Consider the following 143,097-nt stretch of genomic DNA (forward strand, 5'->3'; position numbering starts at 1 on the left):
GGCTTGGAAGGGTGAGCGCGGGCTCGGGGCGCGCGCGAGGCTGGCCCGGGCTATCGGGCTACCTTCTTCCGGGGAGTGTGCCCCCGACAGTCCGGGGATGCGGGCCCGCAGTCTCTGCGAGAGCCTCCCGAAGGCAGGAGCTCCGCGGGGGCGCGGCGAGAGCCCCCGGATCACCCCCAGCACCCCCAGCGCGCTGGACTCGGGCGTCGCCTCCTAGCCCGGGCCCTGCGCCGGGCGCGGCCTGAGGAGGGCGCAGCGCCGACAGGGAGGGTGCCCGGGGGTGGGGCGGGGCGGGGCTGGACGGGGCGGAGCGGGCGGACCCGAGGTCCCGGGCCGCCGCGCGGGCAGCAGAGGCCGCAGAGCGGGCCACCGTCCCCCGCCCTCCGCGCCATGGCACCGCGCGCCCGGCGGCGCCGCCCGCTGCCCGCGCCGCTGGCGCTGCTGGCGCTGCTCGGCCGGCTGCAGGTAAGGAGGCCGCCCGCCGCCCGCGCCCCGCGCCCGGGCTCCCTGCGCGCCCTCCTCCGCGCGGCCGGGGGCTCCGAGACCCGCACGGAGCCTGGGGGCTGAGGATCTGGGGGGAGAGCCACGGCGGGTGCGGTCGGACTGTGGGAGGAGGGAACCGGGAGCCTCAGGGATGCTGGGGTGCTGCGGGACCCCGGCACCCGAAAGCGGACCAGGGGCCCCCGCACGATCGCTGCCGCGGAGACAGCGGCGTAGACACGGCCCCTTCCCCTGCGGACGGACTCGAGAGAAAACTTCAGAACCGCAGGCAGCGCCCAAGTTAACCAACCGTCCTAAGTAGGATTCTCCTTTCGGGCCATTCTGAGCCCCGGTCCTTAACTCTACCTGCGCCTCACTCCGTCTCCCCACCTCCGCTTGGCGGCTGTCGGAAGGTGGACTGGCTGATGCTTGCCCCTTGCGGGGGTGTCCATCCAGAGCGCGCGCTGAGACCGGGTTTGGTAGTTTAGTGGCTCAGATGGTAAAGAATCCGTCGGCAGTACAGAAGACCCTGGGTTCTCCTTCCAGAGTTCCATCCCCGGGTCGGGAAGATCCCCTGGAGAAGGGCATGGCAACCCACTCCAGCATTCTTGTCTGGCGAATCCCATGGACAGAGGAGATTTTTTTCTGAAAAAGGAAATCAAAAAAAAAAAAAAGAAAAGAAAATCAGAATGTTTTCCTACGTTCCCCTCTTTCTGTAAATCTCCCTTCTCCCCTCCAGTTCCACCGCCCCCACCGCACTCCCACAAACCTGCAAGCAGTTCAAGAACCACCGGCTCAGGTTCCGGACCAGAATGACGCAGAGTCACTTCTCAGAACCCCTGTGATGATACTGGGACAAAATAGTCTTCACAGTTGGAAAAACCAACGCACCTGGGGTGCTTGAAGTCAGTCGGGGAGCCGGTCTGTAGGGCGCTGCTCTCCGGGTGCTGAGCGGGCGGGCAGGTGGGGCAGGGGGCGGCCTCAGCGCGGCCAGGCCCCGCTGGGGCTCCAGCCCGGGAGCAGCCCGGGACTCCCCTCTGCGGCCTTTCCCCTCGAGTCCCGGGGGCTGTTCAAGACTCAAGGGGGCTGAGGGGACCGGGAAACCGAATTCCCCTATCCGGGTTCCCTCCCCATCCCAAGCCCTCCGGAGAAATTTCTCTATGGGATCACTTGGTCCAGTTGCCAGGTGAATAAAAGCAGGTACTGGTTTTCTGTCCCCTGGAGGAGAGCTCTAGTGTGGGAAAGCCAGCCCCACAGTCCTCTGACAGCCTGTCCCCTTGGAAGTCCCTTAGAGGGCAAGTGCTGGTGGCTTTCTGCTTTCAGCAGTTTCAGATTCCCCTGCTCTGTAAAGACTGGCTTCGGCTCTTGCTGACAGCTTCCAGAGAGAACAGCACTTCTAGGGCTGTGTTTGGAGTGAGGAGAGATGGCAAACCAACCTGGGACTAGAGCCTGGACGGAAGTACAGGCTGTGGGCTGGAGCAGACGGTTCTCTTGGAAGATGTGGCCTGTTCCCTTTCTGCCTAAGGGAGCCTCTGGGAATGGCTGAGGGCAGGGAAGCCGGGAAAGCCTGAAGGCATTTTCTCATTGTAAGCACTTTAGGTGTTGCTTAATGAAGTGTTCAACAGGTTGGACAGGTGTGCTGCTTTATTTAAACCACAGGAGGAGGGCTCCAGGGAATAGCTAGCCACCTGAGAAAACCCTGCTCACTACACAGCTTTAAAAAAAAAAAACACCTCACAGTGTTAATTGCAAAAACTTCATATGTACATATATGTGTACATGTAGTGCTGTAGGTTCTAACATTGACAGCAATTGCTATCAAAACATTTCTTTCTCAGGACTTCCCTGGCAGTTCAGTGGTTAAGACTCCATGCTTCCAATGCGGGAGACATGGGTTGGATCACAGGTAGGGGAACTAAGATCCCACACGCCTCACGATGCAGCCAAAAAAAAAAAAAAGCCAAAATACCCATTTATTTCTCAGAGCTATCTTTCAGCAAGTACTATCTACTCTCCCCAACCATCCCGCCCTTTCCCTTTGAGCTGCATGAATTATGTGCATTTTTAAATCATACCTAAACAGGAAACGGGGCTTCCCAGGTGGCTCAGTGGTAAAGAATCTGCCTGCCATGAAGGAGACTGGGGGTTTAATCCCTGGGTCGGGAAGATCCCCTGGAGAAGGAAATGGCAACCCACTCCAATATTCTTCCCTGGAGAATTCTATGGAGAGACAAACTGGCAGGCTACCGTACATGAGGTCGCCAAGAGCTGGACGCAGCTCGGCAACTAAACACCAACAGGAAGCAATGGAAGGGTGCTGGGACAGCTCCGATCAAGTGACGTGTGTGCGTCTAGTCTCCCCAGCGCAGACGCGTTGATTCTGAGCCGGGGTGGCCGTGGCCCCCTGCAGAAACTGGGGTTCCAAGAGCCATCCTGCAGGTACGGCTGCTTTGGGCCCACCTGGTCTGTTCAGAGAGAGGAATTGCCTTGGTGTTAGTTCTCACCCGCTAGGCAAGGCCTGAAGAACTGTTTAGTGTGGGGCGTGGCGGAGGTATCGCTTTTGTAAAATAGTTGGCAAAAACAGCTTCCAGAAAGGGCCTTATCTGCAAGCATTGTATTTCGTTCCATGAACATTATATTAAATCAATTTAAACGTACCTGGAAGGCTGTAAGGTTTGCCTTTTAAAACATCTCTGCGATTGTATCTCTGTGTGTCTGTGTCAGTGAGGGCATTTGAGTTCAGACAGAAGAGTGTTTGTCTACAGAAAGAAAAACACTGAAAACTTCTATGTTGATCATTCTGCTGTTAGAGTTGAGAAATTATAGGACCAGACTGTGTTCATTGAGGTCATTGATCACACAGCCGTGTTTATCCCTAGTAATCCAAGACCTAAGTAAGGGCAGAGTCGCTCATACCCCGGCCAGCAAGTGTATTTGGTATTTGGGATGTAAAGCCTTGTTCTGGGGAAATGCACAGCCAAGACACAGCTGGGTCTTCACTGTCGGGTCCAGAGGACAAGGCAGGCGAAGAGTAACACCTTCTGTACATGAAGCGGTGCAGGGAAGGAAGGAGGGATACAGCTGGAGGAACCAGGAAGGGCTTCGGAGCAGGACGCTCCCGAGGCCATCTTGGAAGGACGGCTGGGAAAGCAGGGGTCAGAGGCAGTTGGGGAAGAAAGCTCTCTATTGGAGAAGATGGCTTGAATGGTTTAGGCCTAAAGCAATCTTGCCAAGAAAAGAAAACCCACATATTTTTATGACTTTATGGATAGCAAATAGCACTCTGTAAAGCTAGCTGAAGGAAGCCTGCCACAGACAGGGCAGTAAACATTTGCAGTGTTTGAGATAACACTTGTGTGGCCCTCATTGAGGTGGCAAGGTAGACTAATCAGGAACAGAGAGGTCGTGGGCCCTGGAAGGCCCGTGGGGAGACCCCGCAGAGGAAATCCCCTGGGTGGGGCTGCAGGGCTCGTGGGTGCCCGCCCTGGCCCAACAATCTCCCTGCCCCACTGGCCCATCCTAGCGGGAAGACCTGGCCGTGTGTTCCTACTTTGTTTAGAGAGTCACAGACTCCGGGATCAGCGTCCTTTTCGTTGGTTTTGTTGATCACAGATATTTCGAATGCCCCCGCCACCCCCCACCCCCGCCCCGGTATTTCCTTCCCACCACTTCCCCTGAAAATGGCACATCTGTAATCTGAACGTATTCTCTGTGTTGATAAGGAAATATGAGTTTGCTTTTACAGTTATCTACCAGAAATTCTTATGCCAGGAAAACTGAAACAATAAAGGTGTATCTTTGAAGGTCAGTAAATCAGTGTTTTATGAGGCCATGAAAAGGGGAGTTCCAAGCCAGGGCCTCCTTTGCAGAGAGTGCTGTTTGAAGAAGGAGCCACGTGAACTTTCTCTGCCAGCTCAGTATTAAAATTCCCCCCATGCTGTTTTCCTATTTTTGAAGTGCATGGGAAAAGAAAGCGGTGTGTTTTCTGCATGTGTGTCCAGAGGAGGCTGGCGGGCCGTCTTGCTGTGGATGTGGATCTGCATCCCGCCTAGATGGTCCTCAGCTCTCCAAGTGACTCACGCCCCAGGGAACCCACCCTCGGGCCAGCGGGGCTGGTGGACAGCCATGGCCTGTCTGCTGTCTGCTGTCTGCCTGCAGAGTCCGGACCCCAGCCCGCAGGAGAAACACCCGACCCCACCTCAGTCACCCCCCGCCGCAGTGGGTGGGATTGGGATCCCCGCTGACAGCTGATTTTCCTTCCCACCACCCGTACCTTCCCAATCTTATGGGTCACTCCAGCTGCCATCTGGGAGCTTAGACATTCAGTCATCTCAGAGTCTTTGTGACCCCATGGACTGTAGCCTGCCAGGCTCCTCTGTCCATGGGATTCTCCCGGCAAGAACACTGGAGTGGGTGCCACTTCCCCACTCAGGAAGGAACCCGCGTCTCCTGTCTCCTCCACTGGAGTGCGTGGCCCTGGCCTCTTCCAGGAGATCTTCCCCACCCAGGGATTGAACCCGCGTCTCCTGTCTCCTGCATTGGCAGGTGGATTCTTTACCACTAGCGCCACCTGGGAAGCTCCAAGCACCGAGCTGCCTCGTGGGACCCACTGCTAGAAACAGATTAAACTCAGCTCCTTTCCGCCCCAAACCCAGCCTCTGAGCCTGAAAACCCCAGAGTGAGACGGTGGACTTGGGCAGAACAGAAGACCCGGTGGGAGTGATCTCTCAGAGAGCTCGTGGGCTTGGCGCTGAGCGGGAGGCGCGGCCCGCCGGTATCTCTGCCCTCCATCCGCGGGCGCTGTCAGTCTGTTTCCTGGCGGGGGCCCGGCCTGCCGGCTCCCCAGCCCTCCCCCTCCCTGGCCCTGCTGAGCTAAGGCAGCCCCGTCAGCATTTAGGCGCTCGCCTGCGTGGATGTGTGCTCACGACCCAGCTGTCCGCGTCCTGTGGGCCAGCAGTGACCTCCAGCCTCAGGTTTCCGTGGGCTGCCATGTTCAGGGTAAGAAAGAAGACTGTGTTGAACGTGTTCATTTAGCTCAACAAAAGGAGCGCCTCCTCCCGGTGGGACGCCAGGAGAGCAGGCCCAGCCCTGGTCTCCCGGCACCGCTGAGTCTAGCCGCGAGCAGACGGAACGCGACGGGACCCGTGCGTCCCCGGAGCGCGCTCAGAGTGCGGGTGCGCGCCCAGGGCAAGAGGGCCTTCGCCCGCTTGGAGGCGTCGGGGGAATGGCCCCACTTTCTTGCCGTGCGGCTGTGCACGTCTAAGGCGCAGAAGGAGGGCGAGGGGGCGGCCTGGGCGGGGGTCTGAGGCTGGTGGGCGCCCTGCCTGGCGGTGGGAGCGGCTGGGGGATAACAGGGGTGGACGGAGTCCAGTGTTTGGGGTGACTCCAGAGGGCCGTGTTCCCGGGCTGCCAGGGCAGGTGGCGAGAGGGAGGCCGAGAAGGGCTTTATGTGCAAATAGTCTAGGTTTTACCCCCGCGTGTTGTGTGCTGGGGAGGGACGCGCGGTCAGATCTGCAGGTTGTGGGGAGCAGCGCCATGGGGAACGGGGGTGGGTCCCCAGGGGGCGGGAAGGAGGCCAGGGCTCCTGCTCTGGGGAGGAACTTGGAGAAGCTTGAATGGGGTCAGGAAGGTGGGGAGAGAAAGGAGGCAAGTGCAGGGTGCCCCGAGGTGTGCCAGGTGCTGAAGACACAGGGGCAGAGGATGTGGTCGCACCTATTATTTAAAAATATATATATATATGATAGATGTCAGGACAACACAGCTAACCATTTGCGTGATCCTTCTGCACAGTTTATTAAGGAAACTTCTTAGTCCAAATCCAAGTCAAATCAGTTTCAGTTGCAAGTAAAGGATTTTTCCCCTAAACTGTAAAGAAGAATGCAGTGTAGGATATGGAATCCCATTTGCTTCGGATTGTTGTACTGGGAAGCAAAATTCCTTAGAGCCCCTAGAGGTAAAAACAAGCTAAGAGCCCCAAGGCACTGCAGGAAATTTGTGTGCCTTAGAATTCAGAGCCATTTCCTGGCCTAAAGGTGTCTTTGAATCAGAGGGTCAGGATGTAGGCAGAGTTTGAGAACTCAGGACTACAGAGATAAGCGGCCGGCGGTCCCCTGAGTCCATCATCAGAGCTGGCGTGACCTACCCCGTGGTCTTCTACAGTGCCCTGGGCGCACCCGCCCCCAGCCCAAGCCGTGTTTACCTTGGACGGCAGCTGGGCAGAGCTCTTTCTCCTGCAGGAGGCCCCTTTTCCTGGTGGCTGTCGGTGCCTCAGCTGAGTGTTTCTCTTCCACTCTGCCTGCCCCCTCTGCGCCCCCACCCCCAAAAGCCCTGGCCTCACAGGTGACACAGAGGCCCTCCTGGCACAGGCAAAGGCAGAGAGCTGCCAGGTCTCCAAGTGGCAGGAAGAACCGTGGGCAAAAAAACGACCCTTTGGGTTCATTGGAATAATAATAACTCATGACATTTCCTGTTCAGTGTTCAGAGTACAAGAACCACTTCCTCCAGCCACCAGAAATTTGAAGACTTTCCATGAAAAATGAGGAAGAAAAACTCTTTAACATGTTGTGAACGTGATGGCTGAACCTGGGAGGCGGGAAGAGAACAGGGGTTCTGTCACACAAGTCCTGTCTGCACCACGGCCTCTGCCAGCTCCGTCCTCCTTACTTCCCCCAAATAGGAAGGGAACCTTTTTTCTGAGGTTCTGACTCTTTAAAAACATTTGCTCCTCTCTGCAATGTGCATGCATGCACGCTAAGTCCTTTGGTCGTGTCCTATGCTTTGCGACCGCGTGGACTATAGCCCGCCAGGCTCCTCTTTCTGTGGATTCTCCAGGTAGGAACACTGGAGTGGGTTGCCATGCCCTCCCCAGGGGATCTTCCTGATCCCAGGATTGAACCTGAGTCTGTTATGTCTCCTGCATTGGCAGGCAGGTTCTTGACCACTGGCACCACCTCACTGAAAACTGTGCCCTTAAGTAGCACAGACAGCTGCCAAGCGCCTGTCCAGTTGAAAAACTTGTCAGGGGCTCTCAGTTTTGTACCCAGGGTAGAAAAGCAGCATCACGTCTGAAACATTCATGTTAATGGAGACTCTGGTCCCTGTTTCAAGCCTAGTGGGGATTGATCACATCTGCCCTGGTTCTGCCGCGAATCCTTCAACAATTCTCAGCGGCTGGAACGTCCCTGTGGCCCTAAATCTAGTACTGTCTCATAGTTCGACCCGGTTCCTCGCATTTGCTCTGTTTGGGGGTGAAGATCCGCTGGCCACTGTCTCTATTTTCGTGTTTCTCTCGTTGAAGACCGTCAGCCCACTACTTCCTCTCACTCAAGTTATTCATGCGACTTCCTTTAACCTCGCTGTCAGCTTCTTTCCTTTCAATTCTCTGGATCCTGGCTTTGCAGTTCCAGGAGGTGCTCTGGAAAACAGAACTCCCCTCTGCGCCCGGGCCCCAGAACACTCCTGCCTCGTATTGAGGCTGAGACCGCCCATCTGCGTCCCTGGCAGTTAAGCGGGTCAACAGCTGCCCGGAGGGTTGAGCCAGGTGCCTAGGGCGTGCAGGGCAGGACAGGGGCCAAGGAAGCCTCTGGGCCTGGATGGACGTGATGCCAAGCGGGAGAAAACCAAGGCCTGGCTGGTGTCTAAGACCCGAGCCGGCCTGGTGGGGGCGGCCTGGACCCTGGGAGCTGAGGAATGCATGTCCCCAGGCCCGGACATCAGACACCCTGTGGGTGGGACCCTCCATCGGTGTCACCCCCTCCGCAGGGGATTCTGAGGCACGCTGGAGTTTGAGACCTGCTGCTGTAGACGTCGGATGCCACGGAACGATTTTGAGCTCAGAGCTAAAGGAGTATTGCCTGATGACCGTCTTAAACGCACCTGCCACCTGTCAAAGCCCTCCCGTGTGCCTGGCACGTGCTAGGTGCTGCTCGCAGAGGTCTAATCCCCACTCCAGCTCACCGGGAAGACAGGACTAACGCCCAGGACCCCATGAGAACGGCACGTTCAGGGCAGGCGTCAGCCCCGGGGCGCGGCCCTCACCCCGCAGGGAAGCCGCGTCTGCGGTTGCTGCGTGACAGGCAGGGCTCAGACAGGGAGAGCTCCAGGCCTGGGGCGTGCAGAGAGAGAAGCAGGCTCCTTAGGGCTTGGGGAAATAGCACAGCCCGTCTGCATCTGTGGGACCCGCTCGAGGAGGTTCATCTGCGGAGGGCGCTCTGTTGTCGACTGTCACCGAGCAGAAGGGGAAAGGCTGTGACTTGAAGGCTGGGTTTAGGCGGGCACCCTGGGCAGCCTCAGCTCAGGGTCCATGTGCGGGTCGCTCCCTGACTCAGGAGGAAAAGAAATGTGACAGACTGAGTCACCGCTGCCACTTCCCGGCGCGAGGGCATCTCTGACTGCGGGCAGCCCTGGGGTGCCGGGAAGAAGCTGTCCTGTCCCCGCTGGGCCAGGCACTCCAGCCCTGCCCTGCGTTTGTCAGGACGTCCCGGGCGTGTTCATCCCCTTCTGCCGCTCCCCAGGCTCTGTCCTCCGTGTGGGGGGCTGGGGGGGCCCCTTCTGAGGAGCTTAGGTTTTCCTTATTCCAGTCGGGGTCCCTGTGCCCAGGTCACCGAGGTCCTATTTATGTGTCTGGTTACAAATGACCAAAGCACCAGATGGTGGGATGGCATCACCGACTCCATGGACATGAACTTAGGCAAACTCTGGGAGCTCGTGAGGGACAGGGATGCCCGGCGCGCTGCAGGCCATGGGGTCGCAAGGAGTCGGACACAACTGAGCGACTGAACAACAGCCAAAGCCCTAGAATGGGCAGCTCGTCATCGTAACTAAGTGGGGCGATCCTTGGGACGAGGCGATGTGGGGGTGATGGGCGCCCGCACGGTGAGTCCAGGGCGTCCCGGGTGGGGCCGTCGTGTGAGAGGCCCCCTCCCGACGGCAGCGGGAGCAGCCGCATGTGGGCCAGGTGGGCCTGCCTTCCGTCCCCGTTCGAGAGCGAATCCGAGCCCAGGAAGGGATTTCCGATCTTGGTCTGGCCTCCCGTTCGCCCCAGGGTGTCTCTGACTCTGCCCCCGATTGGTGGAGCCCTTTTGAGCCCGTGCTGAGGAGCGTGAATCTGATTCAGAACTCGTAGGAAACCATTACAGTTTTCTGTAAGGGGAAGTTGTAAGATCACAATCAGTCCTTCAGGAAATATTATTCATAATTTACTGAGAATTTGAGCATTTGCTGCATGCCTGGCACTGTGCCACTCTGCTTATCACGCACGGTCTGAGTGGGCCACCTTGTCTCTTGGTGAGGAAGAAGGGAGCTGGGGAAGATAAGGAAGGGAGAGCCTCGAGCGCGGTGCCCGGCCAGCGGGAGACGTTCAGTGAGGACCTGCTCTGCCCTTCGCCCCCTCCCGCCGCGCGGCATCTGCGCGGTGGTGGGCGCGGCAGGGCTCAGGGTCCCTCGTGCGGATGGAGATGACGGTGCAGAGCCCGGAAGTGCTCTCGGGCCCTTCCTTTGGCTCTCGGGCCTTGAGGCCGTCTCTGACCTTGCTCCTCCAAGACCAGCAGTGTCGGCATCACCTGGGACTTGTTAGAAAACCTGCATCTTTATGAGAGGTTCAGGTGGCTCGCTTGCGCAGTGAGGCTGAGAAGCGCTCGTCTCTGAACAGTGTAGGCGAGTCAGATTCCCGTACCTGGCACCGTGCAGCGCTCAGAGGTGTTGAGTATCCTGGGTGGTTGAGTTCGTGTGTGTTTCTTTTTAAGTGTAGCTCACTTGTGGCTGAGACAAGAGAAGGTGGAGCTCAACTATGTTCAGGAAAGAAAGGAAGAGGGCGAGTTCAGCCAAGTCCAGGAATGGCCCTAGACCTGGGCTTTAAGTCTTGAAAAGCGAGGCAGACGAAGGCTGTCGAGTGTGGCAGTGACTGTACCAGAGAGGGGGCCGTGGTGCTCCCCTCCCAGCCGCCGAGATGGGGAGAGTCTCCCCCGGGCGGCTCCCCAGGGCCCGGGGTCCTGTGGGCACCGGCTCAGCACCCGGAGCGGGCTTCATCCTTCCTTGAACCTGGAATCGAGCCGAAGTCCTAGGATGTGACCCCAGGAGGCTGCCCCCGGAGGCTGTGAGATGCATGGGGGGTTAGGGCCTCGTGGCTCAGTGGCCCTGGACAGGCTCCCCAGGAGAGGCGGGCTGTGCGCCTGGCAGGCGGGGTACAGCTGGCGATGGATGGCCCAGCCGGGGCAGGGAGGGCGCAGCGAAGCTGGGGGTCAGGGTTGACCCAGGGGCGGGCGGGCTCGCCAGAGTGGCATGGGGGGAGGTCCGAGGCCCGGGGGTCGCAAAGACAGCCAGTGCGCTCACTGAAGGTCCTGAGCAGGGGGTGACCCCGAAAGTGACGTGGGGGGCAGGCAAGTGGGGGAGGTGGGGAGTGTGCGGTTGACTGGGAAGAGGAGGAACACAGAAACCCACCTTAGATCTGGGGGAGAATGGGTGCGTGGGATGCTTGTACATGTATGGCTGAGTTCACTGTTCACCCCAGCCTGTCACACCATTGTTTGGTTATCAGCCGTACCCCACTACAAAAGAGAAAGTTTAAAAAAACAAAACCGCCGGTGATCCTCAGCGTGACTGTGAGAGGAGACAGTCCGGGTGGCTGAGACCTTCTAGCACAGGGGCTGAGCAGTCCAGGTGTGAGACCTTCGCTTAAATGACAGTGGCCCGAGTGGGGAGTCAACTGATTGGCCTTGCTGACCCGGGCCGAGGGTTGAGCAAGACCGCAAGGCTGGAAGGGACAGGGCGAGGGGCCGCGCGGTACGCTTCCGGCCTCGGTCCTGGGCAGGGCCGCTGGCGAGATGGCAGAAGTGGATGGGGGCGGGCCGGGGCAGGTGTGGGGGCCTGGGGAGCCCTGAGGGGCCTTCATCTCGGTCTGACCCATCTCTGACCTTGGCGCTCGACTCGCAGCAGTGCTGGCATCACCCGAGAGCCTGTTAGGAGTGCAGACCCCACCCCAGACCCGCCCACCGAGCGGCACCTTTGCATTCATTTTCCAGGTCACGCTGTGCACACTTAAGCAGCAGGCCTGGGGCTTCCCGGGCGCAGTGGGGACGTCACCTCCCCGTGCAGGGGGTGCAGGCTGACCCCTGGTCAGGGGGCTAAGATCCCGCACCCTGTGGCCGAAAACCCAAAACGGAAGGCAGAGGCCACATTGTAACAAGTTCAAAAAACACTTTAAAATCAGTCCACATCAAAAAAGGCTGAGCGCCAAAGAACTGATGCTTTTGAACTGTGGTGTTGGAGAAGACTCTTGAGAGTCCCTTGGACTGCAAGGCGATCCAACCAGTCCATTCTGAAGGAGATCAGCCTTGGGATTTCTTTGGAAGGAATGATGCTGAAGCTGAAACTCCAGTACTTTGGCCACCTCATGTGAAGAGTTGATTCATTGGAAAAGACTCTGATGCTGGGAGGGATTGGGGGCAGCAGGAGAAGGGGACGACAGAGGGTGAGATGGCTGGATGGCATCACTGACTCGATGGACGTGAGTCTGGGTGAACTCCGGGAGTTGGTGATGGACAGGGAGGCCTGGCGTGCTGCGATTCATGGAGTCGCAAAGAGTCGGACACAACTGAGTGACTGAACTGAACTGAACATCAAAAAAAAAAAAAAGGTAGAACAGGAATTGTTTTTTGAAAAGGAAGCAGGCCAGGGCAGTCTAGCCCCTTCCCTGGCCCCTTTGGGGTCTAAAGGCCTTATTAGCCGGGTGCACTCCCACCATGGGCTTCCCTGGTGGCTCAGCTGGTAAAGAATCTGCCTGCAATGTGGGAAACCCAGGTTCAACCTCTGGTTCAGGAAGATCCCCTGGAGAAGGGAATGGCTACCACTCCAGTGTTCCTTCCTGGAGAATCCCATGACAGAGGCTGCAGTCCACGCGGTCACAAAGAGTCAGACGTGACTGAGGACTGACACGTCACTTCCCCCAAAGAGCAGAGCAGAGCCTCACAGGGCCCTGGGCACCCAGCAGAGCAGCGTGAGCTGAGAAGCTCGGGTTCGTAACGGTTACTGCAGGGAAGAGGAGAAAGGAGCTCTCCTGTCAAATGAATAAAAGTTAAAACAAAAAATTCAAGAATGGCAAAGAAAAAAAAAAAACCCTCCACACTGGGAGAATAAAGGGGGCATTCACAGAGCCTGGGAGGGTTGGTGTGAGGACGAGTCACCCACCCTAATCGCGCTGTTTAGGGAACAGACGTTCCCGCTGCTGCAGGTAGCGCACAGCTGCAGACTTGCTTCACCCCTCATCTCCCAGAAGACAAAGACACTTGCAATTAAAGTTTTGAAATGCAAGGTTATTTCTTCATTTTCCCTTGGGCCATATGTTTTCTAGGAGCAGAGATAATACATGCATTGTGAGCCGAGTAAGAAAGAGAGATGAGCAGAAATCAATAGACCTTTGATATGCTCTTGTCTGAGTAAGATTTTTTTTTAATGAGCTTATCTGGAATCAAGGTGATCAGGGGGGAAAAGATGCTGATGGGGCCATAAAACCAACTTTCAAGACAGCTCGTGAAGTCGACTGTATTGTTTGGTAGATCGAAATGGTGACTATGCCAAGACTTCTAAAAGGCCACAATTACTCTACATTTTTACGGGGTTTTTTTTTTTTTTTTCCAGTTAAATCTGACCTGAGTCAGATTTTTGTTTCTGTGTGCAGTATCTATTTTTAAAAAATCTCATAGCAAAATGGTTAAGATAGTAAATTTTGTTATGAGTATTTTATCTCGGTTAAACTTTAAAATTAAAAAAGTCTTATGACAAATTATTTCCTCCCTGATGATAAAAATAGCACGGAGTGCTTATTATTTCAAGTGTTATGTCCACTGGGAACCTGCAGTCTGTACCTCAGTCCTGAAGCTGCAGGTACATGTTAACTCGTGATGTGGATAAACTATGTCACCAGTTGTGTGGATTTAGACTTCCCGTTAACCTGACTTGTTCCCTCACTTCATGCAGGTCTCCACTCAAAAGTCACCTTATCAGTGAGGCTCCCCTCGTAATTCCATCACCTTATCCTGTTTCATTTTTCCATCGTGATCATTCCAGCCAGATTCCATTGCATGTTTGCTTCCTGTCATTCTTCTCCCAAGGACTGTAAGCAAGGACTCTCTCTGGCTAATATCTACCATGTCCACAAAACTTAAAATTGTCTCTGGCACATAGGATGTGTTCAATCAGCATTTGGGGAGTAAATGAATGCAGTGTGTCCCACTTTTAGGTTGTAAACTGGCCAAGCACGTCTTACTTAAATGCTAAACCTCCTTGATTATTTTCTAGAGAACCACGCAGTGATGCTGTTTAGATTGGGAAAGTTTTTCTTCAATAGGACAATCAAGGATTTCTTTCAAGATGGTGAAAATGAATCCAAGGGTCCTACAGCCCTCTGGTAACCATTCTGGTCCTATATAATGAGTCAGCCCTGTTGACAGCTAAGTCTAGTCCCGTGCACAAGTCTGGGCAAAATGAAATCACCCCATAAGAATGGATAAAGGACTTAGGCAGATATTTCTCTAAAAGTGGCCGATAGGCACATAAAATAGATATTCAGCATCATTGATCATTAGGGACATGCAGGTCACAAGCACACTGAGTGGCCCGTGGCTAAGGTTCGGTGCTCCCAATGCAGGGGGTCCAGGTTCGGTCCCTGCTCCATGAACTAGATCCCACATGCTGCAACTAACAGCTAGTGCTGCAAATACACAAATTAATTAATTATGAAAAACCACTCTCATTAGGATCACTTACCAAAAGAAATGAAAAGTAACAAGTGTTGGCAAAGACATGGAGAAGCTGGAAGCCTCGTGCGTTTCTGCTGAAAGTGTCAGTCACTCAGTTGTGTCCGTTTCTTTTTTGACCCCGTGGACTGTAGCCCTCCAGGCTCCTCAGTTCAAGGAGTTCTCCAGGCAAGAATACTGGAGTGGGTTGCCACTCCCTTCTCCAGGGATCTTCCCTACCCAGGGACTGAACCTCTGTCTCCTGCACTGCAGGCAGATTCTTTACCAGCTGGTGCATTTCTGCTGGGAATGGATTAAGACAGTGCAGCAACCGTGGGGGGATGCCTGGCAGCTCCTCTAAGAGCTGAACACGGAACGACTGTGTGACTCGGGTGTGACTCCAGAGAACCGAAAGCAGCAACCTCAGCAGGTTCCTGTGTGCCGGTGCTCACTGCCGCTCACAGCAGCCCCGTCACAACAGGGAGATGGAAGCAACCCACACACCCACCCACAGACGAACGGCTAAGCAAACTGACTCATTCATACAATGGGGCATCATTCTGCCATCAAAAGGAACGAAGTTCCCACATACGCTACAACACGGACGAACCTTGAAGACTAGGCCAAGTGAAATAAGCCAGACACAGAGACAAGTCCTGTATGATCCCACTTACGCGGGGTGCCTAGAAAGTCAAGTTCACAGAGACAGGAGGCAGAAAGAGGTTGCCAGGGGCTGGAGGAAATATGGCAGTGTTCTTTAACTCCAGGGCTCCCAGACAGCGGTGAGAAGGAGGAGGTACTGTGTAGTGCCTAAGACAGTTTCTGTTTGGGGTGGCACGAATGTTCTGCGGAGACCATAGTGATGGTTGTACATCTGAGTCTAATTATCGCCACTAACTGTATACACTAAGAAATGGTTCAAATGGCAAATTATGTTATGTATATATATACGTGCATTTTTAAATATATACATAACATTTTTACTTTTCAAAGGGCTGACGTGAAAGAGCCAAATTTAGTGTTTCCAGATGGAGACAGCCCTTTATCCCCTCCCTAAAAAGAGCCTCTTTCTTCGCCCTCCTCCATGACTGAGACTCCCTGCCTCGTGCACTCACACCTGCTTTTGGCCTGGCCGTCCCGTCACTGAGATGCTGGTCATCCCCCGATCAGACACTGTGCATCGTCAGAAGGAGCGTACGCCTTCTTATCGGCCTTTCTCACGCCACCACTCTCTGCAGTGTGCTCCAAGTGTGGGAAAGTGTGAGTCGCTCAGTCATATCTGACTCTTCGACCCCATGGATGGCAGCCTGCCAGGCTCCTCTGTCCATGGGATTCTTCAGGCCAGAATACTGGAGTGGGTGGCCTCTTCCTCCTCCAGGGGATCTTCCCGACCCAGGGGTCAAACCCTCGTCTTTTGCACTGGCAGGCGGGTTCTTTACCATCTGAGCCACCAGGGAAGCCCCAGGGTGCTGCTAAAAGGCCCCCCTTTCTTCCCCAGCTGCTACGTCCTCCTGGTCCACTCCCTGGCCCCCAGCTCCGGGGCCCGCACCCCTCGGGGTCTCCCTCCTCTCCTCCTCCTCCTGCCAAGCATCCTTGGCTCCTCTGCCCCTCACCCCTGGCCCCTAGCTTTGGGGTCCTCCTGCTAAGATCTCTTCCCCTGTGTCCCAGGCAGGGTGCCCTCCCCTTCCTGTTCCTGTGACCAGTGAGGGCTGTGTCCAGGCACTTCCTGGAACCTGATCTTCGGCAGACCAGGCCCTGCACCATTGTGGGGTCCCCACCTGCTAGTTTTCTCTCCTCAGTGCCTGTGGGGTCCGGCGCTGCACACTTTGAGACGGTAGGATGGGCCCAAGGCCTTGTCCTACACAAGCCTGTCCCTTGCACGGGCATGTGAGAGCTCAGGAAAGGTGTTCTTGAAGGTGTGATGACAGTAGAGCTTTTTAAGAGATGGGTCCTTTCTGTCATTAAACCCTAGACCAAGCTGAAATTCCCCTTCTGGTCATACCACATGAAAAGTCACTTTACAAGGTAAGGCGGATGACTCAGGCAGAGAAGTGACTGGCCTTACTCTGGTGTCTGCAAGTGAGGAGGTCAGCTCCCAACCCCATTATGGGGAGTGGTCTGTATAAGGGGAGGAGGTGGATTCCTATTAGTGGTTTTCAGTGAGTCTAGTAGTTGACCAGCCGTGATGAGTGCCTTCAAGCTTAAGTTTTGAATACTCTTTACCGCTGGAAACATTCATAAAACGCATTTTAGAATGTCCTAAATCCCTCAGTAGCAGCTCAGTTATTAATACATTATCAATAGTAGTCACAATGTCATCCTTTTCTTCACATTCTTCTCAAACTAGACACATCTTTTCACGTTGTACCAATCAGAGAATAGTTGAGCCTCAATTTTAGCAGCAGAATTTTTTTTTTCAAGAGTCGATAATTTTTTTTTTCAAGAGTCATATGTAAAATATGTTTCTGTAAATGCAATTGTGGCTTCCCTGGCGACTCTTTGGTAAAGAATCCACCTGCCGATGCAGGAGACGTGGGCTCAGTCCCCAAGTTGGGAATATCCCCTGGAGAAGGGAGTGACTACCCACTCCAGTCTTCTTGCCTGGGAAATCCCCTGGACAGAGGAGCCTGGTGGGCACGGGGTCTCAAAGAGTCGGACACCACTTAGCCACTAAACGACAACAACAAAGGGAACTGGAGTATTCTAGATGTCAGGGAGCTTTCTGTTTAAACCCTCTGATTCTCTGTATTGCATCATGACTTAGACCATGCACCTGGCTTGTATAATGTGAGGTCTTCACACAGTTCAGTGGTCTCCCAGGGAGTGCTTAGGGTGATCTGTTGGGGTGCGTGGTTCAGTTCAGTTCAGTCACTCGGTCGTGTCCGACTCTGCAACCCCATGGACTGCAGTATGCCGGGCTTCCCTGTCCATCACCAACTCCCTGAGTTTACTGAAACTCACATCCATCGAGTTGGTGATGCCATCCAACCATCTCATCCTCTGTGGTCCCCTTCTCCTCCCTCCTTCAATCTTTCCCAGCATCAGGGTCTTTTCAAATGAGTCAGCTCTTCACATCAGGTGGCCAAAGCATTGGGGTGCACAGGAGATCCCCAAAGGCTGCCTATTTATTTTCTTCATCTCTTTCATCAGTAACATATCATCTTCACAGGTGCCTGTGTAATGTTCTGAAGTATGAAATGTGAAGCTTGGGTTTGTGCAAAGAAAAAGTGTGAGTTTTCCTCTGTAAACCGTGAGCTTGAAGTGCTGTCTGTTGAGTTTTTTAAAGTGGAAACATCTAGCAGGGCGTTTGGATATCCCTCGATTCTGACCCTGTTGACAGCAATCCCTGGCAGGATCTCCCAGCCCCTTTCTCAGCAGAAGCTTGGAGTCAGCTCACCCCACACCCAGCTTCGGCCGCCATCACCGACTGAAGCCCCAGACAGAAACCACCGCAGTGACTCTGGCCACCTGCCACGATCTCAGTCCCATGAGAAAGCACTGCTTTATGTGAAGTCAAACAGGCTTTAAAAAAAATAAACCTTTTCGATTAAAAACATGTTTTTTCTGGGAATCCCCTGGCTGTCCAGTGGTTAGGGCTCTGCACCTCCCACTGCAGGGGGCACAAGTTCGAGTCCTAGTGAGGGAACTAAGATCCTGCACATCTTGCAGAGAGGCAAAAAAAAACAAACCACGTTTTCCAGTCACCAGAAACACTCTGATGTCAGCTTGTGTGATCACGGCTGCTGCTAAGTCACTTCAGTCGTGTCCGACTCTGTGCGACCCCATAGATGGCAGCCCACCAGGCTCCCCCGTCCCTGGGATTCTCCAGGCACAGCCAGGTTAAAACTAAACGGGGAAGGTGCATCCAGAAGCTGGCAGGGCTTCGGGATGTCCCCGCGAATCCCTGCTCTTCTGCACCCTCTTTCCTGTTTCTGCCAACACGCCTTCCCCTCCGTTCCCCCATCAGGGGACGATCTGATAGAAGGAACCCGGCTCGCCGATTCAGCCCAGGGGTGTGGTTAACCCCGCTGCCAGCGGCCATCAGCTAGGGCGCACATCACTGAGGCCAAGTCGCTGGGGGACTGAGGTGGGGCTTGGCCTCAGCGGGAAGAAGCACAGGCTTCGTTTTCACTTGCCATTGCTGCCTTGCCGGGCTTTCCCGGTGACTCAGTAGGTAAAGAATCTGCCTGCAACATAGGAGACTTGAGTTCGATCCCTGGGTCAGGAAGATCCCCTGCAGAAGGAAATGGCCACCCACTCCAGCATTCTGGCCTGGGGAAGTCCCAGGGACAGAGGAGCCTGGCGGGCTACAGTCCGTGGGGTCGCAAAGAGTCAGACACGACTGAGCAACTAAATCACCACATCACTACATCATTTGCACAAATTGCCCCTTCGCATCCTCACTGCGGTCGGAGGGGTACAATGATTCGCCCCATTTTATAGGCAAAGAAACAGAGACTCAGAAGTGACTTATCCCCACCTTGTCCTCAGGTTGTAGAAAAGCAGACAGTTTTAAATGTCGGACCGACCTGGAAGTTCGGTTCGGAGAGCTGCCCTGGATGGAAGAGCCGTAATGGGAAGCCCGTGCCGCCCTTCCTGACCGGCGGAGCCACCTGGCCAGGCGTCCCCTCTGTCTTCACTGGCGCCCTGGTACCACCACCCTTCCTTCTCCAGGGGCTCGCCCAGCCCCAGCCTCTGCTCTGCTAAATCCTTACATTCTGGCTCCTCAGACTTGACTTCAGTTAGTGTTTCATTTTTCTATTTTCTATGGAAACCTGCCTTATCTGATTTGCAAGCTTAAAATGACTCCTCTATGACATCCACTTCCAGGTCTGAACTGTTAACCAAGAAGTCTGATGGTGGATGCTTTCTTTCCAGTAACAGACATATGACTGTGCCATATTCGAGACTATAAAGCTGGATAAAATAGAGAAGGGGCTGGAAGCTTCTCGAGAAAAGGAGATAAGAAAGGGACCAAACTTAACAGGTCCCCCAGAACATCCCAATTTCAAGGGTCTGTGTTTGGACTCACTAATTGAAGTGTTCAGAGGGGAAACCCTAGACCTTGTCTCTGGCCTGACTCCCCAGCCAGCCGAGCAGAGACGTGGACGAGAAGGAACGCAGGCCTCTGTTCGCGGGCCTGTGACTCAGCCCTTTGCTGTATTTGTTGTTTATTTGTTTCTAAGAACGAAAAGCTTCTCTCTGAAAGGCTTCAGAGAAAACAAATCTCCTGGCGTGAAATCCTCATAGTAAAGCCATTTTCTTGATGTTCTGGGGAACAGGGCTCTCTAGTAGTTGATTTCTGGGTGAGAGCACTTTCAATTTTTACTTTCTTTAAGGATATTTTTTTTTCAAAGGCTGTAAGTCTATTGAGTGTTGTTTTCACATTCAGTAGTTCCTCCCTTAAGAAAAACCACCTCTTGCAGTTAGACTGTAACAATCAGAAATGTGATCCAATCTTTACTTAATTTACAGCCAGATTCTCAAATACAGTCATGGATGATATTTTATAAAATAAAATCTATGGAAAATCCCTCATTTGTTCTTCTGGGTTGAGTTCTTTTCTTCTTGATTTGAAAGAAGGAGCCAAGCTTCTTTCTGTTTTGTTACATGTCAGCATGAATTTTCAGTAGAGCAGAAAAGTAATTTTAGGATTCATAATGCCTTTCGGTACAATTGGGTTGATTTAACTGCACGAAAAATAAATATTTAAGTCAATCTTCCCTGCAGGATTCCAAATACAGATCCTCCAATCTCTGCCACTCTGCTCAGAGAAATGTTTTGTTTCTTCAGCTTGGAGTTTTTCAGGATTAGACCTAACATGGCATTGCATTGGGAAACAAATCCAATAAATCCACGGAGCTTTATAAAGACAATTTTGATTTACAATTTATTATCTCCCAAAGCCTTGCAGAGACTGTAGACATGCTTATTCCAGAAGAGTCTGTCAGCCATTAAAGTTAAATAGCAGCTTGTACGCCCTGAAACGAATATCGACATGACACAAAACACAAAAGAAAGTGAGGTAACAGATGGCCAATACGCTAGATGCATTGTCTTAACTGCTTTTTTAATTTTAATTTTAACTTCTTTTTTTCTAAGACTGTCCAAGGAATGTATATGGGCAGGGGAGAAGAAAGGGGGAAACGTAAAAGATATTTGCTATAAACAGCCTCTAGGGATCCTTCTACACTCAGGAGCTGTCTGTCAGGAAGCAGAAGTTAGTCGATGCAAACTCTGCGGGCCAGACGTTACTTTTGTCGTTTACTGATTAAGCCTGTAGTAGGGCCCTGTCAGCACATGCGTGGTTTTTACAAGGCTTCTAAGTACCCTGAATCAAAGCCTATTCCCCAAACACAAGCGCTGCGACAGACCTAACGTTGAATTTATGTGACCGTACCCTTTATTCCATAAATAGTTGAGAAGTCGTTCTGCTTTATTTGTTTAATGAAAACAAGGAGGGGTCAAAAGCCCTGTTGTTTTAGAGGGAAACAAGTCGATCCTGAAGGCAAACGAGACAAAAATGTAGATAACTAGAATCTATACCGCTCAAATCGGTTACCAAAGGCCGTCTGTTGCTCCGTCTTGGGCAAAGAGACGAGACTGGAGGTGGTTGAGAAAATCACCCCGTTTACTGAAAGTCCGCCGCCTTATGCTGAATCCCGGCTCCCACTGCTCCCCGCCACCCACCCCATTCCCTGGGAGATTGCTTCCGAAATACTTAGGTAGGAACATATTTTCATCTAATTCCTGCCTTATGAGGACTGTTACCAATCATAAGAGCTGCCATCTTTGGTTTCAGGGGGAGATTGTTTTCCGGTCGCTGTGTCCCACTCTTTGCAACCCCGTGGGCTTCAGCACGCCAGGCTCCCCTGTCCTTCCCTGTCTCCCCGAGCTTGCTCAAACTCATGTCCATTGAGTTGGTGATGGTATCTAACCATGTCATCCCTTGCCGCTCCCTTTTCCTTCTGCCTTCATTCTTTCCCAGCATCAGGCTCTTTTCTACTGAGTCCACTCTTTGATCAGGTGGCCAAAGTACTGGAGCTTCAGCATCAGAGGACGGAGTCAGGCCCACATTCTGAGCAGCGGGAGGAAAGGGCCAAAGGACCAGGAGCTTGAGAGGCCTGAGGGCTCTCCCAGCGCAGGTGAAATGAGGGATGTCAGAACTAGAACCCAAAGGAAAAAGGAGGGTTGGACTGGGAGGGGCTGGGGGCGTCCACTCATTCACACCAGAAATGCCCCTCTGTGGATGTGGGCCATCTGGACAGAGGCTGGTATCCAAAAGACCCAGCTCTGGCTCGCCGGAGACCAAGCCTAAGAAGGTGGGGTTTGGGGACGTGGGAGCAGGGAGGCCACAGGCAGGGCTGGCCTGGCCTTCAGCACCAAGGGACAGGTCCCCAGGGGGTCAGCCAGAGGGGCAGCCCAGGGCGTCCAAGGTCTAGAGTTCCCACTAGTTACAAACGCAGGGACTGCAGTGCAGAGGGAGAGCCGTGGGATCCTGGACATGGAGCGTGGGATCAGAGTGAGACCAGCACAAAAAAGCGAGTTTTACGTGCTGTGTGAGCCCCAGGGATCCACAAATCCTCTACTAAGAAGGCCCATTCTAGTGCTGCAAGTGGAGGAAAAGAAACAGCTTCTTGGAGGCAAAGAGCAAAGAACAAGGGTTAAGTCAGTTCAGTGGCTCAGTCGTGTCCGACTCAGTGCATCCCCGTGGACCCCAGGCCTCCCTGTCCATCTCCAACTCCTGGAGCTTACTCAAACCCAACCATCTCATCCTCTGTCGTCCCCTTCTCCTCCTGCCTTCAATCTTTCCCTACATCAGGGTCTTTTCCAGTGAGTCAGTTCTTCCTATCAGGTGGCCAAAGTATTGGTGCTTCAGCCTCAGCATCAGTCCTTCCAATGAATATTCAGGACTGATTTCCTTTAGGATGGACTGGTTGGATCTCCTTGCAGTCCAAGGGACTCTCAAGAGTCTTCTCCAGCACCACAGTTCAAAAGCATCAATTCTTCGGCTCTCAGCTTTCTTTATGGTCCATCTCTCACATCCATACATGACCACTGGAAAAACCATAGCTTTGACTAGGTGGACCTTTGTTGGCAAAGTAATGTTTCTGCTTTTTAATATGCTGTCTAGGTTGGTCATAGCTTTTCTTTCAAGGAGCAAGTGTCTTTTAATTTCATGGCTGCAGTTACCATCTGCAATGATTTTGGAGCCCAGGAAAATAAAGTCTATCACTGTTTCCATTGTTTCCCCACCTATTTGCCATGAAGTGATGGGACCAGAGCCATGCTCTTAGTTTTCTGAATGTTGAGCTTTAAGCCAACTTTTTCACTCCCCTCTTTCACTTTCATCAAGAGGCTCTTTAGTTCCTCTTCACTTTCTGCCATAAGGGTGGTGTCATCTGCATATCTGAGGTTATTGATATTTCTCCCGGCAATCTCGATTCCAGCTTGTTCTTCATCCAGCCTAGCGTTTCTCATGAGGTACTCTGCATAGAAGTTAAATAAGCAGTGTTGACATACTCCTTTTCCTATTTGGAACCAGTCTGTTGTTCCATGTCCAGTTCTAACTGGAGCTGCTACAGATTTCTCAGGAGGCAGGTCAGGTGGTCTGATATTCCCATGTCTTGAAGAATTTTCCACAGTTTGTTGTGATCCACACAGTCAAAGGCTTTGGCATAGTCAATAAAGCAGAAATAGATGTTTTTCTGGAACTCTCTTGCTTTTTTGATGATCCAATGGATGTTGGTAATTTGATCGCTAGTTCCTCGGCCTTTTCTAAATCCAGCTTGAACATCTGGAAGTTCACGGTTCACGTACTGTTGAAGCCTGGCTTGGAGAATTTTGAGATTTACTTTGCTAGTGAGATGAGTGTAATTGTGCGGTAGTTTGAGCATTGTTTGGCATTGCCTTTCTTTGGGATCAGAATGAAAACTGACCTTTTCCAGTCCTGTGGCCACTGCTGAGTTTTCCAAATTTGCTGGCATATTGAGTGCAGCACTTTCACAGCATCACCTTTTAGGATGTGAAATAGCTCAGCTGGAATTCCGTCACCTCCACTAGCAAGGGAGGAAAAAAAGAACAAGGGAGGAAAAGCAACAACGACAGAGTGTATCCAGTCTCCTCCAGAAGGTGCGGGCCTCCTCAGGAGTTTTCCAGATGCTTCTTATTTACCCTCAAAGCACACTTCCTTGGGGCTTCCCTGGGGGCTCAGACGGTAAACAATCTGCCTGCAATGCGGGAGACTGGGTTCGATCCCTGGGTCGGGAAGATCCCCTGGAGAAGGGATAGGCTACCCACTCCAGTATTCTTGCCTGGAGAATCTCATGGACAGAAGAGCCTGGCGGGCTACAGTCCTTGGGGTTGTAAAGACTCAGACATGACAGAGAGACTCACACACACACATTTCATGAACCATGTCTATGTACGTATGTTGCCTTATAAGTTGTATGTTGATTGTTATTTTGAAAGTTTGAAGGTGTACTGCCAAGTATCTAATGTAACTCAGGAACGAAGTAGGGATCAGTCTAAGTTCTACCTTAAATTAGATTAATACCAGAATTGTCTGCCTCACCACAGTCAATTTTCCCAGTAGCAGAATTACTGATGTAACCTGAAAGACTGGTAATCCTATAGCGGTGTGAAACAGACATGTCAGTTCTGCAATGATGAAGACGTTCTGGAATTAGACATCAGTGCTGGTTGCATAACTTTTTGAATATACAAAAAAAAAAAAAAAGCCCACTGAATCATAACCTTTGAAAGGGGAAATTTCATAGTATGTGAATTATCTCTCAGTACTTTAAAAAGAAGACATGTCCAGGTGTAAAGTCACAATTAGCTTAGGAGACAGAGATGAATATTAAAGAATAATCTGTGAAAATCTGTTTAAGAGTTAGGACATCTGGTCACCTCTGGAATCACAGCTTCCCTGTTTTTGCCAGGGTGACACTCCTGGGCTAGAGGGCGGATGGGCAGAATGAATCAGAGCCCTGCGCCTGAACGTGTAAACAAACTGTTCGCATATTCAGGTGGCTGATGCTTACCAGATGCCAGGGTTCGGAGCCCAGCTCCCAGCCCACAGGGGCACCTGACAGAGCTCTGGCTGCTGCTTCAGGAGGAGCCCTTTCAGCAAATTCCCCTAAAAAGAACCTGTGTACGTGACCCAGACAAAGCCTGCGCCTATCTTACAGAGACTTGCAGTTTTCTTACCGGTTAGAAGCAATCGGCCTTGATCATCTGAAATACCGTCCAACGCACATTTCTCTGGTTTGCTTTGTCATCACCATGGCAGGAGCGCTCGCATGCCATCAGGCTTAAACGGAGCCTTTCTGTGAAACAGAATCTGCATTGACTGCATCCAGCTTCACCTTCGCCTCTGCATCTCTCCTCCGTGCACACGTTGCTGTGCAGACGCAGAGACACGGGCTCGGATAAAAACAGGAAAAGACCCCAGAGAGCAGAGGCGGGGCAGTTTCTGTTAGGTCATATTTACCAGTGTCCACGGGGCTCACTGGAGAAGGCAATGGCACCCCACTCCAGGACTCTTGCCTGGAAAATCCCATGGACGGAGGAGCCTGGTGGGCTGCAGTCCATGGGGTCGCTAGGAGTTGGACATGACTGAGCGACTTCACTTTCACTTTTCACTTTCACGCATTGGAGAAGGAAATGGCAACCCACTCCAGTGTTCTTGCCTGGAGAATTCCAGGGACAGGGGAGCCTGGTGGGCTGCCGTCTATGGGGTCGCACAGAGTCGAACATGACTGAAGCGACTTAGCAGCAGCAGCACGGGGCTCACTGCCCTGATCCTGCGAGCCTGTCTCGTGGTGGATGCTTGGGGAACGTCGGTCCCGTTACCCAGGTCCACAGAGAGTGTCAGACGGCCTTGGAACCAAGTCCAGATACAGCCTTCCCGGCACCCTGGCTCCGGAAACACGTTTGACGCTCTCGTTGACCTCAGAGGAACTGTCCCTGGCCGCAGCCCCCCAGAAGCTCTTTGCCTGGCCTGGGGGAGGTCAGGGAGGCCCTTACTGGCTGCGTCCTGCACGCCCTGCTTACTCTTTTCTTAATTTTTACTTTTTGGCCATGTCTCATGGCGTGTGAGATCTGTTTCCTGACCGGGGATCGAACCCGGGCCCCCTGCTTTGGACGCAGAGTTTGCACCACCGGACCACCAGGGAAGTCCCTCTTTTCCGGTTTTAAATTTAGTTTTGGCTGTGCTGGGTCTTCGTTGCGGCACGGGTTTTCTCTACTCGCAGCCCGCGGAGGCTGCCCCATTTGCGGTTCGCGGGCTTCTCTTGCAGAGCTTAGGCTCCGCGTGCGGCTTCGGGAGTCGCGGTTCCCGGCTCTAAAGCGCAGGCTCAGTCGCTCTGGTTCACGGGCTCAGCTGCTCCGCGGCATGTGGATCTTCCCACACCGGGGATCGAACCTGTGTCCCCGGCGTTGGGAGGAGGTTCTTCACCGCTGAGCCGCCGGGAGCCCCGGCTGATGTCTGCCCTGTGAGCCGGTGCTCACGCACAGCGCGCAGGGAGGGCCCGCTGCCCGCCTTGCAGCCCACCGTGGAGAGCCAAAGCCCCTTGAGAGCAAGGTGGTGACTGCGGACCCCAGCCCAGCAAGGCCCTGCGCCTCGGTGTGTGCACGCACCGTCTGCGCTGCTGACCCCGGGCCTCCGTGTCTCCCTTGGGTCTGTAACTCGACTGCCTGCTTGTCAACAGGGGTGTGTGTTGTTTTTCTCTAACAGAGACAGCTGATAAGGGAAAGAGCTTTACTGTGGCAAACTGATAAGAATCTGAGTGAATGCAGGGTACTTGGCTTTTGTTTTGCTTTGCTTAGATGAGCAAATGTGGAAATTATTATTGGTGTTAGAATCATGCAGAAAGGAGACCGAAGTTCAAAAAGCTGAAGCGGCTCATGGACATCCCCCGAGCCGGCGGGCCCGCGGTGCTCCGGGCTCCAGGTCACAGGCTCCCTATAACCCCTTGCTGTCCCACTTTTTAAAATTCTCTGCATGTTAAAATTTTTTTAAAGGCAAGCAGTATTAAGCATCTTTCTAAAATCATAAATAGCTTGTCAGATCACATTTCCCTTGGTATAACACACAGGCTTCCCAGATGGCTCAGAGGTAAAGAATGTGCCTGTAAAAGTCAGCAGACAAAGAGAGGCAGGTTTGATCCCTGGGTCAGGAAGATCCCCTGGAGGAGGGCATGGTAACCCACTCTAGTGTTCTTGCCTGGAGAATCCCATGGACAGGGAAGCCTGGTGGAATGCAGTCCATAGGTTGCAAAGAGTCTAGTACACGTATGAAGGGACCCCACTCTGTACTTCCCCAGTTTTTATGACCAGAGTGGACTGACCACACGGTGGATGACACAGAAGTGGGGCCACTTCTGTACGTGGTTGGTCAAAAGCAGTTTTCAACCTTCTGGGTACCATTTTTAAATTTCCTTTCAATCCATCCTGTTAGCATGAGCGTAACCGAAATATTTTTAAATACTTAAATGGATCTTGATGCCAGTATCCTTGGTTTTGTACATTCTTAGGGGAAAGAAATGAGCTAGAATAGGATAGTCATATCTTTGGCCGGGGGGCGGTATCATGCCGAGCGGCGGCAGGACGGTTTCTGGTGGCTTCCTCTGGGAAGAACTTGTGTTTAATCTCTGCCTGATGCACATTTTCTTTCTAGGTGACTTTGCAGATCACCCCTCCATGTACCAGCGAGAGGTATTACGAGCATCTTGGACAATGCTGTAAGAAATGTGAGCCAGGTTCGTGCGGCTAAACCTCCTGTTGTGGCCCTCCCAAAGTGGGTGGGACTCTTTTTTGTTTTAACCTTAGTAAATAACTGATTCTATCTTGCCAGATGAGAAATGAAATCGGATAGGCTTCTTATGGCAGTGGCAGGTAGTAATGTCTGTCACTCTGAAGACAAAAATCTTACTCTCAATAGATGAAATAACTTAAAAATCAAGAGCAGTTTCAGGAACTGGAATTAAGCACCAGTTTTCTAAAACACTATTTCTGGAGAAGGCAAGAGGTTTTTTAAAAACTCTGTTTTAGAAGTTTATGATTCAAACTCTCAAAATATGCAATACAAGTCTTATTTAAAAGGATCACTTGCAGTAGTTCCCTGGTTGTTCAGTGGTTTGGGCTCCGCTCTTTCACTGCCATAGCCCAGGTTCAAACCCTGATGGGGAATTAAGATCCCGCAAGCCGTGAGGTAAGGCCAAAAAAAAAGTATTAATTTCATAGAAATTCGCCAGGGGTAGGGTTGGGGATGGGGATGACTGTCTTTGAATCACTGCTAAAAATTGCCTAAATCCTGTTATAACTTCTCCCAAAACAGCTACTGAGGAGTAGGAGGTAAATCGGTCACCATTTCCCCAAAGTGGTTTTGACAAGGAGGTGTCAGCTGCTTCTGTGGCCTCGGTGAGGCCCCAAGTCTAGAGGGTTCTCACTCACTCCCAGTTCTGGGGAGGGAAGAGGAGCTTTGAGGAAAAGGAGCTTACCTTATTACAAATCCTTTATAGATATTTCAGCTACAAATATTTTTTGGGTGCACAGAGTAAAGATCCATTGATTTCACGCATATGCGTGTGTGTGAGTTTCTGAGCGTGTGTATTACTCTCTGATCAAACAAAGTTAACCGTGAACCCACAGTGTTCGTAGGACAAAAGAAACGAACTCTGCGGGTCGACAGTAAAGGGGTTTGAAGATGGAGAGGTGAGGCAGGAGATGAAGTTTCTCTTGCTTAGTCCCCAGGGAACCCCTCGAGTTCTGCAGGCACCAGTTTGAAAACCGTAGTTCTTTTCCTGAGTGAGCAGAGGTTGGGAGTGGAAAGGGCTAGGGTTTTACTTAGAAGGTCTAAAAGACTGTGGTGACCACAGGCATAGCAAACCCCAGTGAGGTTATCTGGGCCAGCCAGGAGGCCTGAGGAGCCCCTGCTGTGAGACATGACCTCTGTCTTTGGGGGACATCCTGGGACCATGTTCATGTAAAGGGTTTGGTAGATTGGTGCTTTTGTTTTTTTCCTTGGCTACACTCTAAGACTTGCAGGATCTTAGTTCCCCGACCAAGTATCGAACCTGGGTGCTCGGCAGTGAAAATGCAGAGTCCTAACCACTGGGCTGCCAGGGAACTCCCAGATTGACTCATTTTTATTGATTTATTGGGAGGAAGCAGTTTTGATTGGCGCATGTTCCCCCTTCTAATTTAAGGAACATACATGTCTTCCAAATGCACCACTACGTCTGAGAGCGTCTGTCTGCCCTGTGGCTTGGACGAGTACCTGGACACCTGGAATGAAGAAGATAAATGCTTGCTGCACAAAGTCTGCGACCCAGGTGAGTCAGCCTGTCGGGGCAGTGTGGGTGAATGACATTGTTGGATATGGTGATGCTCTGACTTTGGGGGCAAGGAAGACGTCTGCCCACAGACCCCCGAGGGTGTGCCTTAGAGCCCAGGAGCACTGGGTTACGGCTTTTCGTATAGAACTTCTGTCCTGGAATATATCTGTTTTGTTTTGTTTTTACTGAAAGTGAAAGTGAAGTTGCTCAGTCGTGTCTGACTCTTTGTGACCCTGTGGCCTGTAGCCCACCAGGCTCCTCGGTCCCTGGGATTCTCCAGGCAAGAGTACTGGAGTGGGGTTGCCATTTCCTTCCCCAGTTTTTATTGAAGTACAGTTGCTTTAGTGTTGCGTTTGTTTCAGGGGTGTGTGTGTGTTCTTTTTCAGATTCTTTTCCCTTATAGGTTATTACAAAGCGTTGAGTGCAGTGTCCTGTGCTGAGAGTTGATCCTTGCTGGCTCTCTGTTTTACATACAGCAGTGTGTATATGTTAATCCCAGACTCCTGATTTATCTCCCCTCCTACATTTCCTCTTTGCTAACTAGGTTTGTTTCCTATGTCTGTGGGTCTCATTCTGTTTTCTAAATAAGTTCATTTGTATCATTGTTTTAGATGCCACATATAAGTGATAATATATGATATTTGTGTGTTCAGTCCTGGAAGGTATCTTACACTTGACAGAAGGTCTCCACGGCACTTCCACATATGTTGTTACTTAATTCTCACAAAACAACCCTGTGAGAAAGCTACGCTTACCCCATCGTAAAAATGAAGAAACTTACAATTATCCCATTGTAAAAACGAAGAAACTAAGAGGCAGTGAGTGATTTCTCCAAGGTTACAAATGAGAAGCAGGACTCAAAACCAGATCTTCTAACTCCCAGGTCTTTTTCCTAAACCATCCACGTCTTCCTGCCTCCATAGTCTGATCTACTTACCATTACTGCTATAGGGCTTTTGCCTCAGAGCTTTTAAAAATTAAAGCTTATTTATAAGAATAGGATCAAAATATGTCTCCTGAGTCCCAACCCAGAAGCTCCTTTCCTCCCCTCTTTTTCCATCTTTCATTCAGGTCATCTGTTAAGGAAGCCACGCCGTTAGTCCTGTGGGGTTTCCACTGTCAGGGCTTTGCTAGCTGCATTATCTCGGTCTCATTAAACGATGTCTTCTGTCCCCTGTATTTCCTGTAAAGGGGTTATTAGATTTAGAAGGCTGATCAGAATCTGGTTTGGGTTTTTCTGCTTTGTTTTTGGCAAAACTCCTTCAAAAGGTGATGTCAGGGGTCACAGTGTAGCTGCTTCTCTCTTTTCTGGGTGATATGAGCAGCTGTTGACCGTCATGACCTAGATCCATTTTCATTTAGGGGCTGCAGAAAGGTGATGTTCCAACTCCATCATCCTTTCTTCATTTATTGGCTGGAATGCTTTCTAACCAGAAACTTCTCTCATCAACTGGTCGTTACCCTGAAGTGCAGTCTGTACAGGAAAGGCAGAATGAATGCTTTAACTTTATTTTTCCACTTTTCAAAACAACGACCCCATCACCAAGTTGTCTCCAGAGGATCTGTATGAATATAACGAGCTAGCTTCCTCTCTCGCTCCCTGTCATCTTGGCAGCTGCACTCAGTTGGAGGCATCCCACACCTAAGGCTGCAAAGAAGATGAAAAAGTCGCTAGAGTTGATCAACTCTAGGCTCCAGTCGCTCCAGTTGATCAACTCTAGGCTTCGTTATGAAAAGTGGAAAGTGTGTGCTGGGGTACAAGCAGACTCTGAAAATGATCAGACAAGGCAAAGTGAAACTGGTCGTCCTCGCTAAACTCTGCCCAGCCTTGAGGGAATCTGAAATCGAGTATTATGCTACAATGGCCAAAACTAGTGTCTGTCACTGGCACTCAGTCGCTCAGTTGTATCCAGCTCTTTGCGACTCCATGGACTGTCACCGACCAGGCTCCTCTGTCCTTGGAATCTTCCAGGCAATATTTTGGATCGGGTTGCCATTTCCTACTCCAGGGGATCTTCCTGACCCAGGGATCAGACCTGCATCTCTTATGTCTCCGGCACTGGCAGACAGATTCTTTACCACTAGTGTCTATCACTATGGTGGCAAAAATAACCTTGAATTGGGCACAGCGTGTGGAGAATACTGCAGAGCCAGATACTCTGGCTTCCTGAGCCAGGTGACTCTGATATCATTAGAAGCATACCAGGACAGACTGGTGAAAAGCAGATCACGCACAATTTTTCTTTAATAAAACTAGCCAGAGCTTATTTTTTACAAAAAAAGAATATTATGAACTCATGCATTTACATATTGGAGGTGTTTTAATCTACTGCAGTTACTAGTTTTACTGGGGCTTAGATTATCTCTCCTCTCCCAAGTGACCCTCTTTTGATACAGCCTTGGGTATCTTTAAGAGCTCTTTCTCCCAGGCTTATCTTGGACATTTCCTTCCCTAAAGCTGGAATCAGCCATTTTTCCAAGGATTTCTCATTGCTTCATTAGAACAACTGATTTAGTGACTTCAGTCTGGGTGCTCAGAAGGCTCATTGCTACAAGGATTGATCCTTGTTTTTTTTTTTCAATAGACAGAACAAAAATACTAGGAAATAAGTTTTTTTTAAAGCACTGTAACATTTCTAAAATTAGAGAAAGCTGGCAGATTTTGTCTGGAGAAGATAACATGGAAACTCCACTGAGCAGAAGCATCTGATCAAGTCTTTTTTTCTTTCCCATTGCTTAGTTATGAGTTTGACTCATCACTGTCTCTTGGAAAGAAAGATTCACTCTGTCTACTGCCAAAATTGATTAAAGCCCCAAACCTGGTGCATTAAGATATTTAAAAATATGTCAAAATCATCTATCACCACAGAGGGTTATATGCACTTACTTTTGAGTGGTGGAGGGGGGCTTCCCTGATGGCTCAGCAGTAAAGAATCTGCCTTCCAAGCAGGAGTCGGGGGTCCGATCCCTGAGTAAGAAAGATCCCTGAAGAAGGAAGTGGCGACCCACTCCAGTATTCTTGCCTAGGAAATCCCACGGATGGGGGAGCCTGGCGGGCTATAGTCCGTGGGGTCGCAAAAGATTCGGACACTCCTTAACAACAAATGACAACCACAAATTCTGAGTGGGAGACCGGAATTCAAGTTTTCCAAGGAAAATGACTCTTGTCCATGTGCGTTCCAGACAGTTTGTCCCTGTTTATGCAAGTCGGTCTTGGTGCTTCACAGCTGACCTGGGCCTCGGAGAGTGGACCCAGAAGGGAGAGGGACCTCCCGGCCCCCAGCTCTGGTCTGGAAAGAAGTGGGGTAGGAGACACTGCTTCCCTGTGGTTACAGCTGGAGACAGTGAACTGGGAAATGTTTCTGGTTGGTTTGTTTCCTCTTGCAGCTCTGTCCTTGGCAGTCCAGGCTGCTATGGCAGAATACCACAGACTCCGTGGCTTAAACAGCAGATACGTATTCCTCGAAGCTCTGAAGGCTGGAAGTCTGAGATCAGGGTGCCAGCATGCTCAGGCTCCTGATGAGGGCCCTCTCCTTGGCTCCAGGACAGCCACTTTCTTGTGTCCTCATGTGGCAGAGAGCAGAGGGAGAGTGAAACCATGTTTTCTGCTGTCTCTTATTATAAGGGCACTAATTCCATTCAGAGGGGCTCCACCCTCATGACCTAATCACCTCCCAAAGCCCCCACCTCCTAACGCCATCACACTGAAGGGGATTAGGATTTCAACATAAGAATTTTCAGGGGACACAAACATCAATCCATAACTAACACTGATAAGTATTAAGGAATATACAGTACAAGGGCTGTTTGGACAATCCAGATTAGGTGAGGCTGTATAGTGGTAGGAGGTCTGTTTTAAATAGTGTTATTGTGCTGTTTTGTGTGTGTGTGTGTGCAGTTGATTCCTGTTGTTCACGGTGCCTGCATGCGTGCGTGCTAAGTCGCTCATCCAGTTCCAGCTCTCAGCAACCCCTTGGACTATAGCCCACCAGTTCCTCTGTCCATGGAATTCTGCAGGCGAGAATACCGGAGTGGGTTGCTATTCCCTTCTCTAAGGGATCTTCCAACCCAGGGATTGAACCCAGGTCTCCCCTCTGAAGACAGATTCTTTTACCACCTGAGCCACTGGGGAAGTCCTTATTCATGATAGTTAGTTAAGTTCTATAAAGTCAGCACAAACACTGAGTTAGGAAATACTGCCCCTGGGTGCGTAAATATGACCGAGATTTGTGCCTGGTTTTTGTGTAACCTTATTTAAGAAATATTTTGATTCATAACAATGTCCCAATAAACAACACTGAACAAAGTTTCTCTAACATATGGATTTTCTCTGGAAGACATATCACTGCCTTCTCCAGAACGCTCAGCAACAGTTCAGCCCTAGGCTAGGGGGCCACTTTACTGAAGGAGCTCACCAACAAAAAACACAAAAATAAGGCACTAGACAGACCCCAGGAAGGACTCTGATTTCCAGTGAGAGCTGAAACTGGAAGGCAGCACCACCTCCTCTGCCCTCTGCTGGGAACGCACCTGTCGGCTGGTGCCTCAAAGTTTTCACTGTTCTGCGTGCTTCTGACGGAGAAGGCAATGGCACCCCACTCCAGTACTCTTGCCTGGAAAATCCCATGGACGGAGGAGCCTGGTGGGCTGCAATCCATGGGGTTGCTAAGAGTTGGACACGACTGAGCAACTTCACTTTCACTCTTCACTTTCATGCACTGGAGAAGGAAATGGCAACCCACTCCAGTGTTCTTGCCTGGAGAATCCCAGGGACGGGGGAGCCTGGTGGGCTGCCGTCTATGGGGTCGCACAGAGTCGGACACAACTGAAGCGACTTAGCAGCAGCAGCAGCAGTGTGCTTCTGAGAATAACTGCAAAAGCGCCAGGAGTGTTGATTTGGAGGATACGATTAGATTTTAAGGAGAAGGTGAAATCGCAAGTATGAACCAGCGAATAACAAGGATGAGCTGAGCATGTGAACATTTACCTCTGTTGCACAAACCCTGGAAAGGGCTAGGAGGTTTGAGATAAGCAGAGAGCACTCTGCTCTGTGTTGTAAGAAAAGAGAGGACAAACGCCTTATCCTGAATTTGGGGGAGAGATTAGTTTCCACGTATGTCGCCAGGCCCAGCCTCTGTACTTCTCCCACTTATCTGCTCACACAGGGAGGCAGGTCTGTTTCCAAGGCGGCCCTCCAGGATCCCAGATGAACCCCATCTCCAGAAACCCTATAGGTTTAGATCCCATTAGCCCTGGTGTTAAGAATGCGTCTTACATTAGTTTACTAGAAATCAAGGAGCTGTGAAGTCCAGTTTTGCATGAGTCAAAATCCTCAGTGCTTAGCAACTACCCGGGCTTTAATCTTCCTCCTACCATGAAGATTGACTTCTCAAAACGCACAGGTGTCCTAATTATTGACAGAGAGATAAACCAAAAACGAGCGGGCTGTTTTGGTCCCAGCACTGCAGGTGCGCAGGGGAACCTGAGGGTTCCCGAATCCTGGCCTCCGTGACTCACCGCGCGCGCCCCGGCCGGGCGCGAGGGGTCCGAGGGGTCCGGGGTCCGGGGTCCGGGGTCCGGGGCGAGGACGGCGGGCGCGAATGGCACGAGGCGGACGCTGTATCTTTCTCTCCCGCAGGCAAGGCCCTGAGGGCCGTGGAGCCCGGCAACCGGACGGCGCCGCGCCGCTGCGCCTGCACCGCCGGCTACCACTGGAGCGAGGACTGCCGCTGCTGCACCCGCAACGCCGAGTGCGCGCGCGGCTTCGGCGCCCGGCGCCCCGGTACGCGCGGCCGGGCGGGGCCTCCCCGGGCGCTCCCCCGTGTGCGGGCGGGCCCGCGCCTGCGGCCTCTCGGCGCGCTCCCCTGCGCCGTCACGCTCGGCCGGCGCGGGGGCGCGGGAGGAGACGAGGGTCCCCGGGGGCCGAGCGCGGGGTGCGCGCCCGCAGGACGCGTGAGAGCTCGGCGCCCATCCCCAGGCTCCTCCTCCTGCGAAACCTTCCCACCCCCATTTAGGGGGAAACCGGATCAGGCAGGGGTCCCCAAACGTTTTGCAGGGGCAGGGGTCCCCAAACTTATGTGCCCACTTAGAAGAATTTTGCAAAGCCATGTGCCTCCAGCCAAAATTTTAAATCGACATCTAAGCATTTTTATTACAAATTTCAAGAGTTGCTAAGGATTTGGTTTCCAGGGAATTAGTCCGTAACACTTTCTAAAATTTTCAGTGGGTTCTGAACTCCGTAGCAGTTGGATACCCATCATCATCCATGTAAAAAGGTGGCTATCAGAGGCCTTCCCTGGAGGTGCGGTGGTTAAGACTCCACGCTCCAGAGCAAGGGACGTGGGTTTGACCCCTGGTCGGGGAATTAAGGTCTAGCATGTCCCAAGGTGTGGCCAAAAATTAAAAAAAAAAAAATCGCCCTGATCGTCTCTAACTGTTGGAAACTCTATGTGGCTCTTTTCTCTCCTTTGATTTGTATCCATTTCACCTTCCCCACAGAGTTTCATAGTAATATATTTTTAGGCTCAGAGGGTTTTTACTAATTACCTTTTCATACTCTTTCACATTTTAAAAACGAACCCATGTGAAATTTTAATTTTCTTTTCTTTTTGGTTGCACCAGGCACCTTGCAGGATCTTGGTTCCCCCACCAGGAACAAACCCCCATCCTTAACCCGCTCCACCCCTGGCCCAGAGTTCCAACCAATCTCTAGACTGCCAGGGAATGCCATGAAATTTTAATTTAAAAAAATTTCTTGTGACTCAAGCTTTTAAGGTTAAAAACATTTCTTCTGGACTGATTTGTGCTACAGTGAGTATTACACAGCTGCTCCAAAAGATGAATGACTATATTTTGCTGTACTGTAGTTATAAGAGTAAAGCCTGAGGTTGGGAGAATTAAACATTATTCATTTCATTTCATATTGAGGAAAATCTGCATCACAGAGTCTGACTAAGTCAGCCCTTATTATCAGATTATCAGTGAAACCAGACAGGCCTTCTCTCGGGAAAAGTCGGACTTGATTTTCTGTTTACTAAAGCAAATCTCATGACAGCCTACTCCCTTGTGAATCCTGGTTCTCAGATACAGACCCGGGGTCTGTCTGTCTTTCTTCTAAGTCCCAGGGCCTTTCATATAGTTGGTTAAACTGCATGAAAGAAGGTGCTGGTCCCTTTCTGCTTTGTTTTCTTTTCATTTCTGGTCCGTGTCTCCTCTGCTTTGCCCCTTTGGGAACGCAGTAGCTGAAGGGTAGAGAGGGTGACGCGAAAATCTCACCCCTGCAGGACAACGCATGTGACCTCAGAACAGGTCAGCCTGATGCCAGCTGCCCCTTTTCTGTTGTTAAGCCCTTGCCCTTCGTGGATGTCAGTCGCTCAGTCGTGTCCAACTCTCTATGACCCCGTGCACTGTAGCTGGCCAGGCTCCTCTGTCCATGGAATTCTCTAGGCAAGAATACTGGAGTGAGTAGTCATTCGCTTCTCCAGGGAATCTTCCTGACCCAGGGATCGAACTGGGATCGCCTGCATTGCCCTCGGTTTCTTTGTTTGAGCTGTGGGGGGAAGCCCTAATAGATGGACAGGGAGAGACAGAGCTATCCTGAGGTGCTCTGAACAAAGGAGCTTTCTGTCACCAATCCTTTGACTTGTGGCTTTGTTTGGCATCTCAGAGTTTGGCTCTACGGTAGGATTTGGAGTAGGTATGAAGTGTGCCTTCTTTTGTAGGTGGGAGTAGTGTGCTTGTGAAAGAGAAAAACAAGGAGAAAGTGCAGATGCCCCAGCGGGCCAGAGCAGACATGAGAGCATGTATGGAAGTCAGCGCCTTTCAAGCCCTTTGTGCCTTGCAGCCCCTTAGAAGTCATTTTGTTTTTAAGGGTTACTCTTCTAGAGTGTGATTATCATTTTAAAAGCTGTTTGAATTCATCTGAGTGACTAGTAGTTAACTGTACCTTTGCTGATATCGTTTCAAGGCAAACCTTATTGCTAGAGTAAGGAATGAGTCCGCTACTTATTGGGGCTTCCCCGGGGGCTCACACGGTGAGAATCTGCCTGCAACGCAGGAGATCCAGGTTTGATCCCTGGGTCGCGAAGATCCCCTGGAGGAGGGCTTGGCAACCCACTCCACTACTCTTGCCTAGAGAATCCCACGGACAGAGGAGCCTGGCGGGCCACAGTCCATGGGGTCTCAAAGTCAGAGACGACTGAAATGACTTGGCACGCACGCACACCTGCTGTGTACTGAGCAACTGCAAAAACCAAGAGTGTACTTCCCACTTGACTTTGGACAGAGAAAATGTAATTCCTTATTTTTGCATTTTATTCATGAAGATAAACCGCAGAAGTGCTACTAATTTCAAGAGTAATTTGTGGTTTTGGCACAAGACAATTGTTTATTATGACAGCACATGGTAGCCAATGTCCTTCTTTATTGGAATTACCAAAGGGTCATCGTGTGCCAGTTGCAGTAAAAGGAACAGACAGAGGAAATCTGAGACGTTTCCTAGTTTGATAATATGGTTTATGAGGAATATGAGAGAGGCGACGACAGCTTACCAACCAGGATTAACTCCTGCCTTGAGTGCTGCGGCCTAAGGCGGGGTCCAAAGTCCACCCCCAACTCGTGCCTTTCTAAATAGGGTTTTATTGGAACACAGCCGTGTGTCTTTATACTTGTCTATGACAGCTTTCATGCTGCAAGTAATTTGCGTAGACCAGAGAGCCTCAAAAGCTTACGATAATTATCATATGGCCCTTTATAGAAAACAGCCGTTACTGCCAGCCCTTGGTTTAAGAGAAGGACACCCATGGTGTAGCGTGGGTTTTGTTTTTGAACTTTGTCAATACTCTGATACTTAGACTGGTAAGATTACTGATCAGAAGGTGTCAGGGCAAGAAATTTCCTTTCAGAGTGGTTAATGGGCTACCGTTCTCTGTACTGACGCCTGGCAAGGGAGACAGGAGAGAATGGACTTGGTTGAAAGGAGACAGGCAGCAGCTCCCTGGCCGGGAAACAAAGGATGGGCGCCTGGGACAGCAGCTCTGACGGCAGAGGCCGTGGACTGAGAGCCGGGCTGGAGTCAGGCCTGGCCTCCGCGTCCTGCCCCTGGACATGCTTCTGTCTCGTACTTCGGGGTCTCGGGCCCCCTGAAGCCGGGGGGGCCTCCGCCAGCAGCCGCGGGGGCGGCTGGGGCGGGGGTGGAGCCTGGGGGCCCCTCCTGGCCGATCTCTAAGTGTCCTCGTCTGTCCCGTGTTCTCTTGTCCGTTGGTTTTTCTGACAGTGCAGCTCAACAAGGACACGGTGTGTGAGCCCTGCCCCTCAGGCTACTTCTCCGACACCGTTTCCGCCACAGAGACGTGCAGACCCTGGACCAAGTAAGTGGCGACAAGGGAATCGAGAGCTGCTTGATGTGGAAGAACTCCACCTCCGCTGTGTCTGTTGTGAAAACAGAGTGATGCAATTTGGGGAGGCTTCCTCTGGAAGCCAGTTTCGCAACAGACACAGTCTGTTAGCTGGCGTGAGGGAGAGAAACGCCTGCAGCCAGTCCCCCGGACGGGTGGCAGGAGCCGGGTATCACTGCAGATTCAGTCTGACTGAAGCTTGATTTGTAGCTGCAGCTGCTTTCCCCCTTCTCTAACTTTATTTAGTTGCTTACAATGCTTAGTATCACTCACCAGTCTCTGTTTTCGCAGCTTCCCAGCATCCCTGGTTTATTTGTGCAAAGATGTGTGTGTGTGTGTGTGTGCATTGTATATGTGCATATAGAAGCCTCCTGCTTAAATAAATGTTTACACACTTGGGTTTTTTCCCACATAATATATCCTGAAGAAAACTCGCTCCACACTAATTGACTTTCATCTGTGTGGCTTTTTCTAACCACCTGGTGCCGTCATAGAGATGCACCAGAATCCATTTAACAAGTTCCCTTGTTCAGTTGCTCCTTCATGTCAGACTTTGCAACCCCATGGACTGCAGCACGTCAGGCTTCACTGTCTCCTGGAGTTTGCTCAAATTTATATCCATTGAGTTGATGATGCCATCCGACCATCTCGTCTTCTGTCGTCCCCTTCTCCTCCCTTCAATCTTTCCCAGCATCAGGGTCTTTTCCAATGAGTCAGTTCTTTGCATCAGGTGGCCAAAGTACTGGAGCTTCAGCTTCAGCATCAGTCCTTTCAATGAATATTCAGGGTTGATTTCCTTTAGAATTGACTGATATGATCTCCTTGCAGTCCAAGGGACTCTGGAGTCTTTTCCAGCACCACAGTTTGAAAGCATAATTCTTCAGCCCTCAGCTTTCTTTATGGTCCAACTCTCACAAGCTCCCTGCTGCTGCTGCCGCTAAGTCGCTTCAGTCATGTCCGACTCTGTGCGACTCCATAGACAGCAGCCCACCAGGCTCCCCCGTCCCTGGGATTCTCCAGGCAAGAACACTGGGGTGGGCTGCCATTTCCTTCTCCAATGCATGAAAGTGAAAAGTGAAAGTGAAGTCGCTCAGTCGTGTCCGACTCTTAGCAACCCCATGGACTGCAGCCTACAAGGCTCCTCCATCCATAGGATTTTCCAGGCAAGAACACTGGAGTGGGTTGCCATTGCCTCCTCCACACAAGCTCCCTATTGATAGTCATTTAAGTGATTTCCAGTTTTTTCCAGTGATAAATAAATCTATAATGTATCATCTCGCCTGTATACTATCTCACACTTATATGAGCAAAGTCGTAGTGAAATTCCTGGATCCTTTCACTGCATGCCTATTGTTGAATACTCATAATCGATGTCATGATTCTTTCACTTCCAAATAAGTTGATTCTCATTAAATATTCACTGTCTGATCCACCTATCCAGGTTTTATTTTCAAAAAGATTTTCTATGTTTACAACTTCAAAGGGTATTCATCTGTAGTTTACCACTTAGCCATGGTAATTGGATTCGGAACCTTCTTTACTAAGCACACCAGTCTGCTCTCTCGGACCGCACTCTAAGAGTAGATGTTAGCAGTGGCAGTACTCACTTCTGCTTGTCTCTCTGTCCACCTTAGTGTGTGTGGACAGGCACTGGGGGTGCAAATGTCCAGGAAGACCTTGGTTCCTCTCCTGAGTGAGCTTGTAGTCTAATGGGGTAGAATCTTTTATAGCTGTTTTTTTTTTTTTTAATAAGGATATGAAACCAAAGGACTTACGTACCTTTCCCTTCACAGCTGTACCATTCTTGGAGGGACAGAAGTGCGTCACGGAACCGATAAATTAGATGTGGTTTGTAGTCCTCTCCCATCTGCAAATCCATCAAATGGTATGTTTAATAGAAAAGGTTGGTTGGGTAGGTGTGCCCCAGTCTAATCAGCTCTTGTAGATTTCTCTCAATTACATGCTGTATCCAGAGGCAACCATCTCCCCCTTTTCATCTCATCCTGTCCGTGGTCCCTGGAGGAGGGCATAGCAACCCATTCCAGTGTCCTTGCCTGGAAATTCCCATGGACAGAGGAGCCTGGCGGGCTACAGTCCATGGAGTTGCAAAGAGTCAGACACGACTGAGCAACTTCGCTATCTGTGGTCAGCTCAGTATTTCATTTTATCAGTGTTGTAATTCCAGATAAGTTGTTTAGTTGATGATTTTCTACTGTGGAATGGATAACCAATATTTTATTCATATATACTCCCCAAAAAAGAAAGAAAACTGAGGTGCAAATATAAATTAAAATGCCCAAATATGGTAAGGTAGTGGTTATCACAGCAGGATATCTATGGGAGATTTTGGTCACCAACCAGAGTCAGCAACTTGGCTAGAATACAATTACCATTATTTCTGGAACATCTGGAGGATCCAATAAACCTCAACGACAGTTTCAGTGACTGACAGAAATCGGGCAGTTAGTGTGGAAGCTGCTGGCCCGGGTGAGTGAGATGCTGTGGAGGTGGGTCCAGGTGTCTCGGCACAGGAGGAGCTTCCTAAGCAGGCAGGAGCACCGTGGCCGCAGAGCTCTGTCGGTGGACACGGCTCAGAAAAGAAGGCTGCAGCTTGGACAGTTTGCAAACAGGAGGGCGTCAAAAGCTCCGGTAAGAAAGTACATAGAGCAGCATTTTAAAAAGACCATTCTGAAGAGAATGTTAAAGATAACCAAGAGAATTAAAACCTGTCTTAAAAAAGACAGAAGGAAAAGAAAGGCCAGAATCCCAGAAACCAGGCCGTGTAAAACAAGAGTTACAAGTCATCAGGCGGGATGAACAAAACGGTTGAGTCCAACTGTGTTGTAGACGAAGGACCCGAAACGCTTTGCAGGGTGGCTGTGGTTCCATTCTCATGACCAGCAAAACCCCGGTACCATGTTGTTATTTGGAAGGAGCTATGATAAGGGGCTTCTTTTTGCCTCCGGAGCCCATCCACCTGGGGAGAGTGAAGTGTTCTGTAGGCAAGCAAAGATGGAGCCGGATGGTGCGGTGAAGCCGATTAGGGTTGTTCTAAAGTGCGAGCATTTAAAGCTGGTCCTGGGCTGGCCTCTCTCTGAGCAAAGGCAGTCAGCAGGCTTGGGCTGCATTGCTGATTTCACCCTTTCAAATGGGAGCTCTCCTCGACAAACCTACAGTGCGCGTTGGGTCCCTTCCTGCTTCTTTTATTCCATTCCAACAGCCTTGATTCCAGGATTTAATTGAAAGGCTTATGCTTTTGAGAAAGAGTAAAAATGAACAATAGTTAATGCTGTTTTTCTCATTTTCTTCCAACACAGAACCGCAGGTTTACTTGCCCAGTTTAATTATTCTGCTGCTCTTCATGTCTGTGGCGTTAGTAGCTGCCGTCATCTTCGGTGTTTACTACAGGAAAAAAGGGAAAGCACTAACAGGTACCGTGTCGTGGTGGCTTTTGAACATGAGTCTTAAACTGATGCATTTCTAGGTGTGTGCTTTGAAGATACATATATTGCCCTCTGACTGCCTCTTTTGATCTGTTTACACTAAAGTGAAACATGCTTTGTATCTAATTCATTGTTCTCTAGCAAAACAAACAAAAATCCATTGTTCTTGTTTATGAATAAGAAATATATTTATTTATCCTAGGTGCAGGAAACTGATAAATATTGTAAAGATTATGCATATCAGATATACAGGGGTTGCATGTAACCTAGAATACATTTTAAATTACATAATTCATTAAAACAAAAACAATATGTTCAGGTAAATGGCAGATGGAAAGTTTTGACTCGGGGGTTACCTTGATAGGTGAATTTAAAATTCTGAAAATAAGTTGTCTTATATTCAGTAAGATGCAGTTGCTCATTCTTAGATGAATGATCAAATGTCATCTTGTTTATTGGGAATAGTTTTCCACCAACAAATTGTTTGATAGTATCTTTTAACATCACATCCTGTTTGACTTTTATACTCCAAAGCTAAAACAGTATAATTTTTAAGAAAGGGTTCAAGACATCACTAGGTTCCCTAAACCCAGTGCCCCTGATTTGTTTAACTTTTTGTTTTATGCTGGAGGACAGCCGATGGACAGTGCTGTGATAATTACCAGTGGGCAGCAAAGGGGCTCCGCCATATGCGTTCATGTAACATGTCGTCTTTTGAAGCACCTGCCGTCTCACCGTCCTTCCCCGTTTTCAGCTGCTTGCTTATTTATCGCATCCGCCTTTGCTGTGGTTCCATCAGTTCTCCCACAGTCACATCCATGGACTTCACAAAACCCTGCATATCTTCCTATTTCCATTACCATTCCAATACCTAATGTAACCCTGGGCGATCAAAAGACTAACAGAAGAGGGAAGATGGTGATTGAAGATGCCAAGCGTTAAGCAGAGAGTGAAGGGGAAAAGTTGGACTTCCCTTTTTTAAAAGTCTCTTCGCTGTTGAATATTGTTATTCAATGCAGCTTCACCTCCCCAGCATTGGAGGTGGAGATGTGAACAATATGTTCAGAGGTGCTGATGGATTGCCGGCTCATCCAGTCATGTTGTCATGAGATGAACAGACTTCTGGTGTTTTATTCTTTAGTTTTGTCTCTGTCGTCATCTCTTCTGGCCATTATCTTATGAGTGCCAAGGGCAGTGGGCCTGCCAGTCAGTGAGTCAGGATGTGTGACGGTCTGCTTCCTCTTCATCTCTCATTTACTACGCGTTTGTTGGTCACCAGGGGCTGGACAGGCCCTGGGGTGGAATACCAAGCAACGAAACAGAGCCTGTGTCCTTATGGACGAGGCTTCTCGGTGGGCAAGGCAGGCGTTTTTCCCAGAGTGAGGCTGAGTGTGGAAAGGGAGGTACAGAGCCTCAGGTGACAGAGTTGTTTGTCCAGCTTTGTGGTCAGCCAGGGCCTCCCAGGGGAGCTAAGATCTGAAAGACAGGTTGGATTGCACTAGCCCAAGGGGAAACGAGAATTGCATCTTTGGAGGGAGCAGTGCGAGCTGGGGGGATTGGAAAGTTAGTGCAGCCGGAGCAGAGAGTGAGAACCTGGGTGAAATGAACCTGGAAAGGGAGGCGTGTCCTGGTGGCGCAGCCTTGCAGGTGCGAAGGAGCGTGCTCCCATCCTGAGCAGAGGGAAGGAACCAGTCCTGTGGGTTAGTACTTGGGTATTTGACTAATTAAAACAAATTTAGGGGTACAGTAGGCGTGGATGCAGACCCACCAGTAAGCAGGGCTTTTGCAATCCTCCAAGAGAGAGATTATCATAGGAGTTAACAGTAATCACTGCAGATGGTGACTGCAGTCATGAAATTAAAAGACACTTACTCCTTGGAAGGAAAGTTATGACCAACCTAGATAGCATATTCAGAAGCAGAGACATTACTTTGCCAACAAAGGTCCGTCTAGTCAAGGCTATGGTTTTCCTGTGGTCATGTATGGATGTGAGAGTTGGACTATAAAGAAAGCTGAGCGCCCAAGAACTGATGGTTTTGAACTGTGGTGTTGGAGAAGACTCTTGAGAGTCCCTTGGACTGCAAGGAGATTCAACCAGTCCATCCTAAGGGAGATCAGTCGTGGGTGTTCATTGGAAGGACTGATGTTGAAGCTGAAACTCCAATACTTTGGCCACCTGATTCAAAGAGCTGACTCACTGGAAAAGACCCCGACCATGGGAAAGATTGAAGGCGGGAGGAGGAGGGGACGACAGAAGATGAGATGGTGGGATGGCATCACCGACTCAATGGACATGAGTTTGAGTAAACTGTGGGAGTTGGTGATGGGCAGGGAGGCCTGGCGTGCTGCAATCTATGGGGTTGCAAAGAGTTGGACACCTTCAGTTGGAAACGACTGAACTGAAAACTGAACGAACTTTTTGGCCAACCCAATGTTCGGCTTTACATAGATCAAAAAGTTCCTTTTTGATAAGAGGAGGAAGATGCCTTCATAGTCTTTAAATTGATTCAGTGTTTTCACTCTCAGGATCTTTTACTCACAGATTTGCAGATGATTGTGTTTAAAGATAGTATTGAACTGACATAGAAGTCAATAATACTGAATTAGAAATAGGAAATAATAATATGAAGCCCTTATCTTTACTTTGTTTTTTTCTAGCTAATTTGTGGCACTGGGTCAATGAGGCTTGCGGCCGCCTAAATGGAAATAAGGTAAATTTAGAAATCTAAAGTGCCTCCTTTAAGTACTGTTAACAATTTGGGGAAATTCCCTGGTGGCCAGTGGTTGGGACTCTGAGCTTCCACTGCAGGAAGCTTGGGTTCGATCCCTGGTTGGGGAATTAAGAGCCTACCCATGGAGTGCGTAGGTTGCTATCGCTATTATTAATCAAATATTGAGCCAAATTGTGAATGAGTAAGGGGGTGGGACCTCACTTCCCAGGACTGATCCCAATGCTAAATGCTGTTTTCTTTGCCTTTCATTCTGTTTAGGTCATCTCTGTGCCCTTGTATTATTTACATTATTATTTCAGTACCAACCTCGACTGCCCAGGACAGACCCCTAGGAGAGAAGAGCGGTCACATTCCTTCCCTTTGTAGTTATTTTGGTGGCTTTTAATTTGGATATGACTTCAACATTGTCGGGGAGCAGTGAGAGTAGTATAAAAAACTTCCACGTGCCCTCTACTCAGATCCAGCAGCTGTTTATGTTTTCACAAAGCTTTATTATTTGCTCTCCATATGTGTGTCTGGGCTTCCCAGGCGATGCTGGTGGTAAAGACCCTGCCTGCCAGTGCAGGAGGCTTAGGAGATGCGGGTTGGATCCCTGGGTCAGGAAGATCCCCTGGAGGAGGGCATGGCAACCCACTGCAGTATTCTTGCCTGGAGAATCCCATGGACAGAGGAGCCTGGCAGGCCACAGTCCACGGGGTCGCAGAGAGTCAGAGACGACTGAGCGACTGAGCACAGCAGCGTGTGTCTATGCATATGTATATTTCTTCCTCTGGAATCTTCTCAGAGGGGCAAACACCATGCTCCTCCATCCTTAAATACTCCCATGAGAGTTTCATCGGAACAAGGACATTCTCTTATGTAATCATAGTACATTTATCGCAATCAAAAAACTTAGTAGTGGTACAATACTATTATAGAGTGTACATTTGATCTTAAGATTTCAGTAATTATCCCAGGATATCCTTTTTAGATCCAGTTTCTTAGGTATTTTGTTGTTAGTCGCTCAGTCATGTTTGACTCTTTTCCACGCCACGGACTGTAACCAGCCAGGTTTCTCTGTCCATGGAATTCTCCAGGCAAGAGTACTGGAGTGGGTTGCCATTCCCTTCTCCAGGGGATCTTCCCAAACTCGGGGCTCCTGCGTTGCTGGTGGTTCTTCACTGCCTGAGCCACCACCCGGAGTTCACACTGATTTCTGTAATTCTGGTCCCAGCACTACAGGCGTCATTGTAGTCTTTCTTTATCTGTGCTCGAATCTTCCCTTCTCCCGTAGCAGGAAACCCCGTTATTCTCAATATATTTACTCATTTACTCAATTCCAGAATACACAGACAGTAGTTTCAGAATTACTAAGCCATACCACAGCAAAAAGCAAAGCTATTAACTAGAATTCAATATTTGTTTATGAGTTTTTTTTTTAAATTGAGATTGAGAGCATAGGTGAGATCCAGTGTTCTGAAATTACTTGGGTTAGCTCCCTCCCTTGCTTGGACGTAAACACGCTGCCCCCTTGGAAATGCAGATTCATCTGTTTCTGGTTGGGCTCTATTTGAGGGTTCCCCCCACCCCCTAATCCTCAATACCCCAAATACAGCGCAGCAGTGAGCATTCCATCTATACTTGTTATGGTGGAAATGATTACCATAAACACCGTTTTCAGCCGCGTTTAGCAGAACCACGTTCTAACGCTGGTATTAACGCTCTGCCTTCTGAATTTAAATCAGCAGGAGTCCGCAGGCAACAGTTTCAGCTGCACTCACGTGGAGGCCGCCAGCGCCCGCGAAGTCTGTGAGGGTGTCTTCCTGCTGACGCTGGAACAGAAGGTGTTTTCTGAAGACACGTGCCATCCGGAGGCGGGGGGCGCGTGCGCAGCGGCCTGTCCCCTCCGGGGAGACGCCGAGATGCTCTCCTTGGTCAGCGAGATCGACGGGGATCCCTGCAGGCCAGTGCCCACGGAGGACGAATACACGGACAGGTCCCCCCGGACCGCAGACTCCGTGGTGGCCCTCACCCCGCCTGGAGGCCGGTCGCCCTTCCCCGAGCCCCTGGAGGTGGGCGAGAACGACAGCTTCAGCCAGTGCTTCACGGGGACGGACAGCCTGGAGGGCTCCGAGAGCCCCCGCCTCCCCATGCCCCCCTGCAGGACTGCGTGGAGGCCCGCGTCCCCCAAGAAGTCCTTGCACGGAGAGGCGGGCGGCGGCCGGTGCCCGCACTGGGCAGCCGGAGCCCGCTCTGCAGACGGCTGTGCAGGCTGTGGGGACCTGACTTCGGGGGACCCGGCGCCCGGACTGGAGACCCCCCCGAGTGGACCCTTGCCCCAGTGCGCCTACGGCATGGGCCTCCCGCCCGCAGCAGACCGGGCCGAGGCGGGGGGCCAGCCCCCGGACGGGGCCGCCGCCGAGCTTCCCGGCCCCACGAGGGGGGGCCCCGGTGACCAGCCGCCTGCCTCAGGTAAGTGACTGTCCCTCCGGCACAAAGGCCTGGCTCGGTCCAGGGTCTGCGCGCGAGTCACCCGCCTTCCGGTGAGCAGGGATGCGCAGTGGGAAAGTCCGCTCCTGTTTTCTCCTGAGAAGCCTCTTTGCTGGGTGGGTTTCCGTTCAGTCCGCACGTCGGGTTTGTGGGCTGTACTCTCTCTCTCTGCGGACTCTCTCTCGGTTTACACGTGTCTCGTGCCCTTTTGCCTTCAGGCTCCTCAGGACGGGGTTAGGTCTCAAATCCCAGCATTAAGCCCTGAAGTGTTAACATTGACCTCAGGACTGGCTGAAGTCAAGGCATTCCCTCAGATTTATGGATTTGGGTGTTTTTTTTTTTTTTTTTTCCTAAAGCGACCTAGGCTTCAAATCCCACCCCACCAAACTCATAAATTTCAGGACAACAAACAAAATTCTCTAGTTAATCCTTGAGGAATTAGTATTTACTGAGGGTAATTCGCTTGATTCTGGACCAAATTAATGAGGCAGTAGCTGTCCTTTGGTGCTTTTTATGAGAAGCCTCTTTTATAGTCACTGCATAGGATGTATTTATGGAACCAGGAGGATGGTTTTACAATTTAAAATCACGATTGAGATTTATTGCTGCATCACTGCTTAAGCACGAGTGACCCACCAGTTGTAACATTATAGCTTCTTTCTGTGAAGGTAAAACACCCTGTTTTATTGTGTAGTTACAAGGAACTTGGTCACTGATGCTGAGGGCTTCTTCTGGCTCTGGAGATTATTTGCTGTATTATGGGAAGCAGGGAGGTCAGGGATCTCTTCCAGAAATTTCTAAAAGCTCTAGACACTTTCACCAGAAAAATAAATATATGAAAAGTGAAGTGAAAGTGTTATTTGCTCAGTCCTGTCTGACCCTTTGCAACCCCATGGACTGTAGTCCTCCAGGCTCCCCTGTCTGTGGAATTCTCCAGGCGAGAATATTGGAGTGGGTTGCCATGCCCTCCTCCGGGGGACCTTCCCAGAACATCACAGGCAGAGTGCTCACCCTCTGAACCATGTGCACGTGTACTATTTAAAGGGCCTCACAGCCTCCTCCCCTCTGCAAAACCACAAAGCCCAGGCAGGGACACCTTTATCCTGGGATGCTTTTGCTTTCCTGCCTCTTTGTTTAGACCGCCAGCAGCTCTAGCAGCCGATCTCGGAATTGTTTTATAACCATGAGGCAGCTCCATCTGGCCCTGAGTGGGGACCGCTTTGTCTCATGCTGGCGATGACTCCCGGCTTATTGAGTAGAAGGGTGAATTTGAATCTGTTTTCCAAGCTTTGCGGTTTGGCTGTACCTACACAGATTCACTGCTGTGTCAATGCTCGATCGGCTCTCAGTCAAAATGAAAGAGGGAGATAAGCTGGGGGTATTTTTCAAAGAACCCTGATGTATATTTCCTTCCAAAGGCCTCAGCTTTCTTTTTTCAAAGATTTTAAGGGATCTCCATATCTAAAAGTTTGGCTCTGCGGTTCCTTTGTGTGGTTCTCTTTCTTTTCTGGAGGTGACTTTTCTTTCCACTGATTGGACACACACACAAAGCGTGAGGTCTTGGGGCTGCAGGGAGCTCGGAGCCTCCACGGGGCAGGGGCCAAGTCCCTGACTCTGCTGGGACAGAGCCCTTTCTCAGTTGCTGACGTCACAAAGGTACCGTTGCTGCCGTGTGAAAAACGGACGCAGTTCTAGGAAGAGCAATGTTGGCCAAAGAGAAAGAGATCATTTTTTTCTTCCTTAGTGTCATGATATCAAAATGGCAGATTTGAACTGTCCTATGAAGAGTTAAAACAGTGCCCATCTCTGCTTGTATCCTTTATTTCTCTCCAGCATTAAACATCTAACCATGGAAAAAAGGGGAAAAAAATGTGTACCATCCACTAAGTGGTGTTAATTTGCAAGAAGTTTACACTGCTTTTTCTGTCTAAATCTGGTGCTCAGCCATATAAAACATCCGCAGAGCGCTGCCAGCAAGCGGGCCAGATCGTGTTCGCCTGAGGAGCAGCCAGACTGAGTTTTGAGGCTGCGCTGTTGCCTGTATAATTACTTCTACATGAATGGCCTCCTGGTTCCTGGTCCAAACAGCACTTTCTCGTTATTGCTTTTTCTTTCTCCTGGCTGTGCCAGGTCTTAGCTGTGCAATGCGGGATCTTTAGCTGTGTCATTAGTTGGTCCCCCTCCATTGAGATCGTGGAGTCTTAGCCACTAAACCACCAGGGAAGTTCCTCGTTAGTGCTGTGCTGTGCTTAGTCATCAGTCAGTCGTGTCCGACTCTTTGTGGCCCCAAGGACGGTAGCTCACCAGGCTCCTCTGTCCATGGGGATTCTCCAGGCAAAAACCCTGGTATGGGTTGCCATGCCCTCCTCCCGGGGATCTTCCCAACCCAGGGATCAAACCCAGGTCTCCCACATTGCAGGCGGGTTCTTTACTGTCTGAGCCACCAGGGAAGCCCATTATTACTTTAAAAAAAAAAAAAAAAAGAAAATTCACTTGCCTGTTCCGGGCCGTAGTTGTGGCTTGTGGGATCTAGCTCCCTAACCATGGATCAAACCCGGGCCCCCACACTGGGAGCAAGGCGTCTTAGCCGTTGGACCACCAGGGAGTGCTTCTTTACTGCTTTTTAAAAATTGTCGTGCTTTATGTTCTATAAAAAGGTGTGAAAGAGGATGGTGCTTGGGTAAAAGTTATGAGTGAGCTTAATCCTAAAAGGCACCATCTTCTTAGGACTTGAGGGAGGTGACCTTTTTATTGGCTTTTGGATTTATATGTGTGAGTATTTAAAATGAAAAAAAAAAAATCTTGCAACCAAATCAAGGGGTTTGTGCAGAAATGACAGGCCTGGACACTTCCTCAGTAGGAAAAGCACCTTCTTGGCACCCAACTTTTGCAGACGACGATAGCTCTTCAAACAGCTCCATAAGCATATCTTTCAAAAATAACACCCGACGGTAAGTCTATTATAGCCATGTTACAACTCTTAAAGAGCAGGGAGGATTGTCAGCCAAAAGCAGTGGAGAGGAAAAGACGCTATGGTCGAAGTCTGTGTAACCGTGCCCTAACTGACGCCTTAAAGTCTCCTGATGATGTCATGCTGGTTACCTAGTGACAAGCTCTTTCACCTGGAGTTTGCAGGCTTCTGTCTAGAAAATCATTCCATGTACAAGAAAGAATGGCTTCTGGTGATGCAGGTGTCACCAGCTGGCCGGTGACTTGATTCTGGCTCCTGAGATGACATAATTGGTTCAGACACTTCTGAGCTGGAGAGAGGTGTTTCTTCATGGGGCTCACAATAATTCTTCATGAGCACAACTAATGATTCTTCATGAGCACCAGCTACACGATTCTCTATCAAGTCTTTACTGAGGTTCTGCTGAGACATGGAGACATGGAAAAGTTTGGAAGTAGGGATGGACGCCAGGGAGTGGAGAACATGAAAAGAATCAATAATCTGAGAAAGTGCGGCCCCCTGCGCAGGCCCCTCTCTAGCGGGCGCCCCGTGGGCCCCTTTGCCAGCTCGCCCACCTCCACGTGGCCCCTTTGGCAGGAACCTCTCCCCTTCCTGCTCGAGCCCACATGCTTCCCTTCGTGTGGCTGCCTCGTCCCTGCCCTGTCCCCTTTCCAGAGCACCCAGTGCCTCCTGACCTTCAAGTCCCTGCTCAGATTTTGTCCAACTCTTTGTGACCCCATGGATTATAGCCTGCCTGGCTCCTCTGTCCACGGTTTTCCTGGCAAGAAGACCAGACTGGGTTGCCATTTCCTCCTCCAGGGGATCTTCCAGACCCAAGGACTGAACTCAAGTCTCTTGCACCTCCTGCATTGCAGGCGGATTCTTTAGCACTGAGCCACCAGGGAAGCTCAAATGCTGCTTCCTAAACAAGGGAAACTCCCTGTCTGTGCCCCCAGCAGCCCCTGGTAACAACCCCTGGCATCCTTCTCACCGAGCCCAGGATACCCACATCTTTAACAACAACCATCTTGAGGCAGCCACGGCCAGTTATTTGGTAGGAGTTGCCATGACCGTCACCACGCCTGGCCTTCCTAGTCTCTCCCAAGGCAGCTTGCTTCTGCTGCTGCTAAGTCACTTCAGTCGTGTCCGACTCTGTGAAATCCCATAGAGTAAGGATGCTGGTCCATCCAAGCGGCACAGACACACCCAGGCTCAGGCCTGGGAGCCTGGGACTCAGGAGGGTGAGGGCCCCACCCGACTCCCGGGTACCCCTTCCAGGCCTCCCATCCCTGGGCCCCACCCCGTCCTGAAACGACTGTTTTTGACCATCCACTTCCATCCTGTGAGACCGATAAGGTCTTTTTATCCCAGTTTTCTTCCCCTTTCTCCCCTCCCCTCAAGCAAAGAACAGTCCTCTGTTTCTAGCGCGCTTCTCTTTCCTGCTGAAATGCCATCCACTAACTTTTATTGATTTTGGAAGGTGAAAAGTGTTAGTCACTCAGTCATGTCCAACTTTTCTGGGTCCCTATGGACTGCAGCCCACCAGGCTCCTCTGTCCATGGAATTGTCCAGGCAAGAATACTGGAGTGGGTTGCCATTCCCTTCTTCAGGGGATCTTCCTGACCCAGGGATTGACCCTGGGTCTCCTGCACTGCAGGCAGAGTCTTTGCTGTCTGAGCACCAGGGAGACTTTGTTTACTGAGCCACATGTTTGACATTTAGCCAAGTATTACAGGAGCAGGCATTAGCTCCAGGACTCTATAAGTTAAAAATACTTTATAGTTCAGTTATTTGGTAATAAAATTCAGCATTCATTGGTGCTAAAAGTCAGTGCATTATTTCAAAATATATGAAAATTTTGTTCACTATATGCTTTCATTTAGTCCTGCTTACCTTCTTTCTGTTCTAACGAGGCTCATTTTTGGAAAGGTTTCATTTATGAGCCATTCTAAGTAATTTTCAAGCATGATTCAGAATGGAACTATTAAATCCTGCTTCCCTTCCCATATCATCATAGACCCAGTTTCTTCCAAATGCCTGAAACAGATCTTACATTTCCATAAAAAGGAAAATCACATGAGAAGCATATGGGTTAAATATAAAATATGTTTTTAAAAAATTCCAGAAGAACCCAATATAGCTTGGGTAATTTGAGTGTATTTGTGTATATTTTTAGTTCTTTTCCTTGGAAGAAAATCTACATGACAATTAGGTGATAATATTTGCTATAGTTCTTGTGATTTAATATTCATACATCATGCATTTTAAACAACATAATAAGCCTTTGAGGAGACAAGTGTGCATTACCTTGCTTTAAAATGTAAATTCTGTCAGGAATTGGGTTCTTACAAGGAAGCTTATTCTCTCTGCCTGAGAAATAGTGATTCCATGGAGCTTGCTATGAAAACAGGGAGTTCACAAAGTATATACATCTTTCTGGTCTTGATAAGATACTTCATTTGTTCATTGTTTCTGTTGACTTAAAATGCTATTTTTAACTTTCTCAAATGACCTGAAAATTTTTCCTAAATCACATTAAATATTAATGTGAAGCCAACCAACCCATTTTAAATGTTAGAAACTTCAGATTTTCTAATTTAATGAAAACCCTCAAGACTTCCCTGGGTAGTCCAGTGGTTAAGACTCCATGCTTCCAATGCAGGGGGCTGGGGCTCAATCCCTGGTCAGGGAACTGCACACCACGTGCTACAACGAAGACCAGGTGCAGCCAAATAAATAAATATCCAGAAAATAAAAAAGTCAGAACTCTCATGTCATGCTGGTTCTCAAAGCATCCTTTTAGATAGCCTTCACATAGAGGTCTAACAATCGCCTGTGTTAAGAGATATATTAAGACTGTTCTGACATCCTGAAGGTTGTATTTTTATCAGTGATATCAGAGGTATGAGAGTTGGACCATAAAGAAGGCTGAACACCAAAGAATCGATGCTTTTGAATTGTGATGCTGGAAAAGACTCTGGAGAGTCCCTTGGACAGCAAGGAGATCAAACCAGTCAATCCTAAAGGAAATCCAACCCTGATTATTCATTGGAAGGACTGATGCTGAAAGTGAAGCTCCAATACTTTGGTCGCCTGATGTGAAGAGTCAACTCATTGGAAAAGACCCTGATGCTGGGAGAGATTGAGAGCAAGAAGAGAAGGGGACGACAGAGAAGGAGATGTTGGATGACATCATTGGCTCAATGGAGATGAATTTGAGCAAACTGGGAAACAATGGAGAACAGAGGAGACTGACGTGCTGCAGTCCCTGGGGTTGCAAAGAATTGAAAGTGACTTAGCAACTGAACGACAAAATCAGAGGTATGCGTTACCAGATGCTGGCTAAGTTTGGCTTCCCTGGTGGCTCAGACAGTAAAGAATCTGTCTGTAATGTGGGAGCCCCAGGTTCGATCCCTGGGTTGGGAAGATCCCCTGGGGAAGGGAATGGCAACCCACTCCAGTGTTCTTGCCTGGAGAATTCCAAAGACAGAGGAGCCTGGAGGGTTACAGTCCATGGGGTTGCTGAGAGTTGGAACTGGATGAGCGACTAATGCTTACCTTCTTACTTCCTCACAGAAATCCTATGGGCACATTCCTCACCCAGGACCACACAGCGAGTCAGCAATGAGACCACAACTCATACAGCTGATTCTGAAGCCTGTGCCTTGAACCATGGCATGGTCTCCCTACAAATCAGTGCCAATGATACTGTTTTCATTTGTTTATCGTGCACTGGAGAATCCTCAGTGAGCCATAGAATACAGGCAAACTTGGGCCGGGATCACTGGCTACTCAGGTTGAGCAAGGGGCAGTGGTGAGGCCAGGCCAGGCCCAGAGGTTTCCACGGGAAGAGACGCTAGTGTCTGTGTCAAGAGGTGATGGCTCCCCTGGCCTGAGTCCCCTCTGTTGCAGTTACCAATTCTTTGGTGAGGAAGGCTCTTTCTTCCACATGCCTCAAACCTCATCCTGTTTTGCAAGTAAAATAAAGTTAAAATAAATGCTAGGGGCAGCTTTGATTGGGAAAAAGCTGGCAGAAAGGCAGCTTCAGACAGTGAGGAAGAGGGAAGTGACTGGCCTGGTTTAGCTTGTATTCCCAGAGGTCTGTGGCTTGTACGTGTGTGCTCAGTCGCTTCAGTCGAGTTCCGCTCTTTGTGACCCCATGGACTGTAGCCTACCAGGCTCCTTTGTCCATGGTTATTTCCCAGGCCCCTCCTCCAGGGGATCTTCCTGACGCAGGGATCAAACCCACATCTCCTGCAACTCTGGCATTGCAGGTAGATTCTTTACCTGCTGAGCCACCGAGGAAGCCCCTGCGGACAACTGGGACCTATAAAGACCTCAAGATGCCTTAAGGCATCTTGGACAAGTCTCATGCACCCCATTCCTTCTTCACATTCCCCCCTTACCAGCCAGAACATCCTGTTGCATCCTTGGTTCTCAGTGGAGAGAGCTACCCCTTCCAGGGCATGCACCAACTGCAGAAACCATGGCAACCACGGGGCACCCACCGTGTGGACATGCAGTCCTATTGCCTCACCACCCCAGGGCCTCGCCCTGTCAGGTCCGTTCACACGACCATGTAAAACCCGCTGAATGGTAGAAAGCAGATCTTAGGGAATGATTAGTTGTAGGCAAGGACAATTCTGGACTGAGGCATAACACAAGATAAGGATATCAGCAACTCACTCAAAGCCTTGACCTACTCTTGGACTTGCTTGGTGGTCCAGTGGTTAAGACTCTGAGTTTCCAGTGCAGGCAGCACACGTTCAATCCTGGTCCGAGAACTAAGATCCCATATGTTGCATGGTCCAGCCAAAGAAAGAAAGAAACCTTGACCTACTGTAGTGCTACCTCCAAGTCACAGCTGACCTGCATGATGGAAAACGAGACAGTGGGGGAATTCGTGTAGAGTTACTCAGATGAGTGTTCAAACCAGAGATGGTTAGAATGATGGATCACTTCAGCAAGAAAACAAAAGTTGGTTAGATATCTAGAGGTAAGTGCCCTTTCAGTCTTCAAGATCAGTTGAAATCCTTCAGCAAGACAGCAGTGGGAAAAGCACATGGCTGCTCGAGACCTTTCCCCGTTGGGAAGTGTCATGAGCACAGCTGTTAGATTCTGGGAGGAGTAATGCCAGCCTTGCACCTGTGAAAAATTCTTTGTTATTTCCCAAGCGTTTTCTAAGCCACCATCTCGTTCGACCCTACGCTGTCCTGCCAGGCATTCACACATCCCTGTATTCATTCACTTCACATTTATCATGTGCCTGCTCTGGCGCTGCACCTGCCAGGCTAGATGGGCCTGAATGCTGATGCTCGTTTCATAAAGGAGCAGACTATACTGTTAGGTGGTTTGTCCCGGATTCCACAGCGAGTCGAGGCCAAGCCGGGGGGGTGGCGGGAATCAGGGCTTTCAGAGCCTGTCTGCTCCTCCGTCCCAGCCCCGTTTCTGGCCCTCCTGGGCTCGGGAAGCTGCTGAAACCAGCACCCCGCTAGTCACTGTCACGCACTTTCTGCTCTTCAGGGAGTGAGACACCACTCTAAGCCACCAAAATCTTTTTGCTATTGAAGTTGAGACGGCGGAGACTAGCACGCCATTGAAGTTAGTAGATTACTTGCAGGTGAGTCTGCATGTGACAAGGCTGGGAAAGAAGGGTGTTAGTTTTCATTATTAAAGTCACGTTAGTCAGTCCAGGGGGGAAGGAAGCAAGCCTGAGGCACTCAGGTGCGGAGTAACGGCAAGCTGGTGTGATAATGCTGCCCGTCTAGCATAGAGGGGACACGTCGTGAGCTCTGGACTCGGGGTGTTGTACCACTGTTCCTGCTTCCCTGGTGGCACTGGTGGTAAAGAACCTGCAGGAGACATGAGGGGCGAGGGTTCGATCCCTGGGTCGGGAAGATCCCTGGAGGAGAGCATGGCAACCCACTCCAGTATCCTTGCCTGGAGAATCCCATGGACAGAGGAGCCTGGCGGGCTATAGTCCACGGGGTCGCAAAGAGTAGGACATGGCTGAGCGACTGAGCACACAGGTCACGTCACTGTTATTACTGTAATAGTGACCTAGCTTAATCTTAATCTAGCTCCACTTAACCACAGATGAACCTGCATTCTCCTAGCCTCTGTAGAGGGAGCTGATGGAAGCCGACCACACACTGACGGATGACTCACAGCTAGTGGGTCACTCTAGGCTGGAACGCCTGGGACCTGCTGCTCCTAGCCAATGAATGGCCAAGCTTACTAAAATCCATGGGTCATCCCAGTCCCGTGAGTGTGAGCTGATCCTTTTGTAATTTAAAACTTTAACTGTACATTAACTGGTTTAAAAAAATGAATTTGATAAGCATGAGAATTATTTCTATGAAAATGATGAAGTGCTTCAGGACAATTCAAAGAATGAGCTGCCAAAATCGTTTTGCTGTTGCAGGTGGGATTGGTGAGACTGTGCAAGATTGGGGGATAAAACGCTAGAAGGATTCTGCACTTGGACCGCCTGGCAGCTGACTGAGTGCTCACTGTACTTTTTAAAATATAATCTAAATTTTGTAATCAATTGTTTATTCGGCTGCTCTGGGTCTTGTCTGCGGCACGCAGGATCTTTAGTTGGGGCCTGCGAACTCTTAGTTGTGCAGCACGTGAGATCCAGTTCCCTAGCCTGGGGTAAAACCTGAGCTCCCCGCATTGGGAGTGCAGGGTCTTAGCCGCTGCACCGCCAGGGAAGGCCCCTCCTTTCACTTTAAATGAACCAAAACAGGATCAGAGGCAAAACCTTCGGGGTATCGCTGATCCAGTCAGCAGACCTTCTCTCAAAGGGACAAGTCTCGGTAGTTCTCTCAGAAAGTGGGTGTTGAAAGTTCTACAGCAAGTGACATGTGACGTGAACACCAAGGAAACATATCATACAATCTGTGTTGTAGGAGCACTGGTGGATATCCTCTGCAACTCAAGAGTTTTTAAAAACTCAAGTTCTTTCTCAGTAGAGAAAAGTAGATCGGCAGACAGGTCTGCAATATTGAAACATGTCCAGTTTATAAACTGTTACCTCCCCAAAGAGTGACACTAAGTTAGAGCATCAGTGAGGGGGAGAACACAGAGCAGGGCTTCTGAGGGCTGTCTGTCACCAGCTGTGAAGTTTCCAGAGCCCAGGGCAGTGAAACTACGAAGCCCCTTCTGCAAATATTAGTAAGAGTTTCAAGATGGCAGCAACATTAAACAAGCCTGGGGCCCTTCTGAGCACAGGGTCCTGGGTGGCTGCACGGGTTACGTGCCCCTGAACATGGCTCCGTTGCCACTGACTGCTACTGGCAAATAAGTAGAACTTCTTAAAGAAGTCTTGTCTGTACCAGTTTATTCCTCTCATAAAAAGTCAGTGTGAATAGGACAGACTTGGACTTGATCAAAGATGGTCTTTATCATTAATTGTACTTCTGATAAGGAAATACATGAAGAATAAAATTGAGCATCTCATACTCTTTCTAAGTAACTGGTCTTTACATCCTAATTGTCAGGAATTTATAAAGTTTTGTTTTTTTTCGTTCCTCCCCCCTCTACTTTACCTCCCCATCCCAAGAATAATATTCTTGATCCAATCTATGGATCAAAGGATTCTGAAATGTTTAAATATATCTCTTATGCAAAAGGGTTTGAGTTCTATTTTGGAAAAAATTAGAAAATAAGAATATAGACCCTATAGAGTAAATCAAAGATATGTTGGCCATGAGGCAAAGGCATGGAATGAAATTCTTAAGAAGAAAAGTTTAACACAAAATCTTGACGTGTAAGAGGATGGTTTAAAAACTGTTTTTCAATCTGAGTTCAGACAGACTGAAGATTCTGACAAGGAATAAGGTTAACAACAATGGAGTCATGATGATGATTTGTTGGAAAACAAAATTTTAAAGGATGGAGAAATTATATATACCATGACAAAAACAGATAAATCAATATGAAGAGGATATTTGATTCAAGACCATAAATCAGTCATACTTTGGTGAGCATTGCCTTGTGTGTAGGTTTATATAATTTTGGAAAAATGACAGAATCAGCAGTCAATGTTGAAATAATAAAAAGCTAGAAGAAATACACCAAGAAAAAAAAATCACACTTTAAAGCCACTTACAATTGCTGCTCTTATTAAATAAACATAGTATCTTTTGTTTTTTATTGTTAAACATGGTATATTTTAAACTGGAATGGAATGTTTATGGTATACACGTATCACTTTTGATTTCTCACGTTGACTTTTGTGTTTAACTAGTGATCCCTCAACTAGGAAGACTTCTCTTGGTTATTATATTCATTCATTCTGCTGCTGCTATGGTAGGAGCCCTTGTGTCAGGCTTGGTTGGTTGCTGAGTTACTTGAAAAAGTCATTTACAAGTTCATATCTTAAACATCTTTAACTTAAAACACATAACTTACATTCACACATTGACTTTTTTTAGTACAGGGACATATGTGTTGGTTGGTTATAGTTTCCTGAGCCTTTTTCACATTAACCACACCATCCTAATTCCCAATTTCTGTTTCTTTAGTGGGGAATGAGAAATTATAGATCTTTGCAGAACAAATTTGAGTGTAAACTCCTTCTGCATTTTTAAAGACTCCTTTTCTTGTTTTCTTTTAACAGAGGCCTTGTCCAGTTCAGCAGCTGGTTGATGTCTTTTGTGTTTAGTGTCTCACATTTATTTGGGTCATTGCAAAGCATTCACTTTAGTTTTCTTAGAAGCATTTGCCTTTTTTCACACTTACCTTTCACAACTTTACACAGAGACAGACCTTGGGTGTACTGCAGGCTCAGTTCCAGACCACCACAAGAAAGCACACATCATAGTCAAGTGAGTCGCATGAACCTTTTGGTTTCCCAGTGCATATGAAATTGTGTTTACACCATACGCTGTCTACTAAGTGTGACAGCATGTCTAAAAACAATGTAGATACCTTAAAAATCCTTTATTGCCAAGAAATGCTGACATTATCTGACATTGCAGGTTGCCACAAACCTTCAATTTATACAAAACCCAGTGTGTTCAAAGCACAATAAACTCAAGCAAGAAAACAAGGTATGCTTGTATTTAATTAGATTTCATGAGTTCAACTAGTTAAAAACAGACCTGAGAACTTGGTAACTGGTGGGAGCAGAAAGACATCGGCATACTGGAGAGTAGACCCCTAGCTTAGGGTGTGCTGGATTATAGGCACACCTGTTTATTTTTTAATTTTTGTTTCATATTGGAGTTTAGTTTTATTTACAATGTTGTTTTAGTTTCAGGTAGATAGCAAAGTGATTCAGTTATATGTATACCTATTCTTTTTCAAATTCTTTTCCCTTTTAGGTTATTGCAGAATATTGAGTTCCTACAAAGACAGAAGGTGTTTGTAGGTTATCTGTCTTAAATACAGCAGTATGTATATATCAATTCCAAGTTCCCAACTTATGCCCTCTTTCACTTTTCCCCTTTGTTAACTATAAGCTGTTTTCTGTGAGTCTGCTTCTATTTTGTAAATAAGTTCATCTGTATCATTTTTTTGATTCCTCATATAAGTGGTATCGTATGATATTTGTCTGTCTGACTTGCTTACTATGATCATCTCTAGGTCCATCCATGTAGCTGCAAATAACACTATTTCATCTTTCTGAAGGGCTCGGTAATGTGCCATTGTTTGTATGTACCACTTTTCTTTATTCATTCCTGTTGATGGACATTTAGGTTGCTCCCGTGTTTTGGTTATTGTAAACAGCACTGCAATGAACACCGGGCTGCATTATCCTTTCAAACTATAGTTTTCTCTGGATATATGCCCAGGAGTGGGATTGCTGGATCATGTTTAAATGTTTTAGAGGGAATGGAGAACGTGTTGCTGAATGGAATACTAGCTAGCCTTGCCTAAGTTGCTTGGGGAATTAATAAATTCCCCTGCCACCACCCATCTAGGGTCACACCCAACACAGCTACCTATGGGAAAAACGGCGTGAGTTATAAATCCTCAATTATGACTTCCAATTTGTGGCTCATATTTGAAATCTGTTTTCATTGAAATCCCTGTAATGGGCCACAGGGCCTGTCTCAGCATCTCTGCAGGTGCCCTTTGGGTGGATGGAAAGGCTCCTGGGATTCCCTGGATGCTGTTGGTTCTTAAGTCAGACCATCCAAAATATGCCCTCCATATGGGAGGAAATCTCTTCATGGAGAGTAATGATAAAAAGTTTTACTTGTGTAAATTTTTATTAAGCTTTGTCATAACAGAGAAGGAGCAGAAAAGATGGCGTTAACAGTGAGGCGCTGTTTGTTGTGCTGTTCGCCTTCCCTGGTCAGACTGAGATTCTGCTTGTGTTGCTGACGGTTGGGGCTTTGCTGCTTCTGCTTGGTTTCTGGCACTGATTTTCACCCGGGGTCATTTCTAGAGCAATTAGTCTTTAAAGTAGGAGGCAGTAGGTGTCCTAGTATTCACTGAACTTTCTATTTGGTTTTCAAAAGGCTCACTAATTAAAGACTGGCTAAATCCAGTCACCCACAAAAGGTCATGATAGAACACCCTGGGGACAAAACAACCCCCCACCTCAGGGTTCAGAAGGGAACAGTGTTTTGTAAGATTGTTTTTGAGTTGTTTTTTTTTTTTTTTTTTCCCTTAATCTTTTTCTAGGAGTTAAAAAAAAAATGTTAAGGAAGTTAATTTCTGCTAGATCCTGGGCCCACGTGGCCCCAGGGCCATCCAGGGCTGGGCTCAGGGACCTCTCCAGGGAGGGTAAAAAGATGGGAGCGCGCTGAGCGAGGAGGCTGGGCTGAGGTGGGCCCCGGGTCGGGTCAGCGGCGGCCTCCCCTCCAGCCTCTGCTGCTTTCCCGACACACGGACCACCGCTGCGCCCTGGGCCGTGTCTGCGGCGCATCCGTCACACGCGCGCGCCGGCCGCAACACCGGAGCCCATCCGTGGGCCTGCGGTGCTGCCCGCGTGCCGCCCACGCGGCCAGCGACGACGCCCGAGCTGCCTCCTCCTCGCGCCCCTCCTCCTCTCTGGGTCAGGCCGGGGGAGGTGACGGCGCGCGTGTCCGGAGCCGGGGGGGTCCACCAGCCTCCCGCCCAGATCCCTGACTCACTCTGCGCTTCCCTCTTCCTCTCCCCTGCAGGCAGTGTGACTGGAAACAGTAACTCCACGTTTATTTCCAGCGGGCAGGTGATGAACTTCAAGGGCGACATCATCGTGGTCTACGTCAGTCAGAACTCGCAGGAGGGCCCGGCGGGGCCGGGCGGCGGCGCGGGGGAGCCGGCGGGACGCCCGGTGCAGGAGGAGAGCTCGCCGCGCTGCGACTCGTTCGCTGGCCTCGGGCCGCGCTTCCCGGATGCGTGCGCCAGCCTCGACGTGGGCCCAGGACTGCAGGAGTGCGGCGCCCCGGAGCCCGACAAGGCCTCGCGGCCGGTGCAGGAGCAGGGGGCGGCCGAGACGCGGCGCTGAGCCGGGAGCAGCATTGGCGGTTCTCTGCGCCCCTCGGGGCCGCTGGGCCTCCACACGCGGGCCCCGCACGTCGGAAGCCGCGTCGCCGCCCGGCGGCGGGGCGGGGCGGGGCGCGACGGGGCGTGGTCTTGGAGGGGCGTGGTCCCTGTTGGGCGCGGCCGTTGCCCGGGGTCTGCGCCTTCACGCCCCTGCGTTCGGTACAGCTGCGTGAAATGACCCGGCGTCCTTCGTCCACCTTGCTTAAATGGGATCGAGGACTTTGGCGGGGGGGAGGGGGGAATGTACGTTTGTTATTACTACTCTGCCGTCCACAGTCAAGTGTCAACGCATTGCACAGGTACACGTGGCTGTCTTCAGTCGCTCCCCTTTTTACCTCCTTTTCTAGTTTTTCTTCTCCTTTAACCTCCCATTATCAGCTCATCAGTGGTTTGTCTCTAAATGGCATCTGTTTCTACGGCTGTCCCGTTCCATTTGGGTCTGTATCCTCCCCCCCAGCCCTTTCTCCATATTTGATATTTGTATTTCACTGTCTTTCATAACGTTTTTCTTGATACTGTCTCCTCACCCCACCCCGTTTCTTTCTTTTTACTGTTTAACGATTTTCTTGAAAATTCTCCTGCGGGTGACGGTCTTTTTTATATTTCTTTCACCCCTTCTCACAAGCAGGTGCCTGTGTGCAGTGATGGAGGGGGTGGGGGCGAGGAGTCTGTATTAAGCACTTTTGGGAAAAGGCTAGAAATGTGAAACCTGGCGGGAAGCTTGGGAAACAAGAGGAGAGACTTTGAGCTTTTGAAAACTTTTCTGAGTTCTCAGTTTTTTTAAAGGAAGGGAGAATCCCCCTAAATATTTTTAGGTGTGTGTCAACTTCTGGGCAGCCCAAAGCTGCAATTTGTGTCTTTCTCCTTTAATCCATCTCAAAATGGTTCATCCCCATCCCCATCCATATGCCAAGATGAATGTGCATACCCATCCCAGCAGAGACAGCAGAACTTGGGTAACTAAGTCTCTAAAAATCTCCAAGTTTCTGCACTTGGCATTCTCATTCTCGAGAATGGGGAAAACATGGAAAATGAGTAGGATATGGGATGGTGGCCTGCACACTCAGTGAAAAAAAGAAGGTGCTGCAAAAGTTCAAGAAAGGAAGAATAAAGACGTTAATATGCATTGTTTCTTTCTAAACAAGAAGAGCATAAATGTGTTAGGCAGTAGGCCCCATTTTCTTCCTAAATATGTGTCTTTAGTTTAGCCTTGTAGAAGTGGAAAACATTCCTGTTATTTTCCGTGCATCTGAATTAAAAACCAAGTCCTTATATTGTGAACTTAAGAAGATGTATCACAGAGATGCTTTCTCTTAGCATCAGTGCTGTTGTGAGGAAACATACAGTGTGACCAGGTTGAAAGGGGTTACCCGGCGTGTTTCATCCATTGGGCCAGTTAGCCTTTGTTTTCCTCAGATACTAGAGTTACAATGCCTGAGCACATTAAAATTGATTTTGTGGATCTGGTAGGTTTTGAAAGTGCTAATAGTAGTCACTGTCCAGACTTCAGTGACCTCACACAAGGGTTTCTCCCTGTTGGTTGCAGGTCTGTTGGAAATGCTACAATAGTAGCTGTCGATGATGATTTTTAATGGAGAAGCAGAGGTGGCTCTATAATTTCTGTGGCTCCTTAGCAGACATGAAAAATGGCAGGAAATAAGCTTATTGCCAGAATGATCCGTTGGTGAGAATTTACTGTCTGCACTGCCCTTTGAGATAACATCCATCCAAAGAGAGATGTTATAAAAATGGAAGTAACTATTATACCTTTGGTTATATTACAGTTCACTGAGGAGAAGGCAGAGCTAAAGCCCCAAGTTTCTACTGTGACTGTCACATCTCACTGATACTTTACCTTTCTCTGCTTTCTTTTTTAAAATTTTTCCTACAAAAAGGCACTAATGGTAATTTTTGACACTTTCCCTACTTGGAAGTAACAAAAGAATGCTACAGTGAATGTTAAAGTATCTTGAGCTCCTTAAATAGAAGGTGCTAAATAAACGCATAAGAATCTACTTTCAGAAGAAGCTATATTCTTTGCCATGCTGATCCTTGCTAATTCTGTACTGATCCAAAGACAGTTAAATGATAGGAAATGGACAGCAAATATAGCTCTGTGTCTGTATTATAGAGTTGTGTGTGACAGATGTAAACAGGATGAAATGGAGACAGTAATGGAAAACTGGGGAATGTGATAAAGAGATTATTAAACTTATATTTGACAACACACTTTTTTTCATGGCTTGTTTAAACAAATCTTTTTGTGAAATAATGACCTGACTTCTTTCTGATCTCTGTGGCGTGCTGTGGTATCAAATGTTGGTTATACTGTGTCATTGGTGGAAACCTTGACAAGAGCTGGGACGTAAGGTGCCTTGTTTTAATAATATAGCCACCGTAGATCCCGCCAGTAAAACTCCTTAAAGTGCGGGTTGCTGTGCGGTGGAGGGGTTGAAGGGAAATGGAGCCTGGTGTTTTCTACCCCCACCCTAGTTCAACTCTCAGAAATGGAAAGAATTACTTTCTTCGCTCTCCTTGTAAGGAAAAGAGCAGTTTGAGTGTGAGATATTGGAACCTTCATAGGGCAGGAGGAGAGAGGGCTCTACGTGTGTAACAAGGTACCCCAAAATTCAGTGGTTTAAAACAACCACCATTGACTTAGCTCCCGCCTCTGTGGGTTGGCTCAGCTTGGTTGGTTCATTAGGCCTGGGTGAGCCTGGCTGGACTTGCTGACCCACGTGCAGATTGCTGGCTGGTGTGCTGGGGGTTGGCCAGCTGGATGCTGGACTGAACCCTCTTCCTGCAGTCCCCTCATTCTCCCAGCAGGCTACCCTGGCCTGCTTGTCCTGGTGGTGGCTGGGTTCCCAGAGAGCAAGCAAAACCGTCTCATGCTTTTGAGACCTAAGCTTGAACTGGCAGGCTGGCACTACTGCCTCATTCTTTGAGAAGAGCAAGACACAGGACCGCTCAGATTGAAGGGGAGGGCACGCAGAACTGCAGGGAACCCTGGGGGATTGGGAGACAGTGAAGGGGGCGTGGGGCCCTCTTGCCATCTCTCTAGCACAGGCACATTGCCATCTCTCTATCAGATGGTGTGGGGAGGGTGCTTCGGGAGCAGGGGAGGGGCATTTCCCAGCCCTGGTCAGGGCTCCCTTCTCCACTGAGCAGGCTCCCTTGCTGCAGACTGCAGTGAAGTCCTGCAAATGAGAGACTTGCGTTCGTATTTCAGCACTGAAATTCCTTCCAAAGCCAGATACCCATGATGACGGTGCTGGGTCTACAGTACTGTTGCCTTCCATTGGCACAGATCATGGAAAAGTGATAATTTATAGAATCAAGGAAATTGGTGAGATCCTTTGGGTAGAAGAACCTGTTCATAAACAGATAAACGATGTTGTGTTCACCGTTTAGGCTGATTTAATGAACAGACTCTTGATGGTGAGGTACTGGGCGAAAGGGTGACCTGAGCCGAAGTGCTGGCCCTGGTGGAAGAGGTATAATTTTGAAGTTTTTTCTCTTTGACAGTCTCTGATGGCATGTGACTCCCTTTGGCCATCTGCTTTTGGGGGCTCTGGGTATGAGCTGCGTAACATCCATTTGCGAGAAAGGATAAATCATCCAAAGGCCCAAACGTTTGGTTGGTGAGTCTGGATCATTTTTATTCAGTGTGCTTTTGATGCTTGGGCCATGAGCATCCCTGGAAAAGAGGATGAGGATAATTAGAGAGTCCCAGGGAGTCCAGGGTTCTAGATTGCTGGGGAGGACTGTAAACATGGCTCTGCTGCAGTGCTGGGGAGGGGTTATCTGTGCAACTTCTGACTCCCCAGGGCTATGCTGGGGAATGGACTACCTTGCACCTACTACAGCCTTGCCGAAAATAGGTGGGGACCTGAAACTGGGCCGTGGTGGAGCCAGCAGGGGGCACAAGCATGTCAGGTGGTATCACAGGAAGGTGTCAGCAAAGGTACAGGGGGGCACAGAGGCTGGGAACCCTGGACCAGCACTTCCTGGTGGCCCCTGCTGAGGAACTGCCTCCCTTGGTAGAACAGCCCCATGTGGCCCGAGGTTTGAAGTTAATAAATTTTCAAGTATGGAGGGACCCCTAAGTGATTCTGATGCGACCCTCTGTGACTCACTGCACCATGGTCTCTCTTGGGAGTCTGACTTTATGTCTGTCTGTCTGTCCACCTCACCACTCCAGTTATCTTGACCCCAAGGTGAGGTTGACACTCATGCTTAGCCAGTATCTCTTCTCCCCATTCCCTTAGTATTAATAAAACTAGCATGTACAAACACTTTCCAAAAAAATCTTCATTGAAGATTAAGATGTCTAATAGCATAAAAGTTAAAATGCCAAATTCCAGGTCTGATCTGGTAAATTCATTCTACCCTGAGGGGCTGATGAAGTTACCCTCCTCCCATATCTGATGGAACAAGGAGGTTTGCCCTCTCGTCCCCAGACACCTTCACGGCCTCACTGGGGGCACAGCTAGAATGGGCCCTCTCATCCCCAGACACCCCCACGGCCTCACTGGGGGCACACAGCTAGAATGGGCCCGCTCGTCCCCAGACACCCCCACTGCCTCACGGGGCCGCACAGCTAGAATGGGCCCTGGTGGGCCCTTCATAGCTCCGACACTTGGGCAGAGTGAAGGACACTGGAATGTGTGGGTTGGAATGGCACGTTTGTCTTTCTCCTAGAGTCCTGGCTTTCTCTCCCTCCATGGGGAGGACAATAAATTGGCTGCCAGCACAGAAGAGGTTGTGGTATAGGCCCAAACCCCTGTGGGCAGGAACTGGAGCCCAGCGAAAGCTTTCAGTGTGACCAAGGCGCTTGATTTCTCACGAGAAGGTGTAGCCCTGGAAACAAGGCTACACAGACTGTAGAATCACAAGAAAAACTGCATTCTTATGATGAGACTCCTATGAGTTACCTTAATCTAGGCAGAGGCAGTAAATCATCCTAGTGAAATGGAAAAGCAAGTTCATTTTTATTGGTTTTTATGGCCTCTCTATTTCAATGGCAAAGAAACCATGAAAAAAAAGATGCATATTTAAAGCTCTTAGAAGAACTTTTCAAAAATACTTACTGTATCATGGGAAAAAAGCAAGTTTTTGTTTACCTCAGGTTTATTGAGTTTGTAATTTATAGCCACTACAATTCACTCTTTTTAGGGATATAGTTTTATGAGTTTTGACAAAAACAAGAGGTTGGTAACCGCTGCTGCAGTCAGGATGTAGGCTATACTTAGTGCCCCCACAGTCCCCATTTCTCTTTGTGATCAGTTTCCTCCTTCCTTCCCTTCAGATTCCTGGTAATCACCATCTGTTCCCTGTCTCTGTGCTGTTATTACAGAAAGTCATCCAAATGGAATCATCCAGTAGGGAGCCATTTGAGTTTATCTTCTTCCAGTAACACCCTTGAGAGCCGGCTAAGTTGTTGGGTACGTCGGTGATTGGTTCATTTTCTACTGCTGAGTAGTATTCCATTCTGTGGGTGTACCACCACTTATTCACCTGTACTTGTATTTTTTCCAACTTGAGGCAATTACAGATACAGCTGCTATAATAATATGAGTGGACGCATGCTTTCACTTCTCCTGGGTGAATGAATACCCAGGTGTGGAGTTGTGGGATCGTAGTGAAAGTGAAAGCCACTCAGTCGTGTCCAGCTCTTTGCGACCCCATGGACTGAATTCTCCAGGCCAGAATACTGGAGCGGGGAGCCTTTCCATTCTCCAGGGGATCTTCCCAACCCAGGGATCGAACCCAAGTCTCCTGCATTTCAGGCGGATTCTTTACCAGCTGAGCCACAAGGGAAGCCCTAAATGCTGGAGTGGGCAGCCTGTCCCTTCTGCAGGGCGTCTTCCTGACCAGGGATTGAACTGGGGTCTCCTGCACTGCAGGCGGATTCTTTACCAGCTGAGCTCTCAGGGAAGCACTGGGATCACTCGGTAAATGTGTCTATTTAACACGGTAAGAGACCGCGAGGCTATTCTCTGAAGCGCCTGCACCATTCTGCATCCCAGTTGCTCCACGTCCTCGCCAGCGGTCAGCAGTGTCAGTTGTCCGTTTCTTTTAACTTTAGCCATTCTAAAAGATGTCATTGTGGCTTTAATTTCATTGACATTTGCAGCCCATGACTGAGCATCATGTCGTATGTTTATTTGGCCATGTTAATCTCTTATTTGGTAAAGTGTGTGTTCATATTTTTTGCCTATTTTTTAATCGGTTTATTTTCTCATTGTGTTTTGCAAATTATATATTCTGGATATGAGAATATATAGGTTTTTAGGCCTTTTATTTCAGTGACAAAGAAACCATGGAAAAACACATATTTAAAGCTTTTAGAGCATTCTTTATTTACTATTAGTGAAAAAAATAAAGACATCAAAATTTTTAATTTTATAATAAAATTAAGTTTCAGGATATGTAAACCAGTAGCATTTATTCAGAGTAAATGTGTCTACAATAGGACCTCTTTTCACAGTGGGGCTCCCAGTGGCAGGGCCTCGAGCTGTTGCTTGCTCTGTGGGCTGCTCTGGCCTCTGAGACGTTGTGGAATGCCGCAGTCTGGCTTCTAGAGAGCACGTTCACCCGTGAAAACTGTGTTTTGTGTTTTACTTGTTGGCATAAATGTATTTGGTTAGAAACGTGGAATGTTTTCTATCAATATTTTCTGTTTTCATTATTTTATGTATTAATAATAGTATTGGGCTTCTCAGGTGGCTCAGTGGTAGAGAATCCACCTGCCACGCAGGAGACACCCAAGACGCGGGTTCGATCCCTGAGTCAGGAAGATCCCCTGGAGAAGGAAATGGCAACCCACTCCAGTATTCTTGCCTGAAAAATCCCATGGACAGAGGAGCCTGGCAGGCTCCCGAATGTGGCTTTGCAAAAGAGTCATACACGACTTAGCGACTAAACAGCAAAACAACAACAAAAATAATATTGCAATAAAGAGGTGTTGGGAGAGGGAAACCATGAAAACAAACTCCAAATTTCTACGATCACCAGTGTCTGGAAACAAGGGGAGCCGGTAGCCTTGAGGTAGATTTTGTTATCACGGGAAAGGTTGTTCGGTCACACGAAGGTAAGGCCAGTTGGTGTCTGTTGGCTGGAGATTCACTATAACAGGATCCTTCGTGCCCTGCCAAAATTGCTCCATGGTTGCCCTTGGTCTGCAGAGCCAGTGTTGGGGGACAGAGCAGGCTGGGCTGCGTGGAGGCACAGCACCCTCGGGAGCTTTGCAAAGGATTGGGGTCATCCGTGAGAGGTCCGGTAGGAGAAAGGCGCCGAGAGTTCCCCGACGGGCTGGTGCTGAAGAGCTGCCGCTGACAGGTGGACGCTCCCGAGGCCGGCCGCTTCCGCCTCGGCTCTGGGGACAGTGGCTAAGTGTGAGCCAGGTAGGTGCAGCATTGTTCCTGAAGCCTCCCCTCCCCGCAGCCGCACACAAGTTTCTGTGTAAATAAAGGGAGGGGCGACAGCAGTGACCACTGCCAGTCCTGTTACAGGAAGACAAGAGTGTGGGTTGGACTCAAGGGGAAGAGAGAGCCTCACCTCCCGTGAGCTGTAAATAACACTTGGGCAAACAGCTACTGTTTGTTTAAAGTGAGTGTTAGTTGCTCAGTCGTGTCCAGTTCTTTGCGACCCCATGGACTGTGGCCCGCCAGGCTCCTCTGTCCATGGGATTCTCCAGGCAAGAATACTGCAGTGGGTTGCCCCACTCCAGTGGAGATATCTTCCCCACCCAGGGATTGAACCTGGACCTCCTGTATTGCAGGCAGATTCTTTACCATCTGAGCCACCTGGGAACCGATTGTTGAAGCAGGCTGCAAAGTTCTTCACATATATGTTATCCCATTTAATCATCACAGCAAATACATCAAGTGACATTTGTTATCTTTACAGAAGAGAGAATAGGGTCAGTGGGATTAATGAACTTCACAAGCTCACAAAGCTAGTATGTGGGTTTTGCACCTCAGTCCTAAGGTTTGCACACCCACCCACTGTTGCAATGACTTTGCGGATGGCGGTCATGATGTATCTGCTATGTTTCGCTGCCACTAAAAGTATCATGAAGTATTCTGTTTTGGGCTACAAGTTGAACTGATGTGGGTGGAATAAATCAATGATGGAAATATTTTTTTAAAGCCCCAAACCCTCTTAAAATCAAACTTAGAATCTCCCAGATTCAGTAGTGAGCCCTAAAACTTTGCATTAGACACTTTATATCCTAAGCACACAATCTGTTGGCCCTATGTCCCCAAAGAGATTCCATTCTCTGAGTTAAGATGATGCTGGTTATCATCATCTTAATTATCATCTGGTTATCATTAGAACAAGAGTAGATTCACATACAACGACAGAAGGATGAGCACCTCCACTCACGGCTGCCCCTGGACACTTGTCTGCACTTGCATCTGCTGGGTGAAGGCTGCAGGGCTCTAGATTCCTGTCCATGACTGTATTCATTAGAGCATTTATGATAAATAATGAAACAGCCTCCACAGCGTGGTTGAGAGATCTTTGAAGCTGAGCAAATACAATCTCAGCAGTTACCTGACACTTCATACCTGGGCATCCACGGATGGTGTGGATGGTGAAGAGATGTCCGTGCATAGAGCACATCTTCCAGGAGGGGCCAGTAGTGGCCACTGTTCTCCAGGAGCAGTGCAGTCAGTCGTGGGCCCTATCCCCCTAAAAAAGTGTCTTCTGCTCAGACAGAGCAAAGCAGCTACAACAGAACATCTGGACTAGTGATTTGAAAGACAGGACCTGCCCACCTTCCCCACCCTGGTTTGCATCAAGTGTTAATGAAAGCTTGTTCAACATCAGCATTATACTTAGGAAATCACAAAATGATTGATTTTTAAGTCAGTTTTATTGAGTCAGGATAATTTAGTACAAGCCATAAAACTCACCTTTGCTAAGACTGCAGTTCAGTGCACTCCAACGAGTGCATACAGTTATGGCTTCCCAGCTGGCGCTGCTGCTGCTGCTGCTGCTGTCGCTCAGTCATGTCCGACTCTGTGCGACCCCATGGACGGCAGCCCGCCAGGCGCCCCATCCCTGGGATTCTCCAGGCAAGAACACTGAGTGGGTTGCCATTTCCTTCTCCAATGCATGAAAGTGAAAAGTGAAAGTGAAGTCGCTCAGTCGTGTCCGACTCCTAGCGACCCCATGGACGGCAGCCCACCAGGCACCCCGTCCCTGCGGTTCTCCGGGCGAGAACACTGAGTGGGTCGCCATCGCCTCCTCCCAGGTGGCACTAGTAAGGCTCTAAAGAACCTGCCTGCCCACACGTTGAGATGTGTGTTCGATCCCATTGGTGGGGAAGATCCCCTGGAAGAGGCCGTGGCAACCCACTCCAGGGATTACCTGGGAAATCCCATGGACAGAGGACCCTGGCAGGCTATGGTCCACGGGGTTGCAAAGGGTCAGACATGACTGAAGCGATTTAGCATGCAACACATGTAGTTGTGTAGCTACCACCATAAAGAAGACTGGGCGTTTCCATCTTTGCAGAATTCCCTCTTGCTCCTTCATAGTGAATCACACCACCCCCTTTCAACAGGCCCTGGCACCCAAGATCTGTGCTGGGTCCCCTGTCAAGCTTTGCCTTTCCCACAGTGAATGGAAGCATGCGGTGTGCAGCTACTGGAGTCTGGCCTCCTTCACTTAGCAAGGTGCTCCTTTCTGCTTGTATCAATGGTTTGTTCCTTTTTATTGCTGAGTAATGTTCTTTTGCCTGAATACAGTGTGTTCATCCATTTACTAGTTGAGTGACATTTGGGGTGTCTCCAGATGAGATCAGATCAGATCAGTCGCTCAGTCGTGTCAGACTCTTCGTGACCCCATGAATCGCAGCACGCCAGGCCTCCCTGTCCATCACCAACTCCCAGAGTTCACTGAGGCTCACGTCCATTGAATCCGTGATGCCATCCAGCCATCTCATCCTCTGTCGTCCCCTTCTCCTCCTGCCCCCAATCCCTCCCAGCATCAGAGTCTTTTCCAATGAGTCAACTCTTCACATGAGGTGGCCAAAGTACTGGAGTTTCAGCTTTAGCATCATTCCTTCCAAAGAAATCCCAGGGCTGATCTCCTTCAGAATGGACTGGTTGGATCTCCTTGCAGTCCAAGGGACTCTCAAGACACTTCTCCAACACCACAGTTCAAAAGCATCAATTCTTAGGCGCTCAGCCCTCTTCACAGTCCAGCTCTCACATCTATACATGACCACTGGGAAAACCATAGCCTTGATTAGATGGACCTTTGTTGGCAAAGTAATGTCTCTGCTTTTGAATATGCTCTCTAGGTTGGTCATAACTTTCCTTCCAAGGAGTAAGCGTCTTTTAATTTCATGGCTGCTGTCACCGTCTACAGTGATTTTGGAGCCCCCCAAAATAAAGTCTGACACTGTTTCCACTGTTTCCCTATCTATTTCCCATGAAGTGATGGGACCGGATGCCATGATCTTCGTTTTCTGAATGTTGAGCTTTAAGCCAACTTTTTCACTCTCCTCTTTCACTGTCATGAAGAGGCTTTTGAGTTCCTCTTCACTTTCTGCCATAAGGGTGGTGTCATCTGCATATCTGAGGTGATTGATATTTCTCCCGGCAATCTTGATTCCAGCTTGTGTTTCTTCCAGTCCAGCATTTCTCATGATGTACTATGCATATAAGTTAAATAAACAGGGTGACAATATATAGCCTTGACGTACTCCTTTTCCTATTTGGAACCAATCTATTGTTCCATGTCCAGTTCTAACTGTTGCTTCCTGACCTGCATACAGATTTCTCAAGAGGCAGATCAGGTGATCTGGTATTCCCATCTCTTTCAGAATTTTCCACAGTTTATTGTGATCCACAGTCAAAGGCTTTGGCATAGTCAATAAAGCAGAAATAGATGTTTTTCTGGAACTCTCTTGCTTTTTCGATGATCCAGCGGATGTTGGCAATTTGATCTCTGGTTCCTCGGCCTTTCCTAAAACCAGCTTGAACATCTGGAAGTTCATGGTTCACGTATTGCTGAAGCCTGGCTTGGAGAATTTTGGGCATTACTTTACTAGTGTGTGAGACGAGTGCAATTGTGTGGTAGTTTGAGCATTCTTTGGCATTGCCTTTCTTTGGGATTGGAATGAAAATTGACCTTTTCCAGTCCTGTGGTCACTGCTGAGTTTTCCAAATTTGCTGGCATATTGAGTGCAGCACTTTCACAGCATCATCTTTCAGGATTTGGAATAGCTCAACTGGAATTCCATCACCTCAACTAGCTTTGTTCGTAGTCATGCTTTCTAAGGCCCACTTGACTTCACATTCCAGGATGTCTGGCTCTAGGTCAGTGATCACACCATCGTGATTATCTGGGTCCTGAAGATCTTTTTTGTACAGTTCTTCTGTGTATTCTTGCCATCTCTTCTTAATATCTTCTGCTTCTGTTAGGTCCATACCATTTCTGTCCTTTATCGAGCCCATCTTTGCATGAAATGTTCCTTTGGTATCTCTGATTTTCTTGAAGAGATCCCTAGTCTTTCCCATTCTGTTGCTTTCCTCTATTTCTTTGCATTGATCACTGAAGAAGGCTTTCTTATCTCTCCTTGCTATTCTTTGGAACTCTGCATTCAGATGTTTATATCTTTCCTTTTCTCCTTTGCTTTTCGCGTCTCTTCTTTTCACAGCTATTTGTAAGGCCTCCCCAGACAGCCATTTTGCTTTTTTGCATTTCTTTTCCATGGGGATGGTCTTGATCCCTGTCTCCTGTACAATGTCACAAACCTCATTCCATAGTTCATCAGGCACTCTATCTATCAGATCTAGGCCCTTAAATCTATTTCTCACTTCCACTGTATAATCACAAGGGATTTGATTTAGGTCATACCTGAATGGTCTAGTGGTTTTCCCTACTTTCTTCAATTTAAGTCTGAATTTGGCAATAAGGAGTTCATGGTCTGAGCCACAGTCAGCGCCTGGTCTTGTTTTTGCTGACTGAATAGAGCTTCTCTATCTTTGGCTGCAAGGAATATAATCAATCTGATTTCGGTGTTGACCATCTGGTGATGTCCATGTGTAGAGTCTTCTCTAGTTTGGGGTAATTATGAATAAAGCTGCCGTAAATCTTTACATACAGGTTTTTGTGGGGACACAGTTCTCACTTCTCTTGGTAAATGCCTAGGGGGCGGTGTTGCTGGACTGTCTGCCGAGTGTGTGTTCGCAACACAGCAAAGTACTCGAGCCAGTTGCCCCCGTCCTCCCACCAGCACTTGATGTTGTCCACAAGCTGACTCCAAACGCAGTTTAAAATAGTTGCTGATGATAAGCAGAGTTTGTTTTGTTTCCTAAAAGCAAGGCTTCTGTGGGCTTTAGATCTATTCAAAGAAGTTGATAATGAGATAAATTCTTCTGGGTAATTGCACTCTTAAATTATGGCTTTTCCCCTCTTATTATGTAATTAAAACTTTACCGCTAACATCTTCAATACTGAAGCAGTAAGTAGGCTAGCAATTGATCCTGTGCTCAAGGGATATTTTTAAACATTCAAATGAGGTTATATTTTCATTAAAAGGAAACTTTCAGCTTCCTTAATGTTGTCTTGAAAAGAATGTGAAGATTCCTATGCTCTGGGGAAAACCAAAACCAAAATTGGAACAATGGTAACCTTGGGCTGCTGTCAGTGCTCTTGTAGGAAATGGTTGATTTTTAAAGTTAGGTCTCCATAGGATGCATATGGATTATCTGCTTCCAGAATTCTGCACGACCAGTTTGCCATCGTCTACTGTAAGTCCACACTGCCAGCTCAGGCACCCTGTACCCTCAGGGTGACTTCTCCCTTCGCCCTCAGCCTGGCTCCATGCTGCACGGCCTGTAACTCCCACCCACACCCTCACATCCACTTCTCCCACCCCCACCCCAAGCAAAGGAAGGCACTTGGAACCATCTTTACTCTACCTAGAATCTAGGCTCCTCCACTTCCCCCAGAAACAATCTGCAGGTTGGCGAAGACAGATTTTTACACTACCATAGAAGTCCTTTTATCTTGAGCCACTCTTTTCAGGGGGCTTCCCAGGTGGTACTCGTGGTAAAGAAGCCGCCTGCCAGTGCAGGAGACAAGAGACGTGGATTCGATCCCTGGGTCAGGAAGATCCCCTGGAGAAGGAAGTGGCAACCCACTCCAGTATTCTTGTCTGGAGAGTCCCATGGACAGAAGCGCCTGGCGGGCATAGGGTCGTAGAGTCGGACACGACTGAAGTGACTTAGCACGCATGCACCCTTTCTTAGTAGGGATGTTTGTTTTACTTTGCACAAACGGGCAATCGCTGTATTTTTCCTAAAGCAAAAGAATCATCTGCCCCCAAAGATGACTTCTGGCCCCCAGCTGGAAGTCAGCACAGTGGACAACCACTGAAGCTTTGGAGTTTGGGGGTCACTTTCCCCCTAGTATATCAGGGACAAGAGAACCCATTTTAGATGGAGACCTGAGTCTTTGACTCAGGGATCACTCTGGAAGAAAGATGTTTCCCATATAGGTGGGTCATTGGGGTGTTGTCTCCCCCCCAAAAAAAATATTGAAGTTCTAACCCCTGAAACCTGTAAATGTGATCTTATTTGAGGAGTGGGAGGTTCCTGCCTCCTGCCTTAACTGCCGGGGACGGCATTGCTCCCGAGAATTTAGAAGCCCGCACAGGACTACACAGATCCCTCTGCATAATCAACCAGTTCTGTCCTGGTCTTACCTTATCCCCACCTCCTTTTTAAAGACTTCTTTTTTAAAAACTATTGATTTATGTATTTTTTAGCTACACCGAGGCTGTGTTGCCACACAGAGACTTTCTCTGGTTGCAGCGAGCGGGCGCTATGCTGGGTTGCTGTGCGTGGGTCTCTCTCTCACTGCAGTGGCTTTTCTTGTTGGGAGCACGGGCTCTGGAACACGGGCTCAGCAGTTAGGGCACACGGGTTGAGTTGCTTCACTGCACGTGGAATCTTCCTAGACCAGGGATCGAACCCGGGTCTCCTGCATCAGCAGGTGGATTCTTATCCACCGTGCCACCAGGAAAGTCCATCTTTACATATCCTTGGTGTGTAACGCATGCATGTGAACTCACCTCCACTCCATAGACTTGTCATCAGCCACGAACAGCCCTCATCACCCTCCAGCCCCGCCAGTGCCTCCCAAATAAATCACTCGCCAAATGCAGCCTCAGAGTTCTGCACCCCTCAGGATTTCAAATAGTTCACCTCAGAAAGTCTTAATTCTATTTGTTGGTTGTTGTCTCAGCAGGTGTTATATAAATATTTGATTATTAAAGATAATTTGCATAAATTTTTATATCATGTTAAAGATGAGAAGGAAAGTGCTATAGTTACTGCAAACTAATTTTACTTATTATTCAGAGCACAATGTAATCTGTGGTTTCAAACGAGTGGAGAGAGAGAATGCCCTGGCGGCCCAGTGGTTAAGACTCTGAGATGTCCTTAGATTCTGGATTCCCGTAGGTCAGAGAAGTAAGGTCCCACAAGCCATGCAGGTGGCTAAAAATAAAGAACAGAGAGAGGCCCTGAGTACTGAGTACTGAGGATTCAGTGCTGAGTGCTGAGAATTCGGGGTGCACCCGGCGCCAGACATGGGGTGTGTGAGGTGGGGAGCAGCCGGCACCCTCGTCGATGAACTCAGGACCTGGGGGCGTGACTGAGATGCCCCTGGTCCCAGCTCCCAGGCCACCCCCTCGGTATAGCTTCCTACCCATCACACAGAGGTCCCTGTGCCCAGCTAGACGGCTGGGCCGCAGCCCCCAGATCCTGCGCCGGCCTCAGCTCAGGGGAGGTCGTTGTCCAGAAGCTCTCAGCTCTTTGATTTACTGCATTTGAGTTGTTGTTGTTTTTCAATCGCTCAGTTCAGTTCAGTCGCTCAGTCGTGTCCGACTCTTTGTGACCCCATGAATCGCAGCACGCCAGGCCTCCCTGTCCATCACCAACTCCCAGAGTTCACTCAGACTCATGTCCATCGAGTCAGTGATGCCATCCAGCCATCTCATCCTCTGTTGTCCCCTTCTCCTCCTGCCCCCAATCCCTCTCAGCATCAGAGTCTTTTCCAATGAGTCAACTTTTCTCATGAGATGGCCAAAGTACTGGAGTTTCAGCTTTAGCATCATTCCTTCCAAAGAAATCCCAGGGCTGATCTCCTTCAGAATGGACTGGATTCTTTGTGACCCCATGGACTGCAGCACACCAGGCTTTCCTGTCCTTCACCATCTCCCAGAATTTGCTCAGACTCATGTCCATTGAGTCGGTGATGTCATCCAACCATCTCATCCTCTGTCATCCCCTTCTCCTCCTGCCTTCAATCTTTCCCAGCATGAGGGTCTTTTCTGATGAGTCAGTTCATGGCATCAGGTGGCCAAAGTATTGGAGCTTCCGCGTCAGTATCAGTCCTTGCAGTGAACATTCAGGACTGATTTCCTTTAGGATGGACTGGTTGGATCTCCTTGCAGTCCAAGGGACTCTTAAGAGTCTTCTTTAACACCACAGTTCAAAAGCATCAATTCTTTGGTGCTGAGCCTTCTTTATGGTTCGACTCTCACATCCACACATGACTACCAGAAGAACCATGGCTTTTACTATCCAGACCTTTGTCAACAGAGTGATGTCTCTGCTTTTTAATATGCCGTCTAGGTTTGTCATAGCTTTTCTTCCAAGGATCAGTCGTCTTTTAATTTCACTGCTGTAGTCTCTGTCCCCAGTGATTTTGGAACCCAAGGAAATAAATTCTGTCACTGTTTCAATTTTAGTATTATGTCTCTAGTCCTTTTTATTCTATTATAGACTTAAAAAAAATAATGCCATTGATTTGTTTGAAAATGGGTCACTTATCCTGTAGAATGTTGCACACGCTGGTTTTATCTGATTCCTTCCACAGGCTGTCATTTAACTAGTTCTTCCTACTGTTTCTTCTGTAAAATAATGTTTATATCAAGACGCACAGTTGGATTGAGGTGTAATTATTTTAGGCAGAAAGCTTCCTGGGCGTCACGCCCTACTTGTTTCATCGTGTCACGAGGCCCGTTTATCGGACTGTCTCACGTTTTCCAATGCCTGCGTCCTAGACCGAGCAGTGGATTCAACTGGTCTAATGATCACTCCATTAGAAAGTTCTATTTTTATTTTTGTTTTATGGGAATGTTTTATTATCTTTTCATTCTAGTCAGCAATAAATATTCCATAGGAGGTAAATGCCTCGAAGAAAAAGTAATCTGCATTTTACTTTTCGCAACTCTTAAGTACTCTGTGATCTTTTTACTACGTTTTTATTGAAGAACAATATTGTATGCTGCTGCTGCTGCTGCTGCTGCTAAGTCTCGCCAGTCGTGTCCGACTCTGTGGGACCCCATAGACGGCAGCCCAACAGGCTCCTCCGTCCATGGGATTCTCCAGGCAAGAGTTCTGGAGTGGGGTGCCATTGCCTTCTCCGATATCGTATGTTATAGGTATACAGTATAGTGACTCATAATTTTTAGAGATGATACTCCAGTTATAGTTTTTGTAAAATATTGGCTGTGTCCCCCATGTTGTACACTGTACTCTTGTGGCTTATTTTATCCCTACCAGTCTGTAGCTCTTACTCCCCTCCCGCCTGTATTGCCCCTCCCTCCGTCCTCTATCCACTTTGATCTCTGTAACTGTGAGGCTGCTTAGTGATATTAACAGTATCTGCATTTTTCTGACTTAGTTTATTTTCATCCATGTTGTTGCTAATGGCAAGATTCCATTCTTTTTTATGGCTAAGTAGTATCCTATTTTACATATATATATCTCATCTTCTTTACCCATTCATCTGTTAACCGACACTTAAATTGCTCCCCTATTTTGGCAGTTGTAAATAAGGCTACTGTGACGTTGCGGCACATGTACCTTTTCAAATCAGGGTCTTTGTGTTTAGAAAGTTTTTATCTTCATGAAGTTCTTTCCTAGGAGTGTCATCTCTTCCTTCCCCCAAAGGTTCATCTGACGGTTGCAGCCTCCACCAGTGAGTCGCTATTATCTCAAAGTGGCGAGTTTTTAAGTTATATCCCTGTGACTCAGACAGTAAAGAATCCCCCTGCAATACAAGAGACACAGGTTTGATCCCTGGGTCGGGAAGATCCCCTGGAAAAGGGAATGGCAACCCACTCCAGTATGCTTGCCTGGATAATCCCATGGACAGAGGAGCCTGGTGAGCTACAATCCATGGGGTTGCAAAGAGTCAGACACGACTGAGCGATTGAGCACACATACATGTTCCCTCTAAAGATGCTGGCTGGAAGTCTTTTGTGAAAACCAAAACCAAAATTGCCCCTCATCACCTCTTGGGCAGGAATCCATTTTAGTGCTGTGGTTACATGTGTGATGTTCAGTCGCGTCCAAGTCTTTACAACCCCATGGACTGTAGTCCACCAGGCTTCTTTGTCCATGGGATTTTCCAGGCAACCATGTTGGAGTGGGTTGCCATTTCCTGCTCCAGAAATGTGTGGTATTGCTTGTTTAATGTTTACCAAGGTTCCCCTAAAGAAAAGCTTGATTTAAGCACCCAGAACGGCAGAGCGTGGGGAGAACCTGGTCTCTGAGACTATCTGTGGCTCTTCTACCATGGTCTTTCTGAGGTTCCTTCAGTTGCTCAGTCGTGTCCGACTCTTTGCGACCAGGGACTGCAGCACGCCAGGCTTCCCTGTCCATCACCCACTCCCAGAGCTTGCTCAAACTCCTGTCCTTTCAGTCGGTGATGCTAAGTTCCGAGGTTAACGCTTTGATCCTCATTTCCTGCTACATCACCTTGGGCCTTGCTAGAGCAGTTGTACTATTTGAGCTTTGTCTTTAAACTCTGTCTTGATAGTTTCTGTCCTCTGCCTAAAAATATGCAATGGTTTTCCCTATTCTGGGAAAAAAATTCTTCTCTTACACCATAGCACCGAATTCGTCAGCCTGGTGTGTGGATTCCTTCTGACCTGAGCGTACCCATGTCTCCAGCATGGCCACCCTTCATCTCCTTACACCCATGGCTTGGCCCAGTGAAATCCTATTATCCTCCCAAAATGGCCTGTGCACTCTTTCCATAGCTCTTTTATTTATACCTCCTTCTGCCAGTAACATTCTTCCCCATGTTTGTCAAACCCAATCTGTCCCCAAAGGCTCCGTTCAAATGCCACGTCTTCATGAAACCGTTCTTGGTGATCCTGCAGAAGAAAGATATCCTGACTTCAGTCACCCCAAGAAGTAGGTGCCTCTGCAGGTATAATCTATTAAACTTTTAAGAGAATCAACTAAGTAAAAAAAAAAAAAAAAAGGATTCAAAGAGACAATAATAGATGTACACGAAATGTAATGAAATAGGAAATAAAGATTAAGGAATAAAGAGAAAGCAAGCAGGCCAGCTATGCTGGTGAACCGAGTCACCATGTCTGGGTTATGGATCCACGTCTGAGCTTCCTAATAGCTTGAGAAATTGAGGGAAATGCTTAATTTACGTGCATTTATAAGTGAAAACAAACTTTTCAGATGGCTTTACATGAATGGTGCAGTGGAGAATTTTTTATGGCAACCGCAGAAGTAAATTGCGTGTGACCGTTTCTTACAGCAACATTTGAAAAAAGCAGAGGCAGTTGGGCAAGTGAAGCAACTGGGTCTTCCAGGTGTCTTTGTGGTAAAGAACCTGCTGCCAAAGTGGGGGACTCAGGCTTGATCCCCGGGTCGGGAGGATCCCCTGGAGAAGAAAGTGGCACCCCACTGCAGTATTCTCGCCTGGAAAATCCCACGGACAGAGGAGCCTGGTGGGCTGCAGTCCAGGGGGTCACCAAGAGTCGGACACGACTTAACGACTGAGCACAGCACACGTGCCTCCGGTTATTCAACTCTGAATTTTGGAGAGTATCTAACAAAGATGGTTTACCTGCTTTAATTTATTTAAAAAGTTTTTTTTAAGGTACCCAAATATAGAGCTAATATAACAAACTCCTAGTTTCAACAATTATCCACATTTTAATTTGCTTATTTTTAATTATAACAGTATTAAGCACACATAAAAAATCAGAGAATACCAAAAGACATTAAATTCAAAATCCCTTCTACCTTTTACCCCAAGATAACCACTCTCACAATTTCTTGAGTATCCTTTCAGAAATGTTCTGCGTACCTATTATGTACATTTGTCCTTTTGAAAGTGCGATCATACTGTTTTTCACCTTTAAAGCTGGTAATACACCTTGGAGAGCCCTGTCTTCATCTATAAACACACTTCATTGTTTTATTAATAAGAGTAGTCACTCTTATGTGCAATTCCTCATCTTTCTTTACAAATATTAACATTTTTAATCCTGCCAATGGTTCTACATAGATTAAAATGTAATCCCATTTTACAGATGGGGAAGCTGGAGGGGGAGGTAAAGTAACGCTCCTGGAGTTACACAGCAGCCGAGTGTCAGACTCTGTGTTCTTCGCCACCACACTCGCCTGCCTCTATGCAACGCAGTGCTGTGTAGCTGTGTGGTATCCACTGCGTGGACCTAATTGTTTTATTTCTGTGGGTGGATGTTTAGGTTTCCAATTTATCTTGCTGTCATAAGCCATGTTGCTGTGACTTCTATTTAAACACAGAGATTTGAACTTGTTTTTATTGCCTCTCCCCCTGAAACCCACCATGGTGACAATAAAAGTATGTGTGCTCGTGTGCTTACACACACACACACACACACACACACACACACACACAAAGATAACAGGCAAAGCAGATGAAAGCACCAACATTCAGAAGCTGAAAAGCATATGACTGGCTGCAGATGGTGGGTGACTGGTAGCAGATCAGAAAAAGTTGAGACCTTTGTTGGTAGTGGGGGAACCAAGAGGCAGGTCTGTTGGTGTTTTGGAATCCCAGAAAAGCTCAGGCACTACAAAATCGAAGGATTTTGGTTCTCTCAGAGGTCCTGGAACTGATCCGCCCAAGGATTCTGAGTCACTGTCATGACTGTAGGGAAGGATTCCATAAGGAAGATATAAAAGGCATTGATCATTAAAAAAAAAAAAGGCAAATTCAACTACACTGAAAGAATGTCTCTTCATCAAAAGACATCATAAAGAGAGTTCAAATGAAAACCAGACGGGAAAAAATTTGAAATACATGTAGCTAATGAAAAACTAGTATTCAAAATATATGAAGGATTTCTGGCAATAAGAAAAAAATCTAGTAAACAAAACATTACTTTAAAAGGAGAAAATCCAAAGAGTTGATCAATATGTCAAAAGTGACCCAATGTCACTTTTCATCAAGAAAACACAAAACTAAAGTGGGAGATCGTTACATACCCGACAGATGGGCAGAGTTTGAACAGTTCTAACAGTCTCAGTTGTCGACGACACAGAGGGGCGGGTACTTTTTACGTTGTGCTGGGGATGGGAGTCAGGGACCCCCACCGAGGAGAGCAGTTTGGTGTCAGGACAAAGCTGAAGAGATGATTCCCCGGGACCCAGAGTTCAGCATCAGCTGTCCACCTAGAGACACCTTTGCAGACCAGCACCAGGACACACAGGCAAAGAGGCTCCAAACACCATTCCTCAAAACAGTCCCAAAGTGCAAACAACCCAAATGTCCGTTAACAATAAAGGACTGGCAGAGTCCTTCCGTGGGACACTGTGACGGTGAGACTGAATATACACTTCACACAATAATATGGGTGAATCGCAGAAAAGGGTTGAACACAAGAAACAAGACACAGAAATGCAATATGGTACCACACAGATTCTTTTAAAACAGCTGATAAGAGCTGAGAAATATTCTGGTAACTTTTGTTTTTATCTGGTTGAGCAAACTCCTAGACGTGAGTTTGCACTAACTGAAGGGCAGGGGAGCCTGGAGTCCCACGGTCCCTGGGGCCGCAGAGTCAGACACGACCTAGCAACTAAACAACAAGTTGAGCACAACACAAAATCCAGAATCCATCAAAGAAATACTGCAAAACATGGAGCCCAAGCTGCACCTTAGGTTCCATGGGCCCTTCCCAGCATCTCTGGGAATCCCCGAGCTCAGGAGGTCTCCCGCCCCCTGCCCCCAGGCTGGTCCTGCTGATTTGGCTGCTTCCCAGAGCTCTTCTCATCTCTCCACTGCACAGCCCCAGGGCAGGGGCCCAGTGGGCTTCCACTGTCCAGTCCCTCCCAAAAGAGACCTCTCCGAGGCTGCACGCCTGTGTGTCTGTGTGTGTCCAGGCACAAGCACAGCCGGCCTGCTGCCATGCGGTTGGGTGGGCGGGAGGGTAGGCAGACCCCTGGTTCAGACTTGGGGTCATGGTGCTGTCACCTAAAGCCCTTGTGATCTTTCCCTTTTGCACTTGAATTGTCAGCCCCCAAACAAGCATAGGAACAGAACATACCGGCTGTCTGAGAAGTGATGTAAACCACCCGGGGTGCCAGGCACAGCCTGTAACCCTAATGTGCCTGTTGTCCCTTCAGTCGGCTCCCACTCTGTGACCCCATGGACCGTAGCCCGCCAGGCTCCTCTCTTCATGGGATTCTCCAGGCAAGAGCACCGGAGCTGGTTGCCATGCCCTCCTTCGGGGGATCTTCCCACCTAAGGACAGAGCTCCATCTCTTAGGTCTCCTGCGTTGGCAGCTGGGTTCTTTACCAACAGCGCCGTGTGGGAAGCCCAAACACCTAATAAACAGTATTCTTAGCACCTGCAGAGTACAGATACCTAAGTGAACAGAACCCGGGCCTCCAGAGCGGGCTTTCCGCGGGCGGGCGGGCTCCCCGCAGCCTCTCTTGTCCTTCCGCTCACTCCATGGCCTCCCCTGCCCTGGCCAATCGTCTCTCCAGGCCGTGCCTCTCCGTCTCTGGACTTGCTTTGCCTCTACCGCCGACTGGGTCCCGCTGGGCGCGGTGCAGCTCCCAGCCCCGGGCCGCGCAGCAGGGCCGAGCCGCCTCGCGCACAAGGCCGCCCGGGGTGGGCACAGGCGGCCAGCCGCTCCGGCCCCGCCCGCACCTCCCGGCCCTCTGCGTGGACCGAGCGGGGGAGGGTTTATTTTCCGGTGGAAATGAGTGATGGCACTGCCTTCGGAGAGGGGCCACCGTCCCCCGGGGCTCTAAATAAAGTGCGCTCTTGCTTATAAACGAGCCCGTCCAGGTCCTGCTTGACGGGACCCACTGTTTCCAGCTACCCAGCCCCCCGGGGGCGGTGACGCTTCCCTCGTCCTGCTTCTGCATTTCCAGCTCCCACCCCTCCGGTCCTTGGGAGGAGGAGGCACTCTGTGGAGCCCCAGGCTGCCCAGGCCTGAGGACGGGCTCCGGGTGGGGCTCACACCTGACCTGAAGGCACAACGTCCCTCTCTCTCAGGAGAGGGGGCTCCTCACCCAGGAGCCTGGGCGCTCCCACCCGGCCCGCTGGGTCCTGTGATTAACGGCCCAAACCACAGGCATGTCTCCGCATGTTGTTTTTTTGGACGTTTTTTTCCTGCTGTAAACTAGAAAAGGACCTCGAGCCTGGGAGATAAGAGAATTCATTTTGTAAGCAGCAGGCCTCTGGGAGCAGATGTGACGGCGTGATGGGAGAATCGACAGGTCAGAACACTTGCTTGAGAAGCCAACCAGGCCGTGTCTCCGAGCAGGTGTGGGTTTGCTCACGTTCAGGAGCCAAACGTGCCCCGTTACTGCATCGCTTCTTCTAAATCAAATTAAACGTGACCTTGAGCCTCCGCTTGACAAGGGCGGTGAGAAGTTCACTACTAGCCCGGGTGTGGGCCGCCCCTCTGCCTCCCCGAGGGGATGAGAGTCTGTCCGGAAAACGTGGGGAGAGGCCTCAGCTTTTCCGTCCGCCAGTGACGGTGCCCTGGCCGCTCCCTGCCTGCTGTCGCAGCCGCGGGGTCCTCAGCGGGGCCGCCGCGTCCTTCCTGACCAGAGCTGCGCGCAGAGGTCTTCCGCCTGACGGCCAGCGCCTTCTGTCCTATCGGAACATCCGCCTGGGTGCCGCGTGGGGAGGGGCTGGGAGAGGAATGCACCCCGCTGGGCTCCGGAAATCTAACTCGGGGGTCACGGCCACTCCTCCTTTCCTCAGCGCCCTCAGTCTCTGGGCGGAGGAGTAATGGTCCCCGGGCCTTCCCACGTGCGCTCGTGGTAAAGAACCCGCCTGCCAGTGCAGGTTGACTGAGACTCGGGTTCGATTCCTGAGGAGAGCAGGGCAACCCACTCCAGCATTCTTGCCTGGAGGATCCCATGGACAGAGGGGCCTGGCGGGCCACAGTCCGTGGGGCATAAAGCGGCGGACACGACTAAAGTGACTTAGCATGCACACGAGATGCCCTCATTCTACTTTCGACCTGGAAGTCCTCCATGTGCGTCTAATTCTGACTCCCATACCTGGGTGGAGGACAGTCTCTCTTGCTCTCCAGGGTGACTCCTCGAGATATCTGGGCCTGACCCTGTTCCATTCCTCAGCACCAAGTTCAGAAACATCCCTGGACCAGGCTGTGCTAACCTGGATCTGAGGATGCCATACAGCACCCTGTGTAACTCTGAGGTGGGTCGGGGCCCCCGGCACAGGGAAGCCAGTCTCCAGACATACCCAGGTTAGGCTACCTGCGCCCTGCCATAGCCATATGTAAATGGTTAGGTTTCCAAAAGGTCTCACGTGACCCTCATTCTCTCAGACCAAAGGTGCACACCTTTCCCCCATGAGGACCTAATGATCTAGAGCTGGTCTGGCCATTTAAATCTAACTGATGTAAAATCACGTTGAGGATTCATCTGCTGCGCGGCACTAGCTGCATTTCAAGTGCTCAGAAGTCGTGTGTGGGTAGTGGTGCCGTATGCTCGCCGGCACCAGCCATCATCTCCACCTTCTGCGGCACAGCGTTGATCTTGAAGGTTGTGCCTGTGTCATTGATGTTATTCAGTTGCAATGTTGTGTCTGACTCTGTGACCGCGTGGACTGCAGCATGCCAGGCTCCCGGTTCTCTGCTGTCTCCTGGAGCTTGCTCAGATTCGTGTCCGTTGAGTTTGTGATGCTGCCTATCTTATCCTCTGTCACCCTCTTCTCTTCCTGTTCTCAGTCTTTCCCAGCATTAGGGTCTTTTCCAATGAGTGGGCTTTTCGCATCAGGTGGTCAAAATATTGGAGCTTCAACTTCAGCATCAGTCTTTTCAATGAATATTCAGGGCTGATCTCCTTTAGGATGGACTGGTTGAATCTCCTTGCTGTCCAAGGGACTCTCAAGAGTCTTCTCCAGCACCACAACTCAAAAACATCACTTCTTTGGCATTTAGCCTTCTTTGTGGTTCAACTCTCACATCCGTACATGACTGCTGGAAAGACCATAGCTTTAACTAGATGGACCTTTGTCGGCAAAGTAATGTCTCTGCCTTTTAATATGCTGGCTGGGTTTGTCATAGCTTTTCTGCCAAGGAACATATGTCTTTTAATTTCGTGTCTTTGATAGCATATCTGATTTCCCACAGGTCTCCTAGCTAGGTTGACCTCCTTGATCCTCTAGAGATGAAATCCTGTTGCAATCATACAACCATCTCTGTATCTCTTCTGGTCTGAAGTCTGTGAGCCTGTGTTAACATTTGCCACCAAAACATCATGCTTCATTTTTTGAGCACTGGCTCTTCTGACATTTTTGCCAAGTTTATATTTTATGCATTGTATTTCCTTTCTCAGTCACAGTGACAAATGAAAAATTGTCAAAATTGGAAGAAAAATGTACAAAAACTAAAAGAGAGCTGTTGGAGAGATGCATTAGCTCGAGGTGTGGGTGCTGACTGGGCGACCTCCTGGCCGTTAGACAGCCATGGGGATGAGTTTGGTTATTAATGAGGATATCGTTTATGATAAAAAGGTTGTGACAGCAAGCGTTACAAGCAGTCATTATATGCCAGCGTTGGCTAGACACACGTTAATCGCTGCAGCCAACATAATTGATTTCGATGTCTTCACAGCTTGATACTCAAATAAATTGGTAGTTGATGAAGCCATAGGCTTTGAAGATTTCAATCTAGAGTGAAAAATCTATAGTCCTGGTAGAAGGTCATCACACTGGGTATTTTTTCCTTTTTCCTGCCTGTGCTGGAGGACTCATCAAAGCATCTCAGATTATAGAAGTTGCCTTCTCCAGGTGATTTTCAGGGAGGCAGACCCTGTTCTAAAAGACTCCTTTCAGCTATTCAATTAAATCCTCCTTGAAATGTATTCTTGTTAGTCAAGTAGCAACATCGTTATTGTGCAGGCAGTTCCCCAAGGATCCCCTTTAAGGATATTTCTGGGAGTCAGTTCCTTGAAGAGGTAGCTCTTTAAAAGTTATGCTCAGACTCCTAGAATTTCCCTGAAAAACCACAGGAGCATATTCCTGGCAGGGCTTTGGCATTACAGCGCGTGATGGCCGTGTAACTAATAGCTGCCACCTGTCATCTTATGCAGACAAGTGCTTGCATGCTGTAGGAATTTAAATTGAAATTCAGAAATATGGCTGGTGTGATAATGAAAAGGTTCTGGCAGAAGCGATGTGGAGCCCTTGACAATCACAGTTGAGGAAATCTGCTGAGATGGCTGAAACATCAGTTATGAAATAACCTTCCAACTTGACATTTTTGGAATTTCCTATTTTCCAGCCTTCCAAAAGGGAAGACAGATTGCTCTAGTCATCAGGCGTATCTCTTAGTATGTTCAGTATATTGAGAAGGTACCTTCCAGACAAGAGAGAAGCAAGCGGGTGTGGGTCCTGGTCAAGCTCTGCTGTGAAAGCAAACTCTTCTGGCCCAAGTTTCCAGCCTTTTATGAGGCATGAGATGGAGGTTAAATACATTGGATCGATCATTTATTCCTGCATTCGCTCAATTATTTATTTATTCAGTTGATTCTCTGCTTGTGGGAGAGTGGCATTTCCCCTCCCCGACAGCCTGCCTTCCTCTGCTCCTGTCCTCATGAGGAGCATCACTGTTTTTAAACTTTTTAAATGGAATATCTAGGAAGCAAGTTTTTAAAAGATACTGTACATTCTGAATTCATACTGATATTTGCAATTCAGAATTGGGCTTATACAGTTTTTGCTTCTTTGACTTTTCATGTTCTTTTCTCTTATACTGAAAATCTTGCTTCCTAATGACATTAGTATAATTCCTTACTTGTTTTATTCTAGAAAACGTTCAAAATATTGGTTCAAAATAACAATACCACATCATTACCAACAATATGGTTACTGAAAATACTTTTAAGATTTCTTCGGAGGTCTTTTGTTCTGATTTCTGTTTGTTGGCATTTAGGAGTTCATAGGTATATGTATGGGGCTTCCCTGATGGCTCAGTGGTAAAGAATCTGCCTGCAGTGCAGGAGACGCAGGTTCGATCCCTGCTCGGGAAGATCCCCTGGAGGAAGCAATGACTCCCCACTCCAGCATCCTTATCTGGGAAATGCCATGGACAGAAGAGCCTGGCGGGCTCAGTCCATGGGGTTGCAAAGAATCGGACACAACTGAAGGGACTGAGTACACAGGTGTATGTGTGTGTGTATACTTACGTGTGTGTGTGTGTATACTTACGTGTGTGTGTGTGTATACTTACGTGTGTGTGTATGTGTGTGCTGTGGCTGCTGATGAGGCGCTTCAGTCGTGTCCGACTCTATGCGACTCTATGGACAGCAGCCCACCAGGCTCCTCTGTCTACAGGATTCTCTAGGCAAGAATACAGGAATGGTTGCCATTTCCTTCTCCAGTATACATGTATACATACCATAATATAATAATTGTGTCTTAAAGTCAGTTGCAAAGACGACTCTCCGTGTGATTAACCGTTAGGGTCAGTTGTTTCCTTTTACTTTTGAGTTTGTGTTTTTTCCCCATTTTGGTTTAATTTTGCTTTTGTGTTGTTAAATATATACATAGGTAAAGGTCATAACTATAAACCAAGGGATCTTTTAAATTTAATTTTTACACTTTATTGGAGGGTGACCGGTTTATGCCATGTCGGCTTCTGCCCTACTGCAATGGGAATCAGCCATAGGCACGTGCCTGCCCCGTCCCTCCAGAGCCTCCTGCCCACCTCCTGCCCCGTCCCCTTCTCTGGCGGGCACAGAGCGCGGGCCAGGCTCCCTGCGTCACAGCAGCTTCCCCCACTGTCTGTTTAACATGTCACTGCCCCATCCCGCTCCTCTGGCTGGCAGAGAGCACGGGCCAGGCTCCCTGCATCATAGCAGCTTCCCCCGCTGTCTGTTTCACATGTGGCGATCTGTGTGTTCTGGAGCCACTCTCTCAAGCCATCCCACCTACCCTCTCCTTCCCCGCTGGGTCCACAAGTCTTCAAACAAGATATCTCAAGGAAAGTCCGGCTGTCATTCCTGTTCCCTCTCTTGTATCCCTGTTCCTATCATAATATGTTTTGGGGGGCTTTGATGTCCCCTTCAGTTTTTTGATATAAGAAAACATGTACCTGAATACATATGAATATATTTTTCATTATTTTCCCTCTTAGAAAAAAAATAATTACATACATTTCTGCAGCTCAGCTGCACCTAGAAACAGCTCCCTCTCCGTGTCAGAAGAGACCCTCCTTCCTTTCTGGCTGCCAGCATTCGAACATGGGGACTGCTCTAGTGTTCTCGTGTCTGTCCCTACTGATGAACATTTGGGCTATTTCCAGTCTTTTGCTTTTATAAGTGGTATTATAGTGAAAAGTCTTGTGCATATTCATTTCTTATTTTTGAGAGCAGATCATTGGAATAGATTCTATAAGCTGAATCAAAAGGTAAATGCATATGGTTTTGCCAGCTATTGCTAAATGCCCACCTATAGAGACTGTACTGCTTAGCATTTCCACCAGCAATGAGTTTGTTCTCCCCTCTCCTTTTGGATTTTTGCCTAAGGTAGTGGAAAAATAGTCTATTAGTGAAGCTAAATTTTTATTTCTTTTTCTATAATCTATATACTAAGAATTTAATTCCAAAGGAACAGAACTTCTTTTGGACAGTAGCACCTTTGAGGTTGTCAAAGCAGAAAAATCGCCACCTGTCTACATTTAGTTCAGTTCAGTTCAGTTCAGTCGCTCAGTTGTGTCCGACTCTTTGCGACCCCATGAATCACAGCACACCAGGCCTCCCTGTCCATCACCAACTCCCGGAGTTCACTCAGACTCATGTCCATCGAGTCAGTGATGCCATCCAGCCATCTCATCCTCTGTCGTCCCCTTCTCCTCCTGCCCACAATCCCTCCCAGCATCAGAGTCTTTTCCAATGAGTCAACTCTTCCCATGAGGTGGCCAAAGTACTGGAGTTTCAGCTTCAGCATCATTCCCTCCAAAGAAATCCCAGGGCTGATCTCCTTCAGAATGGACTGGTTGGATCTCCTTGCAGTCCAAGGGACTCTCAAGAGTCTTCTCCAACACCACAGTTCAAAAGCATCAATTCTTTGGCACTCAGCTTTCTTCACAGTCCAACTCTCATGTCCATACATGACCACAGGAAAAACTATAGCCTTGACTAGACGGACCTTTGTTGGCAAAGTAATGTCTCTGCTTTTGAATATGCTCTCTAGGTTGGTCATAACTTTCCTTCCAAGGAGTAAGCGTCTTTTAATTTCATGGCTGCAGCCACCATCTGCAGTGATTTTGGAGCCCAAAAAAATAAAGTCTGGCACTGTTTCCACTGTTTCCCCATCTATTTCCCATGAAGTGATGGGACCGGATGCCATGATCTTCGTTTTCTGAATGTTGACCTTTAAGCGAACTTTTTCACTCTCCACTTTCACTTTCATCAAGAGGCTTTTTAGTTCCTCTTCACTTTCTGCCATAAGGGTGGTGTCATCTGCGTATCTGAGGTTATTGGTATGCTATTGAATAAAGAAGTTTTTCCTACAGATGGGCTTGAATTGTCAAGCTCTCATTCAGAGTAGCCCAGCCACAGGGTGTGTGTATAAGTGGAATAGCTGAAAACCACAATTCAGGAAGGCCCAGAGAGCTCTTTTGATCATGTGCCACTGAATATCTTTGGAGACATTTATACCCATCAGATAATCCACGGATACTTATTGAGAAGACTGAGCTTGCTCTGGAGTTATAAGTTCTTGGCACAATAAAGGAAACTGTGGTTGATACTGAAGAATTAACTGGGCAAAGATCATGGTGCCTGCAGTGAAAACCTGATGAATTTCTTACTCTTAAAATCTCCATCTCATCTTGTGTATACAAAAGAACTCCAGAAGGAATATTCACAACGTATTACATATATTACCTGTTTGGATTTCAAGACTGAATAAATGCTAGCAAAAATACAGATTTGTCTTTTCCTTTCTTTTTGTTTATTTTTGATCAGTTAGGGCACTCAGTGCTATAAAGTGGGTCTGGTAAGTGGGGAATTGACTTTATAGAAAGGGACAATGTCACATGTTTACAAAGAAGCACTCACTGAGCACTTAATTTCACCAGATTGCCAGTTAGTGTGCTACCAATTTACTGAGAATTCAACATTTAGTGCTGAGCTTCTGTGGCATGAAGCCATGCTGGAAGCTAGGCATACAGAGATGACTAGTGCATGGTTCCTTCCCTAGAGGGATTTACCATGTGATGGGGGGCACTCAGAGTCGGACACGACTGGAGTGACTTAGCAACAGCAGCAGCAGGGGGGACCGACAGGTAAATTCTATTATAAATTAACAGAACCTCTGACATGGGACCATTCAGAATGTGTAGTCATTTTTTACATGGATTCCACTAATAGAGTTTACTCTTTTTCTTAGACACAGCTTTCTGGAGTTAAGATTCACATACCATAGAATTCACCTGTTAGGAGTGTACAGTTCAGTGTTATGTGTGTTTGTGCCCACGCAGAATGCGGCAGTCATCACCACAGTTGATTTTAGGACATTTTCATCACCATGAAAAAGAAACCCAGCATCCTTGAGCAGTCACCCCTCATTTTCCTCCAACCAATTCCCTGGCCCTAGGCAGCCACTAATCTTTCTGTCTCTAAAGATGTGCCTTTCTGGATATTTCAGAGACATCGATGGAAATGAGACCATATGATACGCAGTCTTTTGTGACTGCCTTCTTTCACTTACGAACAGCATGTTTTCAAAGCTCCTCAGTGTCGTAGCATGTACTGGTACTCCCGTCTTCTTTTGGCCAAATAATACTCCACGGTGGATAGGCCACACTTTCTGTTGTTGTCTACCATTCTTTCGTTAGGGTGAGATTTATATACAGTGAAATGCACAAATCTTGTGTGGCCATACCACGTTTTGTTTATCAGCCGATGAATATTTAGGCTGTTTCTGCTTTGGGGCTATATATAATGCTGTTAGGGCTTCCCTGCTAGCCAAGCAATAATGAACCCATGTGCCAATGCAAGAGACATGGGTTCGACCCCTGGGTTGGGAAGATCCCCTGATCTCCTGGAGAAGGAAATGGCAACCCACCCCAGTATTCTTGCCTGGGAAATCCCAGGGACAGAGGAGCCTGGTGGGCTGCAATCCATGGGGCACAGAGGAGTTGGATACAACTCAGTGACTAACCAACAGTGAGTGATGCCGCTAAGAATGTTCACGTGCAGGCTTCTGAGTGGGCACCTAGCAGAATTGGCTTCCCTGGTGGCTCAGATGGGAAAGAATCTGCTGCAATGCAGGAGACCCAGGTTCGATCCCTGGGTTGGGAAGGAGAAGGGGATGGCAACCCACTCCAGATTCTTGCCTGGAGAACCCCATGGACAGAGGAGCCTGGCGGGCTGCAGTCCCTGGGGTCGAAGAGTCGGCTAACGCACACACACACCTAGTGGGGATACTGAGTTTAGTCTTTTGAGAAACAAGCTCACTCAGGGAAGGAGGGCGTCTTCACAGCCACAGTATTAAGCATTCACACAGTGGTGCGAGTGCGGTCGGTTCTCAGCTCCTGGCTCCAAGCTGCGTCCTGTGGATTGTCCGCGTTTGGGGACTGGGAGGGGCCTGTGCCTCAGAAGCCTTCTGCCCGGGGCGCACTGCCCCTCCAGCCCGTGCTGGAAGCCTTCTGCCCGGGGCGCACTGCCCCTCCAGCCCGTGCTGGAAGCCTTCTGCCCGGAGTCAGCTGCTCCTCCAGCCCACGGCCGGGATGCGATGCTATCCAAGGCGCATCTCTCCGTCTTGTTTCCACGGTTGCATGAGAGCCTGTCCAAAACCCACACACCCGAGCTCCGCGACTGCCCTGTCTGTTGATCTACTGGTGATCCTGAGAGACGGGAAACTGTGGAGAGTTTGGCACCACCTGGGCCTGGCGGCCGCCTCAAGCTAAAGCCTGCCTAGTGACGGAGTCTAGCCTTTCACCAGGAATGAACACTTCCTCGTCTGTCTGTCCCAGATTCCCCTTTTCCTTAAATGGTGACATCGTACTGGTCATCGGGGTTGTCGTTTCTCTGATTGACCTGCCTCTTCAGTCACCACCTCTGTGTTCGCTCCCAGCACCCCCTGCCCCCCAAACATGGTTCATCCGAGCCATGAGGATGAGGAACTCAAGAGGTTAAAGCTGGAGGGCCCCTCCTCAGGGCTTCACCTCTCGAAGCTAACTTTATTTTTCACTTCCCAGCAGAAAGATCGTTTTCCATGGTACGGAAACAACAGCACTATTGAGGGGCCGAATTGAAGTGGAGGCGTTCGTCAGCACCTCAGCAGTATTTACACCGTCCCTCGGGGCTGAATTGAAGCGGAGGCGTTTGTCAGCACCTCAGCAGTATTTACACCGTCCCTCGGGCCGGGGAGCGGCCTTCCTTGTTCCTTGGCTCTGATGGATCAGCAGAACCCCTGGGATTGGCCACAGCGGGTTTCACACAGCCTGATCCCTGGAATCTTCAGAGCTTCCTGATGTGGCGCTTCAGATCCTGGTTCCTCTTGGGTGGTTGGCCCCAGGGAAGTCCCCTGAGGACTGCTTCCCCGTGGGCGATGTCTTTGAAGGGTTTCTGTGAGGTGAGGATGTCCCCTCTGCTCAGGGGGCCCTAGGGCGACCCTCCTTAGCTACCACCACCCGCTTCTCCCAGGCTTCCTTCTCCCTCTTGGGCACTGCAACAAGGAGCTCAGCTACCCATCTTTCTGGTTCCCTTGCAACTCTAGATAAACTTCAAAATATTTTTTAAGGCGTCCAAGGCAATTAAGTGCTGATAACCGCAGGAATCTTCCCCAGGTGGCTCAGTGGTAAAGAACCCACCTGCCAATGCAGGAGACACAGGAGACATGGGTTTGATCCCTGTGTTGAGAAGATCCCCTGGAGGAGGAAATGGCAACCCACTCCAGTATTCTTGCCTGGAGAATCCCATGGATAGAGGAGCGTGGTGGGCTACAGTCCATGGGGTCACTAGAGTCGGACACGACTGAGCCACTGAGCAGGCAGGCAGGGGTCACATCTTCAGCTTCATGGGACATATAATTTTTATTATTACGATTTTTACATCGATGCAGCTCTTTACAGATCAAAAGCACATTCGTGTGGCTTCCAAGCTTATAGAGGCTGTTGTATATGAGTGGATTTTGATTCAGCCATCACAGGGCATCAGTGTGGAATTTTTTTTCAGTTTTGATAAAGCCTAGGGAAACGCTGCGATGAATAAGGTAGTTCACAAGCCCACTCTTGTGTGTTTTGACTCATGAGTAGTCTGGTTCTGGTTCTACAGCCATTTGGATGCGGGGCTTCCAAGCCCCCTTGGAGCCGCCCTCGCGGAGGGACTGGGTTGAGTTCAGGATCTTTATCGGTATATCGCCCCCTGGTGGCCGAAAACAAAATGCGGGCGTGTTGAGATGGGTTTGGACCATTAGGTGTCAGTCTCTGCCCCTCCACCTGGGCTGCTCTTCTTGGGAGTCAAAGACTGGGGAGAGGGAAAAAAACAAAACTAGACTGGTCAAGAAAAATCCACCAGGAATACTGTGAAAAATGTAAAGGTAGTCCAACGTGAGCTTTGGAATCATAAATTTGAATCTAAGTTACAGCTTCACCACCAAAGAGCTATGTGATTAGATATGTGGAAAACTCAGCAGTGGCCTCAGGACTGGAAAAAAGGTCAGTTTTCATTCCAATCCCAAAGAAAGACAATGCCAAAGAATGCTCAAACTACCGCACAATTGCACTCATCTCACACGCTAGTAAGGTAATGCTCAAAATTCTCCAAGCCAGGCTTCAGCAATATGTGAACCGTGAACTTCCAGATGTTCAAGTTGGTTTTAGAAAAGGCAGAGGAACCAGAGATCAAATTGCCAACATCCGCTGGATCATCGAAAAAGCAAGAGAGTTCCAGAAAAACATCTATTTCTGCTTTATTGACTATGCCAAAGCCTTTGACTGTGTGGATCACAAGAAACTAGAAAATTCTGAAAAAGATGGGAATACCAGACCACCTGACTTGCCTCTTGAGAAACCTATATGCAGGTCAGGAAGCAACAGTTAGAACTGGAACAACAGACTGGTTCCAAATAGGAAAAGGAGTATGTCAAGGCTGTATATTGTCACCCTGCTTATTTAACTTATATGCAGAGTACATCATGAGAAATGCTGGGCTGAATGAAGCACAAGCTAGAATCAAGATTGCCATGAGAAATATCAATCACCTCAGATATGCAGATGACACCACCCTTATGGCAGAAAGTGAAGAGGAACTAAAAAGCCTCTTGATGAAAGTGAAAGTGTAGAGTGAAAAAGTTGACTTAAAGCTCAACATTCAGAAAACTAAGATCATGGCATCTGGTCCCATCACTTCATGGGAAATAGATGGGGAAAAAGTGTCAGAATTTTTTTTTGGGGGGGGGGGCTCCCAAATCACTGCAGATGGTGATTGCAGCCATGAAATTAAAAGACACTTACTCCTTGGAAGGAAAGTTATGACCAACTTAGATAGCATATTCAAAAGCAGAGATATTACTTTGCCAACAAAGGTCCGTCTAGTCAAGGCTATGATTTTTCCAGTAGTCATGTATGGATGTGAGAGTTGGACTGTGAAGAAAGCTGAGCACCAAAGAATTGATGCTTTTGAACTGTGGTGTTGGAGAAGACTCTTGAGAGTCCCTTGGACTGCAAGGAGATCCAACCAGTCCATTCTAAAGGAGATCAGTCCTGGGTGTTCTTTGGAAGGACTGATGCTAAATCTGAAACTCCAATACTTTGGCAACTTCATGCAAAGAGTTGACTCATTGGAAAAGACACTGATGTTGGGAGGGGTTGGGGGCAGGAGGAGAAGGGGACGACAGAGGATGAGATGGCTGGATGGCATCACCAACTCGATGGACATGAGTCTGAGTGAACTCCGGGAGTTGGTGATGGACAGGGAGGCCTGGTGTGCTGCAATTCATGGGGTCTCAAAGAGTTGGACACGACTGAGCGACTGAACTGAACTGAACTGAAGATAAAATTTTAGTTATTCAAGACTCAGGTTTTTCAAGTGTAAAATGGGAATGACAATACAGACAGCATGTTTGTCCTAAGAATTCAATAAAATAATGTATATAAACCAATTAGCACACTGTCTGGAACACAGAAGACTCTCAGTAAATGATAGATGTCATTATTACATCTGTTTGGAAGGAGAAAATATTTTCTATGAGGACAGCACTTCAGTGTAATCCATGCGTGCATGGATTATCAATAACAAGGCAATGTGGACATAAAAAAGCACAAGGAACAAGAACGCTCCATGTTTCAGCGCAGTAGGATTTATTGAATGACCTATAGAACGGATAGTGTATTAAATAAGAAGGAATCCCAGATAGAGCCTGAGACGTAAGTCTCTATACAGTTCAGGCTGAGTCTCTGTTTCAGTGGAAATGCATAGATGGTGGTAAATGGGTCATATTATTTCCTCTGCACCTGCTAAAAGTAAAGGGCGGTAAGTTAGTGGCAGATACGCACTGGAAGGCTGTTCCAGAGAAGTAATGGGCCTCATTGCCTTTCTCGGGAAATGGCGTATCTTTGAGACCCTGTCTCAGCCCATTGAAATAATAGTGTATGAGAGCGCAGGGCTATCTGCTGCTGCCAGCAGAGCCTCAGACTATGCGGGTCTGGGGATGAGATGCGGGAAGCCCTCTGCTCTCACACTTGTCCCTGGCCCTGGTCTTGAGGGTTTCTGCCTGCTCCTGTCCCTTCCTATTTCTTGTGGGTTGAATGTGAGGACCTATGAACGGGACTGGATCTGGAAACGGGCTCTGTGCAGACGTACTCAAGAGTGATGGTGAGCTCACCCGAGGGTGACCCCAAGCCCAGCAGGACTGGGGTCCTTGTTAGAAGAGCACGAGAAACACACACACGCAGAGTGCGCGTGAGGCACGCACGGGGGGCGGGGCGGACTCGGGGAGCACCGAATGCGCTGCCGGAGGCGGGTCTGCCTGCCGCAGTCTGCCCGCTGGAGACCACGGACTGCACAGCCGCCGGGAGAGGCGCGCGCGCCGCCCCGGCTCCCGCAGGGAGGGCGGCCCCGCTGACACCCTCACCTGCCGCGGAGCCCCCAGCATCCGGAGAGAAGGCGCGTCGGCTTTTGAAGCCGCTCGCCGCGGCACCGGATGAACGCAGCCCCGGGAAACGAATACACGGCTTCTGGCGGAGAGGAGTTCCAGCAAGGGGCTGGGTGCTGGGGGTTTATCGGAGCGGTTCTTCATCCCCTGAAATTCTAACCTGATAAAATTATAGTGAGCTGCTCTACACAAGAGACACGAGGGGACTGAAGTAATTTGTGTTCAGACCGCACGCAGCAGCAGGTGATGTGCAAAGGGCCTAAACACGTCGGATCTTTGCACCATGCCAGCAGTGGCACCCCACTCCAGTATTCTTGCCTGGAGAATCCCATGGACGGAGGAGCCCGGTAGGCTGCAGTCCATGGGGTCGCCAGGAGTCGGACACGACTGAAGCGACTTAGCAGCAGCAGCAGCCCACCCGGGGTGGGGAAAGACACGGCGTTTTCCTCCTCTGGTGGCTGAGACCAGCTTCTGAAGCCCGGGGTGCGAGGCCACCTGTCTGCCTCTTTCCCTGAGGGTGGTGTTCATGTAATCTCCCACGCGTGATCCTTTACAGGAATTTCCAGGACATCGCCAGGTTCTCTTCTCTCCTTCGCTGCCGTTAATACTTCTGTCCTGGTGCAAACAGGCGCACTCTGCTGCCCTAGTCGAGGTCTTAAATGGGACTCCGGCTATGAGGCTGTGAAACCGCCTCGCTCAGATGAGCCGTCCTGTTTAAATCCGCAGTGTGTTAACTCAGCTGATTCGGATTTAGGAAATGCCCACTCACCCGGTTGACAGCGCGCCTGAAGGGACGCCCTTGGCGGGACGGGCCCCGTGGAAAGTGGGCCCGGGACCTGGGGCCCCTCCAGCACCTGTTAGCGGAGCGGCCGGGATGGAGGAGGGTGTCAGCGCGGCGGTTCTCAGAGGCTCTGACGACGCCAGCGACCGAGCTGTTGTGCCGTCCTGCTTACCCGCCTCCAGCTCTCTGCGACACCCTGGACTGTGGCCCGCCAGGCTCCTCTGTCCATGGGAATCTCCAGGCAAGAACACTGGAGTGGGCAGCCATTCCCTTCTCCAGGGGATCTTTCCAACCTAGAGATCGAACCTGGGTCTCCTGCACTGCAGGCGGATTCTTTACCTTCTGAGCCACCAGGGAAGCCCAGAAGACCACCTCACTTATCCTTAATTCTCATTTTAGATAGACCCTCCGGCTGCTCCCCTCATCAACAGCCTCCTCTGTGATCAAGTTCCTATCACCTCCATCACTTGAAGGACCCCGGATCAACACACAGCCGGACCACACAGTCAGATGGAGGGGAGCGGGAGGAGGCTCTCCGGCCGCGGAGCTGAGCATCGCGGCGCGCTGCGTCGGGCCGGCCTGTGCCTGGTTGGGTGCGTGGATGGCAGAGAAGGCGCTATCTGCCCGCGTTGGCTGGTGCTGCCTGGGCTGCAGAGAGGGGAGAACCCCTTGTGCCTTAACACCCCGTAGCTCGCTCAGAGGGACCAGCTAAGGATGGACTGGTTTAATGGGACAGGATTAAGTGCATTTCTGGTCAGATCTGAGCCAACTTCTCGCATCAACATCACTGTAAGTGTTTCAACAGGGGAGTCAGACAGGGTCAGGCTAGAACTTTCTTTATTCACTAAATCGAGTCTGACTCTTTGCTGCCCCGTGGACTCCTCTGTCCATGGATTTCCCAGGCAAGAGTACTGAAGTGGGTTGCCATTCCCTCTTCCAGCACATCTCCCTGACTCAGGGACCGAAACCCACACCTCCTGTTTCACAGAGGACTCTACCGCTGGGTCTCCCGGAAAGCCCTGGAGCCTCCCACTGTTGTTCATTCTGCTCCATACAGGGTGAAGTGGACAAGTCTGCTATCGGCCGCCTTTCATTTCTTCCTCTGCATCCCTCTCTTTGCTCTCTCATCAAAACTGCAGGCCCCCTTCTTTCTTCCCTTTTCTCCTCTGTTAAAACTTGATCTGAGGAAAATAATTGATTATCAATAACTTTGAGTCAGATCAGTCCTGAGTGTTCATTGGAAGGACAATTGTGGAAGCTGAAGCTCCAATACTTTGACTACCTGATGTGAAGAATTGACTCATTGGAAAAGACCCTGATGCTGAGAAAGATTGAGGGGAGGAGGAGAAGGGGATGACAGAGGATGAGATGGTTGGATGGCATCACCAACTCAATGGACATGAGTTTGGGCGAACTCCAGGAGTTGGTGATGGACAGGGAGGCCTGGCGTGCTGCAGTCCATGGGGTCACAAAGAGTTGGACACGACTGAGCAACTGAACTGAATTGAACTTTGAGTCAATGGACATTTGTTCACTGCTCTTCCCTAAGTGATATTTTCCTCATTTATTCACCAAGAAGGTGGCTGGACTGTTTTGGAAGTAGGGTCTTCTGCTATCCCTGAGTTCACCCCAGAGGACACGTCCACCCATCAGCTTACGTGGGCTGTTGGAAGTGTGTGACTGTGTTTCAGAAGCCGCTCCCCAGGAACAGGTGGAGGCTTGCGATAGTTGGATACTCACTACCAGATTTCCTGAAAAATAGCAGCAAATACCCGTAAATAAACATTAGAAATGAGACAGACTGTTAGCATTTAACATATTTTTAACACATCGTTTACCAGTTTCTTCCTTCCTTGCCAGTCCTTAGAGTCGCCGAGTGGGCCCTTAAGATTGGCCCGACCCCACCCCCTAGTGATGAGCCCAGCACTAGGGAAGCATGACCTGGATTCAGCCTTGTGTGTGCCGTTCTCACTGAAGCCTCCAGGTTTCGTCCACTGCCACGTCGTGCTCACAAGGAGACGTAGCTTTAGGATGCTTGGCTTTGACAGCTGAGAAGCAAGGCCAGAAGCTCTCTGCCGTAGCAGCAATTGCTAATATACCCCAGCCTTCCAATCAGAGCTTCAGGGGGGTCCCTGTGGGAGGACAGGGCATCTTCCAACTGGTCCATTCTCTGAGACACATCAGAGCAGGTCTCCCAGAAGAAACTACCCGTTACCCTTAAAACTGCTCCCGACGCCCTGTTGTCTGACGCCTAAACTACTACAGAACGTCCCTCCCTGGGGTCCAGAGCTTTGCTGCCTACAGGACAGATCTGTTCTAAATCCTCTGTGTGTATGTACTCATTTAATGATTTTCAGAGTCTGCTGTTGTCTCTATTTTACAGACAACAAAAATGGAGGCTTGGAGAATGAATTGCCCAAGAGCTTGCAGCCAGTAAGGGACAGAGCCAGGATTATCAAAACAAGTCAGTTTTACCCCCAAGACCCCAGCTTTCTCCCCTGAGTCTGTGACACAGCCTTCAGTGGGCGAGGGTTTGAGGAGACGGCTGAAGAGAGCACAGTCACATTTGCCGATCTGGCTCATAGTGGATTGAGGAGTATTTTGCCTCATTTTAATTTCTGAAGTTTTCTCTTGCCTGTAAGAGGAGACATCTAAGTAGTTATGTCATATAAATAGTCATTACTTACGTGTCTAGGGCTTCCCAGGTGGCACCAGTGGTAAAGAATCGACCTGCGAATGCAAAAGATGCAAGAGATGCAGGTTCGAATCCTGGGTTGGGAAGATCCCCTGGAGAAGGCATGGCAACCCACCCCAGTATTCTTGCCTGGAGAATCCGATGGACAGTGGAGCCTGGCGGGCTACAGTCCCTAGGGTCGCAGGGTTGGACACGATTGAAGCAACTTAGCACACTAATATGTCTACATATAAGACATGTAAGTAGAGACATAGAAGTCTGAACCATACAGATGAATTTGACGAAGACCCAGCTCAGTCCCACGTCACAGCAAATTTCAGAATGGGCGATGCAGCCTGGGTTTCTTCGGGATCGATTCTAGCAGCTTTCTAACGCCACCACAATTGAAAAGTTTTCACTAAAACCCATCACCAGAGAGCACCACACATTTCTGTTGTATTTGATCCTCAAGTTTTGCTTCTGCAAAAATCAGAGGAAAGTGCCAATATGATGGCAAACAGGACTTCTTCGAGTTACCAGGCATTTGTCCAGTTCCTGGCAACTGACTCAGGTGTTGAACACTGCAAGTTTCATTTCTTCTGGCAAATTTAACATTGACATCTTCAGTCATTTCTCCTAACACTTCTTTGAATTTGATTTTCTTTTTTACATAACTGTCCCTTTCCTCACTATTGTTTTTCTTTTGGTAGAAGTAGCTGCACTGTCACCAATGTCTTCACACTCATCTTTCAAGAACAGTCTTAAAGCATCGTGCACCTTGTTCCAGGTGGATCCTGACAGTCTGAAAGTATTCTTGCATGCTTACATAGAACAGCAGAATTGAAGTCACTCCAGTCCACACTTCTGTCTGCAGTCGCCCCCACTGTCAGGGTCTCGCGCCCTGTTTGGGGACAAGCGCCTGTAACTGCGTCCTCCCTAGGTGACAGGTTAACGTCCACGTGGACTATTTATTAAAAGGATAAACACCACAGATGTGCTCATCGAGGCTTCAGTGTATAGTAGTAAACTCCACAGTGACCACAGTCGTTTAGAACTTCGACCAGCTTTTTGGTGAGGAACATTGTATCACCGGGCTTCCCGGTGGTAAAGAAACTGCCGCCCAGTGCCGGAGATGTAAGAGGCAGGTTCGATCCCTGGGTCAGGAAGACCCCCTGGAGCAGGGCCTGGCAACCCACTCCAGTGTTCTTACCTGGAGAATCCCGTGGACAGAGGAGTTTGATGGGATACAGTCCATGGGGTCACAGAGTCGGATACGACTGAAGCGACTTAGCGCACACACGATGTTGTATCATCAGCGTTTGGAACTGCCGTGTGCGACGATCACGGGTGGCTGACCAGCTTTTAGACCGCTTTACTAGCGTTCTAATATTCCGTGTAGACAGTGTGCCCTCTTGCACCAGGCAAACTGCCCCCTTGCCTGCCGTTTGACTCACAGCCTTTCACAAGAAGACTGACTGACCTCACCCGTGGGGTGCAGACGTCAGGAACCCCTTCTGCTCCCACAACCCTGTGACTTCTTAGCCTCAAGCTCGCTTTATTGCACAGGATCGGTGTTGTTGTTGAGTCGCTAAGTCATGTCTGACTCGTTTGTGACCCCATGGACTGTAGCCTGTAGGCTCCTTTGTCCATGGGATTCCCCAGGCAAGAACACTGGTGTGGGTTGCCGTGCCCTCCTCCAGGGGATCTTCCTGACCCAGGGATGGAACCTGCGTCTCCTGCATGACAGGCGGATTCTTTACCGCTGAGCCATCAGGAAAGCCCCTTGCACGGGATTAAACATGTAAAAACAGAAGTTCCATAGGTGGTTTTTTTTCTGCTCACACCACCCCCTTTACCCGGGAGGGACCGTGGGCATCAGAGCCCAGCTGACATCCTCTGGTCTCATGGCCCCGTCCCCCCAGGCCAGCTCTCCGAAGAGAATATGGGCTTGCTCTCCAGCTCTCCAGACACCCTCTTTTCCTGGCCTCTGGAAAGTAGGGTTCTTGTCCCCTTTTAGCCAGGCATTTGAGATCCTGGCAAAGACGGCTCTTCCTCCCTCTCCCTCACTGCAGACGTTCTGCTGAGTAGTTTCCCGCGCCCCTGCTAGAGCTCTGGGGCTGGCCCTGAGGGCAGGGGCCTGGGCCGCCCCTCCTGGGCGCCTGCAGAAGGGGCCCCTGCAGGAAGGGTCGGCCGCGGGCACCGCCCCTCGGGCGATCCTCGAACCCTGTCCCGGGCACTGCTCGCCCTCCGGGTGAGCGCTTTGCCTTGCTTGGCATCCTCAGAACAGCTGGGCCCTGGGGACGTCGGGGTGGTCCTCTTTAACAGCCAGAGCCGGGTTTCCTGGACAGTGCCCCGCTCATGCACACAGTCCTTTCTGTCATGGCCCTGCCCTCAGACTGTGCAGGAATAATTTCTCGCAGATAACGCCCGTCCTGTTCCTGGTCTCTGTTCCTACCTCCCCTCCGTATCCGCCTCTCGCCAACCTGCGCTGGAAGACTGGGCGGCCTCTTCATTCCCATTTTAGAGGCGGGGAAACAGATGCTGAGAGTTGAAAATTACCCACGGGGGTGCGTGCAGCTGCCCTTAGGGGCAGAACTGGGACCAAAAAACACTCCCACCCCCAGTTTCTTTTTTTAATTAAATTTTTAATTTTATATTGGAATATAGCTGATTAACAATGTCGTGATGGTTTCAGGTGGACAGCAAGCAACTCAGTCATACACATACATGCGCCCATTCTCCCCCAAGCTCCCTCCCATCCATGCTGCCACGCAGCATTGAGCAGAGTCCCCTGTGCTGTCGAGTAGGTCCTCAATGTGTATCCACTGTACTTAATTTTTTAAACTAACGCGTTTATGCAGTATCTACTCTGGCCGCACGGGGGCTCCACTGCCGCGCACGGGCGGCCCTCTGGCTGGGTGCGCGGAGTGCGCACCGCGGCGGCTTCTCTTGCTGCCGAGCTCGGCTCGGGGGCGGCTCGCGGGTCCCCGTCGCTGCGGCCCGCGGGCTGAGGAGCTGGTTCGCGGACTTCAGAGCGCAGGCTGGGTGGCTGTGGGCGCGGCTCAGTTACTCTGAGCAGGTGGTGTCTTCCTGGACCAGGGATGGAGACAGTGTCCCCTGCATCGCGAGGCGGGTTCTTAACCACTGGACTTCCCGGGAAACCCTGTCCCTTTAAAACGCAGCACTGTCCCACCCCCGTTTCTTAATTTCTCCTCCGCCCCGCACTTCAGTAAGCTTAGCCCGGCCTGGCCCAAGCGCAGAACCCTGGTTACCCAAGTGACACCAGGCAGGCACTCAGCTGGGGAGTGTAAGCAGACCCAGCGCCCGCCTCAGACCTGACGATTCAAAACCCACTCACCCGCGGAGTATCAGTATGTCTCTAGAAGCATGGAAAAGCGGGGATAGCATACAAATAGCTTGTTTCTACGACTATGTGTATTTTTATGTCAGGCCGTAGACGTCTGTTACCTGTGTCTATAAGCAGCGCATTTAGGAAATGATCCAAACAAAGCTGTACATGAAGCATGACAGCTTTGTGGCACCTGACCCAAGAGTCCCCAGGGGTGTTTGTGGCAGATGGTAACTTAAAAAAATTTTTTTTAATTTGTATTAATTGGAGGATAATTACAATATTGTGATGGCCTCCGCCACACGTTGGGCTTCTTCCCAGGTGGTACTAGCCGTAGAGAACCCGCCTGCCAATGCGAGAGACGTAGGAGATGCAGATTCGATCCGTGGGTTGAGAAGATCTCCTGGAGGAGAGCACAGCACCCCACTCCAGTATTCCTGCCTGGAGAACCCCAAGGACAGAGGAGCCTGGCGGGCTACAGTCCATGGGGTTGCAAAGAGGGGGACACGACTGAAGCGACTTAGCACGCGCGCGCACATGCACTGCCATACATCTACACGCATCAGCCGTAGGCACACACGTGTCCCCTCCCTCTGAGCCCCCTCGCCCCCGCTCCCCACCCCATCCTTCCAGGTCGTCAGAGAGCGCCGGCTTTGGGTCCCTGCGTCATGCATCTAACTCCCACTGGTGACCGGTCTTACATATGATAATGTATATGTTTCAGTGCTGTTCTCTCAAATCATCCCACCCTCTCCTTTTCCCACTCTGTCCAAAAAAAGTCTGTCTTTACGTCTGTGTGTCCTCTGCTGCCCTGCATGTAGGATCATCAGTACCGTCTTTCTAGATTCCATATATATGTGTTAATCAATGATGTTTGTTTTTCTCTTTCTGACTTCACTATGGATAAGAGGCTCTAGGTTCATCTCCCTCATTAAAACTGACTCAGACGTGTTCCTTTTTATAGCTGCGTAATAATCCGTTGTGTGTATATACCACAGCTTCCTTATCCATTCATCTGCTGATGGACTTCTAGGCTGCTTCCGTGTCCTGGCTGTTGTAAATAGTGCTGCGTGAACTTAGATGATGACTTTATCATGGCTCCCATCCCACTTTGCACAGAGATGTAGCTGCTGAATCTTCCTAACACAGCACCCTGCTCAGTCCCCACGTTTCCACACAAGGTTTCAACTGGGTTTTCCATCCCCGCTACAAACTTTGTGCATATTACTCTAGGAAACGTGAAATGAGTGATATGTGGGTGATTTGCCCTTTCAGGCAGCTGCTCCCTGGTCTCCCTGACTATCCCTTTTCCCCACCCACCGCTCCTCCCCAGGCTCCAGAAAAGTGCCAGGGTTGACGAATTGCCAGGAAGTTCATCATCACGGTTTGAAACAGAAGCTACACACCTGAGACATAGAAAACACTTGCAGGAGGGCCAGCGCTTCACTGTGGAAATGATTTATTTGCAAGGCACGCCTCCGTCCCCGCCACGCCCTGGGCAGCATTCCTGGGGCAGGCGTTCTGGTGAGACTCCAGGCCAGGCCATTGTAAGGCGCCCCACCCCCTTAAGAACTGCAACTTGAGAAACTATTTCTCAGAGGTATTTGCCGTGTCTGAGAGGACAGAGGCTTGTAGACTGTGTCAAGTTGGTTAGGAATTGTTCATGGAAAAATCTCAGTGGTAGGAGTAAGCGATGAGGGAGATTGTTGTTTTTTAGTTGATAAGTTGTGTTCAGCTCTTTGTGACCCCCTGGACTGTAGCCCGCCAGGCTCCTCTGTTCATGGGATTCCCCAGGCAAGAACACTGGAGTGGGTTGCCATTCCCTTCGCCAGGGCATCTTCCCGACCCAGGGACTGAACTCACATCTCCCGCGTTGGCAAGTGCCTTCCCCACCGCTGAACCCCAGGGAAGCTGGTGGGGAAGGCACAGAGAGGTGCCCCCTGTGCGTCCCCATCCACCACATCCCCTCTCCCTCTGCTTCCAGCTTAGCCTCCCTGTCAACACTGGGTGATTCCAGAATTAATGATCCTTGAGCCCCATGCAGGGTTGAAATCCCACGTCCCCCCAGAACCCGAGTGTAGTCAAGATAAGGATGGAGATGACTGGGCACAGGGGCCCCTCAATCCAGCAAGTGTGTCCTTAAACGAGAGAAGCGCAGGAGCAGGGTCACGTGGCGAGCGAGGTCCAAGCCGCAGAGCACCACCACTAGTGAGCTGCTGCCAGGGGCCCGGGAGAGCGGAGAAAGGATCTTCCCCAAGAGCCTACCCTGCGAGCGTGGCCGGCCAACCGCGGACCTCTGGCCTCTGAAACCGTGAGAAGAGGTTATTTTCAGCCACCTGGCTTGTAGTAAGCTGTTACAGCAGCCTTAGGGAGGGATGGCCCTTTCCAAGTGATGCGTCTGTTCCCAGTTCTTTACGTGGTCCCTGCTCTTGGGAGGGACAACATTCAAACCAAGGCAGTGGGTGTAAATACCCTGAGACTGAAGGCTGGGCCCAGTTTCGCTCACAGAGTAGCTGTGGTGCTGGCCCCTGGCAGCGCTGTCAGAGCTGCGGCCCAGCCCCAGGGGGCCGGCTCCAGAGCCTCAGCTTGGCTGGAGCTAAGTGAAGGCCCCCGGTGGCCTTAGGGGCTCAGCAGACGACTTGAGAAGGATGAGGGCTGTGGGCTACTACTGGCTGCTGGAAGTAGGGTCATAAAAATGTAAAGCTATGGGATCCTTTTTGCAAGCAATGGTTGCCCAGTGAGAAGGCCCATGCGGGAGGGGAGGGTGAGGGGAGGGTGAGGGGTGCCCTCTTGATCCTTGGCTGAGCAGATCTTTAACAGGTTTAATCACCAGGTGCTGTATTTCACGAGAATGGTCATTGGCTGTGAGGATACAGTTGATCAGGGCATTTTGCCTGAAAAAGGTGCTTTTATTTTTCTTGTTTGACAATTTTCTTTCTTTTTTAAGTTTCATCTTTGGAGCATAGTTGCTTGCCGGTGTAGTTAGTTCCTGCTGTAAACACAGGGGATCGGCAGTGTGTGTACATACGGCCCCTCCATCTAAAGCCCCCACCCATCACCCGGGTCACCACAGAGCTCTGAGCCGAGCCCCGTGCGGCTGGCAGGCTCCCGCTGGCCAGCTGGCTCACACGCGCTTGTGCACACACGTCAGGGTCACTCTCCCGGCTGTCCCAGCCTCCCCTCCCCTCCCCGTCTCCACGCGTCTGTTCTCCATTCCTGCCCTGCAAATAGTTCATCTGTACCATTTTTCTAGATTCCATATATATGGGTTAAAATACGATCTTTGGTTTTCTGACTTACTTCACTCTGTTTGACAGACTCTAGGTCCATCCACATCTCTACAAATGAAAAGTTTTGTTCTTTTTTTATGGCTGAGTAATATCCCATTGTATTTATCTACCACATTGATCTAGTTTTCAAGGTAGCATTTCTTCTTATTTTTTGAGAGCTCTTGGGTACAACCCATATTTATCTTTGGGCGGTGGGGGGAAGTCCTCAAGTTATCTTGTCGTTTCCTTAATTTACAGTTACCCCTGAAAATAACAGAAAACCACTGGCACCCTATGCTGTATGCTCACATAAACTTAAGTAACTAGTTGGCTAATAATCTTTTATCCCCTTCGGAAAAGAAAAATACCTTTTCTCATAAAGCAGTCTCCATTAATGATGATTTAAATTTCCATGACACTGTTTATTCCCCTCTAGTGGGTGAAAGAGAGGCCATTCTCAGAGCACAGATTCTAGACAGGACCATCACCCAGTGTCTTGGGCTCCCGGCTGGCAGGGGCTGGCATCGGAAGTCCTCAGGAATGGACGGATCAAAAGAAGCAAACAAGAAAGAGGAGAGGGGACTTCCCTGACTGTCGAGCAGTTAAGACTCTGTGCCTCCACCACAGGGGGCACAGACTTGATCCCTGGTCGGGGAACTAAGATCCGGCATGCCATACTGTGTGGCCAAAAAGTTAAAGAAAAAAAAAGAAAAAGGAGAAGGAGGTCGGGGAGGACAGGACGCCTTCCAGCAGTCTCTGTGCCCTCGGGTTGCTGCATGTTCACCTGCTTCCTTCCCTGACACGAAGCTCCTCTGCCTCTTTGCTCCTCATGTGTCTCTGGGATTGACTCAGAGGCACTGCTCAGGTGAGGAATTTCTGCAGGCCGGCCTGACAGCTAGTAGAGCTCCAGGCAATAAAACGCAGACAGAGGAAGGCCCCGCTGAACGGGAAGAGAAGCCCACGAGGCCTCTGGCCTTTTCCAAGAAGGGCAGCAGGTGATGTGCCAAACAAAAGGCAGACCGAAGCCTTGGGGCGGCTGCACCTCCTTCCGAGTGGGTCCACTGTCCATCCCCCAGCAGAGGGTGCTACCCAGAAGCACAGAACATGGCTGAACTATCGCCGCCTCCTAACCTGGGCTCAGGAAGGGCCGTTGTGTGTTCTCAAGACATGCACCAAACATGTGCTTTGTTTTCATGATTCCTGAATCATATTTTGATGAACTGGAGTGATTTACTGAATGCATTTCAAATAAGGGTTAATTCACCCCATCCTGGGTTTCACATTGCCTAGGATGCCACATGGGAAAAGACAATGGCACCCCACTCCAGTACTGTTGCCTGGAAAATCCCATGGACAGAGGAGCCTGGTAGGCTGCAGTCCATGGGGTCGCTAAGAGTCGGACACAACTGAGTGACTTCACTTTCACTTTCCACTTTCATGCATTGGAGAAGGAAATGGCAACCCACTCCAGTGTTCTTGCCTGGAGAATCCCAGGGATGGAGAAGCCTGGTAGGCTGCAGTCCATGGGGTCGCACAGAGTCGGACACAACTGAAGCGACTTAGCAGTAGCAGCAGCAGAATGCCACGTGGAAATTCAGGCAGAAGGATGGTACCTTCCAAACGGCAGGAGAAACTCGCAGAGCCACCCAGGAGACCACCATCGTGCAGCTGGGGAGAGGGGTCAGGAGCCCCTTGGGGGAGTCACTGTGATCTGGTCTGGATCACGACCTGGGTCTCCTACTAACAAGCTGTTAACTATGCACAAGCTGTCAGCTGCGGAAATATCCCTCCTGTGAGCTCTAGTTAGCTTACCTGCTGGATGTGCAAGCTGTCCTGATGAGCCAGGTGCCAGCTAATCCTGATAATTCCTGACCTTGGAGCCCTTTAAGTGTCCAGGTTACCCTTAGGACACTGAGGTCCAGTGGTTCTCTTGGATGGTTCAAAACCTTCCTAGTCTTGATAAGCTCATAAATGAAAAAGAAGAGAACTTTATAGCTGACTGGTAATGCTAAGTCACTTCAGTTATGTCTGACTCTTTGCAACCCATGGACTATAGCCCTCCAGGCTCCTCTGTCCATGGAATTCTCCAGGCAAGAATACTGGAGTGGGTCACCAGGCCCTCCTCCAGGGGATCTTCCCGGCCCAGGGATCAAACCTGTGTCTCTTACATCTCCTGCATTGGCAGGCAGGTTCTTTACCACTAGCGCCACCTGGGAAGCACCAAACTATAGAAGCAAACTATTTAAAATAACCATGTTGTCTAAGGTGCGGTTCTGTCAACTGCCGCTGAGAGGAGGTGGGAAGAGAAAGAAGCTCCCCTCGGCTTCCAATTATGCCATGATAACTGTTTAAATTTTATTGAGTAAATAATTATCTCTGTGGGTTGAACAAAAAAACACAATTCAGCACATAACACCCCTCAGTCATCTGTCGGAGGTGAGGCTTAAATGTGTATTTAACACGTGTGTTTCTGTTTTCATTTTTAATTCAGTGCCCTGATACAGAGAAGGCAGGAACTATTCATACTTCCAGGGGCCAAATGACTAGTTCTTTTGATATGTTAGGTGTTTGTTTTCATCTCTTATTAGAATTTTTTTGGGGGCTTTTAATTTCTTTTGAGCCAAAGGCAAGAATGGAGAGGAACATCGAGGTTCCCGGTGTGAGACAAGAACTGGGTGTGTGTTGTCATCTCAGGGATGAGAAGGGGACAGGCCCGGGGGTTTCCCAGCGCAGGTCACCGGGAGGCAGGAAGGTTCGTGAACATGCCTGGGGCAGGAAGGGAGGCCAGCAGCAGAGCTTCGGACACACTGATTTTTTTTTAGAGTATTTAATCTGTCTGTGGGCTTCCCGGTTGGCACAGTGGTGAAAAATCCTCCCGCCAATGCAGGAGACACGGACACATGGTTGGAGCCCTGGGTCGGGAAGATCCCCTGGAGGAGGGCACGGCAACCCACTCCAGTATTCTTGCCTGGAGAATCCCATGGACAGAGGAGCCTGGTGGGCTACAGTCCTTGGGATCGCAAAGAGTCAGACATGACTGAGCGACTGAGCACACACACAATCTGTTTGTAGGACGTATGGTAACCCTAAAAATTCATTCCAGTACACATTTGGTGCAGACAAATACTGTGATTCCACTTATATGAGGTGCCCCAAACAGTCAACTCACAGAGTCAGAATGTACCCTGGCGGGTGCCAGGAGCAGATGCAGGCTGGGGCAGGAGTGGAGAGTTAGCGTTTCGTGGGGACAGAGTCCAGTCTCGGAAGGTGAGACGTTTGGGAGATGGACGATGGTGAGATTTGCACAATAGTGTGAGTGTACTTAGGGCCCTGAATTGTACATGTAAATACAGTTAGAAGAGCATGTTTTGTATTATGTGACTTTTACCACCCTTAAAAAAGCACTAAAAAAAAAAGAGTAGATATAAGCCCCCATAATGTGTGTGCTGGGCTGCACACGAAGGCTTTGTGGCCGATCACAGCAGGCACAGGGTGGGGAGCACGTGGGGAGTCAGACCGAAGCCGAGTGCGGGCGGATGTCGCTTCAGCCGCTGATTGGGCGGGCGGATGTCGCTTCAGCCGCTGATTGGACGGCGGTGGCTCTCCGATCACGAGACGGAGGGAGGGGTGAGTCCCGGGGACCGGCCGCTGGGGCATCTTTCCTGCTCTGGAGTCGCCCTCAGTCACGACTGCGTCTGCTCTTCTTGCCTGCCCAGGACAGACGTGTGGAATGTAAATCACTGTGGCTGAAAATGGGGGTGTTTACGGGGACCTGGGGCGTCACTGCAGAGTCCTGTCCCAACTCGGAGGGCTGTGCAGACGCTGGTGGGGAGAGGCCTGCAAACGCAGAGATGGGGTTCCGTGGTGAAGATGGAAAAGTAGATCTTGTCTCGTGCTTTGGACAAGCTTAGAAAAAACGGAGCCATTCAATGGTGACAGGGAAGAACCTTCATGGAAACCTCGGGCTCCGTGTAAATTGCCTTGTCATAGGATACCACTCCTTGAAGACCCCCTTTGAAAAATAAAAAGATCCCCCTTTGTCTTGGTTTGCTACTAAGCCTAGTTCTTCATGGGAAAAGAAGAAGAAGAAAAAATACAGATTTTTGTGCTTTCTTCCCCTTTGTTGGCAAAGACTTCTTGTTCCAGTTTGAATCTTCTGAAAGTGCAAATTGGTGACTGTGGGTGCCCACCCAAATGCTCTTTATCTGGGTCCACATACCTGTCTCCCAACTGCTGAGGGCACCTGAGTGCTGCCTTACCTGAGGGGTGACCCCCCTCCCAGAACCACGCTGCCCCTGCCAGCAGCAGCCTGACGAGCCGCCGCGCACGGTGACGGGGCACACCAGGCCCGGCACACCAGGACGGGCCAGCTCCGCCCTGCAGCGTGTGTTCCAGACTGCCCTTCACGCAGAATAAGCTCAAGTCCCAGTACTTCTTTGGAGAGCTTTGTGCAGGGGGTCATGGTGGCCTGGACCACACAGCGCAGCCTCCTGGCTAGAATCCCGAGGTCAAGACAAGAAGCCTGATTCTCCCATGGGTAAGCGAGCTGATCTCGGTTCACTCCAGCTGGGCAGGGAAGTTAGTATCTGTGTGACCAGTTGGCCCCAACATGCAGCTTTGTGGGAGAAAGGTCCTGGGAGCCGAGTGAAGAGACTCACACCGAAACAGCACGGTGTTCAAGAAAAGGCTTGTTACCGAAGCCAGAGCTTAAGGCAGTGAGCACAACTTTGATTTATAACAAGAGCTATTTGTACATAATTACTAAAATATTGATTGCACATTCAGCAGTGCGCCTAAATTAAAGACAAGCCAAATCCGGTAATAGCGCCAAAAGAATTTTATTGCAGTCACCGTTTAGCCCTTTCCTGCAATAATCTGGCATTTTGTAGAGGACATTTCAATATATTGAGCGTTGCCTTTGATGATTGCGCCTCCTCCTCATGCGTATGGAGCTCCTGGTTGAAGGCATGAAACAGTCAATAGGACACAAAGGCGGGTCTGTATATACAGGCTGAGATGGGAGCAGGGGTCAGGGTACAAATAAATCAGACGGAACAGTCAGGGAAAACGTCAAAGGTGAAGGACTAGGGGGAGGAGAGGATTGCAGACACACGAGAAGGCATGCCAGACAAACTGGGAGGGAGGAGCTTGAGGGTCGCCTGCCAGCTGCGTGTTACAGGCAGGTTCAAGTCCACAGGCGCTGACTGCAGATGCACTTTCAGGCGTGAGCGCCACCTGGCCTCATCCCGGACTGTCCCACAAGGTCCCAGGACCTGCCCTTGGACCCTCACCCCATCTTCTCACCCCCCCAGACCTCTTTTCCAGGAGGTCAAGTTTATCAAGTGTATCCCCACCCCATGGCCCCTGAGCCACCATTCCCAGTGTTTCCTTTCCCTGGTATGCTTGTCTCCCCAGTATTTTTATGGGTGGGGTTTCCCGGGTGGCTCAGTGGTAAAGAATCCTCCTGCCAGTGTGGGAGACACGGCTTTGATCCCTGTGTCGGGAAGATCCCCTGGAAGAGGGAATGGCAGCCCACTCCAGCACTGTTGCCTGGAGAATCCCATGGACGGAGGAGGCTAGGGGGCAGTGTGTGGCCCGAGGGTGGCAGCAGCGGGCGAGACTGAGACTGAGCAGCACCAGCTGTGTTCTTATGGGAGGACCTTCGTCCCTTTCAAGTCTTTACCCAAACATGTTTCTCAGCCAGGACTTTTCTGTCCTTCCGGTTTAAAATACAGCTCTACCCACACGTGGCATTCTCTATTCTTTTCCCAGGCATTTGGTTTTTAAAGTATTTTACTTGTCTACTTTGTAACCTCTGTATGGGCAAGGACCTTTATCCGTTTTGTTCACTGCTATACAATTTTCACTTTCGTGCGTTGGAGAAGGAAATGGCAACCCACTCCAGTGTTCTTGCCTGGAGAATCCCAGGGACGGGGGAGTCTGGTGGGCTGCCATCTGTGGGGTCGCAGAGTCGGACACGACTGAAGCGACTTAGCTGCAGCAGCAGCAGCATACTCCCCTGGCCTAACACAGTAATGACTTGTGGTAAATATTCAGTACATATTTAAGGATTAGATAAAAAATGATCTCTTCAGCTATACTAATTTTCTCTTTTCCACATTGATGTGTGTTTTGTTAACTTTTATAATTGTTTAAGTTGACTTTTTCCCCCATAACCTTCCTGGTTCTTTTATGGTCTTATATCACTTACTTATTTTGTGATTCCTTTGTCCAGCCTTTAAACTTGTGCTACATCATCATTTTATATTTCTGTGTCTGATTAATTTCATGAGCTGAAGGAAGGGAGTTTAATTCTGTGCTGATTCTCACTCATGGTGGCTGTTTTGCTTGTATTTTTCACGGTGTTTAATTCTGAGCTCATTGATCAATCTCTGGGGGCCTCCTGAGGGCCTAAGATGTGGATGCTTTTATCCAGAGAGGACTCAAGTTTGCTTCTACTGAGGGCCAGAGGCACCGGCCCAGACCAACATATATATATATGTATATGTATGTATGTATATATATACACACACACATAAGACCGACTTCCTTGTGGTCCAGTGGTCACGACTGCGCTTCCAAGATAGGGGGCACAGTTTGGATCCCTGGCCGGGGAAGTAACATCCCGCCAGTCTGAACCTAAAGATTAAAGCCAGTCTGTTGTCCATGGGGTCAGCTGTTGAGAGGTGCTAGGCCACCTTCCGCATGTCCTTCTCCCGCACTCCATTCCACTGTGGCCTCGAGTTGTGGGGGTGGCAATGACACCGTCTCACGCCCCTCGGTTACCTCTCAGTGCAGTGCTGGGTGAAGAGCAGGTGTCTGAGGTATAACTCCTGCTTTACTCGTTCCTATTTAAACATCGAATCTGGTGAACGAGCACGCTGCCCTTGTGCCCCTTTACATCCATCTTCTGGTTCCAGCGGGCCTTGTTCAGTCGCTCAGTCATGCCCAACTCTCTGCCAGGCTCCTCTGTCCACGGGATTTCCAGGTAAGTATACTGGAGTGAGTTGCCATTTCCTCCTCCAGGGGCTCTTCCTGCCCTGGAATTGGACTGGTATCTCCTGCATTGCAGGCAGGTTCTTTACCTCTGAGCCACCAAGAAGCCCATGTCAGTTTACGCAACCCAAATCTCAGCACCCTTGAGGCCCTTTACAAGATTAAGAAGGAACATTGTCTTTAAAGGAGCTGGCGATGCCAGGAGGGTGTTGTGTTGCTTTTTCTGGTTGAGCAGGTGTTCCTGCTGATGGGGAGGTCTGGTCAAATTACAATGCAGGTACAGGACTCACAGTGGGCGTAGAGAGGAGACAAAGGGCAGAGAAAAGTGTTTTCTTGCGTTGACATGAAATACGAATGTTATTTCATAATAATAAAACTACATATATATAATTAGTATTTATACTATATATGATATATTGTTTAGTCTCTAATCTGTTTCTGACTCTTTGTGACCCCATGAACTGTAGCCCACCAGGCTCCTCTGTCCATGGGATTTCCCAGGCAAGAACACTGGGGTGGGCTGCCATTCCCTCCTCCAGGGGTCTTCCCCACCCAGGGATTGGCAGGCAGGTTCTTTACCATCTGAGCCCCCAGGGAAGGCCCCCAACCCACCCCCGCGAGTGGCCGGGCCGCCCTAGTTATTTGGGCCTGAATTATTCCAGAGCTTCCTGTCCGCTTGAAGGGAGTGGTGCAGGCCTGTTGTGGGTGCGGCCTGGGCAGTCGGGCGGGAGTCCGGGTCCGTCTGTGCGGGAATTCTTTGGGGCTTGGCTCTCTGCCCGCGGGCGCAGGGCCATCTGGACCGCCTCAGGGCCCTGGGGGCAGCTCCGGTCCTCAGCAGCCCCCGCAGCCCCGGGCCTGTCCGCGGGTGTCCTGGCCGCGCCCCTCCCCGCGGGCGCGGGGGCCTCCTCGTCCCAGAGGAGAGGCGGCAGCTGCTTCTCCATCTGCCGCGGACACGGCCCGTGCGTCTCCACTCTGGCCCACGAGGCAGACAGGGGAACTTCCTGGGAGACCAGCGAGTCCTAAATCGCTTCATAGGGAAGGAGAGGGCCCTCCGCAGTCACGCCTCTCAGCCCAGCCCTGCCTGCCCTGTGTCAGAGCTTCCAGAAAGAGGGCTGCCCAGAAGCCCCCAGTGCCCCCCGCAGCCTTCTCTGCGGGCTCTGCAGGTCTGAGCCCCTCGCCCCGAGGATGAGTGCAGTCAGCGCGTCCCGGCTGTCACTCACCTGCTCTCACTGCTCCCGACCAGCGCAGCCTCCCTGCAGCCCGCCTTTCAGCGCTGGACTCAAGACAGCCCAGGGAGGTCCTCTGATGCTCCGGCGGCGTCTAACTCAGTTAACAGATTCGCTCAGGGCGTTAGATACGCTCTGAAAGGAATCAGGCCGCGGGGAGGGAAGGGTCCATGACCACCCTAAATCAAATGGAGGAGACCATTGACAGTCAGAGCCTTGCTTCTGTTTCATCAGGACCCGCGAGCGGCATCAGGGACTGAGGCTGGGGAAAGGGCCCAGAGGCAGAACGTACAGCCTGGCGCAACCCCGGGCTGGAAAGAAAAGCTCAAATCAAGCTACACTGCAGGTCTGCCACGTGCTATCAAATCACGGGGCAGGGAGGCTGCGCGGAGGAGGGCAGAGGTCATCCCCTGGCCTCTGGGAAGGAGTTCCTGCCAGGGGAATGGCCACGTTGCTCCAGGAGCCCAGGGCTGGAATTCAGCGGGTGCGGGGAGGTGCCAATTCCGGGGGGGTGGGGGGGGGTGCTCCGCCTCCCAGGCTCTGTACAGGGAGAACCGCCGGTGGTATTCACACATCCAGGAGGATTGTTCCGGTTCGCCCAGGAGGAGCCCATTCCAGCTCCAGAAGAGCAAAATTGACTCCTTTTTCCCCTCCAATGTCACTGTGTATCACCACTGGTCAAAACTGTCCCTTTGCTCTAGAACAGGGGTTCCCAAATCCTGCACCATGGACCGGTACACCAGTTAGGAACTGGGCCACACAGCTGGAGGTTAGAGTTCTTTTGAAACAACTTCAAATCTCCATAGTTGCTGGATTAAAGTCAGAGTGGAATATCCTGTTGTTCAGTTGCCAAGTCATGTCCAACTCTTTGTACCCCAGGGACTGTAGTACACCAGGAATCTGTTCTCCACTATCTCCTGGAGTTTGCTCAAACTCATGTCCATTGAGTCGGTGATGCCATCCAACCATCTCATCCTCTGTCATCCCCTTCTCCTCCTGCCTTTAATCTTTCCCAGCATCAGGGTCTTTTCCAATGAGTTGGCTCTTCGCATCAGGTGGGCAAAGTATTGGAGTTTCAGCTTCATCAGTCCTTCCAATGAATATTCAGGACTGATTTCCTTTAGGATTGACTGATTTGATCTCGCTGTCCAAGGGACTCTCAAGAACATCCTTAGTTGCCACAAAAGCACAGAAAAGCCTGCTTCCATTTCTAACATCCTATCTTTATGAAGCAGCATTTTCTGCAGTAACAGCAACCAAAACAAGATTACAGAGCAGACTGGACGTAGTCAACACACTTCAGGTGTCTCTGGCTCCCATCACCCCCAGATGGGACCGTCCAGCGGCAGGAAGGCAAGCTCAGGGCTCCCACTGGTTCCGCATGTGGTGAGGTGTGTAAGTAACTCACTGCGTGTCACAAGGTGGTCATAACAGAAACGTGGGGCACATAAACACGATGTGCCTGACTCTGTCCGAAGTCACGTCTCCTTCCCCGGCCTGTGGAAAACCTGACTTCCAGTCCTTGGTGCCAAAAAGTGGTTGGAACTGCTGCTCTAAAAAATTCTTTTCTCGTTCTTAGAAAGTTAGTCAGAATAAGTATCACAGTTTGGAGTTTAAGCTTAGAACAAGCAGATGCTAACTATGACATCATTCTCCTTCCTGGAGAAATAGATGGTGGTTTGTGCAAGGTTCTGCAGAGCCTGGTGGAGCCCTCTGACAGAGCCCAGCAATCCTTTTCAAAGATGACACATGATGCCTGACTTTTGTTCATTGGTGAACCATTTTAAGGGATATTTTAATTGGATATTTTTTATCATAGCCTTTGAAATTTGATTAACGTTATCTGTTTCTCTACTGTTCTCAAGCCTTCAACATTCTGCCCCTTCTCTTAATTATTGGCAATTGATCCTACTTCTTCACCTAGAAAATAGGAGTTCTTTTCTGATTCTTTCTGTGTCCACCTGTGTCTATATACATGTGGAGGGCATGGCAACCCACTCCAGTATTCTTGCCAACAGAGGAGCCTGGCGGGCTATAGTCCATAGTGCTGCAAAGAGTTGGACACACCTGAGCGACTAAGCACATATGTATGTGCGTGTGTATGTATATAGGTGTTAATATAAAAAGCCATGTCCAACCCTGGTTCTCTAACCTTCTGAATGATGTTGGCACCCTGTTAATACACTCCATTTTGGATTAAATTAGCTAGAACTGGTTTCTGGTGCTTGTAGTAAACAGCCCTGAACTGATTCACTGGGGGAGCTCAACTGGCTTGGCTCTGTGGAGTCTCTCCTGGAATACATGACTTGGGAGATTTCCCTGGGCTCCAGACCACCCCAGGGGTGGAGTCGTGTGGTGGTTCCATCTGCTGAGGGCTGAGGAATGGTCTTTTCCACCATCCAGGCAAGCCAGCCTCTCTGCCCAATGCTGCCCCCTTCCTCCACTGCAGGGTCAAGCACGCTCACGCTGCCCAGTTTGGACATTCACAATGGGGCAAGCAGCCTGAAAATTAAAGTGAGAACAGAAAGCGGCTCACAGAGGCAGCACCAATGGCCCACAACCACGTGCAAAGATAGTAACACTAGTCACCAGGGACAGGCACAGAAAACCTGTCACATTAACTACTGAGCTGATGAGGCCGTGGGGCAGGGGGACTGGAAGACACAGCTCTTTTGAAGAGCAAATGGGAAATATTTAGAAAAGTTAATGCCATGCTGAGAGTCGGACTATAAAGAAAGCTGAGCGCCGAAGAATTGATGCTTGTGAACTGTGGTGTTGGAGAAGACTCTTTTTTTTAAAATATAAATTTATTTATTTTAATTGGAAGCTAATTACTTTACAATATTGTATTGGTTTTGCCATACATCAACATGAATCCGCCACAGGTGTACACGTGTTCCCCATCCTGAACCCCGCTCCCACCTCCCTCCCCATACCATCCCTCTGGGTCATCCCAGTGCACCAGCCCCGAGCATCCTGTCTCATGCATTGAACCTGGACTGGCGATTTGTTTCACATATGATATTATACATGTTTCAATGCCATTCTCCCAAATCATCCCACCCTCGCTCTCTCCCACAGAGTCCAAAAGACTGTTCTATACATCTGTGTCTCTTTTGCTGTCTCGAATACAGGGTTATCGTTACCATCTTTCTAAATTCCATATATATGCGTTAGTATACTGTACTGGTGTTTTTCTTTCTAGCTTACTTTACTCTGTATAATAGGCTCCAGTTTCATCCACCTCATTAGAACTGATTCAAATGTATTCTTTTTAATGGCTGAGTAATACTCCATTGTGTATATGTACCACAGCTTTCTTATCCATTCGTCTGCTGATGGACATCTAGGTTGCTTCCATGACCTGGCTATTATAAACAGTGCTGCAATGAACATTGGGGTACACGTGTCTCTTTCAATTCTGGTTTCCTCAGTGTGTATGTCCAGCAGTGGGATTGCTGGGTCATAAGGCAGTTCTATTTCCAGTTTTTAAAGGAATCTCCACACTGTTCTCCATAGTGGCTGTACTAGTTTGCATTCCCACCAACAGTGTAAGAGGGTTCCCTTTTCTCCACACCCTGGAGAAGACTCTTGATAGTCCCTTGGACTTCAAGGAGATCCAACCAGTCCATCCTAAAGGAGATCAGTCCTGGGTGTTCATTGGAAGGACTGATGCTGAAGCTGAAGTTCCAATACTTTGGCCACCTGATGTGAAGAACTGATTTGTTGGAAAAGACCTTGTTGCTGGGAAAGATTGAGGGCAGGAAGAGAAGGGGAACGGCAGAGGATGACATGGTTGGATGGCATCACCAACTCGATGGGCATGAGTTTGAGTAAACTCCTGGAGTTCGTGATGGATGGGGAAGCCTGGCGTGCTGCAGTCCATGGGGTCGCAAGGAGTCAGACACGACTGAGTGACTGATCTGGACTGAATCCTGTGAAGTACTTTTGACCACAGCTAAATAGACACCTGAAGAAATGTACACAAGATTATGTATAAGAATGTACGTAGCATCATTGTTTTTAATAACAAAAAAACGGGAAACCTCCTAAATACTCACCTTTAGAAAGTGGATAAATGCTGTGCACATACATAGGGTGTTGGCAGCAAAGGTGAGTGATCTTGAGCTACGTGTTCAACGTGAATAAGTTTCATGGGCAGCATGTGGAGAAAAACAAGTTGCAGAAGGAAGCATTCAGTATTCTTATAAAAGTTTTAAACAAGAAAACATGGGAAGAAATGCTATATTTTGTTTAGGGATACAAATATACATAGTAAAATATAAATGGAATCATGGACACTAAATTATGAATAATTGTTATTTCTAGGTTCGGGGATATGAACATATGAAGAGGAGGGTGTAATATTGAGCAAAAGGCTCTATTCTGTTTAACAAGCTGGATTGTGGGTACAGCTTTTCACAGTTCTAAAATGTCTCATTAAGTAAACACTTAATGAGGTGGGCTTCTTGTTGGTCCAGTGGTTAAGACTTCACGCTGCTAATGCAGGAAGCACAGTTCAATCCCTGGTCAGGGACCTAAGTTCCCATGTGCCTGGTAGCACAGCCAAAAGATTTAAAAAGGAAAAACACCTTAATGAAACAAGGGATTAGGAAGGAGGGGTGAGCCACAGGCAGTTTCCCAGGTCATTCAGGGGCAGCTATGGGTTCTGCAAACAGTGATTTTTCCAGACGCTGCCTCGGGGTTAATCTGGGTGTTGATTTGGCCAACATTCTACCAACATCACTCAGTTTCCTGGTTCACGAACTGATGGTTCTGTTGATAGTACACCTGCCTCCCGCAGCTTATATTTCATGATTTGTTGAGAGAGAGGACACGTGAGCAGCTAACAAGCACTTCGGTTCTTTTCATCTCCTCCTTCCCGTCTCCTTCCTGTTATGGATTGGATTTGTTTTGGAGAAAAAAAAAAATTAGGTAACTGATTTCTGGCGATGCTCTCTTCTCTGCCTTCTTGCACACGTGCTCACCGGCCTTCTCCAGCATCAGTGGGAAAAACAGAGCATTTGAATAAAAGAGCAGGTAGGCTGATGGACACCATCACACTGCAGCAAAAGTGCTGGGAAGTCCCCAGCTCCTCCCCAGCAGCACAGTGGCCTCTTCCCCCACGAACGTCAGACATTGGGCAGTTGTAATAAAGGGTAAGACCACACCGGGATGTGGAAAGGACACAAGCACAAGCTCTCTGGAAATGAATTAGTCGTCGTCAGACCTTTTCAAGTGCCCATGCCCTTCAACCCAGCAATTCCACTTTGAGAACACTAAGCAAAGGAAATAATCAAACATTATCAAATATTTATGCCCCAAATTACAAATCAAACCTAAAGTTCCCAAACAAGGGCCAGGTAATAAAATTGTGGAAAATCCAAATAGTGTTCAATGAAGCAGCCATTGCATATGAGGCGCATAAGAGTGACCGGGGGGGACATCCCTGGTGGTCCAGTGGCTAAGATTCCATGCTCCCAATACAGAGGGCCCAGGTTCAATCCCTGGTCAAGGAACTAGACCTCACGTGCTGAGTAAGAGTTCTTGTGTCACAATTAAGATCTGGTGCACCCAAATAAGTAAATTTTTTTTTTTTTAAAGAGTGACATGGGGAGATAAACAGCATTTGGAAAAAGCAGGACATGAAACTGTAATCTGCAATATCAACTCTTTACATTTATCTACCATCTGTCTATCTACACAGATACACAGGAGAAAATCAGAATAAAATATATAGAAATGTTAGCAGTAGAGATCTCTGGGTAAAGAAAGGGATCATAGCAATTTAAAATATACTTTTCTGGTCTGTCCAAAGTTTTGTGCAATGACTATGTATTACTTTAAAAATTAGGGGACAAGTTATTAAAAGGAAAGCACATTGGGTTGAGAAGCAGGTAAATGAGGTGGGTTAAAGAGTGTTCTTCCACAATTTTCCTCTGGGTATCCTCGTCCCAGGATGTAAGCACAGACCTGCATACCCCATCCCTACTCTGGTAGGGAAGCCTGACTGTAATTGATAAATTGCTGGAGGCTCAGTGTGGACAACTTTGAATGTAAAAATTCCAGAGAGACCCAGTCATGTAGGGTAGAGGAGGGGTCCCCACAATACTGTGAGTCTTACCTTCAGGAGGTTGAATGGCCTCCTCCTACTTCCAGCCAGGGGAAGGGAAAAAGGAACAATTCTGTAATACACCAGAACTGTCTGTTCTTAACAGAACTGCCTTCAGGGGAAACTAGCTAACCAGAGCCTGACCAGCTGACCTAGGGCAGGGAAATACCCTGGCCCACTCTGGTCACCCTGACCCACTTAAGTGGGGAGGGAAAAAGTGAGAAACGTGTGAGGTTTGGTCTAGAGACACAGGCTCACTGAAGATGGAGACCTAATTGTAGGACCGGAGACCATAGCTTCCCCTCCGCCCACTCCTCACCACCACATTCCTAAAGCCTGTTCAGGGAATTCTCAGGTGGTCCAGTGGTTGGGACTCAGTGCTCTCACTGCGGGAGCCCCAGGTTCGATCCCTGATTGGGGGAAACTAAGATCTCCCAAGCTGTGTGGTGTGGCCAAAAAAAAAAAAAAAAAATGTGTTAACATCAGTTCCTTTGATCCAGTACATCATATCTGGCTATCAAGAAAAAATAAAGTATGCCCCCCAAAACCCCACAAATGTGACGATAGAGGCCAAGTATCCGAATCAGATATGATAGGTATGTTGGGATAATCAGACTGGAAGTTTTAAACTATGATGAACGTGCTGAGGGTTCTAATGGGCAAAGTGAACGGCACACAGGAGCAGGTGGGCAGTGTCCATGAGAGATGGACATCCTGGGAAAGAACCAAAAAGAAATGCTAGAGAAATTTCCTAACAGAAAATTGTGCCTTCGGTGATCTTATTAGTAGACTGGACATGGCTGTGGAAAGCGTCTCTGAGCTAGACGATATGTCAACAGAAGCCTCTAAAACCAAAAGGAGAACAAAGACCTAAAAAAAAATATCCAAGGACAACTACAAAAGATGTGGCATAATGGGAATATCAGAAGGGGGAGGAAAAGTGAAGAGAAGAAAGGATAACTGATACGCTAAGAAAGAGAAAATGAAAGCGTATGAAATGATCGGTTAAAACCTGAAAAGGAAGAAAGAGTGGATGATAAAGATAGGAACAAAGCAGAAGGGTCACAAACAGGAAACAGTGACAAGCACGGCAGCCAGTAGCCCAGCCACATCAGTGATCACTGTGAACACCTCTCCCTGACCGAGGAGGAGGAGGGGCTAAGTGTCCCCAGCGTGCTGACCTCCCCGCGCAGGATTTCGGAGCTCGGCTCCTTCCGGCACAGCTGAGGGGTCCTACACGGTCACTCCCCTCAAGGGCAGAGAGTATCAGAATCAGTGTGTTGGGCTGTGGGGGTGGGGACCATTCCATGCAGCCTTCCCGATGGTTCTGAGATTCTCGCCTACCTAGCCACCGTCCTCCAGGAGCTCCGCCTCCAAGGATGATGCTTTTGAATCGCAGACATGAAAACCCAAAGCTAGCCCTAACTAACCAAGGCAGGATGAGTTGACCTCATGGGTGTGACTTCAGAATCCTCGTAATCAGCCTCCCCCCACTCCAACCCTCCAAAAAAAACTCCTTCTTGATCACCAGGACCCCGAATTCCACAAGGGACATCCATTCATTGGACTTGAGGCTTTGTTTTCTGAAGCATCAAGGTCATTTGTGAAGGGTTTTAAACTAGGTGAACCGTGGAACCCAACACTAAGATCCCGTGATCCTGTGCATTATTTCTTTAATGTGAATAAATCCCAGATCTGTTCTTGAAAGGAGATTGGGAGGGAGAGCAAGTCAAGGCCCTCGTAAGCGAAGGGAGGAGAAAAGAGAACAAGGAGGACACAAATGCAAACCAGCTGTGGGGTCGCTCCCTTAGGCCTGGGCTTCCCCACAGGGAGATTTTCCTCTTCCAGGGGTGTGAGGACCAGGGAGGAGTCTCAGTCTCATGATCTGAATGGAGAAGCCTGACAGACGTGGCAACTGACCCGTAACTTCAGGAAGGGCAGCCTGAGCTGCAGACAGGCATTAGGGAGAGGCCCACCGGGATGAGCGCTATGGGCTGAATTTGTCTCCCTAAGATTCCCATGCTGAAGTCCTCACCCCCTCTAGGTTCTAACCTCAAAACGTGACCTATTTTGGAAATAGGGCCATTGAGGATGTAATGAGTTAAGATGGGATCCTGCATTAGGATGGGGCCCTAGTCTAGAATAATTAGTGTCCTTATAAACAGAGGACATTTGGAGATAGATATGCACAAGCCAGAATCAAGATTGTCAGGAAAGTGAACGTCGTGACCGACTCTTTGCGACCCCGTGGACTATACAGTCCATGGACTCCTCCAAGCCAGAGTGATGGAGTGGGTTGCCATTCCCTTCTCCAGGGGATCTTCCCAGCCCAGGGATGGAACCCAGGTCATCCAAATTGCAAGTGGATTCTTTACCAACTGAGATATCAGGGAAGCCCCGCCTTCTGCTGGGGCATAGTTTATTTAACTGCCTGGTCCATTTTTATTCCTCATGACACACCATTATACAAGTGACTCATAACAATTGGATATAAAAGGAGGGTCGTAACATTTTTAATCCCTTTAATGTAATTTAATGGGGAAATTAATCATTTATTACAGCAGATGATTGAAAACCACTCAGAGTGTTCTTCCTGAAAGCTGGCATCAGAAGCTTCATTTCCCACAGTTTTCTGACATCTTTGCGTCTTTTAAATCTTTGGCAAAAGAAACATCAGATAACTTAAATAACAAAGTTTTGAGGTTCTCTTGTCTGATTTTTGTTTTAAAATTTCCTCATCAAAGATCTTGAGAAACACCCTGCTCAATGTTATGTAGCAGCCTGGCTGGGAGGGGAGTTTGGGGGAGAATGGATACTCGCGTGTGTACGTGGCTGGGAGGGGAGTTTCAGGTAGAACGGATGCTCGCGTGTGTACGTGGCTGGGAGGGGAGTTTCGGGGAGAATGGATGCTCGCGTGTGTACGGCTGAGTCGCTCTGCTGTGTACCTGAAAACTTCACAGCGTTGTTAACTGGCTGTACTCCAACATAAAATAAAAAGTCAAAAGTAAAGAAGGGAGGGGGAAGACCCTAAGAAGTAAACTGAAAACCGAGAATGCAGGTCAGGCGGTCACTCTGTCAGCATTTCGGGACTTCACTGCACTACGAAAAGAGAGTATCTTGCCTCCTAGCTACGCAGAAGAGAAAGCCCAAGTCTAATTCATTATCCAGATCGAACAAATATACTCTCTCATCTCTTCTGAGAACCTCAAAATGTTTTGCAAAGGGAATTGAAACTTCACAGTGACCCAAGGGATAAATGTATTTCAGCTAAATTTGCAACCAAGCACAGCAAAACAAAAACAAACAAACATCCATATGGAGAGAGGGCCAGAGCAGCTGGGCCGGCCACGCGGGCTGGGCTCCTGAGCCAGCACCTCCCACAGCAGGTCGGCCCGGGCAGTCGCACCAGGGCCTCCGGGGCAAGTCCATCAAGTAGCACTGCCCAGAGAATATGCTGATTGTCCCCCCAGGGCTCGTCCTGGCCCCTGACCAGCCCGTGGGCGTCCATGCCGCCTGCAGGCTCAGCACAGAGAAGCGGCTCAGCGGGGGCCTCTGTCAGAAGCCACCGCACTGTCTGAGCACAGCCAAGGGGCTGCGGGGGCCGGCAGCCACTGGCTGCCCAGACTGGTGCCACCAGTACCATCTGGAAGGTTCCTGCTGCGATGATGTGTGACTTGCCTGCTTACCAAGTGACTAAACTGGATCGGCTCCGGAGAAACCTAAAACACCCAAAACTAACAAACCAACCACAACAGCGGGAATTGCGAAGGCAATAAAGTCCTTGGCCTTCTTGCTATGCTGTGGATTCAAACCGGCAAAGCACAGGAACGCTTCCAAGGAGTGTTTGATTCAAGGATAAATAGTGGTTCCAGGAGCCTGTGCCTTCAGCATCCCAGCCTGAGAAAGCTTCCAATAGCGAATGTGATAGGCTGGACTTCTCTGGTGGTCCAGTGATTAAGAATCCGCCTGCCAATGCAGAGGACAGGAGTTCGATCCCTGGTTCGGGAAGATCCCGTGTAGCTGCGCGGGGCAACTAAGTCCATGCGCTCCACATGCTAAAGCCTGTGCGCCTACAGCCCGCCCGTGCTCTGCAAGAGAAGCCAGGCGGGGTGCCCCACGCAGAGCTCTGAAACGGAGAGCCCGGCTCGCTGCAACTGGAGAAAGCCCGCGTGCGAGAAGGAAGACCCTGAGCGGCCGTAAATACATAAGTACATAAAAGAACGCGATATGCAGACATGAGTTACAGGGATCCAGCATCTCTTTGGTGGCTGTCATTGGCCAGCTCCTTCCACCTTGTGTCAGCAGAGTGTGAAGACGTGCAGCAAGACCCCAGAGCATCGCATTTCACCTCCTACAGCGGGGGTCGGCTCTTGCTGACCAGTGCCTCTTGACGATCTCCATGGAGATGGCATGATGCCCTGTGCCCTCCCCGAGGCTCCTGGGGTCCCCATCGCCCTTCCCACCTCCCACTTCGGGGCTCTGCACGACCCAGAGCTCGGCTCCGCTCTCCCTCGGGTTTCACCTGCATGATGGAATTTCCTCTCCTTTGCATTCCGTCAGCAATTTGTTGAACGTCTCCTGTGTGCCGTGTCCCAAGCAAAAGGGAAGACCGGTATATTCAGTTCCGGAAAATGTCATGTTACACAGGCCTACGTACTTCAGGTAGGAGTGTCCCTCAGTACTCAGCTCTATTCATTTCCTGAGTTCTGCGAAGTGATAGCAAAAAAAAAAAATCACATAATAAGGGGTGTTCTTTCTCAAAACGGCTCTATCCCTCCCCCCGCCCCCAATTATCTAAATAATGCACTTTCTCAGTAATGAGTAACAAGGGCATATGAGACAAAGACAGAACTGATAAGATGTTTCCAGAAGAGCTGCAAACCAACATCCCAGCAAGCACAATACTAGTTACCTGCCTAAGGCTTTATTTCTGATTTTCATAAACAGTAATTTGATACAGCGTTCCTCCCGTAAATCGTTTTTATGTATTTGTTAAAAATGCTTTATTGTGTCAAATATTAAAAACAACAGAAATATAAAATCTTTAAAAATAATGCAAAATTCCTGTCCCCTAACAAACCAGCCGTTTCATTTGCCATGTTTCCTACTAGTCTTTGTTTTAATGTATTCATATTTCAGACATAACTATTTGACATAGATGGAATTTTATTGCCTTCTCTTTTTCTACCTTAAATCATAAGCGTAAATCACCAATTTCCTATTTTTACCTTAAATCACAAGTGTCTATATAAATTTCATGCTTAAGAGTGTTTACTGATTCATGATATTCAATCTAGTATGTCATAATTTACCTGTTGTTATTTGCTATAATAATAAACATCTACAATAAAGATCTTCATATGTATATCATTTCTTCCTTTGGTGGAATGTTTTCTTAGGACAGTTTCTAGGATTCGGATTATTGGTGTAAAGAGCCTTTTGAATTTTACATCATTATTTTTGGTAAATTAAAGTGAGTTTTGTTTGGAAAATTTCACACCAGCTTTTGAGGTCATGGGAGCATGAAGCTGTTGCAAAACCCAAAGCTGGTGATCCTAGTGGCTGGCAGCAAGTCTGCTCAAGCGTGAGGCATAAGGCCATACCAGGTTGACCTTTATACACAAAGGAGAGTTTTTAAGAGGCAGACAGCAAAAGAGACTCATATCTGAAACAATACCGATGTGGCGTACAAATGACCGGGCTAGAAAAATGATCTTTCACCTCCATTGATTTTCGTTTTCTGCTGTAGTGCAGCATGCTATGAAAATAGAGTTCTCAGCTTTCATTTGTCTGTGACTCATCAGAAAATCTTTTCATCTATATTCAGAGCCAGCAGTGGGCCTTATGATAACAGGCACTCCACAAATATTTGTTGAATTGAAGAGGACTACATTTTTATGATTTTTTTAATTCTCATTTTTATAGTGGATTTATAGTGTGAGCAAGAAATAAACCACTGTTAATGTAAGCACAGAGATCGGAGGGGTTACTGAGACATAACTGAGGTTCTCTGGGCTGATCTACCACCTATTATGTGCTTTCTGTGAAAAACGGCTAAATGCACAAAGGGATGGCAGCACTGTTCATAGTTGCAAAAGCAAAGACAGTGGAAATTATTAAGGAAAGGATGCAATTCCATGCAATTTATTATCTAATCATTAAAATGAATGTTTATAAAGAACCTGAAATTGCATGGAAAATTCTTACAGTGCAAGATTAATTTTAAAAGGAAGACTATATATAATTTATTTGTTTGTATATATTATATATGTATTTATATGTATATAAGTCCATTCTGAAGGAGATCAGCCCTGGGATTTCTTTGGAAGGAATGATGCTAAAGCTGAGACTCCAGTACTTTGGCCACCTCATGCAAAGAGTTGACTCATTGGAAAAGACCCTGATGCTGGGAGGGATTGGGGGCAGGAGGAAAAGGAGACGGCAGAGGATGAGATGGCTGGATGGCATCGCTGACTCGATGGACGTGAGTCTCAGTGAACTCTGGGAGTTGGTGATGGACAGGGAGGCCTGTCGAGCTGCGATTCATGGGGTCGCAAAGAGTCGGACACGACTGAGTGACTGATCTGATCCGATGAATATACATTCATATGTATAGTCATACTTATATGTATATATAAATGTGTAAATATGTATATAAACTGTCTTCCCTTTCCTACGTGTATATACAGGGCTTCCCAGCTGGTGCAGTGGTAAAGAATCCACCGTCAGTGCAGGAGATGCAGAGACGCAAGAGACACGGGTTCCATCTCTGGGTCAGGAAGTCGCCTGGAGTCGGAAATGGCAACCTACTCCAGCATTTTTGCCTGGAAAATTCCAAGAACAGAGGAGCCTTGTGGGCTGCAGTCTGTGGGGTCACAAAGAGCTGGTTGCACACACACACCTGCACATAAAGCCATGACCTGGTTAACTTCGCATTAAAATTAAGCAACGCAACAAAATGATGATAGTTTCAACTTTGAGAAAACAGTGAGTTTTTGTCCTTTTTTCTACTTTTCTTAATTTTCTAATTGTTTTTCAAGTGTTTATCTTTCTTATAATCAACAAAGCTGTTTTGCAAAAGACCGCTTTCCTGGGGGACCTGTCTTTTCTTATCTACTTCTTTTACAGTCATCCTTTCAAGAAAGATTTATTATCAGCACTTTCTCTGTGCTTCTTGTAATTCTCAATGCCAGAGCACAGTCATGAACAATACAGTTGTTCCTGTTTTCACAGAGCTTACATCTAATGAAAATTATAAGCAGAAACTTTCCACAATAATCATTTACTTCGATTATTTTGAAAGTTCTTGAAAAGAAAGGAAGAGGAAGAGGAGTGGTGTCTAACTGAGAAGCTGGACCTGTTCTTTTCACCGGATGATTGAAGATCTGGGTGATGCATTCTCCGTTTTAATGAAAGTCATTTGCTAACACTTTTTTAAAAAAAAATCTGCAATCGCTATTAAGAGTTGTATCTCAACAGCGAAAAAAATAAGTAAAAAGGACAACCATGAACAACATACCAAAAACAAACAAAAAAGAGTTGTGTCTATGTTATGTAGTTTTACTTACTATTAATAATTGTCACTAAAACAGAAAACAAGTCCCCAGCAGAAGGCCACTAGAAAGCAGCCAGTGGTGGTGACTTGGTTGTTAAGTCGTATCTGCCTCTTGCGACCCCATGGACTGTAGCCCACTGGGCTCCTCTGTCCATGGCATCCTCCAGGTAAGAATACTGGAGTGGGTTGCCAGTTCCTTCTCCAGGGAATCCTCCCAAGCCAGGGATCAAGCCCCGGTCCCTGCATCGCAGGCGGGTTCTTTACCGACTGAGCCGCCAGGGAAGCCCCGATAGTAACCTGTGTCCTCATCACGATACTGACCATGGACACAGTCAGTACAGGCGTACATCTACTGGAATCCAAGCTTCACGGAAGTGTTCAGCTTGATTTTCTGAACCCTGAATCACAAGCCAGACTCATAAAATAACAGAAAGACATTCTCCAACTGGAGTAGGAATGAGAGAAACCGAGATTGCTTCTGTAGGTTTTAGGGCTCTCTTCCTACGTTCTCCAAAGCACACAAGGAAAATTGCTCTGATTAACAAGTTTTTCCCTGAAAAAAGTATAAAACGCTTAGAAAAAAGAATTAGAGGGGCACTCAATCTGGTTTTTAATAACTTTTATTGTTTTACCGATTGTAAAAATAATATATGTTCTTTGTAGAAAATATGAGTACTGCAGAATATTAAGATGCATTAAAGCTCCTCTGTAACTCTGGCACATAAAGATAACCACAGCTATTATTACAGTGAAGCGGTATGCAAACTTTCCTCTAGAACAGAGGTTGGCGAAGTTTTGGGCACAGGGCCAAATAGTAAATGATCGTTGCACAGGCAGCGGCCCACTCTGGGTGCAGTGAGAGAGCAGATGTGCACACAACACCTAAATGAGTGCGTGTGCCCCATCCCCACTAAACTGCACTTACACAGGCAGGCGGCGGCCTGACCTGGTCCCACCCACAGCTTGCTCAGCCCTCTTCTAGAGCGTTCAGTCTGGAGAGGGGCAAGCATGGAATTACAGATTCCTACCCCCTCCTGCCTTTGACATTTCCATCGTCATCATCCTAAGGGAAGAGTCTCATCACTGTTCTCCATGTTCACTGGTCAACCTTTACTGGAAGCCTGTGGCTGTGCCTAGGAACCCCTGGCGGCTCAGACGGTAAAGAGTCTGCCTGCAGTGCGGGAGACCTGGGTTTGATCCCTGGGTCAGGAAGATCCCCTGGATAAGAAGATGGCAACCCACTCCAGTATTCTTGCCTGGAGAATCCCATGGACAGACGAGCCTGGCGGGCTACAGTCCACGGGGTCACAAGAGTCAGACACAACTGAGAGACTTCACTTTCACTTTCTTTTCTTTACTGCTAAGTCACTTCAGTCGTGTCCAACTCTGTGCAACCCCATAGAGGGCAGCCCACCAGGCTCCCCCGTCCCTGGGATTCCCCAGGCAAGAATACTGGAGTGGGTTGCCATGTCCTTCTTCAAGAGGACTTCCCAACCCTAGGATCAAACCCGGGTCTCCTGCATTGCAGGCAAATCCTTTACCATCTGAGCCACCAGGGAAGCCCTAGTAGGAACCTAAGCTAAGCTAAGCTAAGTCACTTCAGTCGTGTCCGACTCTGTGCGACCCCATAGACGGCAGCCCACCAGGCTCCCCCGTCCCTGGGATTCTCCAGGCAAGAACACTGGAGTGGGTTGCCATTTCCTTCTCCAATGCATGGAAGTGAAAAGTGAAAGTGAAGTCGCTCAGTCGTGTCCGACTCTTAGCGACCCCATGGACTGCAGCCCACCAGGCTCCCCCGTCCATGGGATTCTCCAGGCAAGAGTACTGGAGTGGGGTGCCAGTGTGTTGAGGGAGCAGCCCCCACTCCCGCCACCCCCGACCCTTGCTCTTCGAGCCTTACAAGCTACAAGGAAAGCATTGTTCTTTGGTGGCGTCTTGTCCAGCTCTTTGGGACCCCACGGACCGTAGCCCGCCAGGCCCCTGTGTCCATGGGACTTCCCCGGCAAGAATACTGGATTGTTGCCATTCCTTCTCCAGGGGATCTTCCCGACCCAGGGGTCATACTGAGGTCTCCTGCATTGGCAGGTGGATTCTTCACAACTGAACCACCAGGGAAGCAGGAAATGCTTACAAACGGCAAGTAATGACAGGCTTGCCCAGGAGAGCAGTACGGTGCTGTGGGAGCATGCACAGGAGATCTAACCCCATGGCAGGTTCAGAGACAGTTTCTGAGGAAGGATCCAGGAAGCTGCAATCTGAACAAGGAGCAGGGGAGGCCCGGCCACGTGCTGGTGACAGGGAAGCACAGACACAAAGGCCAGGACACAGAGAGACCAGAGGAGCCAGCAGGAGCGGAGACTGCCAGCCTTGACACTCCCTAAGGCATCAGGACTTGCTCCCGTGGGCACGGGGAAGCCACAGAAGGGTTGTAAGGAGGGAATTCATGAGATCAGCCTTATTCCAGTGGATCCTGAACTTGGCGCCCCCACCCTAGGCCCCCAGGAAATTTTCCTCTCAGTCCTTGCAATGCATTACTACAGAATAACCTTTTTTTAATTCATTAATTTTTTATTAATTCATTATTTTTTCATTCATTAATTCATTAATGAGAGTCCCTTGGACAGCAAGGAGATCCAACCAGTCCATCCTAAAGGAGATCAGTTCAGTTCAGTTCAGTCGCTCAGTCGTGTCCGACTCTTTGCGACCCCATGAATCGCAGCACACCAGGCCTCCCTGTCCATCACAAACTCCTGGAGTTCACACAGAATCAAGTCAGTGATGCCATCCAGCCATCTCATCCTCTGGCGTCCCCTTCTCCTCCTGCCCCCAATCCCTCCCAGCATCAGAGTCTTTTCCAATGACTCAGCTCTTCGCATGAGGTGGCCAAAGTACTGGAGTTTCAGCTTCAGCATCATTCCCTCCAAAGAAATCCCAGGGCTGATCTCCTTCAGAATGGCCTGGTTGGAGCTCCTTGCCGTCCAAGGGACTCTCAAGAGTCTTCTCCAACACCACAGTTCAAAAGCATCAATTCTTTGGCTCTCAGCCTTCTTCACAGTCCAACTCTCAAATCCATACATGACCACAGGAAAAACCATAGTCTTGACTAGACGGACCTTTGTTGGCAAAGTAATGTCTCTGCTTTTGAATATGCTATCTAGGTTGGTCATAACTTTCCTTCCAAGGAATAAGCGTCTTTTAATTTCATGGCTGCAGTCACCATCTGCAGTGATTTTGGAGCCCAGAAAAATAAAGTCTGACACTGTTTCCACTGTTTCCCCATCTATTTCCCATGAAGTGATGGGACCAGATGCCATGATCTTAGTTTACTGAATGTTGAGCTTTAAGCCAACTTTTTCACTCTCCTCTTTCACTTTCATCAAGAGGCTTTTTAGTTCCTCTTCACTTTCTGCCATAAGGGTGGTGTCATCTGCATATCTGAGGTTATTGATATTTCTCCCGGCAATCGAGTTCAGCTTGTGTTTCTTCCAGTCCAGCGTTTCTCATGATGTACTCTGCATATAAGTTAAATAAGCAGGGTGACAATATACAGCCTTGACGTACTCCTTTTCCTATTTGGAACCAGTCTGTTGTTCCATGCCCAGTTCTAACTGTTGCTTCCTGACCTGCATACAGATTTCTCAAGAGGCAGATCAGGTGGTCTGGTATTCCCACCTCTTTCAGAATTGTCCACAGTTTATTGTCCTGAATATTCATTGGAAGGACTGATGCTGAAGCTGAAACTCCAATACTTTGGCCACCTGATGCAAAGAACTGACTCATTTGAAAAGCCCATGATGCTGGGAAAGATTAAAGGCAGGAGGAGAAGGGGACGACAGAGGATGAGATGGTTGGATGGCATCACCGACTCAAGGACATGAGTCTGGGTGAACTCCGAGAGTTGGTGATGGACAGGGAGGCCTGGCGTGCTGCAGTTCCTGGGGTCGCAAAGAGTAGGACACGACTGAACGAGTGAACTGAACCGAATTCGTTGATTTATTTGGTTGCCGCAGCTTTGAGTCGCAGCACCTGGAGTCACCAGTCTTCTTTGCAGCAGGACCTTTGGTCGCGGCAAGCAAGCTCTCCGTCACGGCCTGCAGGATCTAGTTCCCCGACCAGGGATGGAAGCTGCGTTGGCAGCATGGAGTCTCAGCCACGGGACCACCAGGGAAGTCCCCATTCGTCACGGCCTGCAGGATCTAGTTCCCCGACCAGGGATGGAAGCTGCGTTGGCAGCATGGAGTCTCAGCCACGGGGCCACCAGGGAAGTCCCCACAGTCATTTTCTAAGTACCCTCATCTGTCAAGGCTCTGCCAACACGCCAGAGATGTGAGGTCACGTCCAGACTGGTGGGTCACCTGACACACCGCCTCAGCCTTGCTTTTCTTTCAAGAGAGTCCTTTGCCTGTCCCTGCACATCTCTCCTACTCCCCATCTTTGTGCTGTGGTGAGAGCAGCGTCTCCATTTAGCGTGTCCTGACCCGAATTCCATAATCTAGGCCAGCTTCCAGTGCAGCCCGCCATGCCCCTTGCCACGTCCAGTCGAGTGAACACCGTCCCTCCTCAAACCTTCACAACACGGCCCCTTTCCTCTCTTGACCCACATCACTGTCTGGCTGGTGTTGCAGGTATTTGTGCATTCACCTTATGGTTTTTCTTTGATGGGGTGGTAGGAAGGGGCTTGTCTCTTTACTAATGATACCAAGAGCTATCATTTGTGAAAAAGTTGAATCTCTGGCAAGTGACGTGCTAAATATCTTGCGTATTTTATTTCCTGTCTGTGACTCACGGAAGGCCTGTGGTAGTACTGCTGGTGTTTCGCAGATGAACGTCGATCACCTGCTCAGTGTCGTCAAGCAAGTAAAAGATGTCGCCAGGATCTGAACCAGGTTTACACGAATCTGGGCTTTTCTGGTGCATCAGTTGTAAATGCAGGAGACCTGGGTTGATCACTGGGTTCAAAGACCCTCTGGAGAAGGAAATGGCAACCCACTCCAGTATCCTTGCCTGGAGAACTTCATGGACAGAGGAGCCTGGCGGGCTACAGTCCATGGGGTTGCAAAGGTCGGAGACAACTGATTGACTTTCACTTTTATCTGACTCCAAAGACTGTGCTCCTCTCTGTGGAAGTTCGCATTGCTGCTTAGTACTCGCAGGAAGTTCTGGCTGGCAACAGTGTGATAAGAGGAAGATTTTCTAAGGATTTCTATGCCTCTAGAACAATTCTCTCTAAAACTTGAGCTTCACTGGCGTTGCCTGACAACCAGTTTTCTACTTAGCATGGGTAACAAACTTGTCTTTCTAGTGAAGATGGTGACCCACAGAAAAAGACTATCAACATTAAGATTGTTTGGTTTAGCAAATAAAAATACAAGAGGCCCAGTTACATTTGAAGTTCAAATAAAAAAATGAATAAATCTTGTTAGGCTGCAAAAATTATTCTTTCTTTTACCTGAACTTCAAATGTAACTGGACCTCCTCTATTTTGCCTGGCAACCCTAATGGACAACTTAGGAAAGTAATAAGCATCTCATCACTCTGGTATGATGTTCCAAAGAGGAACGCTAGAGCTGGCTAAAAAATTTGTTTTTTCTAAAAAATTTAATTTCTGAAACTTAAAAAATGTAAAGCTTGGGATTCCCTGGCTGTCCAGCTGTTAAGACTCCGAGCTTCCACTTCCGGTGTCTTGGATTCCATCGCTGGTTGGGGAATTATGATGCCACGTGCTGTGTGACTAGTCCAAAAAAAAGTAAAGCCTAAAAGAATAACACACACGGGCAATCTGTTGCTCACATCATAATGAAAATAATATTTACAAAGAATGTAAAATAGGGGACTTCCTGGTGGTTCAGTGGTTCACAGTCTCCTTCCAGCACAGGGGAGGCAGGTTCGATCCATGGTCAGGGCACTAAGGCCCGCCTGCCACATGCCACGGGGCAAGGAAGCCACGTGCCGCAGCTCCTGAGCCCACGGCCCGCCCAACACGACGAGCGGGACGCCGGCGTGCTGCAACTAAGGCTCGACTGCAGCCAAGTACGTGTGTTTTCCAACGTAGAAATAAACATACACATACGAAGTACATGTGGAATATGAAGAAACACCTATAATCTTCCACCCAGAGGCAATCACTGATAATGCTTACAATTTGTATTTTAGCAGCCTTCAACTTGGAAAGTTAAAATGGGGACAACCGGAATGCCAGAGTGCTTCATAGGGGAAATGAGTACTTTCAACTTACCTGCTTTTAAACGGAAGAATAGAGAAAGTAAATTTGTCTGCAATGAAAGCTGAAGACTTCCTCCCCATCTCCGCGTATACTTCATTCATGAAGAGAGTGGGGAGAGAAGAGAAAGGGGGAGAGAAGAGAAAGAAGGGGGGCACGATGGAGAGAGAAGAAAAGGCGGGAGAGCCACAGGAAAGCAGGAAGCAGGGAGGGCGAAGGGACAGACGTGACAGAGAGTTTCAGCAGAGACACAGGGAGACACACAGGACGAGCACCTTCTATCCGTTCTAAAGTGAGGGTTGGATTATTTGTCATCTGCTCAGGGCAAAAGAAAAATAAACTGGAAACAGATGAAGAGAGATTCAAGTTAGATAACAGCTAATTTGTTGGGAGCTCAGATTCTGGGAGCCCATATACAGAGGGTTAAAGTGAAGTTTTCTTTGTCTGAATATTTTTTTTAAGGAAGCATAACATATGGAAAAGTGAGCAAATCACAAACATGCAACTTGGTGAGTTTTCACAAAGTAAACACAACATTGGACCCACTCCCCAGAACAGGAAATAGGGCCTTCTTAGCACCCTCGAGTCTCCCACTTCCTGTCCTCCACTCAGTAATGACCCCTTAAAAAATACTACTCTCCTGACTTCTATGTGATGGATTAGTTTTGCCTGTCTGTTTTTGAACCTCATGTTACATGTACAATGAGATGGTTCCATATATACCTTTTAGGGTCTGGCTTCTTTGGCTCAGTGTTATGCTTGTAAGGTACGTCAGTGTTGCTTTGGGAGCAACAGTTCATTGTCATTGACATCACAATGTTCATTGCATGAGTATACAACAATTCCTTCACCCCGGGTACTGTTGATGGATATTTGGGATTGCTTCCAGTTTATGGCCATTAAGAGTAATGACCATTTTGGAACATATCTTTTAGTGAACACAAATTATCTTAGAATTTTAGTATCTTTTTCAAGTTTGTATGATTTTTAGCAGTGTCCCTTTTTCAGCCCTATTGAGAGTAGTTTGAGAGTAATGGGAGAAAATATTTATGGTGTATTTGATAAGTGTTTACTGTCTAGAATATTTAAGGAACTCTAACAACTAAAAGACAAAAAACCCAATCTAAAAATGACCAGAACACTTGAACAGACATTTCTTCAAAGAAGATATAGAAAAAGCCAACAAGCACCTTTTTAAAAAGCTGCTCAACGTCATTAGTCATTGTAGAAATGCAAATCAAAGTCACAATGAGATAACACTTCATACCAGCTAGGATGGCCATTATAAATAAAACAAACAAAAACAAGAAAATAACAAGTGTTGTTTGGGATATGGAGACACTGGGACTCTTGTACTGCGCTCGTAGAAATGTGACATGGTGCAGCCAGTGTGAGGACCGTCCTGGCGGAACAGCGGATAAGAACCCACCTGCCATTGCAGGGGACATGGGTTCAGTCCCTGGTCCAGGAAGATTCCACACGCTGAGGCGCTGCTAAGCCCAGGCACCGCAACGCGGCCCAAGAGCCTGCGCTCCGCAACGGGAGACGCCGCCACACCCAGCAGGCCGTGCGCCGGAAGGAGAGTAGCCCGCGCTCGCCGCTAGAGGAAGCCTGCACACAGCTGCAGAGGCCCCGCGCAGCCAACAACGAACACATGCAATTTCAAAATGTAAGCAGAGCATTAGCGTAGGATCCAGCGATTCTGCTCTTAGGGATATACTCAGAAGAATGGAAATCAAGTATCTGTATGTGATTGTTCATAGCAACAGTGTTCACAATAGGGAGAAACAACCCAGATGTCTGCCGACGAGTGAATAGATACACCAAACATTGAAGAGCCACACAGAGGAACGTTATTCAGTCATAAAAACAGTTTGGTTGCACAAATCTGTGAACGTGCTAAAACCATGTGTGTTGTCGGACTCTCTATGACCCCGTGGACTGCAGCTCGCCAGGCTCCTCTGTCCGTGGGATTCTCCAGGCAAGAATGCTGGAGTGGGTTGCTGTGCCCTCCTCCAGGGGATCTTCCTGACCCAGGGATCTAACCCATGTCTCTCATGTCTCCTGCTTTGACAGGTGGCTTCTTTACCACTAGCACCACCAAACCATGGAAGTACACAAAAACTTATACTCGGGACCCAAACGGAAGCACTGAGTGATTCACTGTCTATGTGATCGATCTACAGCTTATTTTGTACTGTCTCTGGGAGGATGTGAATAAAAGGTGATGTCTAAGGACGTGTGTTTTAGGATCTCGCTGGTGGTCCAGGGGTTTAAGGCTTCGCCTTCCCATGTAGGGGGTGCAGGTTCCATCCCTGGTTGGGGAGCTAAGATCCCACGCGCCTCATGGCCAAAAAAACAGAACATAATACAGAAGCAATATTGTAATAAATTCAGTAAAGACGCCCATAAAAGAAGGATGTGTTTTAAGAGACAGTAGAGCCTGAAATTAAATCCTGAAGTTCTGGGGAAATCCCTGGCGATTCAGTGGTTAGGCCTCGTGGCTTTCACTGCCGGGGCCCAGGTTCAATCCCTGGTCAGGGAACTAAGATCATGCAAGCTGCAAGGTGCAGTCAAATACAATAAACACATAAAATACTGAAGCTCTGGGTCGATTTCACACACTAAATCGTGAGTCTGAAGTGAGGTGTGGGTCTCCTGGAATAGCGTCTGGCAGCTCCTGAGGGAGGCTCCTTAGCTTTGCTTCAATCCATTATAATCTGCTTTCAGACCTGTTTGACTTCAGTTAGGAAAGTCCTGCAGCTAGCAAGCCTGGTAGTGAAATATTTACAAACCCTAATATAGCATTTACACTACTGTTAAGATATGTTGATAATGTTGAGACTGGCTCAGGGCAACACTGCGTCATAGGGATCCTGACAGATTTAATACGTATAAGGTTTTCCTCGTCTCACCCTCAGATGTTCCTTCTGCCTTTTAAAGGAAATATCCCTTCCAAGGCATTCTTTCATGCTTGCCCCTTCCTTTCATTCCAAAGCTTCTTCCCTTAACGCGGCTTCTGCTCCACCAGCTCAAGATCATTCCAGTGTATCTGACGAGAGCTCAGGCTTTTAGAAATGCGATGTTGGAATGCCATCTGGCTCACCATTCGATGTGTCCAGGCAGACACACTGCAGATTATCTCCAGGAAGGAAGAAAAATAGAAGACCGTCTCAGAACTATTTATACAACTCTACTGCAGGCTCTGGCCTGGAAAATAAGAAACTAGGACTTTAAGGGTTTTGATTGCATTTCCTCTTTCCTGTATTTCATGAAGTTTAAATTATAACCGTCTGTTTCAGAAGATATAAAAATCCTGAATTCCATCTCCTTCCATATTAACAGAATACCAACCCCTTGGGGAATCTTTTATTAGTGGAGGTTTTCAGTAATGACTCTCCTAAAATCACACTGTAAAATGAGCACTAAGCTACATCTCATTACCTATCTACCTCATTTGCCTCTAGAATGTAGCGATGAAAGGGGTTTCTGTCTCTGGAATGCATCTCCTAATGAGGGTGTTTGCCTGGGTCCCAACAGTGACATTGTTTTCTGCTTGTTTAATGATGATGTGGAGGAGAAGGAGGATGGTGATGATGGCGAAAGCTTCCTTTCCTCCAGCTCTTATTAAAGATCATGTCATTACCCACTATTTTGGGCTTATTCTTTTGCTCATCTTTACTTCTCAAAATATCCCCAAATCATTCGTGGTGGCTTCAAAGGCATTTTACATTTGGCACTTAATTTGATTTAATTTTAATTTCATTCTCATAGCCTGTAGGACATCGTGGATATGAAAAACACCACTCTGAAATTCATCAGCTGCAATGAGTCTGATATCATGTCCATCCATCATCTCTCCCCTCTCCGTTTGGTAGGTTAATCCTCCATGTGTTCCAATAAAGTGAAGTGAAGTGAAAGTCGCTTAGTCGTGTCCAACTCTTTGCAACCCTATGGACTATACAGTCCTTGGAATTCTCTAGGCCAGAATACTGGAGTGGGTAGCCTTTCCCTTCTCCAGTGGATCTTCCCGACCCAGGAATTGAACTGGCATCTCTGGCATTGCTGGCAAATTCTTTACCAACTGAGCTCTCAGGAAAGCCCATAAGCTAGAGAAAAACATGGCATTGTAGCTACATACAAACCCTGTTCTGCTATGCAGAAAGTCATTGGGTTTCATTTAGTTAATATGCTAGATTCCAGTTTTCTCTCTCAGTAGGTGTTCTGCATTCTTCTCCCAGAAAGACTTTCTGTTCTTCTTCCCGTTAATAAACCTTGATGGAGCATCCACTGTTTTCTAAGCTCCATGCTGGGTACTGGAGACATGGCGATAAACAGAACCTGGTTTTTATCCCCAAGTAACCAAAATCGAATACAGAACAAGCTGTTAGGTAGGTAGAATAGGGAAAATACCCCTTGCCGTCCCAGTTCAGCAGGAAGTAGCCAGAAAGACCTCGACGCCCCTATTCCCAAAGAACTGGGCCTCCCATCTCTTGAGGGGGGAATGTTAGGTGGGTAGAATAGGGAAAAGGAGTCCAAAATGGCGGTGGCTAAAAGACAAGGAAGGTCAAAGGAAGGTCCGAGGACCAGAGTGAAGACTTCAGGCAGAACAAACAGCACTCCTGGCTAAGCCCAATTTGCATAGGGCAGGCCCAGGTGGAGGAAAAACATATAAAAGGAGGTGCCAAAGCGCTTTCTCATGGACTCTCTCGCGCGCGTGCCTGCTCTGTCTCTCTCTCTCTCTCACACTCTCTCTCTTTCTTTCTCCCGTGTGTGTGCACTCGCTCTCTCTCTCACTCTCTCTCTCTCCCTCCCCACGCACTCCTCCACTCTCTTCTCTTCAAGTCTTGAATTCTCCTGCTATCTTCTAAATAAAATGGAGCTGTAACACTGATTTGCCTAAGAGCTGTAGCACGGTTTGTCCAAGATCCGAGAGCTGTGACGCACTGAGGGCTTTAATGTCCGTCACTCCAAATCTTTGTTGTGACGAGACAAAGAACCAAAGAACATACACTCGCGTGACAAAGCCATGTAAATAAATAGCTGCAATACACTGAAACAAGAGCCTCTTGAGAGAAGAGTGCAGTACTGTGGAGGAGGAATGATGCGTAAGCCATAAAATCTTATTTTGTTCTTTGACCACCATGTGGGTTTCTAGTATTTGATGATGAAATAATTTTTATTCTACCATTTCATATACCTTTAGAATCTCTGTGTTTTTCAACATTTATGTTTTTCACCTTTTATTATAACATTCTACCTTTTGTGGGTCTCACAGATGAATATAACCTTTTATTGCATCCATTAGATTTTTATTTGGGATCTGGGTATTAGGTGAAGAGAGAGATTTGGGAGGAGAGATAATGCAGTAAAAAATCTTGCTGGCATTGCTGAGATCAGGCAGTGGTGTCCCACACCCTCCAGTAAGACGCTTCAGACTCTTAGGAGAAAGGCACAATGAAATGAGTCAGAAGGCCGGAGAGGGAATCCTCTTTATGGCTAGAGCATAAAGAGAAAAGAGAAAAAGGCAAGTGGCTTGGAAGGCTCGAGAAATGTCATTCCTGTACCTTTCAAGTGAACAACAGGACACGCTCACACCCATGTAAACAGCTCACCGGCTGCAGGAGTGTCACTGTCAAAATGAAGCCTCTTCAAGAGCTCAAAGAAAAAGCCAGTGAAAGACCCCGCATGCTCTTCCTCCCTGTCAGCTCCCTAAACCCCCAGGGAGACTAAAGCCAGTGTCTTAGGACGAAATGTAAACCCGTGTGTGCAGCTGTGGTCTGGGCCCGAGGACAGAACCAGGGGAGAAAACACAGAAGCAGCAGCACCTGAGAAAGATCAGAGAGCAGAAGGACCCCGCTCATCCTGGCGGTAACCTCGCTCTTGCACAACAGGAATCATTAGCGGCTCATTGTGAGGGACAGGGAGTGAAATGACAAGAATGCCAGAATTGTTTGGACAGCATTTAAGGCCTTGACTGATGATATCGTATATTCTCAGAGGGGAATGGAGAGTTCTAGTCTCCCCTGTGGCTCAGCTGGTAAAGATTCCAACTGCAATGCAGGAGACCCCGGTTCAGTTCCTGGGTTGGGAAGATTCCCTGGAGAAAGGATAGGCTCCCCAATCCAGCATTCTGGCCTGGAGAATTCCATGCACTGTGTAGTCCATGGGGTCTCAGAGTTGGACACAACTGAGTGACTTTCACTCACTGGAGTCTCCCACTGCACCTGGGTGGGCGGGAGAGGGGAGCTTCAGCTTGAGGGTTCTTTGCCCCAGCTGGTGTTGAAGGTAATCTGGTGACAGGTCTTAGGGAAAGAGCCTGCAAGCTTCCATAACTTTTAAAAGGCAGTTGTCCGAGGCAGTGAGTGAGTCTGAACACCACAAGCCGTCTGTCCACGGGGGCCAAGAGCCCCAACTTGGGGGCACAAGCAGAGGGCTGGGGGTGGGGGTGGGGGGCGCGGCTAGAGCCCAGGAAGGCCGAGGTGCTCTGCCTGTGCTGTGTGGCCTCCAAGGGCTGCGGCCTCAGCTGCGGTCAGCCCGGGGCGCTCTACAAAGCACATACAAAAGTGGAAATGGCAAAAGGATGACGTTTTAAAATTATGTACGTCTGTTCTTTTCTTCCAGTGCCCTAGTGGGTTTCTGGTGCCTCTCTAGGGTACATGGGCCCACTTCGAAGGCCACAGGACAAAACAGAAAGCATGCATAAAGCGCTTCTGCTGTGCATTCCACCACCATGGTTATCTCAAGAAAAAAGCACTTGTACCATTGTTTGAGCAGCGCCCTGAACCCACTGCTTTCTTCGGGGAAGAACAGCTGGCAACTAGGGTTATTCAGACTTGGCTGCTTGGCAGGCACGTTCTTGAAAATGAATCAAGCGAGCTTGTCACACCAAGGAAAAGCAACCAACAACATTCATTTCTTTGATGCTACATAGGTGCTCAGTCGTGTCCAGCTCTTGATCCCATGGACTGTAGCCCACCAGCCTCCTCTGCCCGTAAATTATCCCAGCATGAATACTGGAGTGGGGTGCCATTTCCTCCTCCAGGGGATCTTCCCGACCCAGGGATGGAACTCGAGTCTCTTGCCTCTCCTGCATTGGCAGGCAGATTCTTTACCACTTGAGCCACCGGGGAAGCCCCTTGTTTCTTTGAACTTTCTAGCAAACATTAGATTTTTAAAAATCTTGTGTCAGGCATCATAAGCTTGGTGGTATCACAATAAAGACTTCCCAGATGACATTGGTGCTGATATTAAGGAATGCAGCATTGCATATCGTGCAATGAAATGGGTCAACATTTGGAGAAGTCCACAACTTAGTAACCCAATATTTCCTGAATAGTCCGTGCGTGATGTTGTACAATTATACAAGGGTATGAACAGAAGATCCATCCAAAGTGCACGTGGTCCCTCCCACCCTGCAACTCACACCTTGAAGCCTAATCCCAGTGGGATGGGACTTGGGGGCGGATTTGATACACGACCTTGTCCTCATAAATGAGCTCAGAGCTCTGATAAACAAGACCCCAGAGAATTCCCTCACCTTCCGCCACCTGAAGATACAGTGAACCGTCGGTCTATGAGCCAGGAAGCCGGCTCTCATCCAACCGTGAACCTGCCGCTGCCTTGAACTTGCACTGAACACAGCTTCCGGAACCGTGAGGAGGACACTTCTGCTGTTGATAAGCCACCTCGTCTATGGTATTTCTGTGATAGCAGCTTAGTCACAATGAGGTAATTGCACCTCATTTAACAACTTGTTATGATTCATCATAAAGTTATAATAACCCCTTTTTTTTGGTTTAATGTCACAAAGATATATTCACTTCAGCTGTGTTCTTCCTCCATTTTTAGTTTTTCTCTGAAATTGCTTTCTACAATGTGACCTACAGTAACATCCATGTCATTAAGAAAAGCCGTGGGAGAGATAACACCAAGAAGATGAAGAATTAAGATAAATACACAGTTAATTTAAAGGAGAACACTTTGCATGAATGTTTTATGAAGTTTTCCGAGGAAGGTAGTGGGGTTGGGGGGCTCTTCTGACTGGTTGCCTGAGCTCTGTGCTTAGTCCCTCAGTTGTATGCAACTCTTCACAACCCCATGGACTGTAGCCTGCCAGGCTCCTCGTCCATGGGAGGGGATTCTCCATGCAAGAATACTGGAGTGGGTTGTCATGCCCTCGTCCAGGGGATCTTCCCGACCCAGGGATCGAACCCAGGTATCCCACATTGCAGGCGGATTCTTTACTGTCTGAGCCACCATGGAAGCCCAAGAATACTGGAGTGGGTAGCCCATCTCCAGGGGATCTTCCCGACCCAGGAGTGGAACTGGGGTCTCCTGCATGGCAGGCAGATTCTTTACCAGCTGACCTACCTAGGAAGCCGATAAGAAAAGCCATGGGACAGTTAAACATCAAGAAGATGAAGAATTAAGATAAATACTCAGTTAAT

General features: G+C 48.9%; 1 protein-coding gene and 1 non-coding gene across 4 annotated transcripts; both read left to right on the top strand.

Annotated features, from left to right (window-relative positions):
* Positions 1-291: 291 nt before the first annotated feature.
* On the top strand, positions 292-63,257 carry TNFRSF11A (TNF receptor superfamily member 11a). Of its 3 annotated transcripts, none has more exons than XM_059881110.1 (10): positions 292-465; positions 26,893-26,974; positions 28,424-28,549; positions 34,191-34,334; positions 37,827-37,920; positions 39,741-39,832; positions 41,265-41,378; positions 44,049-44,101; positions 45,847-46,573; positions 60,665-63,257. In XM_059881110.1, exons 1-10 carry the CDS (start codon positions 391-393, stop codon positions 60,988-60,990), a joined length of 1,833 nt encoding a protein of 610 aa, XP_059737093.1. In that variant the 5' UTR covers positions 292-390; the 3' UTR covers positions 60,991-63,257. The 3 variants fall into 3 exon arrangements, with proteins under 3 accessions (XP_059737093.1, XP_059737094.1, XP_010817321.1); XM_059881111.1 differs by having other exon boundaries at positions 45,850-46,573; XM_010819019.4 differs by lacking the exon at positions 292-465 and adding an exon at positions 1,468-5,478.
* A 24,061-nt stretch (positions 63,258-87,318) lies between these two features.
* Positions 87,319-87,389, top strand: TRNAC-GCA (transfer RNA cysteine (anticodon GCA)). Its single transcript has one exon. It is a non-coding gene; the product is annotated as a tRNA-Cys (tRNA).
* The last annotated feature ends 55,708 nt before the right edge of the window (positions 87,390-143,097 follow it).

The sequence above is a fragment of the Bos taurus genome, chromosome 24, assembly GCF_002263795.3.
Source record: "Bos taurus isolate L1 Dominette 01449 registration number 42190680 breed Hereford chromosome 24, ARS-UCD2.0, whole genome shotgun sequence".
Classification (NCBI taxonomy): domain Eukaryota; kingdom Metazoa; phylum Chordata; class Mammalia; order Artiodactyla; family Bovidae; genus Bos; species Bos taurus.

Bases quoted from the DNA above. Each gene is read 5' to 3' on its own strand.
- TNFRSF11A (XM_059881110.1), top strand. From the start codon at position 391: ATGGCACCGCGCGCCCGGCGGCGCCGCCCGCTGCCCGCGCCGCTGGCG. The intron at 28,550-34,190 runs GTGAGTCAGCCT...TCTCTCCCGCAG, and splicing joins GCACAAAGTCTGCGACCCAG to GCAAGGCCCTGAGGGCCGTG. The intron at 37,921-39,740 runs GTAAGTGGCGAC...TTCCCTTCACAG, and splicing joins ACGTGCAGACCCTGGACCAA to CTGTACCATTCTTGGAGGGA.